The following is a 144,179-nucleotide window of genomic DNA, read 5'->3' as shown; positions in this document are numbered from 1 at the left end:
GTGACACTTAGACATCATAAGCATGTTTCTATATATACATACTAGCGGCTACGCCCCTAGAGGCCTCTAGGGGCACTTGAGGAGGGGAGAGTCGAATTTGATTACCCATTTTCTTATTTTAGATTTTAAACGAAAAAGTAAAAAAAATTTTTTTTGGGGGGGGGTTGGGAGTGTCCCACCCTCCAAGAAAATAGTTATAAACCTTCCCGGGACCTATGAGAAGCTACTCTATTAAGGAGAACCCGATCGGTTCAGCGGTTAGCGAAATCCTTCGGTACAAACAAACACACAAACACACAAACACACAGACACACATCCTGTTAGAATTGAAGGTAGATTTTTTCACTAAACAAATCTTCCTCGGGTCAGCGAAAAGTGTTATGTGTGACGTCATAAAAATCTCCATTTCTTTTTAGGGGGTTTCCTTTCCCACTTCTCCTCTCATCCTTCCCTTTTAGACGTATTTTTAAGACGTCACACATATCACTGTCCGCTGTCCCATCTCCCTCACTTTAATTTATATGAAATATAACTTCATTATGCAATATGTGTTTGAAATATTGAAAATGATATAATCCCAGATTTTGCAATAATTTAATTTTGCTTGACTAATCATATTTCAATTAACTTTAAAAGGTGTAGGAGGAAAATATTTGTCTTTTAAGAAATTTCAATATTTCTAAGATTACCACCTACATGAGATTACAGCAGAATACTTTCACCACTTTAAAGGATTAACCATGATATGGAAGATTTTATAACTAATATCTTAAAATTTACCACAATTAACCCTTCTCCTTCGATTTTTAGGTGATTATCCTGAGAATTCAGAGCATCATCCGCTTGTTATTGGATGCACTACTATAACACCCAAGTATATTAAGTAAGGTAACATAAAACAGACACTGAACCCTTTGATTGCACAACCTTTGTCTGAGAAGTCCTAACTGTGGATGGTAATAAGTTGCGTCTGAATATGGGAGAAGGCATACTCCCTATTCTAACTAACTGACATAGCAGCAGTAGGAACAATTTTTAAAGTTTTTAGTTATGATGCAGTGTGGGGCCAAGATTAAAACCTATAACCGGATAACTACATGTTGAGCCATAGTCGGGGGGTTAACTTATTAAAACTTACCCCATTGACTTCCAAAGTACTCTAATAGTAGCTTGATAGCACCAGGTGCTTAGGAGGAGCGGAATAACCAGTAGCACAAGCAGTTGGTACAGAGATACTATTCTTCCTGTCCATGGAGGATCACTACCTGACTCCTGAATATAAGATAAATATAAACATAGTATAACTAATAGTGTGGAGCTTCATATGACAACTTAGCATCTATATCGTACATCTTTCAAATTCTGTATAAATAACAAATATTCTTAACAAGTGCTTCATGTTACGGTCTGTGAAAAATGTTAGTGATACAATTGTGAGAACATTAAAACTTAAATATAGACCAGAGGTGGATTCTTTAAAAACTTTTTGGCTCACTGGCTCACTAAAAATCAGTGAGGCTCGCTAAAAATTTGGTGGGGATATTTTTGCCTCACTGCGAGCCAAAATGCTTTTTGATTTCGAAGATTTTATAAGAATATAAATAAGAACAAATGCCGCGTTTACTTTCAAACAAAAGTTCTGACTTAAAAAATCTTTAAAATCACAAAATGGTGAGAATTTTGGCTTGTAGTGAGGCAAAATTTTCCCTACCAAATTTTTAGCGAGCCTCAATGATTTTATTGAGCCAGTGAGCCAAAAACTTATTTAAGAATACACCTCAGTTTATCATAAAAAAAATACTATCCTAATCTAATGACATAATTCTGTATTTCCATTATTTTTTTTATATAAAATCAAAATGAATGAAAAACTTTGTAATATGTGTGGTGCTGTTTTGATTATATAAAAATATCAAGAGAATTTTTCATTTTTTTCCAATATAAGTTTCAGGTTAAACACATAAAGATAGGTTGATCTGTATGGGAGATATGCAAACCTTAAAAGTTTATAATGCTCCCTTTAAAATTAAATGAATAGTGATGGTCCAACAGATGTAGAATACGTGGAAATTGTGACAGAGGAATTCTTGTCGTCAATTTAGTTTGCTAATATAGTCCTCAGATATTAGTCAATACGCTACTCTAAGGTCCGAGGAGGGGATTGGGTAAAGTTGGTGGATGGAGGGTATTGTTATTTTATAAAGCGGCGAGTATCACTTTATTAGAGTACATGAATATCTTTTGCAACATCCAAGTAATAATATATTGAATAGCATAGCATATTCAACAACTCTACCTAACATAGCATATTCTACAACTCTACCTTGTCCTCAGTGCACATAAATACTTCAACTTCTGTCACATTGTTACTGTAGATCAGTGAGTAGACATCCTAAAAATATTTTATATGAATTTTTGTCAATCCTTATATAAAAGTAACAAGAAGTGTGTATTCTCTCCTTTATAATGATGCTTTTTATATCCTGTGAAAGTTTCTAACTATTGTAAGACGAGGGTACTTTAACTTTCTTAAGACAAATCACCTTTAGAAACAGATTACCCTTAGATTTTAAAACTAAAATTGAAAAATGAAAAATTGTACAGATATCCCAACTCTTTTTAAAACCATTATCATTATCCTATTATATAAAGTAGTAAGCGTTTTTTGTCTGTCCCGAAGGATCTCACTAACCGCTGAACCGATATTATTCTCCTTTACAGTGAAGCTTCTTATAGGTCCTGGGAAGGTTTTAAACTATTTTTGGGGAGGGTGTCTTCACCCCCCTCCCCCACTAAAATATTCTTTTTATTCTTTTGAAACTCTAATTTAATATGGGATGAGGTCGACTTTCCCCCCTCCTTACTTAAGTTCCCCTAGTCTAGTTCCCGTAGCCGCTAGTCTATAATACAAAAAAGAACGATGTCTGTCTGCCTGTCTGTCCGTCTGTTGGGGGGGGGGGGGAGAGTTCAACTTGCCTCTAGAGGCCTCTAGGAGCAAATTATAGATTTACTTACTGTAATAAGAAGCACAGGCAATGACAGGATACTTGAGAGGATCCATACAAAGATTACTGACAGAATACACTAAAAAAAAAGAAAAAAGTTTAGCCTATATAATAATTTAAATAAACCAATATAAAAATTTTGATAGGTTAGGATAGTTTTTTTAAAATTTTCAATGCACATTATTTGTATTGTCTAGTTTTGCTAGTTTAAAATATCCATAGTTGGAATAAATATCCTATTTTATAAAGTAGTAAGGATTTTTTGTCTGAAGCTTAATATCTAAAGAATGGGTTCTCTATTTTACATAGCTCTTGTGATGGTTTTAGGCTTTTTTATTTTCAGATTTAAATCTTGGGAATTAAGCTAGTCCCTCTCTGCGCCTTATAATACAAAGCGCCTAGATGCTAGGGGTGTAGCTGCTGGTATTTGAATATAGAAGTAATTAGTAAATAATTAACAAAACAATTATGTCAAATTGAAATAAATAAGTATTTATATGTACATATTTTAAGGTATCTATTCCAATTTCTAAAAGATTAAATTGTGCTTTTCAGAAAAGCTTCATATTTGTTCTGGAATTGCTTTAGGCTATTAATATCCCTCCTTTAACCAAATAGATAAAGTCCCTAGATGTTAGGAACGCAGCAACTTGTTCAATATTTGGTAAGGGTTTATAAATTCTGAAGAAAATCCACGTAGGAAATGAATAATGAAATGTATGATGTATTAAACAAGAATGACAACGTCCAGAAATAGCGCAGAACAAAAATCATTTATGGACATACAAACAAAATGAGCAGCTGTATATCCGTTAAAAAGAAAAAAATATTTGATTATTAAATAGTTAAAAGTCACTAAACCTTTCATTTCCGCAGCTGAAAAAAATCAAATTTGACCCACAGCATTACTGACGGACGGACAGACAAAGTGTACTATAAAGAAACTTCGCTATCAAAAAGAATTAATCTATAGATTCCTTCCTCGCCATCACGTAGCTCTAGAAATACAGGTATATGGCAGTGGACAAATATTTCGGTTCTGCACATATAACCATTTTATTATAAAACAAGGATGACAACATCCATAAGTAGCGAAGCACAAAAAATCGTAGATGGGAATACGTACAGGTAGATTTAAAAGGTTTTTACTAAAATCAAGAATAGATTTATTAGATAAGATAAATATGAAACCTTGTTTTATTTTGTATGATGACGATGGTCAAAGTAAATTATATTAAAGATGCTCATAACAATGGGAAAAATTATTTTGATACTGATATCCCATAAAAGTTTGAAAATTGGATCAAAATAAACAAAGATCTTGGGAAATATGTAAAACATATAAAAATAGCCAAAAACCTGATAAAAGGCAGTCTGGCCGCCATGGTTGTTTTCTTGAAACGACAAAAAATTTAATTTTTTAATCCTTAAAAACTTTAAAAATTTGGAAAATCGGACCATATACACTGAAGATATGGAAAAAAAGTGTTAAATATATTTATAAATAGCCTAAAACCTGCCAAAAAGGCAGTCTGGCCGTCATGGTTATTTCCTTTAAAGACGGGAAATTTAATTTTGATATCTACAACTGAAAAAATTTTGAAAATCGGACTATAAACACTGAAGATATGGAGAAAAATGTTAAAAATATAAAAAAAACAGCCTAAAACCTGCTGAAAAGGCAGTCTGGCCGTCATGGTTGTCTTCTTTAAAAGACGGGAAATTTATTTTGATATCTACAACTGAAAAAATTTTGAAAATCGGACCATACACTGAAGATATGGAGAAAAATGTGAAAAATATAAAAATAGCCTAAAACCTGCTAAAAAGGCAGTCTGGCCTTCATGATTGTTTCTTTAAACGACAGGAAATTTAATTTTGATATCTGTAACTGAAAAAAGTTTGAAAATCGGACCATAAACACTGAAGATATGGAGAAAAATGTGAAAAATATAAAAATAGCATAAAACCTGCTAAAAATCGGTCCGACCGCAAATGATGTTTTATAGTCAATTGTGCTCCTTAATAATGGGAATGTTGTCAAAAAATTTCAGCATTCTATCTTTTATAGGAGCTGAGTAAATCCCATTTCCCCCATAGCGTTACGGACTGACGGACTGACTGACGGACTGACGGACGGACAAAGTGAATTATAGAGTAGCTTCGCTACTAAAAATAAGTAACACTAATCATTATTTTTTTTTTTGTCTACTATTGCAATTGTAAGAAGTAAATTATAGAATTTAAAGAACATTAATATACATTCTATCATTCATGGTTTTAGGCTATTTTTCTGCCCTCCTCTTACCCCTTTGAATGCAGAGCTTCTAGATGATAGTGTCATAAATACTAGTATTTCTGGTTTAGCATAATAACGTAGCAGCTTGTAGTGCCCAATAAAAATGACGTCATACAATACAAATCACCAATGATAGACCAGTATACATTTAAATTGATCAATGGTATACTAGCCTATTATTGGTCATTTGTATTGTATGGCTCATTTTTTGGAACTATAAGATGCTTCAATAGTAACTCATGACAGTTTTAAATCTCATAATTGACTTTTGTGTCTATCGACTACCATGTCTATAATTTATGTTCATATATTTGCTACACTATTTTTTTTATATTGCCCTATCCCTTTATACCATTATGTAGCTCTATCTAAAATCCGATGTGAGGTTGAAAGCATTAGTGGAATTTAAATTCATTGGATGTTTCCTAGTAACCCTCATCTCAATATTTCAATATTTTGCAGTAGCAAAGCTGCTCTATAATCCACTTTGCCTGTATGCCACCCTGAAACGATATAAGGGAAATGTTCTAGTCTGTTATTTAAAATACCTTGTAGGTCCTCCCAGGACTAGTCCCTAAAGTTTTATAATAAAGTTTTCTTATTCGTTGGCTTACCGACTGTGGGGATTTTTATTAAATTTCGATTTGTTGCTTTATTAAGTCGAGTGTCCAAACGTTTCAACTACTAATTGTTGTCTACAGAAGGGATAATTTATTGTATCATAATTTGGAATGTATATCAATTTACCGGCCATTGCACATAGGGGCAACAAGGGGCAACAATTCACCACCCCCAAATCAAGGTTTAAACATTCTATGAGTATTATCATACCCAATGTACATCAGATTTCAAAGGAATCGTAAAAATACGCTTTTTAAGTAAGCATTCTAATGCATGGAAGTCAAGAAATGCAAAAATTTTCTTACAGAAAAAGGCATACTTTTTGTGTTTCACCAACAATTTTAAAAGTATTAAAATCTCTTAGAATTAACGTAATTAGACAAAATAACTTCTGATGAGTCATGCATTACATATATTTTGACAGTATAAAGAAAAAAACACAAATTGAAGAAATTAGTCCTAAATAATTCTAGTTGAAGTCAAGATTTTAGTTTTTATTTGTTTGTTTTTTAATCAACATTTGAGAAGACAGTAAGAGGAAACATGTTTTCACCGGTTGCCACCGGCTAAAAATACGATATTTGATTACCCAAAGACATATTTTAATCGCCAGTACTGGTTTCATTTACCCCCCCGCGCCCCCGTAGGGGTTTTTAGCCCGTTTTCTGAACGTGGGTGCACGAAAAGCTTGTAAGAAAAGGCGTTTAAATGCGCTTTTAAAGTCAAAACTTAAGATATAATTCAAATAAATAAAAGACACAAAAACATAGACATATTGGTAAATATTTATTCTGACTTAGAATTAAAGTTAATAATAAATATTTTCAAGTTCTATTGTACATCGCCAATGATAATGCACAAAATTACCCCTTGTGTAGATTAAAGTTAGTAGTTAAAACATTTGAACACACAACTGTAAAACTTTGGGGACTAGTGTTATAAACAGCCCAATGTCCCCTACCTCACTGCAGAAAGGTAAAGTTAATATGCAAATAACGTGAGGTTCTTATAATTATTCTAAATTGGAATTAGCAAGTAGTCTTCTGTCTGTCTATTGGTAATGCTTTGTTTTTAAATTATGTAGTTACAGGGTATTCATGTTTAAAGTCAGCAGTTTTATTTAGAAAGGGAGGGGACTGTTAATTACACTAGTCCCCAAACTTCAAAGTTTTATAATAACGTTTTTATATTCGTTAGCATAAGAACTACAGGAAATTTAATTGATTTTTTATTGGTTGGTTCATTAAGATGAGTGTCAAAACTTTTCAACCACTAATTGTCATCTACAGACAAATAATTTTGTAATATAATTTATTAAATATGTATCAATATTGGGGATGTACATATTAATCGGTTATTGTTTTGTACCTTAGATCCCTAGGTGTTAATATATAATACAAAGTAGCTTGATGTCTGTTTGTCTGTCTGCCCATCCCTTAAGATCTCGCTAACCACTAAACTGATTGAATTCTACTCTTCAGGGAATATATCTACTGGTCCTGTGGTTGTTTAAAGATCTTTTTCAAAAATAAAAATCCCCCTCAATTTTTTCATATTTCTATAATTAGAATCGGTCCGTCCGTACGTCTGGTACAGTTAGCTCTTTTACTTAACTTAAACAGGCTAGAATTGTCCTATCGATCTCAAACTTTTCATACTGATTTCTACAACAGTTAGGTACGACTTAGAAAGCACAGCAACTCTATGATCGTTACCAGAAAGTCCGTACATCCATTTATAACAAGCTGATTTTTACTTTTTTGACAACAAATAATGGTTTTGAATGTTAAAAATATCCTATTCATCTGATTTTTTTAATACTGATTCCTATTTCAATAACGTCTATTGTTATAAGCGAAGCATCTCTATAATCAAGTCCTAAAAACGTCAGTATGTCCTTAAACAGTAACATGTATTTAATCAGTTTTAATTACAATTTTGTATAGACATGCATTAATATTCAGTTCTGACACTTCACAAGTGTTAATGTTCGTTTGTCCTTCCATTTCAGAGCTTCGCTTCTTTCATGGATGTTGTCATCCTTGCTTAATTACCTCTTAGGGCAAATCCCCTAGAGGCTAGGGGCGAAACCGCTAGTGTACATATAAACAGTAATTAAGAATCATAATATCATTATAAATATAGATATTAGTTAATAAAAATTTATGTTAATCATGCCCACATTTATAATGGATTTATTAAACATAAAAATAAAGTGAAACTTGTAGCTTGCTAAAATAAGGATCCCCATCCACCCCCATTTACACCATCCCCTCCCCTCCTACTGAAATGAATTCCATGACCCCAAATTTGACACTTTGAACACTAAAATCGGACTACAATTAACCTAGTTACACTTTAAAAGGCCAAAAAAGCTAGTGATAGGGTAGCTGCGCTACTAAAAAATTCTCATATTGCTCTGATCAAAACCCCTAATTAGACATTTAAACACGAAATTCAAGATAGATGATGGATAGATAGATGGATAAATAGATGGATAGGTATATAAATAGATATATGGATAGATAGATGGATAAGTAAATGGATAGACAGATGGATAGATGGATAGATGGATGGATAGATAGAGGGATAGATTGATGGATGGATAAATTGATAGTTGATGGATAAAGAGATGAATAGTTGATGGATAGATAGATGGATCGATATATAGATGGATATAGAGATGGATAGAGAGATGGATAGAGAGATAGATAGATAGATGGATAGATAGATGGATAGATAGATGGATAGATAGATTGATAGATAGATGGATAGATAGATGGATAGATAGATGGATAGATAGATGGATAGATAGATGGATAGATAGATGGATAGATAGATGGATAGATAGATGGATAGATAGATGGATAGATAGATGGATAGATAGATGGATAGATAGATGGATAGATAGATGGATAGATAGATGGATAGATAGATGGATAGATAGATGGATAGATAGATGGATAGATAGATGGATAGATAGATGGATAGATAGATGGATAGATAGATGGATAGATAGATGGATAGATAGATGGATAGATAGATGGATAGATAGATGGATAGATAGATGGATAGATAGATGGATAGATAGATGGATAGATAGATGGATAGATAGATGGATAGACAGATGGATAGATATATGGATAGATAGATGGATAGATAGATGATAGATAGATGGATAGATATATGGATAGATAGATGGATAGATAGATGGATAGATAGATGGATAGATAGATGGATAGATAGATGGATAGATAGATGGATATACAGATGGATAGATAGATGGATAGATAGATGGATAGATAGATGGATAGGGTAAGGGGGGGATATTTTCGGGAGGGGTTAATCTGGTAATTTTCTATCTACCTTCATAAAATGACCTTTATCTCAATGTTCCTTTCAAATGACAGAAAAAAATATAAAAGCAAATTTGTTTGTTGTTAAATTACCTACAAAAAAGTATAAAATTTTTGTGAGATGAATTTTAAGGGTACTAAATAATTAAATCCCCTTTTTGGTTGATTTGCCCCAATGTGCATTGTCTTATCCCTTTAGTTCACTGATTTGTAACCTAACTTGATGTATATCGACAGAACTTTAGTTTCAAATCTCAGAATGTTTTAAATCAGGGAGATAGGTATCATTGTGGTTTAAATAAATCTACAATCATTTATTCTCCCAATAATTATCAACTAAAAAGGGAAGCATTTTAGAACCTAGTAATAGTGTCTAACTTTTTATCTTTGTGACGTAACAAAAATCCATCTCTTTTTTAGGGGTTTCCTTTCCCACCTCCCCACTCATCCTTCGATTTTTGTTCCGTCACAAAGATAAAAAGTTAGACACTATTACTAGGTTCAGCATTTTACAATTTTAAAAGGAGATATTTATAGAAATTATAGCGATGGATGTAAAATATGCGTGGATATCATGACAGGGTAAAAATCCAAGTAAATTTAGCTTGCTAACACCGAACTCATTTATTGGTCATATCGTTCATTTATTAATAGGGGTAAAGGGGGTTGAAGGGGATAATAGTTTTTTTAGCCCGCTGCTCGTTTCACTTTATTAGAAAACATGAAAATCTTGTGTGTCCAACTACGTAAGTTGTATATTGCTTAACATTGGTGTTTTTTTTAAATGTGGATTATTGATTTATTGTAAACTAGCGGCTACTTGAGGGGGGAGAGTCGAATTAGATAGCCTAATTTATTATTTTAGAAGACATGTGTTGCGTTTGACGTTTATGTTTCGTTGAACTCTTTTTGTTAAATCAAGAAATTTTGATTTTTTTGTGATTTCTCTTGGGAGGGTGGTGGTACCCTCCCCCAAAATAGTTATAAACCTTCACGGGACCTATGATAATCTACCCTGTTAAGGAGAACCCGATCGGTTCAGCGGTTAGCGAGATCCTTCGGTACAAACAAACACACAAACACACAAACAGACAGACATCCTGTTACTTTAGTATAAGGATTGTCATAATCCTGGAAAAATGGGCAACCAAACCTGAATGAACTCTTACACAATGTATTCCCAAGAAATTTGAATTGAAACCTGAGTTTTGAGAAATTTTGACAGAAATTCTTTGACAAAATTTTTCAGAGGTTTTTTTTGTTAGTACATGGTAGGCCAAGTATGCATTATTTAATGTACTATGCTTATACTAGAGGCTGCACCTCAAGAGGCCTCCAGAAAAAAAATTGAGGGAACGAGGGGGAGGGGGGACGACACGAATTTAAGTTTCAAAAGATTAATTTTTATGGTGGGATGTTTTTTTCCAGGGGCGATTTTTCTTTGGGGGGTGGAGGCATTCCACCTTAAAATAGTTATAAACTTTCCATTAACTGTAAAAGAGAACCATATAGGTCCAGGGGTTAGCGAAATCCTTCGATACAAACATACATACACACAGGCAGACAAACATCCTGTTACTTTAAAATAGACAAGCGGCTACGCCCTTAGAGGCCTCTAGGGGCACTTGAGAAGGAAGAGTTGAATTCAATAACCCAATTTTTGTTTTTAATGGAAAGCTCTGCATAATTAAGGCTCTCCACAGGATTTAGTCATAGAGTAAAAATAACAATCCCCCCTATTTTTCAATTATTTAAAGAGAAAGGGGTGTTATCAGTGCTTTGCTCATCAGACATTTTCTGTGAAAAACCCAGCTAGAAACAAAAAGTCAGGGAAAAGGGAATGTGATTCTGACAAACAAATCTAAAGGAAAATTTCCCCACAACCCCCTTCCCCTTTTCCTCCCCTTCTTACCCACCCCTCTTCAGCTACATGAAAAACAAGTTGTAATCCAACCTTACTCCACAAGGTTTCGTAATTTTTGTCCACAATTTAATAGAATTGATTGTTAGAATAGCTAGGCCTGACAAAAAGTAAAGTACCAGTTACATAATGTCATATAAGGCTTTTTTGTACTGGACATAATTGCGCAAAAATTAAATGGCATCCCTACAAGATCAATTCTAAGATTGTAAAGCTTCATGAAATGTAATTAATGCAAAAACAAATGTAATCTTCTATTCGAGACAGGGCCGTGCAAATAATAATTGCAAGTCTCCAAAGTTATGCAATCATTAATCAGATTGACCTTCATTTCTGATCTATCAATCAAAAGTTGGGTTTTCAAATTCAACTCCCTCTTCTCAAGTACCCTTAGACGCCTCTAGGGGGCGTAGCCGGTAGTTATTAATAGCGCAGTAACTCTATGATTACACTAACCAGTGACTGTGGCGTAAAACGTAACGCATCCTGACATTGTCAGGAACGTGAAAGGTTAGAATCTTGGCAAAATAATGCTTCATAACCAAAGACGTTAAAATGGTTACTACTGTTGCTATGCCAGATGCTCTACCTTTATAATTAGAGTAAGGGGAATGCCTTGGTACAAATCTAGCGCAACTCAATAAAATGGACAGTCAGGACTTTTGGAAAAAGATCGTGCAATCAAAGGATCTGTTGTCTGAAGTAATCAACCATGCCCATCTTAATTTGTTGTTTGTTTCTGCGGCGCTACTTAAAAACAAAAATAATTTTTATTCGTTTTTCTCGTTATATCCAAGATAATAAAGTAACAAGATGTCTTTCTGTATTTTTGTATCTTTAGTAAAATTAAATGCTAAAGAACTAAATAGCTCTATAATGAATTTAGCTTAAAGAACGTGTCCTAACTTTTGTGATAAAAAAATGCCTATTCGGTGTTTTTAATAAGTAGTAGATGTAAAATGATCCATAGAATTTAGATATGCAATCGTTTTTTTTGTAAACATCTTATTTTTGAAGTAATTTAAGTTTTTTTTTAATAGAAGAAAATTGCCCTCATGAACAAAAATAGTAATATCATTAATTTAACACTTCACTTTTTGAATTCTGTTGAGTAATTATTAAAAAAATCTATTTTGTTGAACCCCGATGAATCAAAACTTTAAACTTTGGGAGCTTTGAACTTAGGACACTTCTTTGTGAAAGGTAATGCTTGTATTTTAATTTTCTGTAATGAGGGGGAAATAATGGAAATGAGTTTTAGCCCTGGGTGTGCTTTTAAACATGCAAAAATATATTCTTTGTTTGTATTCACCAAAAGATCAATGTAAATGCTGAACCGATATGGCTCTCCTTTATAGTGTAGGTCCAGAGAAGGTTTATAACTATTTTGGGGGAGGGTACCATCACCCTTCCAAGTGAAATTGTCCATAGAAAAAATGATTTCTTTCTTTCTTTTCTTTTTTAAAACTACAAATTTAAAGTTGGGATACGAATTACAATTAATGAGTTTCACCGTATCAATAATAAATTTTGGAGATAATCGTTACCAGGAACATTTTACCGTCAACTAGATCATAATATTGATCACCTGTACAACAGTTTATATATTATTGTTACATTGTATTGACAACTAAATGAATTCTGTGTGTGAAGCCTCATAAATAATTTTAGGTATTACATATTCAAACTTTACTCATATGTTAAAAATTTATAATATTGCCCGATTTTTAGAAGATTTTTTTGTTTATTTTAATTAGTTTAAGATTGTCAATTTATTAATAAAATTAACAGTTACATCATTAAAATATTTTGTGTTAAGTTATCAATTGTGTGAAAAAGTCCAAAATCTTACTATGCAATAAACTACACTTTGAAAACACAACTTTAAATAAAAGTCAGATAATCAATAGAATTAATGTAGTTAAAGTAATTTTACCGGTAACTGCTAAACCGAAATAATTCTCATAAATAGTAATGCATCTCATAGGTCACGTGAAGGATTATAAATATTTTGGAAAATGATAGCACAACCCACCAGAAATCGCCTCTAGAAAAAAATGACCCCCATAAAATTTTGTATAACCCCTCCCCCCTAAACCTATACCCGCCCTTATTATAGAAATCAAAGTTGTCTTAAGTACAATGAGTTATTTTAGTACATATGAATAAATTCTAAGTGTGATTATTATTACAATTTGACTTTCTGGGCAGTTGAACAATCCACAAACAAATTTTTCATTTCCATTCCTTTTATGATTCTTTATAGTTACATTATTCTTTTTGGCCAGAGATCTAGAGGGATAAGACAATGGCCGATTAATTGATGTAGTTCCCCAATGTTGACACAGAAAGTAACCCCTTCTGTAAATTACAATCATTGGTTAAAACGTTTGAACACTTAACTTAAGAGCAAACCTATCAAAATTCAGTAAAAGTCCTCAAAGTTGTTAAGCCAACAAATAAGAAAACGTTATTATAAAACTTTGGGGCCTAGTATAATAAACACCCCATTATCCCCTCCCTCCCTGCATTATTCTTCTTGGCATAACATTATTATAATTTCCTTATTGATCAAACAGTTTTTCCGTACCATAAACTTGTATTATTTGGCCCTTAATTTTTAAAGGAACTGATTTTGCCAGGTGGTGCTTGAAGCACATTGAAATTAAAATTATTATATGATTTTCATCCCTTTTTAAAAAAATTTTATTAATCCTTCAATAGAAAAAAATTTTGGTTGAAAAGTTGGAGTTTAAAACTAACCGATCAAAATCCAATAAAAGTACCCTTTTTTAAGCCAACGAGTAAGATAACGGGGTTATAATACTTTGGGTACCAAATTTTAAGCCCAATGTTCCCTTCCTAGAATTATCTGAACAGTCAAAATTAAATAATCTTTACCTTAACATTCGTACAGAGGAACTTTGATTTGATTGGATGAACAACCACTATGTACCTAAAATTAAAAAAAGGAATTGAGTATATTGTGATTATGGTTCTTTCTCTGAAAGTGCCTATTGAACACTGAACCTCCCTCCTCCTCTCTTTGTCAGATAAATAAGAAAAGAGTTAATAGTTTTTTTTATCCATTCCCTATCCTCTGTGGGGGACCCTAACACTTGTGCCTAGACAAGCAATGCCCTAAGCGATGAGGATACCAATTATTCAATATAACCTTATCTAAAACAATAAAAAAAAACTAAAAACCTATTATTTTAAAAGAGATGGAAGGATTTGTGATCGACTAGGCATTTTGAGTGTAAATCACCGCAAATATGATTTAAATACATGATAAACATAAGACAACACAGACATAAGTTGAAAGAGAAAGAAGGATAGATAGAAAGAAAAAGCTAAAGATAAAAAAAGAAGAAAAAAGAAAAGGCGAAATAATGAAAGACAAATTTTGTAAAAAGAAAAAGAAAGAAAAGAAAAAAGGAAAGAGAATAAAGTAAAATAGAGAAAATTATTACAGATGTAAGGACATAAAGAGATACACAATTACAAAAAGAGTATGTAATTATCAAACTTATGCAAATGCTATCCCTATATTGATAACAAGGACGTCCAATGGGGGTGGGGGGGGAGGTAAAGGGTTTATTACCCCCCTCCCTACCCCAAAAAATGAAAAGCTTGGAAGTCCTTGCCTATATGATATAAAGATAACCCAACCTTAAAAAAAATTTGAATTTTGATTCCCCCCCCCCCAAAAAAAAAAGAAAAAGCTTGGACGCCCTTGATTGATTGATTTTTTTTTATAAAAATTACTTACATCTATTCAAAATAAGTAATTCAGTTTTAAAAGATTAAGATCACATTGCTTTTAAATTTAATTACATTTTTACGTACTTTTAAATATAATCTATTAAACATATCGATTACTTACAAAATATTAGAAAATAATTTTAAAAATTTTCTACATTGGAAAGAGACACAAAATTTGAAAACATTAATAAGAAAATTAAATAAACTCACCGTCACAAACAAGTTAAAACCAGGATAAAAATTCGTTTAGTTCAAAAATTTTTAATGGAAAATTTGAAAAATTTGTTTTGAAATTAAGATTGCAAGAAGCCTTTTAATTTTCTTAACAAATAGATTAATCAACCATTTTAATTTACTTTTTAATTAAAATTGTGAGCGATACAATTTATATAAAACAGTCTTTGTACTGTATTTGTTAGATTCTGTTTACTTTAAACCAGGGATCTAAAGGGATAGGACAATGGTCTATAAATTAATGTACATCCCAAAAAATTAAACACAAAATTATCCCCTCTTTGAATTGAAATTAGTTGTTGAAATGTTTGGACACTCAACCTAATAATCTAACCAAAATCACTAAAGTCCCCAAGGTTGTAAAGCCAATAAGAAAACTTTGGAGACCAGTGTAATAAACAGTCCATTGTCTCCTCTCACACTGAATTTGAACCAGAATAAAAATATTCATATTAACAAAGTCTTATTGAATAAGAATATGCTTGAATAAAATTGTGTTTGTTACACTAGTAGAATCATGGATAAAATACGTCTTTTAATATCTATCTCATTAATCCATATGTAACAGTAAAAGGATGTATATTAGTCTGTCTTTCGGTTTGTACCTAATGATCTTGATAACAGCTTAACCGATATGGTTCTCTGTACAATTTGGCTTCTCAACCCCTGGGAAGGTCTAAAACTATTTTTGGGTAGGGTACCACCATCCTCCCAAGAGAAATCACACCAAGAAAAAATATCTCCCCCCCCCAAATTTTTTTTTTCTTTTTTCTTTTTTTAAACTCAAATTTAATATTTGGGATTTATTCCCCCCCCCCCCCCATTACTGCAAAAGATTTATAAAAGTGTTTCTATGCCTATTATGATATTCTAAATCGTTGTAGGAATCAGAAGTTTTTAGGACTCAACTTATCAGGGAGGGAGGGGACATTGGACTGTTTATTGCACTCTTCCACAACTAAACAACTTTTGGGACTTTCATGAATTTGGAATGGTTTATTAAGTTAAGTGTCCAAACCACTAATTGTAACGTAAAGAAGGGGTAATTTTGAGTATCATCATTAGGAATCAATGTGGCCAGCCGTTAGTTCAGTTATATCACACATATTAAAGCAAACTTTAACAAATAGTTCAGGGATCTGAAGGGAAAAGACAATGGCCGCAGATAAATTGATGCACATCCCCAATGAGGATACACAAAATAACCCCTTCTGTAGATTGCAATTAGTTGCCACTTAATAAACCAACAAATCTAAAGAAGGTGTATCAACTTTTTCACTTTTTATTTAAGATAGCTAGCCGGCTCTTTTAGTAAGTAGTAGATGTAAAATTTTTCATAGAATTCAGATATGCAATCGTTTTTTTTGTAGACCTCTTATTTTTTAAGTAATTTAAGTTTTAAAAAAATAATTAAGTCGGTTTTAAGGTACTAAAACGCAACAAAATAAAAGAAGAAAATGGCCAGTATGAACAAAAATAGTAAGATCTTTAATTTGACACCTTACTTTTAAAATTCTGTTGAGTAATTATTGAAAAAATCAATTTTTTTAATCTCGGTTTAATAAAAACTTTAAACCTAAATATTTTATCAAACAGACATAAAAAATATGGGTTCATATATTCCTTTAGAATCAGAAAAATATTACGAATCCATTCTAAGCGAAATTGAAAAAGTTTTAACAAATTGTAATAAAAAATAAAAAAAATAAAAAAGTTTTTCTTAAGAATTGTAACTACTAAACTAGCCAATCACAAATCGCAAAAATTGACGAATCGCAAAGCTTAACCTATAAAGTTAACCAATAGAATTACCAAAAAAAAAGGAGAACGTTGTCGTTCATACAATATACACAATAGATACTACAATAAATATAGTGATATTACAGAACATGTAAAGAATGAAAAATTATGAACAAATATGCATCAGTCTGTTTATAAACTTCAAAACAATGCAGTTAAAAATACATTATTGTTTCTTGTGTTTATAAAATATCTGCTACATTGCATTGTCTTTTGTTTAGGTTCTGTTCAGGTTTTATTCAAGCTAACCCTTTAAAGCCGAAAATTAAAATTCTTAAAATAAACTTATATTTTTTATTTTAGTTTTATAAAAGTTTTTCAATTTTGCTTAGACTGGATTCGTATTATTTTTCTCATTCTAAAAGTATATATGAACACATACTTTTTATGCCTGTGAGAGGATATTTTTAATTTCAAAATTTTGATTAATCCGAGGTTAACAAAATAGATTTTTTCAATAATTACTTAACAGAATTTTAAAAGTAAGGTGTCAAATTAAAGATCTTACTATTTTTGTTCATACTGGCCATTTTCTTTTTTTATTTTGTTGCGTTTTAGTACTCTAAAACCGACTTAATTATTTTTAAAAAAAACTTAAATTACTTAAAAAATAAGAGGTCTACAAAAAAACCGATTGCATATCTGAATTCTATGAAAAATTTTACATCTACTACTTACTAAAAGAGCCGGCTAGCTATCTTAAATAAAAAGTGAAAATGTTGATACAACTTCTTTAATAAAAAGTACCCAAAGTTGTTGAACTAACGAATGAGTAAACGGTATTATAAAACTTTGGGGACTTGTGTGATAAACAACGCAATGTCCTCTCCCTCCCTGCATATAGTTACTTTTCTTTTGGACAATAAGTAAAAAGAAACTAGAAATTATTATTTTGTTCATATCTTGTCTGGTATAATCGATATATCATTACTTGGATGTTGCACCAGATTTTCATATACTCTGACAAATTGATGCTTGCAATTGGCTAAAATAAAAATACTCTCAATCGACCCCCTTTTCTCCATCCCCTCTCCTACTACCGGATGAACAAACTGACCAATAAATGAGATCCATATTACAAGAAAAATTGACGACAAATTTCCCCCTGTCAATATATCCATTATTTTTATTGACCAAGTTGTGTAATTATAAGTTAAGATGTGGCTAACTTATCTTAATAAATCTTATTATTGTCTTGCATTCTTGTAAAACAACAGACAATCTTTCCAGTATGGCTTAGAAAAACCGAGTAATATCCGCTGGATTAGAACCGGTTATTAGCTATACTGAAAAATCATGTAAAGTTTCGTTTTACAGACAATTCTCCACGAATATTAAAATATAAATAATAAAATTAATACTACTTTTGTTAAGCCGAGCCTTTTGCTTTAATCTTTTAATTTTTCATTTATATATCCGCGGAAAGCTATTTCTAATACGATGCGATATATAAATTTTCAATTGAACAAAGAACAAGATTCTAGACTAAATGTTCCAATTTAGTTATTTTAGTTAAAACTAAAAGAAATATCCAATCATAGCCAACATGAGAGCATTCAACATCCCAAAATTTGATATTCAATTAAAAATTAGTATTCATGAAAAAATGTCTGTTTGAAATTTCAATCAAATATGATTTTTACTTTTTGTGCCAGTTGAAAAAAATATAACCAATGCAGAATATATAAAATATTTCTGAAGATAAAAAGAGCTATTTACTTATTGAGGGAGTTAAGGCTGTTTATTATACTAGTCTCCAAAGTTTCAAAATAACGTTATCTTATTCGTTAGTTTAAGAACTTTGGGGACTTTAATTGAATTTTGATTAGTAGGTTCATTATGTTTAGTGCTCAAACGTGTCAATCACTTATTATAATCAACAAAAGGGGTAATTTTGATTAACATTATCGGGTATGTTTATCAATTTATCGGCCATTGACTTATCCCTTTAGATCCCTGTATTTACCTCTCAATGCTGACAGCCGCCAGGTTAAGAACGGACGCACAGGCGGTCAACATTCTGATGTACTCGGTAATCTTACAGATAGCTCCACCCTTCGCAATGTTCGGTCCCAGCATCTTCCAGATCTATAAATATTATCGTGCTAAATCATAATTAGATTGATACATTGTTCTTTTTATGGATATTAATTAATCTTTCATGTATGGTTTCGATCATATCGAATTAAAATTGATACTGAGCCTTAATGAAAAATAATGTATCTTATCAAAGCAAATTTTTCACGAATAACAAAATGAAGATCATACATCAATACTTGCTTCGTTAGTTCAAGCCTTTGGCCCATCGAAGCTAACAAAACTGGAATTATTATAAAAAAATTTTATTTTACTTTCCATTAAATGTAACTGGCAAGAAATAAAGAGAGGGGTAGGTTTCTGATAGGATCCGTAAAGGTGTGTGTTTTAAGGCTTAAAAATAGTAGTAGAACGATAATATTCACTAAATGTGTGTATTTCTTATTGAAAAGAACTATAAACAAAATTTTTGTTAAAAAGGTTAACATAAATTTTTATCGTTCTACTACTGTTTTTAACTTATAACACATAACCTTTACGGATTTTACCCGAAACCTACTTTTTAAAAAAATCTTAACAAATTATTCATGAATTGCATTAACCATTCTCAAATAAACCTTTTAGGCGCTCTGTCATGGATGTAGCCATCTTTGTTCAGCACAACAACACAACTGTATTCATGGACGGATGGGACATTGGGTTGTTGATTATACTAGTCCCCAAAGTATTATAATAAGGTTTAATAATTCGTTAGCTTAAAAACCTTGGGGACTTTTATTGAATTTTGATTGGTTGGTTCATTTAGTCGAGTGTTTAAACGTTTTAACCAATAATTGTAATTGTAATTTGTGTATGATCATTGTGGAAGTACATCAATTTATCGACCATTGTCTTGTTCCTTTATATACCTGAAGTGTACTTTTAACAACTAATTAACTTACATACATACACTATATACTATTTTCCCTATGCATGTAATAATTGTTTTATTCATATTATAATTTATACTGTTGCAAGTGTTCTAATTAGGAAAACAATAGTTCATCATAAGACAATGGGCGATAAGTTGATAAACAAAATCATCCCTTCTGTTGATCAATGTTACTATTTGAAAAGGAACACAGTAATAGTGTCTGACTGATTATGACGTAACAAAAAAAAATAGCCAATGAGAGGCCGTTATTGACCAATGGTAAAATTTATATTGGCCTCTCATTGGCTATTTTTTTTGTTACGTCATAATCAGTCAAACACTATTACTGTGTTCTTTGAAAAGTTTTGACTCTACCAGTTTGGAACCAACCAATCAAATTAACTAAAAATATCTAAAGTTTTTGAGCCAATGAATAAGATAAAAATTACCAGTGTAATTTACAGTCAAATGTTTAAGTAATGATCACGTTTATTTTATGTAATTTATGTATGGGTATATATGTTATGTACTATTAGGTACTATTTAGAAAGCGTAGCAACTCTATTGGCAATACAAGAAAGTCCGTAAGCTCTTTTTAAACATGATGATTTTTGGTTTAAAAAAAACAATATTTACTTGATTTTTGGAATATTGATTCCTAGGACTATTTTGTATAATGTTATAAGCAAATCATCTCTTATATCAAGTCTTAAAATGTCAGTATGTCCATTTTAAGCATGATATATTTAAGTAGTTTTGGGTTAGATTCATATGGAATTTTTATTCCTGAAAGGTTGTCTGTAATGCGATGCTATACATGATTTTTCAGCATGGATAAGAACCGGTTATTAATCGGTTTTGAAGCGATACGGGAAAATATATTATCTTACCTATGTTATTGTTTCGCTTATAAGGATGTACCCATTTTTTTTACATGGTATAGATAATTGATATTCCAAGAACTAAAAGTATTAGTATATGTATATTTATTAGGAAAAAAAATACTGAACTTATTTTTAGCACAGTAACATTAACTAAAAAATTACACTAATTTATTTTAATTTATATTTGTTGTAAAAAAAATTCTAATTTATAAAAGTAGACTTATGCAATTAATTAAAATATTTAGGAAATTAATTGATAAATTCCAGAATAGCTAATTCAATAGAAATATAAGAATAGAAGCATATTCTGAACCCTTTTTTCGTCAAATCTAAGAAGGAACATTTCTAGCAGACAAAAGTATTGTTTACGTTCGACTCAAGCTGATGTGGATTCTTAAAAAAATATAGACTCGCTACTCGATAGTGAGGCAAAATTATTTTTGTGAAAAATCATCAAAAAGCACATTAAAAATCTACAAGAATTAAACAAAATCAAATGTTAATAACCCTTTTAAGATTTTATTTAATTTTTGTAAATTTTTTTATTCGATTTTGGAGGATTTTTCACAAAAATAATTTTGCCTCACCAGCGAGTAGCCAGCCTAACCTTTTTTTAAAGAATCCCCCTCGTTTCGAAGCTTTCAAATTTAAACGAAATTTTTGGGCAATCAATTCTGATTCCGCAAAGCTTTCTACTAAGAAAATATACTGTTTACAGCTGACTTTTATCTATGTATGAAATGAAAAAAAAACATGCATTCGTAACAAGATGTGTACAAAATTTCAACCAATGAAATTAAATGTATGTACCGATGCGACACCTATTGGCCCAATCAGACATTCCCTCTCTTTCTTAGTACCTTTATTGCTAATTCAAACTAAAATTAGATATTCCTATTTTTAATTTTGTATGTTCAGCAATTCAATATCTTTGTAAATGAATTAATAAAAAAAAACTTACAATAGCATTTAATTTTCAAAACAAGAAACTCTAATCAAATTATCTGTAAAAGCATGGTTTTTTCCCTAAAAAAATTGGGTCTGTAAATCCTTCCTACAACAGTTTGGCAAGATAAAAGCATAGAAACTCTATTCACAGTACGTTCTTTTAAAATATGCTGATTTTTTAAAGAAAAAATTTGTATGATATAATTTTCCTAATCAACTGATTTTTGGAGAAATGATTCCTAGGACAACAAGTTACAATAACTTAAGCTGATGTTGGCTGAATTTAAATTTAGTGGATGCATCTAATGATTGCTTTGCCTTATTGGTTGGAATATATGGAGGATGCAGCCCTTTTTTAAAATTGGAAATATCGAAACTGCACAAAATATATTAATATCCATGCTTTTATCCTATTTCTATTCTTTTTTGTTGTAAAATATATGATTGACAGGACAATCTTTCCAAATCATTTTCAATACACAATATATAATATTTTCTAATACATTAAAGCGAACATTTTCTACATCTAAGTATAAATGTTTATGGGTAGGTTTTATGCCCTTCTTTATATAAAATCTCAAAAAATATACCCCCCCCCCCGAAAAAAAAGAAAAAATTGAGAAAAAAAAAGAATGCCACTATTTCGTATTATAGACAATTTTTCAAGAACATTAAAATATAAATCATAAAATTTGTACCAGTTTTCTTAGCCAGGGCCTTCAGCCACTAGGGGTTAACAAAATTAGTTTTGATTATATAATTTTTCAGTTCAATACCCATGGAAAGCTATCTATAATACGATACGATAATTAACTATTATCTACTTAGAGAATATATCTATATTAAGTGAACTTGAGCTTAAAACAAACAAAAAATATTTTTTTAATGCAGGCAAAATAGTTTTTCACTTTTGCAACTAAAGCATAGTTGGTCAGCAAAATCTATTTATAAATATTATTCTTTGGAAAAAAAGAAAAAAGACAGGTTTGAAATATTGAACATTCATACAACAAAACAGGAATAAATTCTCTGAATTTTCTTTCTCAAGATGTTATTGTTATCAATATAAACCAAAACTATAATTTTCATTTTATTAGAAGAAAAAATAAAGTATTCCTTATCCAATCTATTTATTTATTAGTAATGTAGCTACTCTTAAAATATGGTAAGTCTGTCATAGTAAGTTAATCAACTACTTTAGCTATTTTCTTATTTACTCAGTTGTTATTTGAGATAAGGGTCGGCAAATTTTTCTTGTGGGTTTAATTATATAAATTAACCCCTTCTAATCGTACGTCCTTCCTCAAGTGTATGTACATAAGATTAAATACACAAGAAGATGTAAATAGGTTCTGAGTCGATATCGAATTTTTGGTTTCACTCATATCAAACATACAAACATGTTAGAGGTAGACAGTTTTTTATATACATATCATTAGAAGCGTATCTATTTGTATTTAAGGTTTGTACTAACGACCGTCTGTCATTCCGGAATAGTATTTGAATCTACTGCAGTTCACGGTAAAATATTGCCGGTAACGAATATTGCCAAAAATTTATGAATTCAAAAGGCTGCTAGCTGTCAAACGGCTGAACGTACAGATTATGCCCGCACACTGTTTTGGGCGGCATAAGAAGGCTTACAAATAATCTGGAATAGCCATAAATCAATAATGCATAATTATCTCGCAGTGCAGAGAAATGCGCGAAAAGGCATATTTTACGATTTTTTTCTTTAGTGAAGCTTTCCCTGTGCATCATTGGATCTTTGTGCATCTGATTATTTGTAGGCCTTTTTATACCGCTTGAAATGGTGTGCGGGTATGATCTGTACGTTCAGCCGTTTGGCAGCTAGCAGCCTTTAAAATTTATAGATTCTTGGCAATATTCGTTACCAGCAATATTTTACCGTGAACTGCAGTAGATCCTAGTATTTTAATAAAGAATGCAATATAGTTTGTTTTTCATTTTCAAAAAATTGAAGGTATGGTTAAACTCGGGGATCTAAAGGGATAAGACAATGTCCGATAGATTAATGTACATCCCCAATTATACGCAAAATTACACAATCTTTAGATTAAAATTAGTGGTTGAAACGTTCGGACACCGATAGTGATACCCCAAAGATGTTAAGCTAACGAAAGAGAAAATTTTATTATAAAACTTTGGGGACTAGTGTAATAAAAAGCCCAATGTCCCCTCCCTTTCTGATTCTTATACTTTGAATAAAACAAAATTGTTTCTGGGAACTGATGATTTCTAACCCATATAAAATGTGAAGGTTGAAAGGAAGAAAACACATCAATTTTCAAGGTATTAGGCTGATCCTATAAATAATAAATTACAGTAAAATCACAGCACTATATAAAAGTAGGGGAGCTGTTAATTCTAATATGATTGTAATGTTTTAGATAACCCTAGTCATATGCTATTGTTACATGTGATGCATCAGTTTTCAAACTGTATATATTAAAGGTTTATCAGAAGGGAATTTAAGTGATAAGACTATCCAATGTTTGGAAACTTTCGTAAAATCAAATCATTATCTGTAAAATGTTTCCAAATTTCTTACAGGGCCAGTATCAACAACCTCTTAAAAGAAATCGCCACTAGAAAATTGAAAATGGGCCTGGGTCGACTAACCCCCCCCCCCCCTCCTGCTTTAGTGTTACTAGAATCCTCTATGGTAATAAAATAATACAAATATAATAAAAAGTCACGCAAAAGCTGCAATTTTTATGATATTATGCAGAAACGTGACTGATACATATAAAATATTATAAGTGTCCATAGGGCCTTTAATCATTTAAAATAACATTAAAATATTACCAAGCAAGCCTTATTAAGTGCTGTGACTACTAGGCTTAAATGTCTCTAGAACCCCTGTCATGTGTCATGTATATCTTTTTTTACAGATCTAGTAACTACTGTAACAGAATACTAATCAGATTCATAAAAAAGAAAATGGTTGAAAAAAGTTTGGGATATGTAACTGGACAAAGTGTCTCAAAAATCAGCCATGTGACGTCACAGAAATGAGTGATTATCCATCTCCTTTTTAGTGGTGTTCTTTCCCACTTCTCCTCTCATCTCCCTCAATTTTATGACGTCAAATGGCTGATTTTTGAGACACTTTGTCCAGTCACATAAATCATGACTTTTATCTCGCCCCTAGCCTCTAACAGCAAAACTGAATATTAATGGAAAAGTAAAACAGTTCTGCGATTAGTAAGATCTTATAGAAAGAATAAATTGTATGACAACAGACATCGTTTCACTTTTTTTTCTAAACATTACAGTTTCAGTGTTTAGGCTTGCTTATTTGACATATTCACAGACAGTCTAACAGAAATCCTGATAGGTTTATAAGAGGATTATACTTTTTACTGCTTTTTATAAGGTAAAACGTCCTAAAAACAGTTAATTAGAAATTATAAGATTTCAAAATCAGCCCAAATGAAATATGGTCTTGAAAAATATTCCAAAAGAACTCCAGAAAAACTAGTATAGAATAAACTACATGACCTTTCATCTAGATAAAACTCATAAACTTAATAAACGTGTGCTTTTTACTATAAGAAAGTAGAGCAAATGTTTGAAAGAAATTAGAAAAATATCTCCATTAATATTACATGAGAGGATATTTATGTTGTAATTAACATTTTAGAAGGCCCATGCAATGTAATTTCTTACACAAATAAAACATTTGCTTTAATTAAACGTTATCTTAAAAAGCGTAGCTTTTTTTTTTAACATTTGTACGTCTGTTTGTCCGATAATCAAATGGATAATATGTCCAATGTAAACATACCAAATCTGAACTATTTTAAAACCAAATTTTAAAATTCTAAATTATCCAACCTTTATGTGTATGCTTTATGATAGCAAAACATTGTAATTTATGCCTAATATACAGGAGTTTTCAATCGATAGGACGATTCTAATAATTCAAAATTAACTATGCTCTATCCACCATTGAACCCTTAATTTCTAAATTAATAGGGGGGAGGGGCAGTATTTACTCTATGCCTAACACTTTCTACCCTAGCCCTGCCAAGCTATCCAATATAAACAAACCAAACCTAACCTAAAGTTCTTAAGAAACAAACGGAAATATTTAATTAGTTTTAAAAACAATAAAGGAGCTATTGGGAGGGTTCTGTGCTTGTCAAGATACTTTGAGTAGAAATATCACGAATTATCTATAAACAAGGATGACAACATCCATAAAAGTGAAGCACTGAAACGGTAGGACAAACGGACATTAACACTTGTATAGTGTCTGAACTGAATAATCAGAATATTAAAGTATAAGAGTCGAAGCAAAATTGTAAGTAAATTTGTTGAAAAACTGCTTGATACAGTATAATGTTTATGGACATATTTACATTTTTAGGACTTGATTAAAGAGTTGCTTCACTTATAACAGTATACTTTGTTGTCCCAGGAGTCAATATACCAAAGATCACATAAAAATTTGTTGTTAAAAAAGTTAAAAATCAACATATTTAAAATGGACGTACGGACATTCTGGTAATGATAATAGAGTTGCTACGCTTTCTAAGTCGTACCTAACTACTACAGGAATCACCATGCAAATTATTGAAATCGATAGGACAATTCTAACATGCCAAAATTAACAAAAAAATGTTATCTGTCTTGGACGGACGGACGGACCGACTCAAATTATAAAAAAGCTTCGCTTTTAAAAAGATCCAGTTGATTTAACAATCATTTAATTTGGATAGAGCTAGTATTCTTTTTTTCTTTTGATAAAAACTTCAAACAACTTTTTCAAGGGAAATCTTAAAACTGGATGAGATCTTTCTCTACAATACATTAGAGGAGGGTATCTCATCAATTCCGCTTAACGCATTACAATATCAAATTTAATTCATGGATCTAAAAATTTATGTACATTACAATGATTATAACCAAAATTAACCCTTCTCTAGATTACAAATAATTGTTGAAAATATTGAACACTCAACCAATCAAAATTGAATAAAAGTCCACAAAGTTGTTAGAACAACGAAAAAGAAATCGTTATTACAAAACTTTGGGGACTAGTGTAATAAACAACCACATGTCCCCTACATCCCTAAATTTTATTACTCTTCAATTTTAAACAATTAATTTATTGGCTATTGTGTCTTTTTGCAAAAATAACACATTTCACGGACATGACAATTTGCGAAAGTGATTGCATATCAGTTGAGTACTAAAATTTAATTTGTTGCAATATCGGGTTTATGTAAGAGTATGTTTGAAAAGATACAAATTAATTCTTAGAATTTTATTTAATTGTACTATCAAACGCGTTGCTAAGTTCAAACTTACATTAATTGATAGTTGGGTAGTTCCAATCATTGAGGTAGAATTACTTGTGTGTTGCACCAGAATGGCAAGTACTCTAATAAATTGATACTTGCAGCTGGCTAAAATAACAAAATCCCCCATCCACCTTCTTAACCCCATCCCCTCTCCTCTTAATAGATGAAAGAAATGACCAAAAAAATGAAGTTTATGTAAGAAAGATTTGAAAAAATACAAATTCTTAGAATTTTATTTAATTGTACTATCAAACGCGTTGCTAAGTTCAAACTTACATTAATTGATAGTTGGGTAGTTCCAATCATTGAGGTAGAATTACTTGTGTGTTGCACCAGAATTGCATGTACTCTTATTAATTGATACTTGCAGCTGGCTAAAGTAACAATATACCCAATCCATCTTCTTAACCCCATCCCCTCTCCTCTTAATAGACGAAAGAAATGACCAAAATATGAGGTTTATGTAAGAAAGATTTTTGAAAAGATACAAATTCTTAGAATTTTATTTAACTGTACTATCAAACTTACAATAATTGATAATAGAATTGCGTAGTTCCAATCTTTGAGGCACAATTAGTGGCGTGTACATGATTTGTCAGGAGAGGGGGAAAAATCTATACCTTCAGTGGAAGATGACATAAGTCCTTCAACAGATTATGACGTCATACGATAGAATTGCCATTGAGAGGCCAGTATACACTGTAATTGGTAAAATTTATGCTGGCCTCTCATTGGTTATTTTATTGTATGACGTCATAATCTGTGGAGGGACTTTAATCATCTTCCCTTTACTGGGTTAAAAGAGAAAGTCAGTCATTCCCAAACTTTTTTACAATATAAAGTTTATATAAGTGTATGTTTGAAAAGATTCAAATTCTTAGAATTTCATTCAATTGTTCTATCAAACGCGTTGCTAAGTTCAAACTTACATTAATTGATAATGAAATTGTTAGTTCTAATCTTAGAGGTACAAATAAATGTCCCAAACCCCTTTGATAGCTCCTGTCATTAATTCATTAATTTAGGTAAGATTAAATTTACTAATCTATTGAATTTCTAAAATTTGGAATGAGGATTCCTGTAACAATTAGGAACAACTTATAAAGCGTAACAGTTCTAAAAAGTCCTCATGTCTCATTTCTGTTAGAAAAATGTTGATTTTTAACTTTTATATATGATATAATTATCGTATTTTTGGAATTATGCTTTCTGTAAAGATTAGACACTATGTTATGAGTGAAGCATCTCTATTATCAAGTCTCAAAATGTAAGTATGTTCGTATTTATGTATCCTGTATTCAAGTAATTTTAGATTAGATTAAATGGATTTTTCTTTAGAAAAAAGGGCCATGGAAAGAAAACGAAGTTGCGGGTTTCATCGCATTTTCTCAGTAGCTTTTGAAAGGTTATTTTAGGTTAGGTAATTGTTAAGCAAAAAGCTACTATCAAAATGCGACGAAACCCAAAACTTCGTTTTCTTTCCATGATCCAAAAAAATATTAAATAAGTTGTTACTTTATATATGTAAATGTTCGTATTTTAATCTGATTTGTTTAGATATACTGTTATTAGTACTAGTTGCTTTGCCCTTAGTCTCTAGGGGAGGAATATAGCCTAAGACCCCACAAAAACATTTATAAAGCTTCCCTGAAAAGTACAACACAATCGAACCAACATTTTTAAAAAGATTTTTAGACAAAAACACCTTACTACTTAACTGGTCTTCGTGTGTTATAACAAAACGCGCAAATTAGTTTTCATAGCGGCGTTAATGTCAGACAAAATCGTTCTTGTTTTACCTATGTTATAATTACACATAGTGAGTTTTTGTGTGACACTACTGTGTGCATGTAATATGTCTCATAAATCATTGTTTTTACCAACAAAAGATACACTGTCCATAGCATTTTCAAGAGCGAAGCTTTTCTATAATTAAGGTCCGTCCGTCACGAACAGTTAGCTCTTTTTGTTTAATGGTTAACTCTTTTCGTTAATTTAGACAAGTTACAAAAAAGAATTATCCTATCGATTTCAAATTTACATATAGAACAGTTAGGTACGATTTAGAAAGCATAGCAATTCTATAATCGTTACCAGAAAGTCCGTACGTCCATGTAAAACATGTTGAATTACAACTTTTTTGACAACAACTTTTTATGTGATCTAATTATCCTATTAATCGGATTTTTTAATACTGATTCATTTTACAACAAGGTACAATGTTATAAGCGATACATCTCTATAAACAAGTCCAAAAAGCAAGTAGACTTGTTTAGACTTTTACATCTATATTCTGCTTATTCAGTTCTGACACTCAACAAGTGTTAATGTTCGTGTGTCATTTCGTTTCAAAGCTTCGCTTTTATGGATGTTGTCATACTTGTTTATAATAGATTTGCTATATTGTTTAATTTGTGAGTTAGAAACTTTGGGGGTTTCACTCGATGTATTTAGTCGAGCACAGAACAACCCCCCCCTGTTTTTAGTTAATTTATAATAAGGTGGGGGTTGATTTTTGTTGTTTTTTATTATTTAGGAAAGGTTAGAATAGATTGGGTTCAAGGTAGCCCCGAAGGATTAGGGGCATTAAGAGACGAAGCCCAAAATACATAACTTTTGCACCACGTCGTCGATCCTGTGACGTCATATTCTCCATCTCTTTTTTAGGGATTTTCTTTCCCACTTCTCCTCTCATCTCCCTCATTTTATGACGTCACAGGAAGACGACGTGGTGCAAAAGTTATGTATCTTGGGCTTCGTCTCTTAATGCCCCTAATCCTGCGGGGCTACCTTGAACCCAACCTATTTTGGATTTAGGGCTTCGTCGCATTAAAAAAAAACTACCCACATTTACTTTCAAACTATCTAAAAATAATAGGGAGGGGGGGGGGGGGGGGGGAGATTTCTGTGCTCGCAAGGCACTTTGGAGGATATTACAAAAAGTTTTTACGTAAATTCTTCAATTTTATTTAATGTTTAATCAATGTAAAGTTTAGATTTGTTTTTTAATTTAATTTGGTTAAATAAGTTTTTTTTTGTAAGACTAATCTAGCTTTCAGCAGATTTAAATTAAGATTGGTTAGAAATAAAGATAGAATTAAAAAAAAAATAAGTTCAGTTTTTCTCGTATTCATTCAAAACCGATTAATATCCGGTGGATTAGAACCGGTTCTCATCAATACGAAAAATAATGTCTAGCCTTAGGCATCTCGGGGCAAAAAACTGGTTTTATTCTTATAATTGTACATCCACGGAAAGCTATTTATATACGAGGTCTCAACTAATATCATTTTGAAATTCCAAGATTACAAATAAAAATTATATAACATTAAAATATAATATACTAAGGCTTTAGAGTTCTCACATATAGGGGTGGTAGGGAAGTTAAATAACATAAAACTAACATAACATAACCAAGACTTAGACTTATAAAATAGCGAAAAACCATCATGGGATATGCGTAAATGTCAGCGAGATCCTAAAGTACAAACAAAAAACCAGCTTACTTCTTTATATAGTAGGATACTATTCTAAAATGCCTAAATTTACGATAAGACCTATGCGTTACGGATGACAAACTGACCCTAATCAAATAAAAGCTTCGATTTTAAAAAGAAAAGAAATTGTTACGGTTTGCCTAAGCTTAGTTTATAGAGATAAGAATAAATTTGTTAAAGTTGGTCTCAATGGAAAATATCATTAAATATTCAAGTTTTTAAACTCTGTGGCTACTTTATTTTTGCAGTATTTTTTTGTTGAAAATCTGAATCTTATTAGAGAATAATTTAAACAGAATTTTATTTTAACAAAAAACATGTTATATAAACTTATCTTTATCTTTTATTCAATGCTTTTAAGTGTTGCGTTTTTTTCATTTTGTTAATCACGTTAAGATTAATCATAAGGAAAGTTTTTTAAGGCCATAAATGAAACATTAAAACTAAACAAAGAAAATATTTTTGGTTTAAGAACTGTGAATTCGGAATTACAGTGTGTGTGTGTTTGTGTTTGTGTGTGTGTGTGTAACACAAACCAATTTCAGAAACTGTTTACGTATACAAAAGTGCGCACATTTTCTTTAAAATCAATTGTGTAAAAAGAGGGTTGCTAAAGCTATACAAACTGACCACTAATGCCAAATTAAAATTAATTGGACTATATTGTTCACTAACACCCCCTAGAGGCATTAGTTTTCAAAATTATTTGGGGGGGGGGCATTCTTTAGGTACCTCTCCCTTAAACAGTTACAAACCTTCCTATAATCTATACAAAGCTTCCCTGTAAAGGTAAACCATATCGTCTGAACGGAAAGCCACAAACACACCTACATCCTATTGCTTTCATATAAGTATAATAATCATGTAAAAGCAATAATGAATATAAGAAGCCGTATACATAAAAAATTTAGAAGGTCCTAAAGATTGTCTTATTCTGAAAATATGTGTTTACCCCCAATTTTAAAAACTCTATATACGCCACTTAATTTTATGTTATGGTTGATAGTGGACATTCAATTTCAGAGATTTTCTATAGACTCGCATGTTTTCGGATATTGCATTGACATACGTTTTTTTCATCAATATGGTAGCAAAATCGATATATTATTACCATGGATGTTGCACCAGATTTTCATGTATATTGATAAGGTGATACTTGCAGCTGGCTAATATAAAGATATCCCCTATCAACGATATCCCATCCCCTCCCCTCCTACTGGATGAACGAGCTAAAAAATAAATGAGGTCCATATTAGCAACATAAATTGACGACAAATTTTCTCCTGTCAATATATCCACATATATCCTAAATACAATGTAGCAATACTACTCTATAATTGACGATTACATTTACTCACAGCAAGTTTTAGGAACTCGCTAAACCCCAGAACACTAATCTAAAGATATAGGACAATGGCTAATAAATTGATGTACATTACAAATATTTAAAGGTCTGTCTGTCGATCATGCTACGAAAGATATATATAATAAATATACAATATACTGACGTGAAAGATTTTTTCATTTCATCTTTTTATTTTATCATCTTTTTAGTAGCAAATCTACTCTGTAATTCACTTTGCCTGTACGTCAGTCAGTCCGTAACGCTTTGGGGGAAATGTGATTTTCTTGGCTTCTATTCAAGATACATAGCTGACATTTTCAGTGAAGATTCCTATGACAAATGCGCATCTTATCTATAACATTGTTTTGTGCGTCTGTCTGTCGGTCATGCTTCAAAAGATGTGAAAGTTATTTTTTTAAGGTTTCGTGGTTTTCTTGTTTCCTTTAAACAGGCTGTAAAGTTACATTATTGACATTGTACCAACATACAATACAGAAAATAGGCCTAATATCATACATATGGAAATGTAATATCATAAAAGTATATTTCTCATATCTCTATATACAGTTTTCTTTGTATTATTTGTCTAATAAAGATATTTAAAGTTAACTTTTTGTTTGTAGATGTAGAATATAACAAGGATGACAACATCTATACAAACGAAGTTCTGAAATGGTAAGACAATCAAATTGTAGAGTGTCATAAATGAATAAGCAGGATGTAAATGTATACGTCTAAACTAAATTGTAATTACATTTGTTTAAAAACTGCTTAAATTGATTAAGGACATACTTACATTTTAGGACTTTATTATAGAGATGGTTCGCTTATATAACATTGTTTCTTGTTGTAATAAGAATTTAAAAAATAAGATTAATAGGATAATTATATAACATAAAAATGTTGTTACCTTTGTTTTGCTACTAAAAGGTTCTCCTTTCCCTAAAAAATCATATGCATGTCTCTTAACACACACACACACACACACACACACACACACACACATACACACACACACACATACATATAGACATCCTATAAGATTGTATGTTGTATGAAATGAATTTTATTGAATTTTTCTTAAAATCCAACGTTTGATATTGAAAATTGTAAATTGAAATTTTATCAGATGCATATTAAACAATAAAAAACATAAATTTTAAGAAAACAAGAAAGACATTTAAGTCCAAATAAACAATAGTCTATACATATTTTGTATTTATTTTCCAGATTATTGTTCCAAACATTCGCTGGATTAGAACCGGTTCTGTGCCGTACTGAAAAATCATTTATCACATCGTGTTATAGATCATTTTCCACGAAAGATAAAATAAAAATCTTAAAATTAATTTTAATTTTGTTCAGATGTCAAAAATACGATGCAATAAATAATTATTCTTAAACACAATTAGATTTTGATTTTAATGTTAAAACCAGAGGTGAATTCTTAAAAAACTTTTGCCCAACTAAAATCAGTTTGCTCCACTAAAATCAGTAAGGCAAACTAAAAATTTAGAGGGGATAATTTTGCCTCACTAAAATTTTAGTGGGGCAAACTGATTTTAGTGGGGAAAAAGTTTTTTGGAAGATTTAACCTCAGTTCTAAAAATCCATCCCTCGTACACCCTGGACACCTAGCGGGTTGTTTCCGACCCCTTGGACGCCACTGGTTAAAAATCTTCCAGATTCTTTGTCCAATTTTGTTTTTATACTATTCTTTGTAAGATTTCCTATATTGGCTTGAGGAAACAAATTTACGAGAAGGTTTACACTTATTTTACAATTTATGATTGCCTTCATCTAGGGTAAAGGTATATGACAGGGATTTAATGGGATAAGACAATGACCGTTAAAATGATGTACATTCCCAATGATGATAAACAAAGTTACCCCTTCTGGAGATCACATTTTTGGTTGAAACCTTTGGACACTAGACTTCATGAACCATCCAATCAAAATTCAATAAAAGTTGTTAAGCTAACGAATATGTAAACGTTATTATAAAACTTTGGGGAATAGTGTAATAAATAGCCCATTGTCCCCTCCCTCCATATTGGGTATGTGTTCTCACTAGTATGCAAAGAAAACTTATTATGAAGATAATTATATTTTTGTTAATAGTTGTGCATGATTGTATGTCCAAAAGCCCTTTAGACAACCAACCCTTTGATTGCACGTCCTTTGTCTGGAAGTCTCAACTGTGCATGGCAATGAGTTGTGCCTGTTTTGGGCTAAGGCATTCCTCTACTTTGAATGTCGCGGTATTACAAAAGTATTATAAACCAATCTATTTAACTTTTTATTCCTGTAAATAACTCAGATCTTGTAAAATATATATTTGATTCCTTTTATAATGTAAAGAAAATTATTTACTTATGAGAGGTAAGATGTCTGAATGTATATTAAGATCGCATAAATGGAATAAATTGTCTTGTTCATATAAAACAAACACAGGTAAAAAATGATGAAAACTTCCAAGTATTAAAACACAAGAAAATGAAAGGATACCAAAAAAGAAAAGGAATAAGAAGTAGAATACAAATGTAAAAGATAAAAGTGGCTAAAATCTGCGGGTAATAGAAAGAAAACGAAGGTTTGGGACTCGTCGTATTTTCATAGTAGCTTTTCTACTATTTCCTGCTCTAACCCTTTGGGGACTATTTCCTAACCCTGCAAATTCATTAAAATTTACCTAACCTGTTAAAAGCTTCTGTGAAAATACGACAAAACCCGCTACTTCGTTTTCTTTCCACGATCCATAACTGCTGTAAAGCAGTCCGACCCACATTAATTTCGGACGTACAGATAGACAAAGTAAATTATAGAGTAGCTTCGCCTCTAAAAATTGCACCAAACAGCAGTAAAAGTTAAATGAAACATAAATAAATCGACCAAATTTAACTTTCAAGCGTCAAAGTTTTTACCAGTTTATTGAGTTTTTTTTCAATGTTACGGAAAAACACTGCATTTTCCAGTATGGCTTCGAAACCGATTAATATCCGCTGGATCAGAACCGGTTCTAAGCCACACTGTAAAAATATGTATTGTATCGTATTAAAGTCAATTTCCTACGAATAATAAAATAAAAATCATAATACTAATACCAGTTTTGATAGACCGAGCCTTCGGCTCTTCGAAGCTTACAAAACTAATTCTAATCTTCTAATTTTTCATTTTAATATCCGCGAAAAACTGTATATAATACGATGCGATAAATAACTATTCTTAAAACTTGACATCACATAAATGGAAAAGTTTAAAGAGTACACACACTTTACAATGACAACTATGTATATAAAACTTACTTATTTACCTCGTAGGGGCGGGATTCTCCTTAAATTTTTAAGTGATCATCTAGCGAATCCAGAATCATTTGCTTGTAATGGGATGCGATAAGGCAACACCCATTAGGTTAAGTAATATCCAACAGACAACCAACCCTTTGATTGCACGACCTTTGTCTTAGAAGTCCAAACTATGCATGGCAATAAGTTGCGCCCTTTTTGGGCCGAGGCAATACCCCTACTTTGTCTAATAATGTCGGATTTAGCAGTAGGAACTATTTTAAAATTTTCTACGTCTTCAGTTATGACGCGGTGATGAACCAACATTCGAACTCATCATTGAAGAGTAGCGCCGCTACCAAAAATTCTTGTTTCTTTTGAACTGGCGTTTCAAAAATATAGTTTCACATGAATAGAGAAGATTGTGTTTCGTTTAGAAAGAAAATATTCAGGAAATTAAAATAAATAACCGAGCAATAAAATGCTTTTTCATTCTGGAAAATAAAGAAAAAGATACAAGTTTGAAGCAGAAAACGTTAAACTCCCCTCTAAGTGTGGTTTTATATATATTCTTGACACTACCCAACCTCCTGCCGCACATCTATGGTTTATTTGTAAATTAATTTAAAATGAAATCCATTATAGATAAATCTATTAGAGGAAATTTAAATGTCATACAAATGTTTACAATTGATACTGTAAAGTTTACAATTAGTTTTTTAATAGGTCACGTATCGTTTTTATAAGAATTGTTTCTCGACAGGGGAAAACTTGATTAAAATCTGGACAAATTCCAATTTTAAAAAAAAGTATCGATATGGCATATTTTGGTAACTTTGAATTTAGCAAAGCCTTTAATGATTGACGTCATACTCAAGAAGATAAAATAAGAAGAGTAATTAATTATACCATTGTGGAGTAGAGAAATTAAAACAACAGAGTTATATGTTTTTTACTATCTGTAAAAGTAACAGGATGTCTATATGTAGTTTAGTTTCTCGTTAACTATTGGACCGATATGCTACTCCTTTATAGTGAGCGCCTCGAAAGGATTATAACTATATTAGGAAAATTGACCAATATCGGAGGACTATATTAGCAACTTAAATAACGACAAAAACTTTCCCGGTCACAATATCCATGTATTGTATATAATATTCATTGTTAATAATTAAGCCTTTGGTCTAGTAATTCTTTTGTTCACGTAACAGTCTATTGTTTTAAGATAAATTGATAGAGATATATCTCAGAGTTTAAAATAAAAATCTTTGCAAATGAAATAAACGACCTTAAACTTTTGAATCTTTTCATCGACTTTATTACTATTTATTCCGACAATAGAGAGATAAATAAATTTGACTATAAATCATAATTGCTTATAAGATTTATTTTTCTTATTTTGTATGCTATATTTTGACAAACTAAAACTACGTATTATAAACGATTATTGACTTCCCCCTAGTGGAATATAATTATTGTTGAACTTTCCTCTAGTGGAATATAATTATTGTTGAATTTACCTCTAGTTGAATATAATCATTGATGAACTCACCTCTAGTGGAATATGATTATTGTTGAACTTTCCTCTAGTGGAATACAATTATTGTTGAACTTACCTCTAGTGGAATATAATTATTGTTGAATTTACCTCTAGTGGAATATAATTATTGTTGAACTTACCTCTAGTGGAATATAATTATTGTTGAATTTACCTCTAGTGGAATATAATTATTGTTGAACTTACCATTAGTGGAATATAACTATTATTGAACTTTCCTCTAGTGGAATATAATTATTGGTGAACTTACCTCTTGTGGAATATAATTATTATTGAACTTACCTCTAGTGGAATATAATTATTGGTGAACTTACCTCTGTGGAATATAATTATTGTTGAACTTACCTCTAGTGGAATATAATTATTGTTGAACTTACCTCTAGTGGAATATAATTATTAATGAACTTACCTCTAGTGGAATGTATATTGTTAGGAGAAGGAGTTCAGCCGCAGAAAGACTCGCCAAAAATATTCTAAATTAGTAAACAATGATTTATAAAAAAGTTGCTGAATAACTTTTGTAGAAAATGCTGTTAATGTTAAGAAAAGAGATTTTCCTTAAAGTTTTTTCCATCTACGTAACCCAGGCGAGTCCTCATCCTGCAGGCTACCAATTACCCAATTTTACCTAACCTTATATTCCTAAAGCATAAACAAAAGAATCTAAAACTACACTCCCCCTTTTTTTTAAATTTATTTTAAAAAAGAGGATTGAGGTTTTATTGCCCGATAGGCAATTTGAGGTAAACCATCAATTATTTTAAAGATATAAGGTCACATATACATTAAATAAGCTAATGTGTTAGAACTTTTTATAATCAATAAAATGTAATACAAATCATATAATATAAGAAATGACAGTAGCATATTTGTAATAAAATATTATTAATGTAGTACCGGCCGCAGTTGTCAGCCGTTACTGAGTTCGGGTATTACAGCGGTGTAAACAGACGTGGACAAGCGTTGTTATAGAGGAGCTGTGCTTCTCTATGTTTCACCAACAACAGCTAGAATATCAGTTAAGATGTGGATTTATTAAAGGTTCACAAAGTACTATCTATAATACAACAAAATGATAGATACATGGATTGGGATAATTAATAATCAAAGTCAGAGGTTAAATATATATGTACAACAACAATAATTGGCAAAAGTTATCCCCCTCCCCGAAAGGGGTGGGGAATGGTAAGATAAATTAGAATACACAAAATAAGGTTGTCAAACTATAAATACTTTACTACATGGGGGGGGGGGGGTTAATTGCCCCACCTCCTTCTCAGGGGAGATCACTAGGACCGCCCGTAAGTTGGAAGCAAAGCTAACCTACAATCAGGGGCATTGGGTGGCGAATACCACATTAAAAAGTATTCTTTTACCCTTAGGCACATATAGATATGAGTATTCTACTTTTTGTTTTTAATGCTACCTAATATAATATTTAGTTGTCTATATTTAGACAGAGAGAGAGAGAGAGAGAGAGAGAGAGGGGGGGGGGCAATGGTCTGTTTATAACACTATTCCCCAAAAATTTATAATTACGTTTTCTTATTCGTTGGTTTAACAAATTTGGGAGTTTAGAGAATTTTGATTGGTTAATTCATTAAGTTGATTGGGATCATCAATTTATCAGCTATTGTCTTATCCCTTTAGATCCCTGATATTTAGAACTGTTTTTGTTATATAACCCTTAATCAAAGAATGATTAATTTATCCTTTCATGTTAAAAAAGTTAAAAGAACAAGTAAATTAATTTATTTCATTGATTGTTAAAAAGTTTTCTTTACCTCTTCAGTAAAAAAAGTTAGGTAATAAAAATATATACCTTTCGACTATAGGGTTATAAAACTAATTGTGTTTAAAAGTTTTAAATGGTTTCTAGAAGCAAAGATACTCTGTATTAAGGGTTTATATTTTGTAAATCACTCCCTCAGAGTAAAAATAACTGCGTAGGGTCTGTGTTTATCAAATACATTCTAAGCTGGATCTTTAAATCATTTTAGTGGTGATCTGAGCCAGATCGGGGTGAGCCAACTTTCCACCAATGAGAGCACAGCATTTTATGAAATGCTGCGCTGTGATTGGGTGAAATTTGGCTCACCCCGATCTGGCTAACCACTAAAATGATTTAAAGATCCAGCTCTGTACTCATCCTTATACACCAGGAGGAGAGGAGACTTTAGACAGTAAATTGCACTGGTACCCAAAGTTTTCATTGCTACAATAACTTTGGGCACTTTTGATTGTTTGGTTTCCAATTTATTGTTCTAAAACATTTCAACCAATAATTTGAAAGTAGGGGTAATTTTGTTTATAATCATTGGGGATGTCTCAATTTTTCGCCCACTGTCTTATCTCTTAAGATCGATGCTATAAATTACTGTAATGGACAAAGTTACATTGGACAAAGTAACGTACGTACAAACCCATAATTATAGAGTAAATGTGAATAAAACTTTCCCCCAGGCAATATTGTGTTTTCTCATACTAGTGGAGAGAAGATAGCATAAATTGCGGTTATAGACAAAGTAACGTACGGACCGACAAACTCACATTATAGAGTAGCTGTGAATTAAACTTGATAGTCAGTAATAAAATGTCGTTTCTCGCGGTCGTACGCAATGTTGGAAGGGTGACGTAAATTTTAAATCTCAGTTTTCGCAATTTGGGAAAAATTTATCTTTATATCATGGCAAATCTTGCAAGCACCCCTTTCCCATACAGAGAAGATAAATAAATCAAATAGCGAAAACTAAGATCTGAGATTTGCGCCTCCCTGCGTATGACCGCGTACGCCCGCGATTAACGACATTTTATTACTGTCCATCCTAAAACTTACCCTGTGGCAATATTGTGTTTTCTCATACTTGTGGAAAGAAGGTAGAATAACATCAAACAATGACCAGTTACACCAACTATATCACAGCGAAGATATTTAGAACAGTTGTAATATATTGTCATATTTTCTAATAAAGTGATCCTTTTAGCAGGCCAAAATAATCTCCCTCCACCCACCCCCTGTTTGAAGCATCCCCTCCTCTCATACTGGAAGAACAAACAGGCCAATGAATGAGAGGTGAAATAGGAAGCTAAATTGACCACAATTTTACTAATGTCATAAAATCTACGTATATTCTAAATCAATTACAGTTGCAAATGTAAAAAGCATGACAACATCTTTCAGAAACAGTTCTAAATAACAAAACTCTTAAATATAGGATTGATTTTTTAAAATGATTTTTAAAGAAAAGACATTAAAGAATCCATTAAAAAATACTCAATGAGTCAAGAGAAAAAACTTTAATATACCTATCAAAAATAGTTCAAAAACAACAAATAATTAACACGAAAAATTATAAGATTAAATCCGTAGGCCCGCGCAAACAAAACTGGCTTTAATCTTAGAATTTTTAGTTTAGTGTTCATGGAAAATTATAGACGATGCTATACATGATTATTGAGTATGGCTAAGAAATTGTTCTAATCCAGGGGTAATCAATCGGATTTGGAGCCATGCTTTAAAATATATTATTCAAAATTATTTGTTCAAACCCTAAAAGCTTTAGAGACAGAAAACGGTTAGTTATAAAGTAGGTGCTTATTTATCTAAAAAATATTAACCAAAACATTTTGATACTTTAAATGCAGCCGAAATCCGTTTCCATTTTTGCACAGACAGACAGAAAAAATAAAGAATAACTAGTTTCGCTAATATATCATTTTTTTTGCTCGATTGAGAAAAGCAATAATACATCAATCATAAGATGTTTGATTAGATTTTGATGGGTTGCCAGTTAAAAATCAATAATGTATATCAGAAAATTATATTGATAAATTGGCAAAAAAGGAAAAATTACTGGTTATTGTTAGATTTTCTTTGCAAATAAATCTCTGCACGTTTTGAAGTTTATATAATTTCAATGTGAACGCGCCAAAGTGAACCTATGTGCGACCCCAGGCTAAAGATGCCGCAAAAAGATTTTATAAGTTTAGATTCTGTAGTTATTGGGACTTTTACAAGATTAAATCCTGTATAAAACCAGTTTTATCTTAATATTTGTGGAAAATTGTCTGTGATATGGTGCTATAGATGATTTTTCAGTATGGCTTAGAACCGGTTCTGATCCAGCGGATATTAATGGGTTTCGAAGCCATACTTCTATGTTAATGTTGTGTCTATCAGATTGCAAATTTACGCATAGTGGAAACGTTTATTTTTTTCACCCTTGTTTGAAAATTCCTGTAACGAAATGGTATAATAATATTCAACGAAATGTTAATAATAATAATAAAAATCTAGAAAATTATAATGTATTTGAACTGTACAGGCCTAGCTATTCTAGCAATCAATCCTACAAAAAATCACGAAACCTTTAGAAATTAGATAGGGGTATATCTTGTTTTTTTCATGAAACTGAAGAGGGGTTGGTAAGAAGGGGAGGAAAAGGGGAAGGGGGTTGTGGTGGAAATTTTCCTTTAAAATTGTTTGTCAGAATATCATTCCCTTTTCCTTGTAACTGTATTTTATGTTTGAAATATATCAAATATTAAATCCTTATGAGAATTAATAATTAATCTTTTGTTGTTATAATTATTAGTTTTACCTACGCACATAATGTTTTATAATCCTTAATTTTAATTATCTTTTATCCGTTTTGGAATTGACATTTTCTTGATTACACTTTCACAAAAATAATAGTCATTTCTCGCATCGTATTATAAACGGCTTTCCGCAGATATATATTTGTAGAAAGCTGGATATAATACGATGCTAGACATAGTTTTTTCGTATGGATGAGAACCGGTTCCTATCCACTGGATTTGAATGAATACGAGAAAATGAAATATAATTATTAATTATAAGATGTTGAATGTATGAAGAGGTAAATTTCATTTTCTTAAAAAGGAAAAAAAATACCAGGATTTTAGACTTATTTTTTATGTAATAATATAAAATTCTTATTTTTTTGTAAAGGATTTGGAAAAACACTTTTCGACCCCCCTCCACCCCTTAAACATCTTATTAATGGCAACATTCCAATGTTAAGACAGCCATGACCACAAAATAATTTTATAGTGTAGGCGTGAAGCGAAAGAACAAAATACAAGATTAAGAAATTGAATTGAAAACTAAACTATAATGGCAAAGAGCGGAAGGGTGTTTGGGCAAGGGATATGGGGGAGAGGGGTAAGCAAAATTAACTTTTTATTAAAAAAAGGAAATAGCCTGTAAATATATATTGTATTTAATAAGGTTGGATTAAGGGCATGTCAATATTATTGATTTATAGTTTACTTTACATATTCAATATTCCCACAAAAAATAACTGAATTAATCTATACAGCAAAATGCTAAATTAAACTTTTCAAATAAATATATTTCATGTATAATTATATACGAATTGATTAGTTTCATTCATTTTATGCAAGATTGAAACAAACCAGCCGGACATGTTCTAGGTATATAGCCGTGTTCCATTTAGAATATGTAAAAAATCTATAAGCCTAATAAGGATTTTAATTAACTATTATTTTTTTAATATCTTGCTTATTTGTAGATCATAGTTATCATATATATTTAATCTATGTTTTAAAAGAAAAATTAAACCTTCTCAGAAAACAAGAAAAACTACATTGTAGATGAGAACCATATCAGTTAAGCAATTAACAAGATCCTTTGGTACAAAGAGACAGACATCCCGAAAATTTACAAAACGGCCTGCTTAATTGCTTCAAGATCTATGAAAGATCCATATAGTAAATAAATGTTTATAAATGAGCTCAAGTTTTCCAAACGACAAGTGTTTTAAACTCATAGTGCTCCAATAATCCATAATAAATTCTCATTTGCCAGAACGATAAGACCCATTATTTTACTTTATGTAGAATAAATTTATATTTAAATATTCATTGAAATTTGGCTGTAATATGGTGCTATACATAATTTTTCAATATGGCTGAGAACCGGTTCTAATCTAGTGGATATTAATCGGTTTTAAAGCCATACTGGAAAATAGTCTTTCTTGTTCTTTTTTCCTCCTTTAAGTCTGCATATATCTAAAAAGTAATACAGACACAGAAATATGAATGAATGAAGTTTCATGATTTATCTTTAATCTGTTGGTAAGTATAATCCTATTCTACTTTAATATATATATATATTCTTTCTTAGACTAACAATGATGATAGTATCCATAGTTTTATTTCATAATTGTAAGTATAATCTTATTCTAGTATTATATAAATATCATTTCTTAGACTAACAAGGATGATAATATCCATAGTTTTATTTCATAACTGTAAGTATAATCTTAATATAGTATCATATACATATCCTTTCTTAGACTAACAAGTAAATCCTAATTTTTGGATTGTACCTAGAAAGAGAGGAGTGGACAATGGGTTGTTTATTGAGTGTACTAATGTTTCGACCCCCAATTGTAATCTGCAGAAGGGGTCATTTTGTGTCTCATCATTGGGGATGTACATCAATTTATCTACCATTGTCTTATTCCTTTAGAAACCTAGATACTAAGGATACAACCGCTTATTTAATCATAAAGTAGCTTCACTACATTACAAACAAATACTACTAGTAAAAGCTGGATATTTTAGCAAGGAGAAAGATAAATAAATACATAACAGGTATTTATATATTTTATCCAATGAGGTAATGCAGTAATCTTTCTTTTATAGAAACCTTGTATAACATCTCATACTATAGTATCTTTAATTCAAAAAGGAATCTCATAGACAAAGTTGAAAGCAATGTCAATAAATCACTAAATATGACAAATTCAGAATATTTTCATACCTTGCCCCCCCCCCCTATCTGAAAAGCTTGCATGTTCTTAGTTACAGACGGAGTGAGGGAGGCCATCTCTATTAGACATGATTTACAGAAAGGGATGGGATATTGATCTGTTTTATCCAAAAAGTTTTATAATAACATTTTCTTATTTGTTGGCTCATCACCCTTGGTGACTTTTACTGAATTTTAATTGATTGGTTCATCAAGTTAAGCGTCCAAAAGTTTTACCCACTAATTGTAATCACCAGAAGGGATAATTTTGTGGATAATCATTGAGGATGTACATCAATGTATCGGTCATTGTATTATCCCCTTAGATCCCTGTTTTACATGCCAAAATTAATTTTTAAATGTTCTAAAATATTTCCTACAAAAACGACACAGTACGAGGCAACGCTGATGAGCACTCCTGGTTGACTCCTGAAATTAATACAATATATTAGTTCTGAATAATGCCACAAGATGGCGACACAATCAAATTTGTATTTTTTTTTTCATTATTCGTAATGTTTCTACTTTTTTTATAACTATTTTGTACATCCTATTGTCTAGTTAAGCAAAATAAGTCATTTAAATAAATAAAAATATATATTTGTTTTCATTTCTATTAATAAAATTATCAAAAGCGAATCATTTACATGTTTGACAAGTTTTGTATGATATAATTATCCTTTTAATCTTAATATTAAAACAATGATTTCTAGGACAACAAGGTAAAACATGTAAAGCGAAGGATTCTGCAACAAATCTATTTACAATTTAGTTTAGACTTATAAATTCATATTCTGCTTAGCAAGTTCTGCCACACACAAGTGTTAATGTATGTTCGTCCTACCGTTTGATTTTGAAATGGAAATTTACTTTCATGAATGTTGTCATGGATCTTTTAATTATTTTTTATTTTCTAAAGTTTAAAAAGTTAACAAGCTACTTTCATGTTCTCTGTAAGATGAACGAGCTAAACCTAAATTAGCAACCTGAATTGACGACAAAGTTCCCCCTGTCAATAAATCCATATATTCTATATCCATTATCGCAACTACTCAACATTTAACAATGTCATTACCTCCATGGATACAACATTTCTGTTGGATCATCCACAAAGATCTGAAACTTGTCATCATTCAACTGCTTGAATTTCTAAACAAAGAAAATAATTAATAAGAGATCTAAAGAGATAAGACAATGGCCGATATATTGATGTACATCCCCAATGATGTTACGCAAAATACCCCTTCTGTAGATTTAAATTAGTGGTTGAAACGTTTGAATACTCAACTTAATAAACTTAATAAAACAACCAATCAAAATACTCTAAAGTCCCCAAAGTTGTTAAGCCAACGAATAAGAAAACGTTATTATAAATCTCTGGGGAATAGTGTAATAAACATTCGATTGTCCCCTATCTCTCTCGTGAAAATGTTTTTCTAAGTTGCATTCAGTTCAGCCCAGTTTTGCTAAGAATAAGATTAAGGCTTTAAAATTATCTAGTTATATGTTTGTTTATTATGATATTTGAAACTAAAAAAATTGTAAGTAAAGGATAAAGTTTAGAAAGAGAATGTTTACATCCATAATAATGAAGGTAATTCTAAAATGAATATATTATTAATAAAAGGCATCCGTAACCAAGAAAAAGATATAGTCAACAAGCAAAATAAATCTGAAATAATATAAGAATGAGTTTTGCCCCCAAACAACAGCTGAAAGTCACATATAGGTTACGTGATTTTTTCCTCAAATTATTTCTTTGTTGGCATAAGCTGTTCCGTTACAGACCATAATTGAAGAAATACTTTGTTTTTAAAATTACGCAGAATGTGTAGTTTCCTTGTGAAAAGAACTGTCAATTTGTATAAATTTTATAGACATATTTATTTTCTATCGATATATTAATACACTTGGATGTTGCACTAGATTTTCATGTACTCTAATAAAGTGATATTCCCTGCTGTCTAAAATAACAATACCCACCTTCCATCCCTTTTAACCCATTACCTTCCCTCCTACTGGATGAACGAACTGACCAATAAATGAGGTCCATATTAGTAACCATAGACGATAGATTTTCCCCTGTCAATATATCCTAATATATTCTAAATCCATTTTACTTTCATACAAATTTTAATTTCCGTCTGGTTTTGTAGGATAGTTTTCCATATCTATTAGGAGCGCAGCTACTCTATGATTAGGATTTATTGGTACCGCAACTGCTGTTTGACTAGGTTTGAACTTTAAATCGTCCTAACTCCCCTGTTAAAATTGATGACACATTTACGACTTTCAAAGATAAACAACTTGAAATCAAAATACATTAACAAAACACAAAATTATCTATTGCATAATGAAGATATAAATATTTTCCTTAGCAGGGAGAGAGGTGGCATTTGACTGCATATATTTTTTTATTCGTTAGCTTAAAAACTCAATTATTCTTATTCGTTGGCTCTAAACTTTAGGTACTTTTATTGCATTTTTATGGATTGGTTCTAAACTCCAGTAACCAACAGTTTCAATCTCAAGAAAGGAGTAATTATGTTTCTCATTTTTTGGGATACACAACAATTAATCATACAATGCCTTATCCCTTAAGAGATAGAAGGTTAAATAGGGCAAAACGGGCTTAGATTTTGTTTCACAACAAATTTACACTTTCAGGATTAAAACAAAAATTTTAATAGCTGCAAGTGAGAAAGATGTTTTCAATTAAGGTCAGAGAATATTCCATGTTATTTTTAAAGCAAAGTTTTTCTAAAATCAGGGTCTATCCATCCGTAACGGAAAGCTTTTATCATTAGTCTATTCAAGTTAAAATTGTGTAATCTACTTGGCATTAATGTGACAATTATTTACGATTAAGACAACGTAGGAACTTTATAATCTTTACCAGAGTGTCCATTCGTCGTTTTAACTTTTTTGATAGCATTATTTTTGATAAAATTATCCTTGTCATGTGATTTTTGTAATAATGATTCCTAGGAAAACAAAGTACACTGACACTCTGCAAGTGCAAATGTCTCTTTTTACTTTTGAAGAAGCTTTAATTCCTGTTTTAAGAATAACATAAAAAAAGATTCTAAGGTTTTAATTTATGATTTTTATTTTTATATTTCTGTAAAATTGTCTGTAATACGATGCTATACGATGTATAATTAGCACCTGTAAATAAGTTAGACCCAATATTCTTGTTTTCTTTCAGTAATATCTCTTCAGTATCTTTTTCTCTTGTCTTATTGTTTTTTTACCTTTTTTTCCATCAAATTCTATTTTTATCAAATAAATTTAATAATTTAATAATTAAGCCTTTACTAACAACTATCTACATTCTACATAACTAAGAATTAACACATTTTATAAAAACAAATTAGAGATTACGCTTTTGTACGGTCCTGGTTGACTTTGTGATTCCTTACTTTTGTGTTACAGTTGATAATTATTATTTTTTATTAGATGTATTTACCTCTGCTAAAGTTAAATAAATGTTATGTTATGCTATACATGAAATTTAGTATGGCTGAGAACCGGTGGGAATCCAGCGGATATCAAACGGTTTCGAAGCCATACAGGAAAACCTTCACTTACCTCCTCATCATTAAAATCGGATAGGTTGGGATATCCGGAGTCATCAATAAGCTTGAATGTATCTTCGGACATTGTTAAATCTTATATTCTTTATCTGTAAAAATAATACAATTAAAATAGAACAAGGATTACGACATCTTTATAAGTATCGAAGCAAACAATTGAGCTGAATCAGTCATGTAAATCACTATACTAGCATTAATTATAAACCTTCACCAAAATTTACAGTTCGATATCTTGACTAGAACATAAGATAATAAAGATTTCCCTGAAAACACTAAATGACTCTCAAAGCGCTACGGAAAAGACAGTCATCTTTTCCCTTGTTGTTCTCAAAAACTACCCTGCGCGATTATTTAATAAGAAAAAAGACATACATTTTACATAAAGTTTTGCTACCTCGTTGTTGCTGCGCTTCTTGTGACAGGACAAGGGCAAGCCGATTTAAAATTAATAATTATTTAAGGAAAAAGGAATAATATTATATGATAGATTGTTTACTTATGTATACTTATTTGTTTATTTTGTGATACTTATTACTGAGATGTGTTTTCAAAAGAAATAATGCTGAGAGTATTTTACACTTGCCAACATCAAGATGCCAACTAAAAATGAAATAAGAATATTTTCCTGTATTTTTTTACAATCTACTTTTATACTTAATTATGCTTAATATTGATGGGAATGTTGAGAAGAAGTTTCAGATTTCTATCTTTCATAGGAGACGAGAAAATCACGTTTCCTCCAAAACGTTTGAGACATACGGACTTTTTAAAATTCTAGATTAACTTCGCTAGATTTAGTAGAAAAACAAAGCTGAAGGATTAAAAAGTAGATTATGAATGTTTTAGTTGGCATCTTGATGTTTACACGCGGCATTATTACTTTTGAAAACCCATCTCTGCAATCTGCATAAACAAACAAATATTATCCGTCAACTGTTACCTTCTTGCAGGGGCGCAGCTTCCTTATAACTATAAAACAAATATAGACAAACACACTTGCAGAAGCAATGCTATAAATAGACGTTTGGTCATTTCATTTTATAGTTACTAAATAGTAAATATATATGTTGGTGTTTTAATGTGTTACTAGCTGCTAGGCACCTAGCATATAAAGCTCTATATTTGAAGGGACAAAGAGATGCTAAAAAATGCTTAAATCCATAAAAAGTAATAAAAGTCTTAATTTTGAAAATAAAATAGCCTGAAACCATTACAGGTCTTACGTAAGCTTACTGAAAATCAGTATTCATTCAGATCTTATTCTTTAGACAAAAAAAAACCTTACTACTAATAGGATATTATTATATAGTTGCATGTATCAAATGCTTTGTTGAATTCAAAGTGTCTAGAATAGTACATTTTTCAGAAGCAGCTTATAGTTCCTAATAAAAAATGACGTCATACAATACAAATGACCAAAGATAGGCCGGCCAGTATACACTTTACAATTGGTCAAATACAATGTATACTGGTCTATCATTGGTCATATGATACTGTATGACGTCATTTTTAAAAGGAACTATAAGCTACTTCCATTTTTCATTTTCATTTTCAACTTCAAAATAAATCTTTCAACATTTATATATGCAAAATAAATTGCAAAAAACTGCAACCTTTTATTTTGATATATCACGTTAGGTGTTTATAAAGCAATGTTTATACTAAAACTTCACATAAATTTTGAACTGCCCAACGAAATATCTATTTTTTAACTGAACATTAACAAAATGTATTTTGTAATTGTAGGCAGGCGCGTGCCGAAGATATTTTACGGGGATATAAAGTTTTTTACAGTCTCATTATGGGTTTAGATAGCAATCGAAATATCGGGCGGATTCCCTCAAAGTCCCTTGTCGAGCACAGAAACTCTCCTCCCTTATTTTACAATTATTGAAAATTATTAAAACAGGCTAGGTTAGGTCAGTTAAAATAATCAGGGTTAGGGCCCCTTGCAGGGGTTTAGCTTGAGAAAAAAATAACCCCCTCCCGTTCTTTCTTTATTTTTATCTTTAAAAAAAATCAGTAGGAATGTACATAGGCATAATTCAGGGGAATAAAAATTATGGAGAAAAATAGCAGTGGGGGGGGGGGGGGGGGAGGGGGATAAAATCACCCTATGCACGCCTCTGTTTGTTTGTCTCACAAATTTTAAATTTTAACTAATCACTTTCTCTTGTAAAAAATATTTTAAAATGAAAATTGGTGAAATGCAGCGGGACAAGAACAAAAATATTTTATGTCTTAATAAGTGCAGCTAATGGATTTATTTTTACTTGGATTGTTTACTTGATTTTTTTATTCTCTAAAGCTTGCTAAAATAACAGTGCCCCACACCCCCCCTCTTTACACCCCCCATCTTATGAATGAATGAACGGACGAATAAATGAGTTACATATTAGCAACCTAAAATTACGACAATTTTTTCCCCTGTCATTATATCCACGTATATTTTATATCCATTGTTTATCCACTCGAGTGATTTAATTGACTCAATTTAAGTTCCTTTGTTCATTAATGGAACTTATAATCATAATCACTAAACCGAATTGTTAGTCCGTGACTCCGTATGTCCATTTAAAACATGTTGACAACAATGTTTCTTGTATAAAAAAGTTATCTTATTTTGGAAAAGATGATTCCTAAAAAAAATTGGAGCAAAATTTTAAGATGTAAGGTGTCGTATAAAGCATATCTTGTATTCAAGATATTTTGTAAACAAAGTTTTAGAGCATCTAATTATTAGTGCGACAAATAGAAACAATTGAGAAGTTTAGAAAAATGCGCTTAATGACGCGACTCACAAACACATTATGTATATAAGGGTGGGTCGATTTTGGAATTTCATATTACTACACATTGGCAAGGGTTACTGGGCCAATACAAAGCCCTGTGAAACTTGAAAGGGGTTTATAAAATTTGCCCGCGCGGGGAGTATAATATTTGCCCGCCCCCCTATAAAACCAAAAATTATAATTCCTTCAAACACAGGCATGTTGCATATCATAATGAACGAATTGAAATGCTGATTACGAATCTAAAAACTATTTTTGTTGTTTAAGATTACAAAACCCCATTCAAGTTTCACAGGGTTTTATATTGGCCCAGTAACCCTTGCCAATGTGTAGTAATGTGTAAATCCCAAAAAGCTTGCTGTAGTGGGCAGGTTTTCTTCTATTTTATTTAACTTAGATACAGTATACCCATGCAGGACTTATTTTCTATCTGAAATATATGTTGTTTGGTGTCTATGGAAAGCTTATAAAGTCGCATGACTATTTTTCTTTGATTTGAATCTTTTTAGCCAACGAATGACGGATGCGGTGCATTTTTAGTTAATGTATCTATAAATTTGTTCTATTTATTGGAAATATGTTTAGTCACGGATTCATTGCCATGAATCCGTCTATGTGCGCTTATGTAGCCAACCTTTGGTCGGTACGCGCCCCAAGCAAGCCTTCAGCGCATTTATTCTTATGCTTTTCAGATGATTGCGCCAACCATGAGAACCAGGGACATTCAAGTACATAGCCACCCAGCATTGAAGCCCTGAACATAAACAGTTCAGTGAAAATATAGTAACTCTTAAATCCTGGGAGATGGTTCCCAGTGTTCGTGAAATTATTCTTTGTTGAACCCGCAACGTACGGGACCGTCCATTGCGGGCTTACCAAGGCCATATGTTGCCCTTCTATTTTGTATCAGTTATCTTGTGCTCTTATTGAAATACACACCTTCAAATACTTAAGTGAACACTCTGGATAGTTAGATAGACTTATTAGTTTAGTGACTACAGAACTCTGTGAGGAACTTGGATTAAACCCACCTTCACCGCTTGAGGCTACGTGCGCAGAACGTAGCAGTCATCCCTTTTTTTAAAAATAGTGAACAGAGAGTGTAGCCACTAGACTTGCAAATCGACTCACCCTAATATATATGTATATATATCTATATATTATACGTAATACATTTATAACAAGGATGACAACAAGAAAGCGGAGCTAATACAGTCGGTTAAACAGCATTTCAAATATTTTTAGATTTCCGAAAAAAGTTCGAGGTATTTCTGTAGGAAAATTTCTAGGTTGGTGTCCAAAACGCTAGAAATATCAAATTAATTTATTTTTTGATAATACCCTTTAATGACAACCATTATCTAAGGTTTGAAAACAATGTCGTATAAGCTTTAATTAACAGTCAGAGCTATTCGTCATCTGAAGTTCTGTGAATGTAGAAAATCTTTGCTATTAGCAATACTTATAGGTCCGAAGACATGAAATAAAACACCTCAATTATCTTAAAAGAGTATTTAGTTGTTGCGTAGCTTTCGCATAACTGATACTATGTTAGTTTGTTAAAAGCAAAGCTTTTTCTAAAATTAGGACAGGTCCGTCCGTCCGGAACGGATAGCTTTTTTCGTTATTTTATGCATGTTATAATTGTCCTATCGATTTTAAACTTTACATGGTGATTCCTATTGTAGTTAGGTACGATTTAGAAAGCGTAGCAACTCTATAATCATTACCTGAATGTCCGTACGTGCATTTTAAACATTTTTAACAACAAATTTATATGTGATCTATTATCCGATTGATTTTATTTTTGGTATACTGATTCCTGGGACAACAAAGTACAATATTATAAGCAAAACAACTCTATAATCAAGTCCTAAAAATGTAAGTATGTCCATTAACATTATTCTGTTCAAGCAGTTTTTCAACAAATTTACTTACAATTTTGCTTCGACTCTCATACATTTATATTCTGATTATTCAGACAGAATACAAGAGTTAATGTCCGTTTGTCCTACCGTTTCAGTGCTTTGCTTTTATGGATGTTGTCATCCTTGTTCATATGAAATAACACAACCTTATAAAAACGTTTTCCTACTTGCATCTCGCTAAAACTTATAAAACTTAAAGGCAATTTCATTAAAAAATATTACAAAAATTTTATTCGTTTACTAAGTATTAAGTTTTCTAAAGTTAAAGGGTGTTAAAAAAACCAACCGCTTCACTTTTTCAATATAAACCTTACAGTTTTGGTCCAAAACTAATAAAAAATTCAATGCTTTAGCAATGACAATAAGAAAACAATATTGAATTTTGAATCTTCTAACCTCTACAGCTTAAGACCTAGCCCTTGCAGAGAAATTTACCCTCAGCCAAAAGTGCATATTTTATTATAAATCAGAAAAGTTTTTCTGTTTTTAAAAAGAACAAAACGTCTTAAGTGCTTTAATCTTGTAGATAGACCCCAAGTTTTTTTATGGTGCATGTAAAGACCTTTCTATAGACACCTTAATCAGGTTTCTAACACAATCCTAGCCAATTTGGCATCAAAATGGAGGACCTGGCAAACATCAAGAATTAAAATTAGACAGAGCCGCCATGTCTTATTGTTTGACGGGTCTGTCTTTTTGTTGCCAAATCGGCAAAGATTGAGTTAGAAATCTGGTTAAGGTGTCTATAAAGGGTCTTAACTTGCTCTTTCAAAAACTAAAATCATTATAGGGTCCATCTTCAAGATTTTAAATACTACAATTGGTTTAAATTGTGACCGATTGTTTTTTTTAACACCCTTTATTTAAAGTAAAATTACTTTTAGTAATTATAAAACCAAAGTGTAATTTAGGAACTAAAAAAGTTTTTCTTAACTTTAATTGTAATCATTCTTGTGTAAAAAATATTTGTATAGGTTGCGTTGTTCAAATAAGATATGTTAAAAAAATAAGATTAATGTTGTGTTATACTTTACTTAATAGCCGTGCTAATAGGCAAAATTAACATAATTTGAGGGTAAAACAAGAATATAGCAATGTTGAGATTGCAAATCATAAAAATTAAATAAAAATTCTGTTACAAATCTTTATAAATTTTTAGATAAACCTAACTAAAAATTTTTTTTCAAGGGATCTTAAGTGATAAGACAATGGACTTTAAATTTATATCACTGTGGGCTACAATTGAATCAAGACAAAAGTAAGTGCCGAGCCCTGGGACCTATGTAGGGTGAAAATAGACATAAATCCTTGATGATTCCAGGTGGAGACAAAATATTTTAGCGGGGTCTTTTGGTTTTTTTTCAATTTAAAGTTCTGAAAAAAAATTGAAAAAAATATGAAAATCTTTAATAAAAAACAAACAAAAAATAATTTTTAATATTTTTTTTTATTTAAAGATACAAACAACTTATATAGATACTATAAGCTTTAAAAAAATCACAATTTTCAAATTTAGACTTTCAATATAAAGATTTGTAGAAAAAACCTAACAACAAATTCTAACATATTTCTGATCAACATAGCAAAAAAACATCTTTTGCAAAATCTTTATCATTAAAAATAAATAGCACTTACTAAAGACTTTTTTTCATTTAAACTTATACTTTTCACATTAATTAACTTTAAAGATTGATTTTTTTTAAAAGAAAGGTTGCGTGATTTTTTATTCATAATTAATTGCCTAATTTTGAGATTCAGATAAAAAACCTTACTGCTTTATATCATTGGATACTCTACTAGCAGCGGCTACGCCTCTAGAGGCATATAGGGACCCTTAGGTTTGGGGGGAAGACGAACCCCCCCTTACAATTACAGTTTTTTTTAATGAAAAAGTTAAAAACATTTATTTTGGAGAGTTGATTCTCTTGGGATAGTGATGGTACCCATCCCCAAAATAGTAATAAACCTTACTAGGACATATAAGAAGCTACCATGTAAAGGAGAACCATATTGGTTCAGTGGTTAGTGAGATCCCTTGGTGCACAAAGACTTACATAGAACGTGTTACTTTATTATAAAGATGCATATATACACAGAAACTCTACAATCAGAGTATGTCTGTTTGTTCATCTGTCTGTATAAAAACATTACAGAATATATTTATTTGGTACTAGCGGCTACGCTCCTAGAGGCCTTTAGGGGCACTTGAGGGGGGAAGAAGTGGTTGAATTCTACAACTAGATTTTTATTTTAGACTTAAAAAGAAAAAGTTTTTTTTTGTGTGTTGTGGTCCTTTTTTAAGGGGCGATTTCTCTTCTCTTTCTCAAAAAAAGTTATAAACCTTCGATCCAGGGACCAATGAGAAGCTACATAGTAAAGTAAAAAAAGAACCATATCAGTTTTTAAGCATCAGAAAGATGGACAAACAGACATCAATCTATTTTGTATCATAAATAGTGCTTTAAAGCAGGGAGAGAAATATCATCTGGAAAAAAAAAAATTTTCCTATCATTTAAAAGTTATATCCCTGTATAAAAAAGATAGGATGTCCGTGTGTTTTTTCTGTCTGTGCCTAAAGTTCTTGCTAACCGCTGGACCTATTTGGTTCTTCTTTATTGACCTATCTTTTATACTGATAATAGGATCAACATATTAAGGAGTAGTTTAGTGTCTATTAATCCTTATATAAAAGTAACAGTTTCTGTGTCTGTCTGTTTATGTGTGTGTGTGTGTGTGAGGGTGTCTGTCGGTACCGAAGATTCTTTGTAACCGCTTAACTAATATAGTTCTTCTTGGTTCAAGTTTTTCATGGTCCTAAGAAGTTTTGAGTTTAGAAAAAATTAGTTCCTACCCAACATTTAAAAAAAACTTTTTCTTTTACATACTTCAACCAAACTCACCATCCAAAACTCCGCCTATTTCCTAACCATCAAAAAAATTCCTTTAATAAAAACTATGCCCCGCCCCATAACTCAAACAAGGCCAAGAATAATTCCCTACTCCTCCTGTTTAAAAAACTAATGTTTTAATCTTTTATTTCAAACTTTTTCAGTAGTCATCTGTATTCTATGGTGATACCTAAGATTCAAAATAATTTGTTCTATATAAATGTATGTTTAATATCTTTGATCATATTTGCTGTTATCTAATGTCTCATGCCTATATTTTTTTAGATAAAATGAATTGAAAATGATTGCTAAAATCAAAATATATCTTCATGTCTTAGAATAGTGTAATTTTTTAAAAATAGGTTGAAAAACATACTAACTTTAAAAACAACTTTTACATACTAAAACTGAAAGTAGGGGAGGGGTCAACTTCCCCCCACTTATCAAGGGCCCCTAGATGCCTCTAGGGGTAAAACCGCTAGTGATAAAATAATTTTTATCTTGAATTATGATTAAATTGTTCTTTTTCCATTTAATAAAATATAATTGTAATTATTAACCTCAAAGAATATCCAGAATTAGGTAATTGGATTTAACAAGGGAAAAAGACAACATCCATAATTAGTGAAGTTTAAAAGAATGCAAATAAAGAAAATAGCAAGTGGTACATACAGATACAAAAATATATTAATCAGAGCGAGATGGGACAATGGGCTATTTATTAGACTAGTCCTCATAGTTTAATATAGGAATTTGTTATTCGTTGGCTTAACTACTTAGGGGACCTGTTGCGATTTTTGTTTGGTTGGATTATTAAATTAAGTGCCCAACATTTCAACCATTAACTGAAACATACAGAAGGGTTATCCATGTATCATATTTGGGAATGTAAATCAATTTAGCGGTCATTGTCTTATCCCTTTAGATCCCTGAATAGTAATTAACAATGATCAATGGTTCTTTTTTTTCTATGTAGCTTCTCATTGGTTCTTGGAAGGTTTATAACTTATTTTGGGAGGGTACCTCCACCATCCTAGGAGAAATCAACCCCTAAAAAAGTACCCCATTTCACACACAAAAAATAACTTTTTCTTTTTAAGTCTAAAATAAAAATCTAGTTGTAGAATTCAACCACTTCTTCCCCTCTCAAGTGCCCCTAAAGGCCTCTAGGAGCGTAGCCGCTAGTACCAAATAAATATATTCTGTAATGTTTTTATACAGACAGATGAACAAACAGACATACTCTGATTGTAGAGTTTCTGTGTATATATGTATCTTTATAATAAAGTAACACGTTCTATGTAAGTCTTTGTGCACCAAGGGATCTCACTAACCACTGAACCAATATGGTTCTCCTTTACATTGTAGCTTCTTATATGTCCTGGTAAGGTTTATTACTATTTTGGGGATGGGTACCATCACTATCCCAAGAGAATCAACTCTCCAAAATAAATGTTGTTAACTTTTTCATTAAAAAAAACTGTAATTGTAAGGGGGGGTTCGTTTTCCCCCCCAACCTAAGGGTCCCTATATGCCTCTAGAGGCGTAGCCGCTGCTAGTAGAGTATCCAATGATATAAAGCAGTAAGGTTTTTTATCTGAATCTCAAAATTAGGCAATTAATTATGAATAAAAAAATCACGCAACCTTTCTTTTTAAAAAATCAATCTTTAAAGTTAATTAATGTGAAAAGTATAAGTTTAAATGAAAAAAAGTCTTTAGTAAGTGCTATTTATTTTTGATGATAAAGATTTTGCAAAAGACGTTTTATTGCTATGTTGATCAGAAATATGTTAGAATTTGTTGTTAGGTTTTTTCTACAAATCTTTATATTGAAAGTCTAATTTGAAAATTGTGATTTTTTTAAAGCTTATAGTATTTATATAAGTTGTTTGTATCTTTAAATAAAAAAAAATATTAAAAATTATTTTTTGTTTGTTTTTTATTAAAGATTTTCATATTTTTTTCAATTTTTTTTCAAAACTTAAAATTGAAAAAAAACCAAAAGACCCCGCTAAAATATTTTGTCTCCACCTGGAATCATCAAGGATTTATGTCTATTTTCACCCTACATAGGTCCCAGGGCTCGGCACTTACTTTTGTCTTGATTCAATTGTAGCCCACAGTGATATACATCCCCAATGATAATAAAATAAAAATACCGAATATGTAGATTACAATTATTGGGTAAACAGTTTGGACCCTGTTAGCTTTGAACCAACTAATCAAAATTTAGTTCCAAAGGAAACAAATAAAAAAAAAAACACAAAAGCTTATATAATTTTAAAAATCTGGATACATAAAGCTTAATATGGACATACTTACATTTTAAGACTTGACTATAGAGATGCTTCACTCATAACATTATATTAAATGTTCTGGGGGATCTATATTCCAAAAATAAAGCGAATTGGATGATTACATCGTATATAAAATACAAATCATATTTTAATATGACATGCGGACTTAAAACGATTATAGAATTGCTATGCTTTCTAAACTGTACATAATTGCAAAAAATTAACATGCCAAAATTTTCAATAAGGTCTATTCGTTATGGACGATCGTACGGACCGATCCAAATTACAGAGTAGATTTGCTGTAACTAAAGAATTGTGTTACACAATTTTGCCACAATGAATACAGTTTGTATAAATTCTGAGAGAGAGGGGACAATGTGCTGTTTATTACACTAGTAACCAAAGTTTTATAATAATGTTTTCTTATTCGTCGACTTAACAACTTTGGGACTTTCAACGTTTCAACCACTAATTTTAATCTAAAAAATGGGTAGTTTTGTGTATCATCATTGGAAATGTTCATTAATTTATCAGCTATTGTCTTATCCCTTTAGATCCCTGGTATAAAACTCCTAGAATAAATATATAGACAAAAAGTGAGATTTGATGTTTTTACAATTCTCTGGGCGTTTTATGCAAATCCTGCCAAAAGTTTTGACATAAATCACCTAAAATATTCAGTTTATATAATGAAAACAAGAATATATTGCATTCAGAAGTAGCACAGCTATAACAGAGACAATTTAAACCTTAAATCTTATGTATTTTAACTCTGCAAAAATATGGTAAAACGTTTTTTTTTGCATAATATAAAAGGAATTTTATTACTAAATTTTTGCACTTAAAAATTAAAAGCTTTCTATCTTCTTAAGATAGCAATAAATCAAATCATAATTGAACAAGAATATACAAATACAAAGATACCTAGCTTTCAAGTTATTGAGTTCTATTTAGAATATGATTTTAACAAAACTAATTTTAAAACTTATGTTATAGGACTGATATACCCCAAAAAATGTGAAAAATTAATCATAACAAATGAGAAATTAGAGTTTTAAATAGATTAACCAATACTAACATGTACAAAAAGAAAAAAAAATATTCGTTGCCTTAATAACTTTGGTAACTTTAATTGATTTTAATTTTTAATTGATTGAATGTTCCAACGTTTCAAACACTAAATGTAATCTACAAAAGGGGTAATAATGTGTATCATCATTTGGGATGGACATCAATTTATCGGCCAGTGTCTGACAAATAAATTCTCTTATTTGTATGAAAGTTTCAAGTGGAGCCTATCAAACTACACCAAGAAGGGCATGAATGTTCTCGCAAAACGTCAAATTCTTATCTTCATTCTTAATCCGACATCAATATTCAACTTTAGGTTTAAAAAGTAATATTAAAACAAAATGATGAAGGGGGGGGGGGAGTACTTTTTCAAGGAGCGATATCTCTTTGTAGGTTGGTGTGACTTTCCCCAAAATTGTTATGTAAATCTACATTGTAAAGGAGAACCATATCGGTTCAGCAGCGAGATCCTTCGGTACACACAGATAGACATACTCACAGATATCCTGTTACTTTATATAAGGATATTATTTTTGTTTGTTTTTTATGGACAACTGTTCTAAACTACTAGGTGATGACTATCCCATAAAACTAGATAAATGAGCTGACCCACTTTTCTTTCCAGGAATGCTGGTAAATTCAAATCCTTATAATAAAGTAACAGGATGTCTGTTTGTTTATTTGTCTGTACCGAAGGATCTTGCTAACAGCTGAACCGATCTGGTTCTCCTTAAAAGGGTAGCTTCTCGTAGGTCCCACGAAGGTTTATAACTATTTTAGGGGAGGGTACCACCACCCTCAAGAGAAATCGAAATTTTAAAAAAATATTCTCGGTTATACGCAGAGACTTGAACGCAACATAGAAAAAAAAATTTCAAATTAGATATTTGAAATAAAAAAAAACATTTAAAGTGTAACTAGAGGCCTCTAGGAGCAAGCCGCAAATAACACATTATTGAATTCATACAAAATCCTTATTTTTCACCATTATAAGGAAAAAAAATTGAAAAATTCAAGTAAAAAATAAAAGAACAATAAAAATGGAAAGATTTAAGTAAAAAATGATAAAGCCTTTGATATTAAGGCTTTATGCTATTGTATATATTCTTAAAATTTTAACTTTGCATTTTAAACAACTTTGATTGCATTTGTTACTTTTTATATTTTTAAAGATAATGCAACCTTGCAAAATATTACCTTTTTTATTCTTTAAATCCTGTTATTTATCATGTAAAATATAAAACCAGTCCCAACCCGGAGACAAATTAGTTTTACAAACCTTTTTGAAAGGAACATTAGTCTATTTTATGTTATAACAGTAAGATTTTTGGATAAAAAATTCTAGAAAAAAAATAAATAAAGCAAAATGAGCACTACAATACAAAAAACACTTTAAAAAACCTACTCATTTTTTGTCTGATATAACTAATTTAATTTCTAAAAAAACTTTTAAAAAGTTTAACCTAATACTATGGTAATACACTTTATCAAAAGATATGATTTTCTTTTATATAATCCAATGTTTTTAAATCCAAAAATCCTAAATTTCTACCATCTAAAATCTAAAATTTGGAATGATACCTAGCTGCTAAAATAAGTAGCCAGCAAGTAAAACAGCTCCCTGGGGAGACAAAATTGCCAAATGTCTGGATTTCTGTATTGAGAAAAAAGGATAGGATGGGGTAAAAGTATTCTCTGAAACGTTTCAAGATAAAAAAAATGGATAATATTAACGCAATTTACAAAAACAAGGATGATAACATCCATAAAAGCGAAGCACTGAAACGGTAAAACAAACGGACATTAACACTTAAATAGTATTAGAATTAAATAATCATAATATAAATTCATAAGGGTCAAAGGAAAATTGTAAGTAAATTTGTTAAAAAACTGCTTGATTCAGGATAATGCTCATGGACATACTTACATTTTTAGGACTTAATTATAGAGTTGCTTCGCTTATTACATTATACTTTGTTGTCCCAGGAATCAATATACCAAAAATCAGATCAATCAGATGATTAGTTCACATAAAAATTTGTTGTTAAAAAAGTAAAAATTCAACATGTTTAAAATGGACGTAGGGACATTTTGGTAATGATTATAGAGTTGCTACGCTTTCTAAATCGTACCTAACTACTAAAGGAATCACCATGCAAAATTTGGAATCGATAGGACAATTTTAACATGCCTAAATTAATGAAAAAAGCTATCCGTTACGGACGGACGGACGTTCGGACGGACCGACCCTAATTATAGAAAAGCTTCGCTTTTAAAAATATACATACGTAACAGGATATCTATTTGTATGTAGCAAAAAGTATCGATAATCGCTGAACCCTTCTCATTTACAATAAAGCATAGGTCCAGGAAAGTTTTAACTAGCAAAGCTACTCTACAATTCGAAATGTCCGTCCGTCCGTCTTTCCGTCTGTCAGAGACAGAGAGGGGGAAACATGATTTTCTCTTCTCCGATAAAATATAGAAGACTGAAATTTTTAGGGATTAAATATGTTAACATACTTTATAAATCACCAAGTTTCATTAAGATTCGTCAATTAATTGGAGTGCTAGATTGTTTCCTACATTTTTAAGTTTTCATGATTTTCTCAACTCCTATTCAAGATAGACAGCTGAAATTTATAGGGATTGAATACTTTAATATTCTTCATACTTTTATTAAGTTTTATTAAGATTTGCCTATTGATTGGGGTGCTAGTTTGATTCCTATATTTTAAGTTTTCATGATATTCTTTACCCCTATTCGAGATAGACGGCTAATATTTTATTAGTTTAATGTTTCCTTTCATGAAACTGCTCTATAGATCAATTTTTTTCTTCGAACCTCCTAAGATAAATCGTTATTCTTTTTTTAGAACTATTAAATTTTTATTTTTTTACTTTTTGTTTTATCAAAGGTTTCCTTAATACTTTTAATAAAAAGTTGTGCATGGTGAGTTCTGTTAGTGAATTTAATACTAGACTGATAAATACAAATAAAAGTTTTCATACTTAGGGCGTTTTTAGAATAGCTTTACAGAATACTTATCTATAAGCCAGGACAGGAAAGTTTTAATGTTATATTTCCTTTAAAATTGGCCAGCATCAAAGTTGTAAATCTAAAAAAGTCATCGAATATAATGTTTTGCTTCAAGAATTTCTTTTAAAAATTAGGTAGCTGTATTTTTATTTTCTGATCAGAGCTGGATCTTTAAATCATTTCAATGGTGCGCCAAATCGGGGTTCGCCGAATTTCAGCCACTCACAGCGCGGCATTTCGTAAAATGCTGTGCTCTCATTGTAGAAAGTTAGCTCACTCCGATTTGGCGCACCATTGAAAGGATTTAAAGATTCAGCTCCGGTGCAGTTTACGGTAAAATGTTCCTAGTATCGAATATCTCCAAAAATCTATAAACTTTAATGGCTGTCAATAGGGATTAGATGTATCAATTTATTTGTCCCTTCACCTATTTAGATATTTTTTGTTTGTTTAATTAATGACACTTTGACTTGCGCAAAGCATTTGATACCTAATCAACCTAAGCTTTATATAAAATTGGGTTCTGTACGTCCGTAAACTTTAGATATCTTCGTTAATGTAGGCATGTTATCGACCTGCATAAGCCCTGCATAATTTTTCCTGTAACAGTTGGTTAAGATTTAGAAAGCGTAGCTTCTGTATGATATAATTATCTTATTCAACTGATTTTTGGAACAATGATTACTAGGACAACAAGTTTATGTATCGTTTTACTTATTCGTTAGTTCATTAGATGTTGTAATCCTTGTTTTATTTTTAATAGAGTAGCTTTCTATAAGTGTTTGTCTCTGTTTGTCTGTAATGTAAGGAAGCCGTTTTCTAGATCTTTAGATAATTCAATCTTTTTATCTTAATGTTTGACTGTATATTTTGCTTATACATTACAATAAGCTTTGCTACTTTTGGTCGATATCGTAATTATCAAATTTAAAAAAAATACACCAATATAATTCATCTTTTAGCACTACATATATTACCAAAACCTTCGAGTTACTTTATGCGACTAGTTTATTAAAAGGGACAGGGCGGTTTCACACACACACACACACTCACACACACGATACATAACGCAAAAAAGTCTCCTTTACGTAAAATGGATGAGAGAAAAGAGAAGATATAAAACATAGAGAGAATACAGCGAAAGAGAGATAGAGAGAGAGGTAGAGAGAGAGGTAGAGAGAGAGAGAGAGAGAGAGAGAGAGAGAGAGAGAGAGAGAGAGAGAGAGAGAGAGAGAGAGAGAGAGAGAGAGAGAGAGAGAGAGAGAGAGAGAGAGGGGGAGAGAAAGAGAGAGAGGGAGGGAGAAAAAACGCAGGTTATAGAAAGAGAAATTTGGGTTTTATCTGACTAATTTTCCCCACCTAACGCATAACGCAGAGAAAAGAGAAGATATAAAACATAGAGAGAATACAGCGAAAGAGAGATAGAGAGAGAGGTAGAGAGAGAGGTAGAGAGAGAGAGAGAGAGAGAGAGAGAGAGAGAGAGAGAGAGAGAGAGAGAGAGAGAGAGAGAGAGAGAGAGAGAGAGAGAGAGAGAGAGAGAGAGAGAGAGAGAGAGAGGGAGAGAGAAAAAACGCAGGTTATAAAAAGATAAATTTGGGTTTTATCTGTCTAATTTTCCCCACCTTTCGAAGAGACTTTTTTTTCTCCCAGATACAAGCTTGTTACCACAATAACAATAAATTAGAGAAAATAAAAGTTATTTAAAAGTTAGCTTTATATTTTATTGAGCACGACTTAATTTTGGGAGGTGTTAAAACACACCTCTTCCCCTTACTCCAAACGCTAAACGCCTAACTGATGTGGCTCTCCTTAACAGTAAAGCTTCTAGAATGGCCTTCATAGGTTTTTAAATATTTTTGGATGAAAGTACCTCCATCAACTCAAGAGAAATCGCCCCTAATAAATAATACAAATATACTATAATCTAGTGGCACAGCAGCAATTTAAAATAAAAAAATTGATGATCATACAAAAAATCTTACATTAAGAATTAAACAATCCATTTTATCTTGCATAAATTGTGATTTTTACTTTTCTGTAAATCTTGTATTTTCTTGTTAGATGAAATTAATGTGTTTTTTTTAAAGGAGGGAGAACTAAATTTTATTAGTCCTTATAATTATATTCAAATCAAAGTAAATAATGTTTAAAATCGGTTTAAAAAAGTATACTAAAAATCTAGTTTATATCTTAGGAAGGATGGCTACATCCATAAAGACAAAGATCTGAAATTAGGATTAGGACAAACAAACATTAACCAAATTATTATCCCAAAGAATCAGATGAATATGATAATTATATCACATAAAATTTTGTTATTTAAAATCTTCAGTTAATATCAGCAAACCTTAATAATAGTTATGTAATGGAATTCTTTGATGTATTTAACTTTGAATGGTGAAAAATGTAAATCGTTAAAGATAAATGAAGTTAGAAGATTACTAGAGTCTTTAAACTAGACAAATGTATGAAAATCGAGCTGAAAAAGGACACTTGAGAGGTTGTACATTATACATAATGAGTTTAATTAAAAAGAGGATAAAAGTTTACATGCTCTTTATAGTTTTAGAATCATAATGGCAACTAAAAGAGAAGAAATTTAAATTTTCGATGTTGTATTAATGTTAATTTAAATTAAATCAAACGCTTTAAAAAAGTCAAAGTGTTAATATTCAGGTATTAGGTATAAACAACAAGTGAAATAAATCTTTAATGATATTTGGGGGGAAACTAAGGAGTTCGTCAATGTTACTGTATGTTGCCTCCGAACGACAGTTGAAAACCCCGTAAAGGTTTCGTGATTTTTTCGTATAAATTTCGTTATTGGTATAAGTTGGTTATTATTTTTAGTATCTTACCAAGATAAACACCAATCCCTCCTTAAAGTAAAGTTGATAGGGGCGTAGTTGCGAGTAAATGTGACTTGATTTGTCTTGATTTGTCATTTTAAGCCCAACTACGGTAATGATAGGGGGATGTGTATAGTAAAGTTAAAAAAATAGGAAAAATTAGCAAAATCAATTCCAAATATTTCTTGTAATATTTCATTGTTTATATGATATGTCACAAAGATAACATTTATTCATTTCATTAATGAAAATTACTTGATCAACTCTAAATAATCAATATTACTTGAAGAAAGAAGAAAGAACAATAAAAGAAATATGAAAACAAAATATTTTTCTTTGTAAATATGTTTTTCACTTTTTAAAAAGTTTATTCTGTTTAAAATGTACAATCTGCGTCCTAAAGGTAAACAAATATACATAAAAAATCAACAACATGACAACATCCACAAAAGTGAAACACTGGACAAATGAACATTAAGACTTGTAGAGTGTCAAAAATAAGCAGAACATGAATGTAAAAGTTTTTAAAAATTGTGTGTAGATTAGTTGCAAAAATGCATACTTTAATTTTTAGGACTTTATTATGTCCTTCACATAAAATATTGCACCATGTTGTCCTAGGAATCAATATTTCAAAATTTAAGAAGTGGTAATTTAGAATTTATATCATTTTACCGTTAATTTTCTTTTCCGTTACAATTCTATGCTTGATTGTATTGGCAATGTAACGATATCTATTTCAATTGAAAAAGACGTTAAAGAATGACAGACGAACGGATGGACCTCATTATTAGCTGAGTTACACGAAGTTTGTACAATCAATAAATTATCTCTATTGTACAGTTTGAAATCAGTATAAAACTTTTTATAAAGAAAATCAAACTCCCCTAACTTTTAGAGATAAGTACAAATTAAGAAATAGATTATAAACTTATTTCTATGAATTTTATATCTTAATCTTTACATCATAGGGCAAGGACTTTTAAGCTTTTTTTATTTGGGGGGGGGGGGGAATAAGAAATTAAAATTTTTCTCCTACATTTATTTGAGGGGGGAGGAATCACCCCTTTACCCCCCCCTCTGACTTCTCTGCACTCAGCCCGTAACTGAATTTTGGGTACATGTTATGTTTGAGTGGTACTATTGATTTCAAACTTTGCTTGGTGATTTCTGAAACAGTAAGTAACAATTAAGAATTCGTAGAAACTTTAATAATCTTTACAACATTTGTTTTGTTGATATTCTGTCCAATTTTTTTTTTACATATTTCTGTAATTATCAGTAAAAAAGTCAAAATATGCGAAAACGTCGATCGATGAAAAATGTCCTGATTTAAAAAAAAGTTCAATATCATACATTTACACCAAGATGTAAAAATGATGTGTGTTTCTTTTATAATAGTCACTCCTTGATTGTCAATGTTTGTTTGCTCGTCTGATTTATTGAGCTTGACTTTAATGGGTTTTGTCATCCTACTTTTAAATTCAAAATATAAAAGCAAGTATAAATCTTAAATTTGCCAATTGATTTACTTTGTGTAACAAAAATTTTATAAAAAAGTTGATTTGGCTCTTTAATTATTTCTGATCTTTTATCTTATACTAAATCTAAGTATTTTGGATTTTGTACTTATGTGGATAATTTCTTTCAAAAAAATTTGACTTTCCCTCAAAGTGCCAAGGCGATCACACAAAAAGCACCACTCCCTCATGATTTTGAAATATATTTGAAAATGGTATTTTTTCTTATATTGGGTTTAACAGGGTATCCTTGCAAAGTTAACCCATATATTTTTCTTTCTAAAATCAAGGGGAAGGAGATTCTGTGCTCATCAGACACTTTAAGGGAAAGTACCCAAAATTTAATTTACCTCGTAAATGGCTTAGCCACTGGTCGCCGGAAGGGAAAAGCAGTTTTTTGAAACAGGCTCTCTGAGATTATTACAGATTCTGATATATACATATATAGACTAATGAAAAATGCAAAAAAACGAAATTAAAAGCGTTCCTTCTTGGGAGAAACTGCGGGAAAAAGATTTTAGCTATTTTTAACCTAAAATTCACATTGGCAAGCCTCTAAAAAAATATACAACCATTTTAAACATGTCATTGCTCAGCACCTAGAAGTGGTAGAAAAATGCTACACATACCATTGGAAAGCTCATAACCTCTAGTTTTCATATTGGTTTATAACGTTTTTGTACTATTATTAGTTTTTGAGCTACCCTCTGAAGTATACACAAGTTTTAAAAATGCAGTTTTTTCTTGAATTTCAAGTTTGATACTTGTTACACAAACCTTTTTCAAATTATATTACTTAGCACCTAGGAGTTATAATTATTATTAGTTATATAATTATTTTATATTAAATTGTATAATTTGGTTACTTTAATATGTGTTATAGTTTGTAGTAAGAACCAAGGAGGGAGGGGGGGGGGGGGGAGTTTAAACACTAGGAAATGAAATTCAGTGTAAAATTTTTGCCCTGGATGTTTTTGGGCTTGTTGTTATAGTTATTAACCTGATTCTTTTTGTAAAATCTCTTATATGATTAAATCTACCAGTAAAACCTTAAAAATTGAATTTTGGCACTTTTCTTCTAGGGGATAGTAAGTTAAAATAGCCCCCAAAACACTAAAATCTAAGGGCTGAGCTTATTTTTAGAGATAACAAGCCAATTCTTTTAATGTAAACTTTTTTTGCATAACTGAGCTAAGTAGCTAATAAAGATTTCATTTTGGCACTTTCCTTCTTGGGGTTAGTGGGGTATAACACCCCCCAAAACATTAATATTTATGGCTTGAGCTTATTTTTAGAGATAACAAGCTGATTATTAATGTAAACTTTTTCACATAATTGAGCTAAGTAAAAACTAAAGATTTAATTTTAACACTTTCTTTCTAGCGGATAGTGGGGTGAAACACCCCCCCTATTGTAAACTTATAAGATCCAAGAAGAGAAGGAGAGTTTTTACACTAATAGGTAATGAAATTCAGTAAAAATTTTGCTCTGGATGTTTGTTGTGTTAGTTATAAACCTGATCATTGTAATAGTTATTTCTCGCATCGTATTATAAACAGCTTTCCGCGGATATAGAATGTACAATTATAAGATTAAAACCAGTTTTTTTAGCCAATGCTTTCGGCACCTTGGGGCTAAAAAAACTAGTTTTATCTTATGATTGTATATTTTTATATTCTTAGAAAGCTGGATATGATACGATGCTAGACATAGTTTTTTCGTATGGATGAGAACTGGTGCCTATCCACCAGATTTGAATGAATATGAGAAAATATCTTGATTAAATCTACCAGTAAAACTTAAAAATCTCTGATAAAAAAAATTTTTGCGCGCTTCGCGCGCATTGTTAATACTATATATTTAATAAAATTAAAATTACCCCCCCAAAAAATTTTACCCTTAGGGTAAATTTTGGGGGGGGGGGTAAACTAAATTTACCCCTGCCAACAGATTTCAGGGGGGGTAATTACCCCCCCAAAGCAAATTTTAACCCCGGGGTAAAAATTTTTGGGGGTGAAAAAAAAATTGCGGCGCGCTTCGCCCGCCATTTTATCCCCCCCAAAAACGAATTGCCCCCCTCCCAAAAAAAATTTTTACCCCCCCCAAAATAAAAAGCTTGGACGCCCCTGGTAACAAGTATCAAACTTAAAATTAAAAAAAAAACTGCATTTTTAAAACTTGTGTATACTTCAGAGGATAGCTCAAAAACTAATAATAGTACAAAAACGTAATATACCAATATGAAAACTAGAGGTTATGAGCTTTCCAATGGTATTTGTAGCATTTTTCTACCACTTCTAGGTGCTGAGCAATGACATGTTTAAATGTGTGTATATTTTTTTTACAGGCTTGCCAATGTGAATTTTAGGTTAAAAATAGCTAAAATCTTTTTCCCGCATTTTCTCCCAAGAAGGAACGCTTTTGAATTCGTTTTTTGCATTTTTCATTAGTCTATATATGTATAAATCAGAATCTGTAATAATCTCAGAGAGCCTGTTTCAAAAAACTGCTTTTCCCTTCCGGCGACCAGTGTAGCGGTTAGAGAGATCCTTACACACAAACATAAAGGGTATTATCCTCTTAGAATTTTTTTTTTCAATATTGAAAATTTGAGTACCTCCCCAGCGAACTATGAACTCTGGCCGCAGCGCTCGGCTCCCTAGCCTAAAACCTAACCTAACATAAAATAGTTGTTCGTCGGTAGTCGGGAGGGGGGGGGGGGGTGGTTACTCAAATTTTCAATATTGAAAAAAAAAATTCTAAGAGGATAATACCCTTTATGTTTGTTATGGGTTTACATAATCTTGATATTAAAGTTAAAAAATATGTAACCTTGACAACTGCAGGGTTGTGTCTTTGTTCCGATTAGTATTAGAGTAAAAACTAGAGCGGGAAGGGGGTTAAATAATTGTATATCTCCTTCCCAAGGACCTAGTGCCGACTCTCAATTGGATCTTTAAATATCAACCGATAATGTCGCGAATATTAATATAGCAAAGTGGCAGAAAACATTTTGCTAGCAGACGAAAAAGGACCTTGGAAAAGGAAAGGGAAGGGGGGAGGGTAGTCATCTGTATATACATCTATACTATATATCTGTTTAGTAATTATAGCGTCAGAATTATGAACACAGTCGAGTCTCTACAAAAGAACTTGGGCCAAGTAGTTGTCTGGATTATACATCTACACTTATACATTTAAATATCTTGATTCCCAAGAAACAAAACCAATCTAACCTTATATAATTTTGCAAAGCATTTGATTAAAAGAATTATCCTAAGAATGGTAGGTATCTACGTTTAATCTAGGTATTCCAAATTGTTTTTATTTTTCTTTTGTATAGGAAAAGTTTCAACGAAAATAAATAGAAATTTAGCTTATTCTTATAATAAAGTAACAGGAAGTCTGTGTATTTGTTTGTTTGTCTGTACCAAAGGTTCTCACTAACCGCTGAACCGATTGGGATCTCCTTAACAGGGTAGCTTTTCATAGGTCCTGGGAAGATTTATAATTGTAATCGCCCCTGAAAAAATATTTTGATTCTAAAACTTAAATTAAAATGGAGGCATGGTTTAATTTTTCAATGATTAAATAAGTTCATATTTTGCATACTTTTATCAATTTTTTTTCGATATTTGCTTATTAGTTGGGGTGGTAGTTCGATTCCTAGTCTTTAAGAGTTTTCATGAGTTTCTTTACTCCTATTCGAGATAGACGGCTGATAATTTTAGGCATTAATTAAGTTCACAATTTACATATCTCCACAAAGCTGCATTAAGATTTGCTAATTGGTTGAGGTGCTAGATCGATTTCTAGATTTTCACGTTATAAATCTTACAAGGTTTCTTGATTTTTAAGTTTAATGTTTTTTTTTATGAAACTGCTCTATAGTTCATTTTTAGTTTTTTAGCTTCGCTACTTATGGATGTTGTCAACCTTTTTATCCTTTGCTTTAAATTAAAATGCGACCGACACCCCTCCTTTTTAGAGCCACTAGCAGTAATTGTATAATGATTTTGTTACCACGTCATTTAATATAACCATTCAAGTTTTACCGACATCTTTATTTAGTCTATGGAAGTCTATGAAACTAATAATCTTTAACAAACATGTCCTTTATTCCTGTAAAATGAAGAGCTCAAGTTTCTCCATTGAATGTGAAATTGTTTTTGGTGGAATTGCATACAAATTCCCATATAAACAAATACGGACTATAGGGAGCAGTAAATCTTTGAAAAAGTCATGTTTGTAATAGTTATTTATCGCATCGTATTATAAACAGCTTTCCGCGGATATTAGAATGAAAAAATATAAATATGAATTTTGTTTGCATGGAAGGCCCGGCCTAACAAAACTGGTATTAATTTAATGATTTTTATTTTAATATTTGTGAAAAATTGTCTGTAATACGATGCTACACACGATTTTTCACTGGCTGAGAACCGGTTCTAATCCAGCCGTTTCGAAGCCATACTTGACAAACCTTTATAAAAAAATTCACGGTTAAAGGCCAATGCATAAATGGTTTAGACTCTTGGCCTATTTCACGTCATAACTAGCATAAAATTACTTCTTGAAGAGGGGGATTGCCTTGGCTCATAAAGAGCAAAAGGGATAACCAATGAAATAATTTTTATTTAAACCGTAAAACGTCACATAATATTCGGAGGGAAGTATTAAAAAATGTAATTACCCTTTCTCGTATTCATTCGAATCCGGTGGATAGGAACCGGTTCTCATCCATACGAAAAAACTATGTCTAGCATCGTATTATATCCAGTTTTCTACGAATATAGAAATGTACTATCATAAGATTAAAACTAGTTTTTTTAGCCGGGCTAAAAAAACTAGTTTTAATCTTATAATTGTACATTCTATATCCGCGGAAAGCTGTTTATAATACGATACGAGAAATAACTATTAAAAATAAAAAAATCTTCCATACTCCCTCCCCCCCCCCCCCAATTTTTAAGGAAAATATATACCAGAGAAGTATTGAAAATATATTCTAAAGAGTCCTATATTTCTGGGTTTATCTCATTGAAATTCACAAAGCTAAATAAAACTTCCCGAATCATTAAAAACTATGTTTTATTCTAAACGTTTTTGTTTTTATATTAAAACAGTTTTTAAATGCGAAGCTTTTCTTAAATTAAGGTTGGTTCGTCCATAAAGGTCAGCTATTTTCATTAATATAGACATGTTAGAAGTCCCCTATCGATTTTAAACTTTGCATGATGATTCCTATATCAGTTAGGTATGATTTAGAAAGCAAAGCAACCCTGTAATCGTTAACAGAATTACCGTACGCTCATTTAAAACATGTTGATTTTTAACTTTTTTGACAACTATTTTTTATAAAATATATCTGATTCCTAGCACAACAAATTACAATATCATAAGCGAAGCATCTATTTTATCAAGTCGTTTGTTCTGCCTTTTCAGAGTTTCGCTTTACTGCATGTTGTCATCCTTGTTTTTACATAATGATAAGGAAATAACAAAAATTTTCTTTGACATTCATTTATTTATTTATAACAATCTCCAATTTAAAAATCTTCAATATTCGAAATAATGATTAAATGATTTAATTCAGCGAAGCAACTTTACACCACTCTGTCCGTCTATATTGCCTGCTATCTAAGATAAATAGCTGATTTTTTGTTCGAAAAATCCCTCGTATCAAAAGGCACAAGGATTCAATATTTTTTATATTTTAATCAGGGTTCGGAAGCCGCGCCTCAGCCGCGCATAAGCCTCAGTTTTAAACCTACTTGTGAGCAGAAAAAGGAATTTTTGAAAGAAGGATTGTCTACTAAAGAGACAGTTTTATACATCCAGCTAAATTTTATAGTGATAAAATGACGATTTCACTGAGGCTTACACGCGGCTTACGCGCGGCTTCCGATCCCTGATTTTAATGTTTGGTTTCTTATTGTTGTTATCATCCTTGATCAAATTAAATAACATAAAAATTAAAGAATAGTCAGGTCATGTAAAGGAAATCGAGTTGTGGGTTTCGTCGTATTTTCACAGTAGCTTTTCTTCTATTTCAAGTTCCTGCGGGGGGCTCTAACCCTGTGGGGCAATCATTAAAATTTACATAACCTAACTTAACCTAAAATAATCTTTCAAAAGCTACTGTGAAAATACGACAAAACCCGCAATTTCGTTTCCTTCACTTAATTATGAAAATAACAGTAAACTATAAAACAGAAAAATCAATAAACATATTACTTTAATTTTCTTTTTTAGGCTGTGCCTTTGGTGTTCTATCATCCAATGGTAGACCAGATATACAATACATAGTTATAGGCTAATATATAAGCCAGACAGACAGACAGACATTACTTGTATAGTAGTCCCAACACTAAATAAAAGAACTTATTACTAGCGCGGCAATACAAAAGAAGAAACATAATGCGGCGGTAAATTAGATTATTGGGAAAAATAAGAATAGCAGGTGATTAGTATTATTGCATAACCAGGGATCTTAAGGGATAAGACAATGGAACAGATATTGATACATATCCCACCCAATAATGTAAGTGTAACTGTCCAGCAGCTGCAGCCTACATTGGTTTATTATTAGAATTTTTAATAAACATATTTGTTGCTAACTCGCTGTACCGGCACCAGCAGCGAGTTAGCGCCCCTAGCTTAAAATTTTGTAATTAATAAGGTTATTATTAAGGCCATTAATGTAATGTATGTTGGTGCAAATGGTCATGTAGGCCTGCAAGCTGCCGTGCAAGAGGCGCGCAGTTGCACAGGATTAAATATCATATCATATCATTTCAAAAACTGCCTTTGCTTTAGCTTTCAACCTTGGCAGTTTTGGGTACAAGTATGATTTACAATGCAATGTCCCCTCCCTTCCACTAAATCAAATTTGTTTTGTATTCATTTCCTGATATAATAACTGATACATACCCCACCCTATGAGCTGGATCTTTAAATGTGTAGCCGTTGACGTGGCCGTGGCCAGAGTTACAGCCACTAACCTAATACCGATCTTTAAATCAAATTGGCTACGCGTGGCCACGGTTACACGCGATCTTTAAATCACAATCACTTTTTGAATTTTCAGTAAATAGATCCAGCTCAGAATTGCTCCTTTTGATAAGTTATTGGTCAAAATAGATTTTAGTTTAAACTTATTACTTGTTACAATTATTACAATCCAATGTCCAGTCTTCTCTTCAAGCATACAACAATTACTTGTTGTGCATTAATTTCCGCATATAATAAAGAACCCAAAATGCTTCAGATTCGCTGCGGGGGAGAAGCGTAATTATGGCAAGGAAGCAAAAGGGAAAGGCATGTTGTGCTGTTGTAATAAAGATAGTTTCTGAAGATTTAAAAAAAATGGTTATGTGCGCAATTGAATGCACATTCCACTATTTACTAAGAAGTATGATATTAGGAATCTTAAGAGAAGACAATGGACAATACATTAATGAACATTTTCAATCAAAAGTTTACTTTAAACCAAACATTAAAAAAGTACCTATAGTTTTTAATCAACAAATACGGCAAAACTTTGGGTACCAATTTAGGTTACAATCAAATGTCTGATCCCCCTCTTTTAAAGGAATAAATTTAGAACATTTTGTCCAAAATTAAGTATCCTGTATTTACAGTTATATTAAATAAAATTCAATGTTGGTTATTGTTATATCTAACCCTTTTAATAATATAAATAGAAAAAGCATTTTTTTAAATTAAAAAAAAAAATAATAAAGCTAGCCAAATCTTTAAAAAATATGGAAATGTAATAGAATGTAATAAAAATATGAAGTATAAATGAAACTTTGAACAAAAGTATCTAGTGTTAATTTTAATTGATCATCCTAATGCCTTTTTATAGAAAGTTATTTTCAATTATTAGATTTTTAAGGTGCTAAACATAGAAGCTGTTTATAGTGCCAATGTAAAATGATGTCATACTGACCTACCATTTGTCAATTAAAATATATACTGGCCTGCCATTGGTAATTTAGCCTTTTTATTGGCTTTTCAATGGTTATTTTATGTAAGACGTCATTATTTATGGGCACTATAAACAGATTCCTAAACATACTTTGTTTTACTGGAACATGTCATAAATCGTGTCCCCCCAATTGTATAAACATATAAAAACAAGAACAAAAATTTACATCCTTTGAAAATAAGCTTGTAGCTGTGCTAACAAATCTTTGCTGTCCGCATGTGCTGGGAAATTATCCAGAGATTGTTGGACCAACACGTAGCTGCTCTGCAGGTCTCCTGTCTTCTCACATAAACTAAAATAAATATAATGGAATAGAATATATCTGAATCATTCATACAACTGGAGAAAAATTGTCTTCTATGTAGGTTGCAATATCCCCCCGCCCTTATAATTGGTCGGGCCGTTTATCCGGGAGGAGGAAAGAGGATGGGGTAAAAGAGGGGGATGGGGAAGATCGTTATTTTAGCTCGCTACAGAGTTTACTTTATTATAGAACATGAATATCTGATGTAATGTCTTAGTAATTATACATCCATTATGAATATACTTGAGGCTACGCCCCCTAGAAGCCTCTAGGGGCACTTAAGTCGGGAGGGGGAAAAGTTTCCCCATCCACATACATTCTACATCCATAAGTGCGGCTCACAGTAAAATGTTATAAAATCTTTGACCTTTAAAGGCTATTATTGGCCAAATGGCTGAACGAGAATTTCATGATTGTACAAATTTTAACCGACAAAAAAGTCCTACAAATAATTCGAGAATTGTCATTACTAAATAATGCATATTTATCTCGCAGCGCACGTAAATGCGCGAAAAAATATTTGTGTATTCGTCTTTTCTTCATTTAAGTTTCATTTTAAAAAGCATTCTTCAAAATGAATCAATTTTCGAGATAATCGATCCCAGAAACCTTTTAATGTAAAGTGCACTATATCCAAATATAAAATAATAGTTACATACATCGTATTATAAACAGTTTTCCGCAGGTATAAAATTGTACAATTATCCTATTAAAACCAGTTTTTTCAGTCCCGAGATGCCGAAGGCTATACATTATCCTTAGTATGGCTGAAAACCGGTTCTAATCCAGTGGATATTGGTCGGTTTCGAGCGATACTGGAAATTTTTTTAGTAACAGTATGTATAGCAAATTCTAAAAGAACTTTGAATACTTTAACTAATCCCCCCATGATATAAAAATCTGCGTACTCTAAGTATTTGCATAGATTTTTTTGCAGGAAAGCTTTAGTTTTACTACATGTAATGCACTATGTTTTTGCACTATCCTATTTTCTGCATAGCTTTTTTATAACTTGCTTATATGTATGTCTTTCTAAAAATGTCATTTTATTCTGAACGCTGAAGTAGAAGATATTCTGATAATAGCTTTATATTTAGGTCTTAATATTATTTTGCACCTTTTTTTTTGTTGTCATGTTTTTTTGCCATTTTCAGGGTATATTGCCTTAATAATATTATAATATTTTTTCTCGTATTCATACGAATCCGGTGGATAGGAACCGGTTCTCATCCATACGAAAAAACTATGTCTAGCATCGTATTCTATTTAGCTTTCTACGAATATAAAAATGTACAATCATAAGATTAAAACTAGTTTTTTTAGCCCCGAGAAATAACTATTTTTCATTTGTAAATTGTTTCTAGGGGTTATTTGTTTTGAGAGAGTAGAGGTGCCAAAATGAATATAAAGCTAAGCTTAACTGAAAAGGAGAGTCATATCGGTTTTTGGCAAGACACAGACAGACTTAAACAGAAAAAAACATACATGCTGTTACTTTTAGAAAGGTGAAATAACACTGAAATTGTTATTATTATCCTTGTTACTTGTCTAGCTGTACAAAGCTTCAACAAATACTGTGTAGATTAGATCAAGGAGGGAGGAAACATTAGGCTATTTATTACACTAGTCCCCAAAGTCTTATAATATAGTTTTGTTAAGTGAATTTTGATTGGTTGGTTCACTTATTTGATTGTCCAAATGTAACCACTAATTTTAATCTACAGAAGGGGTAATTTTTCTGTATCATCATTGTTGATGTAAATAAATTTATCGACCATTGTCTTATCCCTTTAAATCCCTGAGATTAGATACCTTAAGTAAATATGTTATGTATGCTCTCCGTCTACAAATATAATTACACCAACACATGAGGATCATGTCAAAAATAATTTATTGGTCAGTTTGTTCATCCAGTAGAAGGAGAGGATATGGGGGACAGGAAGTGGATGGGGGGTATAGTTATTTTAACAGCTGTGAGTATCAATGTATTACATGAAAATTTGGTGCAACATCCAAGTAAAAATAAATCGATTTCCTATAACTTACTATGTCCGCCTGGCCTTATGGATCTGTAAAAATATGATTTTCTCGGCTGATATTAGAGATATATTACTGTTTTTTTTTATGAAGATTCCTTTTTATTGTGTATAGCCTATATTTAATTTTACAAATAAATGTAAAGGTAATGTCAGAAGGTAGCATTAGAAAACTTCACCTATTTCGATATATTGTATCCTCTGTACATGATCTTTCACATTACATAAAGCTATTAATCACTAATTATTTTATATATAGCTAGCGGCTACGACCCTAGAAGTCTCTTGGGGCACTTAAGGTGGGGAACTCAACCCCCTATTCGGATCTTCAACCGCCTGTTACTCTACAATCAGCAGCCGTTACGGTGCTATGGCAAAAATTTCACCGCAGCTGCAAATTGGTAAATTATCCATGTTTAGCAGCTTGATATAGGCTGCAAAACTTTGTAACTGCCGTCATAATTTTGTTAAATGTAATCATTAATTTCCAAAAAAAATCTTTCCATAATCATTTAAAAGGGTTCTGCTTTACTTTAGAAAATGTATCAAAACTTCTCAATAATAAGATTTACGTTCGTCAATCAAGTACTCAAAAAAATATGAGACAAAACGGCTTCTTGTAGAAGCCATTTACAGCAGTTTTTTTAGAACTTTTCCTCAATTTTAGGTCAAAATATTTTTCAAATAAAGTGTAATAAAGCCAAATATCAAAATTAACAGGAAATCATTTTGGGGTACGTGATTTTTTAATGACTTAGACACTACTAGAAAAATGGCAGCTTGTTACTTCAGAAAATCAATGCTATCTTTTAACTCTAGGGTTCAATATTCAGCACCTAGCCGCTACTAGCCGCTGTAAGGACGGATGCTAATTGAATTAAGAATACAGTTTGTTCAAGTATTGCTTGATTTAACCCACTTACCATTGACAGAATTTTATCATCAATCAAAATCTTATTTTCTTCATTATTTCAATATCTTATTTTCTAAGCCATACCTAATTATTAGAGCATTTACCGCACAATGCTTAAAATCGATAGGGCAATTCAATAAGCCAAATTCAACGATTAGAGCTATCCGTTACGTAAGGACAGATCGATCCTAATTATAGAAAAGCTTTAATTTTAAAAGCTTTTACCTAGAGTAATTATACTGCGGTTGAAACATGTTTGGGGCTAGAGTTGCAGCTGTTTGAAAGTATGCTCTAGCCTGTTCAGTACGTCCTTTTCGCATCTCCATAACACCTAAAATACAAAATATATAGAGTATCTTTTCTCTAGGAAATTTATAAAATATCTTTTACGTAAATAGTACGTTCCAAACTGCTTTTTTAATGCTCTTATTTACATATGGAATCTTTTTAAAGAGCATATAGAGCTTTAAGGAAAATCTATTACTAATTTGAATCAAATAAATTTGTTAAGGTTGTGCCAAATCGTTTTAGGAGTAATCAAATTATTGAATCAATCGAATAATTCTTGCATGTAAAAGTTTTGTGTCATTGTAGAATATACTTGGATATATTGACAGGGGAAAATTTAGCTTGCTAATATAGACCTCATTTTTGGTCAGTTAGTTCATCTAGTAGGAGAGGCGAGAACACATGAAATTCCGGTGCAACATACAAGTAATAATAAATCCATTCCTGTATTACAGCCAAGAATTAAATCGATGCGACAATTCTAACATTCCTTTAAAACTTTCAATTCTAGTTAACTGTTTTTTTTCTCATGAGAATATCAGAAATAAATATTTTGATTCACTTTTTTTACGGAATGGAAATCTTCTAAAAATCTTTCAAAAAAAATGTACAAAAATATTTTTTACATAAATTTTATACCAAAATAAAGATTATATTTCTGTTTAACCATCAAACTATTTTAATTTAAATTAAATCACTCTAAAGGCTAACCTTACTTTAACTTTAAAAAATTGTAAATAAATTTAGTTTACTTGCTTTGATGTAGATTAGACATAGCACAGTGGGGTTACTTAAACAAGGATGACAATATCCATAAAAGAAAAGCTTCGTAATTTGATGGTAGGAATATCGAATATAACAATTGTAGAGTTTCATAACTAAATAGGTCTATACAAAATTATATTTAAATTTGTTGAAAAATTGCACAAAAACAGAAAACTTACAATAATTTTATAGATGCCTTGCTTATACATATTATCGCAAACAAACATGTCTAAATTAACGATAAGAGTTATCCGTTAAAGACGGATTTACGGACCAACTCTAATTATAGAAAATTTTCCTTGTAAAAATAATTGAATTTTTTAAAATCACCCTTTTCATAAATATTTATGATCTTTCACAGGAAGGGAGTGGACATTGACTGTAAACTTTACTCAACTCAAAAGTTAAGACTTGTTCTTTTGAACTATTTATTTGGGAAAGTAAACCAATCTATTTTCCATTGACTTATCCCTTAAGATCCCTCGATCTAATATACACCTAAAAATAAACAAGGACGACAACATCCATAAATGCGAAGCTCTAAAACGGTAAGCCAAACGAACATTTACACTTGTAGAGTGTCAGAACTGAAAAGGCAGATTGATTATAAAGATGATGCTTCGCGTATAACATTGTAATTTGTTGTCCTAGGGATCAGTATTACAATAATTATATGAATAGGATAATTATTTGACAAAAAAAATGTTGTCAAACATGTTTTAAATGGACGTATGGACATTCAGGTAAATTTACAGAGTTGCTCCGATTTCTAAATCATACATAACTTCTACATGAATCACCATGTTAAGTTTGATATCGATAGGATACAGAAGGTCAAATTAACGAAACGACCCTAATTACAGAAAAGATTCGCTTTTAAAAATTGTATAATATATAAAGTTATCTTCTGTTGTATAAGAATGTATAGGCTTAATTTTTCTTTCTACAAAAGCTATCAGCATTAAGATTAATGAAGTATCTTAAATCGGTCTTTTTACAAAACAGTTTATAATATTTTATACCAAAGTAGCAAATGTTTTTGATAGATTTTTTAGTGTTAGCTTTTTTTCAATAAAAAAAAAATTAGAATGAGGGTTCCACCTTTTCAAGGGAGGAAGGGGACATTTGGGCTGTTTATTACACCAGTCCCCAAAGTTTTGTAATAACGTTTTCTTATTCGTTAGGGGACTTTATTGAATTTTGATTGGTTGGTTCATTAAGGTGGGTGTTCTCACCAATAAATTTAATCTACAGAAGGGGTAATTGTCTTATCCCTTTGAATTCCTAGACGAATTTTGAAAGAGAAGCGATAGACCAGGGGTAGCTATTCTTACCAACAATTCTACAAAAAATCACGAAACCTTATAAATTATCTGGTGGTATATTTTGTTGTTGTCATGTAACTGAAGATTGGTGGGAAAGAAGGGGAGGAAAAGGGGAAGGGGGTTGTGGGGAAATTTTCCTTTAATGTTGTTTGTCAGAATATCATTTCATTGTCCCTGGCGATATAGGGGAATAATGAATGGAAGTAAGATATACGTGGATATATAGATGGGTCACCTCCGGGTTCCAGGGACAAATGTAATCCTTTGTCACTACTTCACAGGACTACAATCTCTCACCAATGTCTCCTTTCCAGATCAGTGACGCATTAATCTCTGTTCGGCGAGTATATCTAACCTTAGAATGGTGGTATTATATTACACCGATCCTAAATCCAAATACGCTTAAGAGATAGTCTTTTGCTTATAAGCCCTGTTCCGAAAATGGTATTAAAACATTACTGATAACTCTATACTGCTATTTAGTCTAAGAATTTTTTATTCCTAGGTAACTAACTTTGTCAACACTTTTGGACTGGAAGTATCTATTGTGGTTACTAGAGCCATGCGAGCATGACTACAATATTCCGTTCTACTGCCTGTATCCCCGTGACTTGCAATTTAATGGTGCCATTCACCACGCTATAGGAGTTCTCTTCAGAACAAAAACTTGGAGATAACTATCCGTTCGGATGCCTAAGCTTTTAGGCCCTAAGAAGGCCTTATCCTTAATTTATCTCAATTGACCAACATCAAATGATATTCTACAATTTATTTAACAAAGTATTATGAATTTATCTAACAAAACTTTTTATTTTTTAGGTGTGTTTTAAATGAAAAATCCTAAGTTGAGCCGCCAGGACCCTCAAGAAAATTCCAAAGCAAGAGAAGGGAGTCTTCCCTTAATTTTTAGAATTTTTTAAAGAGTATGTGTAATATAGTAATTCCGTATCACGACTGACTGTTTCTCTCTTCCAGGTTTACTTTTATAGGCCTGAAGCCTTAGGAAAAAGAGAGACAAAAAGGATGACTTTTATTTTTGTGTTGATTTTTATGTTTTATAGAAATTGGCGACCTGATTATTAAGATTTTGCATTTAAAAGTGTGTGCACATCTCAACTAAATTACAATATTCATTTCATAAATTAGTAAGATCACATTTTATTTTATTTTACATCAAGAATACATTAAACTATTGGTTTCAAATTAGTTTTTCTAGTAATGTTTTTTCAATGTCCTCTTTAATTTTACAAATTTTCATTCTTTTAATTTAGTTTTTTATCACGAAACCTCTAATTTTATGATTCTTGTGTTGTTTTACTAATGTTAATTTGCACTGACAATATTTGCTAATAATTTTTTAGCTGTACTATGACCATTCTATTAAAAGGGTTATTGTCTCTAACATTACATTTTAGGGTCTCAGTTTTATAAAATCTTATTTCCCCATTTTAATAAATAGGTCTTTATACATGCTTTTTTTATTTAAAAATTATATTAAATTGTTTTAAATTTGTCTAATTTTGATAATATTTTTATAGTCTTTTATTTTCATTAGAATAAATACATAATTTAAAGTATGGGTTGGATTTTTCCCCAGTAAAGCTACTCTACAAATTATTCATAGAATCGGTTTAAGGGAAAAAGACGATCCATGTACCCCCCTCAAAAAGAAAAGCTCGATTATAACACGTTTCAGGAGGCTAAAAATGACCCGTGTTTCATACAGCCTTGTTTTTTGAGGTGTTTTAAATCATAAGATATCTTTCGTTTATTATTTTAATGATTTTTTTGTGTTTTTTACACGGACGTACTTTTTATATAATATTAGGTTTTTAAAACATGATTTTAAGTTATGTTTCAATTAATTTATTTATATACTATGTTAAAAAGTAGAAGGCCCTTTAAAAACTTATACCAAAACATTAAGGTCGTCTTACCTACATTGGTAAGCGCACGAATGTAATGAATGCCGCGTTTAATTTTGAACACTCTATATGCATGCTGCATTAAATGGCGTCTAATTTTGTTATGGTAGCTAGACGCTGGAAATTTTTCATTTTAAAAAGGGAAGAATTAACTAAAAAATGCCTTTTTAGGCTCTATTCAGTGAAAAATATGATAAAAAATATATTATGTTTTAAACGGCTAATTTCTTTTTGGTGATAAATATTAGTTTTCCCTCAAAATTTCGGTAAAAGTTTTATAAAAGCCTTCGTGATTAAATTTATATATGTACATGTTATAATATGCATTTTACAAGTTAAAATTCAATTGTAACATATTGTTTAGATTATCATGTTGAACCAAGCTGATAAAATTGGGTGTATTCGGCTTTGGTTGGTAAAAATGTTGAAACAAAAAGGCGTTGATTAATGAAGAAATAAGTACACCATTACTGGTAAACTAAATTTTGTTTATGTTTTTTAAAGCTATAATTTAATGTCTTTTCATGCGTCGACTATTTAGCAAGTTAAACCAAGAGGTTTTCATAAGACAATGGACATTCGGCTTCGAAACCGATTAATATCCACTGTATTTGAACCAGCTCTCACCCATTCTAAAAGTCATGAAATGCATCGTATTACAGACAACTTCCCACGAATATTAAAAAAAATTAATACCTTCAGCCCCTAGAGTTCAACAAAACTGGTTTTATACTTATATATTTTCATTTTAATGTAAGAGAAAACCTGTCTATAACACGATGCGATAAATTATTCTTACATCATTATATTATTTGTCTATATATTTTTTATCTCTTAGATATTAATCCACTCCTATCGGGAAGAGTTAAAAAATAGAAAGACATTCCATTAATTAATTATCTTTTATACAAATTTGGTCATTTTATTACTGTTTTATTCGAAAGTTCGTTTTTTAAGGTCATTAATCTTATGCTACGTTTTTATTATATAATATTTAGTCCTTCCTTTATCTCTCACTAAACAGATGTTTTTTAGACTAAATTTTATATGTATTTTTAAAGAAACAATATTTTTAAAATGTTGTTTTCCATAAAATTGCAATCATATTCCTGCATTATGACCTGAACATAATTATTTATCAATGATTGAATTTTATGTGTTTTAAAAATTGGATTTATTCTTTTTTGATTAGATCTAAAAATTGAATTTCTTATTTTTTCAGGCCCTTTTGCAGTAGTTTGGCTGTTTTTTGTTCTTGATTGTAGTCGTAGTTTGGGCTCTCAATTTTTGGTAAGTATCAAATTTGTGACTTTTTTATTTTTGACCTTTAAAACACTAGTTTTACTATATTGAACTAATGTCAAGTGGACAAATATGATAGCCTCGTCATATTCATCTCCTTTCTACTAGTTGTACATTATATAACATTATGTGTGTTAAAAAAAAAAATATAAGGTCCACATCAACTTCTTGGGAAATTGTTTTAAAGAGCAGCTGGGTTGTTTCAGTTTATTTGTTATGGGCCAAATATTTTTCCAACAATTACTTTTGTTATTTTATTTTATCTAGTTATAGAGTAGTTTTATTTAAACTGTTATAGTTCTTTTTACGCGTTAGCAAAAGCTACATATTTTATTGATTTTATCTTATTTTATAAAGTAGTAAGCCTTTTTTGTTTGTAGCGAAAGATCTCGCTAACCGCTGAACCGATATGGTTCACCTTTACAATGAAGCTTCTTATATGTCTATGGAAGGTTGTAAACTATTATGGGTGAAAAGACCTCACACATTAATTGCCCCTAGAGGCTTCTAAAGGGCGTAACCGCTAGTAGGTATATGAAGTATTTTACATTTATCTCATAGTCGGTTCTAATTTTGTAAAAATTACTTAGATCCTTTCAGATATAAATAATAAACTCTTAAAAAGTCCTTTTATAAAAAAAAAATAGCTAAAAACCCGACTATACAGTCAAAAAGACCCTAAAGTTAGTTGCTATTGCATAAATTTCAAGCAATATCATATTCCCAGTTTTGTTCTCACTTATTAGTTTCAATCTCTCGATGTCATGAGTCATCAGAAAGTTCCCAAAATAGGCATTAAATATTGAGAGATTGTCATAGAGTCTTAATTCTTTTATTATTAATACAAGTATAAGTTTCCCTGGTAGCCATACTGTTTTATATTTAGGAGGGATCCAGTCAAATCACCCCACGAAGACTGAGAGAAGGCTTCCCTAACAAGACTAAAGTTTAATGATTTAAAATATGTCAAGGTAAAGTCACGCAACCTATTTCTTCACCACAGAGCAAAAATTAAGTGTCGGAAATAATGTTAATTACTTACAAAACTTAAATTTATACTAAAATGTAATTGTTTAATGCAAAAGCCATTTTTATTTTCAAATTCATTTTTAGCAAAGAATATTTAATTTTGTAGAAAATAAAAATGTGAAAAATATTATCCAATCTATATATGTGATTAACCTATGACGCGCAAAAGGTTCAAATCTCTATATTCGTTGTATCAGTCTAACGTCGCCCGTCGGCCATCTTACTAATAGCAAGGGAAAACAGTCTACATAAAAACTTAAAGAAAATTGTTATTTTTTAGTACAGAATACGCATTTAAATCAATTCAAAGCATTTATAAAAACAATTTGAACTTTTTTATTTCCAATTTTAGTAGTTTTCAATAACTTATTTTGTTTCTTTTAAGAAAAGATTGGTTAAATTAACTATCGTGAAAAAGTTTTCAAAATGTAATATTAAACCTATCCAAATATCACTTAATTATGTAAGTAAGTTTTTCTTTCTTTGACTAATGAACCATTGGATTGTTTTAATGAAATGTACTATTCTGAAAAGCCCTAAATCGAAAAAAGACTTTAAAAAGAAATTAACAAAGCAATGCAAACTTTAGTATTTTATTTATGTATTATACTTTATTGTTTTATTTGTAGTTCATTTATAACAACCTAATTTTGTTATTTTATTTTAGGTTGTTTAGAACCGCTGTATTCCACCTGAATAAACGAGTATTGAAAGCTTCCCTGACTGCTCCACTGTCAGCTGTTCATTCTGGGACACCTGCCGCACTGCTACATCTCCAACTAGTGGGTTGTGGTACACATACAAAGTAAGTATATCATTGCAAGTAATGGGTAAATTATGAATGGGAAATATATATTATTTGAGTGTTTTTCACCTAAATTTTTCAGCTCTCTGTTGAGTTTCCTATCCCTATTTCCCTGATGGTTGAAAAAAAGAAAGTTTTTTAATATTCTTTACAGGGGAGAAAAAGGTTGATTGAAGATATCGAAACTTTTAAATGCCGTCTTCTTTTTTGAATATTTTTGTTAGGTAAAGATAAAAATGGACCATTTCAAAATATTTGAAGTCTTTAGTAGTTTAGTCTTTAACAGTCATTCGTTGGTTTTTTGTCTCAAGTATGAGACTGATATGGTTCTCCATTTTCGGATCCTAGGAAATTGATGATTACTAGCTGTTTTTTCTGGTGTTATCCTATAATAAATGAGTTAGAAACCTGAAATAAAATTATTAAATATTATTATTGTTCCAATTAAAGTAGTAGAGTGTGTATCTATCTTAGCTTTACATTTTTTAAAAACATGGATATCTTGATTTAATTTAGGAGGTGGTGTGGTAGTGTTGTGATCCAAAAAGCTGTTTTTTCTTCCAATTTTTAAAGATTATTGAGCAAAGAATAAAACGTTTTTTAGATTTATGCACTGCACACCGACGACAACGTGATTAGACACCTTGCCAAGTTTTTTACATCATAAGAGCAACATCCTCTTTCACTTTTAAATTATAGCTTTTTTAATGATACAATAGATATATGGAGTATTAGACCGATACTTAAAAGATTGATTTTTCTAAAATTGTATAGCTATTTTAATATTTTTTAATTGTTCTTATTTTTCAGTTGTTTTGAGAAAGAAGATGAGATTTTTTGGGATTTGTTTGGGCCGCTATTTATCCGCCAAGACAACCTACATGGAGCAGAATGTTCCTGTCCTGGAACAAGGTTCCAAGAAGCGTGGTGTTTGCCGCTATTTGTGGGATGATGATGTAGGAGATCCTTTCTAATTTGGTTTTGTTATTTTATTTGGTAAGTTATGATTCTTTGATGAATTTTTAAGTATCGAACTCATATTTAATATTGGATAAGAGACTGTGTTTCTTCAAAACAACTAATAATTTTATCTTGTTGTTAATTTTAAAATAATGGTGTTTTAATTACAAAGTTTTTTGGTTTTTTACTATTGTCTTATTCATTATTGTCTCATTTTACAATTATTTTTTCTTTGTTTTAGATTATCATGTAGCTGTTTAGCTATTTGTTCTGCCGTTTTCTCACTTATTGGGCTTTGTTGTTGGTGTACAAAATTTACTTAAGATAGCAGTTATGAGGTAATGATATTATCATTTAGACTCAATTTAGATGGGTATTAATTTAAAATATTTTATTTATTCGTAATTTATGAGCTGTATAAGTTTTCATAGAATGATAAAAAAATTGGTTTATATTTATAATGGATTTTATGATGAGAAAAAAAAGTATTCTGAACAAGAGTAGAACAAGAGTGTAGTGCAGATAATTAAATCCTAAGGTTTTTAGATGTAATTTTTTAAGTGTGAATGTCTTTTGGCTTATTTTCTGTGTGCTTTTCTTTTTTAAATAATCTTATTTACAGCTTATATTTTGTAGAATATTTTTTAACTTGATTTAATATTTATATTTTCTGTTTTTTCAGTCATATCTACTCGGCTCCCAGTTTTAATACAACAACTGTGGTTCCAACATTGCATTGCTGATCAAGTAACTGGTGAATGTCCGCCCTATATTTGATTGCAGACGGAGTAGCCTGTACATTGATTTTCTAGGTAAGTGTTCCTTTTGCTTCTATTTTGGTCCTTTAGGGCCTATGGTGCTCCCATCCCTTTTTTTAGGATTGTGAAGCTAAAAGAAGACCCCTTAATTATTTTTTGGGGGATAAGATACATGCATGCTTATTCTTATTTTAGGTGAAGCAAAAAGATTTGGCTTTGTTTAATGTAAGCAGAATATGTGACTGATATTTTTATAATTAGATAGTTATTTGCTTAGCAAAATAACTTCTCCCCCTTTGCAAAAAAAAATTTTGCTCAATTGGAGGGGTTTTAATATAAGTTAGAGATAAATTAGAGAGTGATTTTTATAGCTGCTTTATTTTTCAGTTCACTTTGTTGGGAGTTGGGAGGTTGGTTTATATTTTAAAAACTTAAATTTATTTTGTTAATATCATTTTGTATAAAACATATAAGGCATTATTTTCTGTCTTTCTATAGAGTAATTGACATAAGAGACATTGGCCTTTTGACTTATAGATTTAAGACAAGAGTGAAAGAAAGTGGTAAAGAGAGGGGTCGAGAGAAAGAGAGAAAGAATTAATATCGCTTTTTTGTTTTATACTGATAGCTTTGGTGTTTTGTTTTTATTAAGGAGTGTCGTGTAAGGTGAAAGATCAAGGTGTGTGTAAAAAAAAATATTGATAAGTAAAGTTTTAGTTTATTTATGTTGATTTTATTTTTATGTTGTGTGAAATGTGCATGTGCCATCCAGCTTGTTTGATATTTTCTTAATTTAGAGTTTTTTGTAAGTTTGTTTTAATAGTGTTGTTTTATTTCAGCTGTTAGCTTTTTAGCTATCAAGGCTAGTGTATGTGTGTAACCGATTTGGTTAGAAGAAAAATAGGCAGCTGATTTCTGCTTTCTCATTTAATTTTTTCTCAGCTAAGTGGGCAGGTGTGTGCTTGTCGCTGTTTAGTCTGGTAGAGTGTACTCTACAGCTAAATAGGCTGTGTGTGTGTGTGCCTAGGCGGCATTAGTTTTGTGTGTTGCTTAGGGGCTTGGTAAAGTGTACTCTACAACTAGCTAGGCTGTGTGTGTGTGTGTGCCTAGGTGGCACTGGTTGTGCGTGTAGTTTAGTGGCCTAGCAAAGTGTACTCTACAGCTAACTAGGCTGTGTGTGTGTGTGCCTATTGTTAGATGTTGAATAATGTATTTTAGAGCTATATAGCCTGCGTGTGTGTTCCGCCTAAGTGGCTTGGGAAACAGCTGAGTTGTGGTGTGTAAAATTGCTGCTTTAAAACATATATGTGTAGTTTCCCATTTGTTTTTAAATGACCTTATATTTTTTTGTTCATTTTAAAAGTTTAAAATTTTATGGCTTAGCAATTGTAACTTTTTATGTATAAATTTACAAGAAAGAAGATTTATAAGTGAAGTAAATATTTTAAATGTAGCAAAACAAGGATGACAACATCTATAAATAGCGAAACACAAAAAGGTCATTGATGGTAATATTTACAAGTAGATTTGTAGTGTATTTATTAATTGATTTATTGGGTAAAATAAACACTAAAACTTGTTTTTATTTATATAATGTTGTCGGTCAAAGTAACTTACATAAAGGATGCTCATAACTATGGGAAGAATTATTTTGATCATGATATCTTAAAGAGTTTTAAGACTGGTCCAAAAATATGTAAAAAAATATAGAAATAGCCAAAAACCTGCAAAAAGGAAGTCTGATCGTCATGTCTGTTTTCTTTAAACAACAGGAAATTTTATTTTGCAACTAAGAAAAAATCTGGAAATCGTACCATAAACACTGGGGATATGTAAAGAAATGAAAAAATTACAAAAATAGCTTAAAACCTATTCTATTACGCAAAAATTTTGATTGTTTTTATGCGCACGAAAACAAATTTTTCCAATAATTGTCTATTATTTTGCCAAAAATTGATAGAAAAATTATTCGGCGTTTTTATCTTCCTATTTTAAAGAGAATAAAAAAAATTTATTTTTAAGGCAAATCGATTTAAAAACTGCTTTCAAGAAATGTTAGAAAGTAATTTAAGATTAAGTTGTCCTAAATCTTAGAAATTGTTTTTAATTTATCTTAGGCTTGCGTGTGTGTGTTTAAATATTGCAAGTTGTAATTTCAAGATACGCATTATTTAAATTAAAAACTAAAATAATTTTGATGAGGTCTGTTTTCTATCTTGACATGTGTCAACTTTTTTCAACACTATATTTATGCATTTACACAAAAATTTTAATTATATTATTTCGGAGCAAAGCATTTCCTTAATTTACTATCTATCAGTTTAATAATATTAGAACCCTCAGAAAAGTTTTTATCATATAAAGTTTTTCAAATTTTACTATAAAAATTAAACTGCATTTTGAAATATTCTTTGTTTAGGCCAAAAATATACAAAAAAACTCGCCATTTTATCTACTCATCCTAAGAAATACATGTTTCAAAGCATAAAGGCCCTATTCTTTACACAATGATACAACTATTGGCTGCGCCCCTATAAGAATATTCTTAGGGAAAAGCTTAAACTCATATTTAGGTTCTTAGAACCTTTTACAATGCCATAGATGCTTAGTGCTGTAAAAAGTATGAACAATATTTTAATTAGCTTATAGAAGAACGAAAGGTTGTTAATAGTTAATCATTTTAGCTTGCCACAATGCTATCTCTTATTTTAGCATCGACTACAGCTATAATTTTTATCTCTAACACTACCCAACTATTGTAAAAATTTGGACAAGATTTGCTATAAGACTACTGATATCAATGTGTGAAAAATTAGGAAAAAGTATAAAATTAAGATATTTTTTACAAATCTGAATACAATGTAGACAAGGAGTTTGATACTTTTGCTTGTGATATTTTTCTACCGGGCGCGCGTGACCCCCGTTGTCAAAATCCTTAGCTCAAAAATGTAATGATTTACATTAAAATTATGTATTTTGATGGTGTTGTAGAGTTAGCAACAGTAAGGTGTTTACTGTTTAAGACCAGTGAGTTTCTTCAGGTTAATGCTGTAACAGGTTATGAGGTCCGTAGCTTCTTATTAGGTATTTCTGGTATTATGGCTGTTGGTGAATATTCCAGTCCAAGTCAGGTGGAATCTTGCTAGGATACTGTGGATACACATCTGATAAACGTCTGATGACTTGTGTTGTATGATGCAAGGCTGGTTTCTTGACGTATTTGACTGTAGATCTACTGATTTTCAAGTTCAAGAGCAATGGTTGGCTGATTGTTTTTATCAGAATCAGCTACTTTGTTAGGAGCTAGTAGATGATGAATCTGGAACTCAAACTTGGGCATATTTATCCGCTTAGGTATTGACAAGGCTACGACATTTGGTTTTGTGAAAAAAATCAGCAAGAAATCGGTTGCAAAAATATAAAAACTTGTATTCAAATTGGTCTTAAATATCTTTGCAAAAAGGAATTAATAATAGAAAAACTTTTGTAGATTTTATTTGTTTTAACTTTTATTGGGTTTTAAATCTTAAATGTCATATTTTAATTTCGTATTATTGACAAAACTACCCCTCTATCTATAAAAGATGAAAATCAGAGATAGTGTAGCATGCTAATGTCCTTTTTATCAAAGCAAGGGTGATGTTAAAAATTGGTTTACATTGTAGGAAAAAATAAATGTTAATCAGTTTACTTTTTGTTTGACAATAGAAACCCGCTTTGCATATTTAAATTTGACTCTTTTTTTGGACTGTTTTAAGAGAAATATTTCGCCTTTATAATTTAACAATTTTATCTATATATGGGAGAAAAATGGGCCAATTGAAGTTACTTGGATATTTTGTTGAAACCCTGTTTGATTTTGTTATTGTACTGGAAATTGAATATTGTTTATGAATTTCTAAGTTACTTACATTTGTAAAAAAAAGACATTTTAGTTTCAAATCCTTTACATCTAAACTGCGAACCAAAAAAATAGGCAAATCCGAATTTTCAAAATTGCAGCTTCATTATTCATTTGGGACGGATTTACTGTAAATATAATATGTAGATGCATCTTTTTGTTACAAGTTTCCACCGTTGATTTTTTATTAATCAGCACCAATGAAGCACAAGATCTCAAAAACAGCATTTTGGGTAAAAACTGGTGAACCAAAAAGATATGCAAATCCAAAACAAATCAATGGAAAAACGATTTTTTTGCACTTTTCTTCTGATTTAAAGATTGATTCTGATAAAATCACAATTTTTTTAAGGGATTTATGCATTAATTATTATGAAATGTAGTATAAGGTAGAAATTAATGCTTTTTTAAAATAAGAAATATTAGAAAAAAAGAAATTCAATCCCTATCACTTTAGAGGTCAGCTGCTGACCTCCAGTTTAATGGATGTAGCCTAATACATGTTAAAGATAAAAATTACCCTGAAAAGTATACAAATATGCTTTTTAACGTGTTAAAAAAAAAACATTTTAAAATCTTGATTTTGAGGATGATGTCCTTTCAGATGCTCCTATTGGTGATGATGGTGAGCCAAATGTTATTTAAGTACATGCCCATTACAACAACTTGTCTATTAACATATGTACCATTTTTTTGTAGTCATAGCAATCTCCAATGGAGCCAACCGACAAGAAATATAAACATCTTCTAAAAACGACAGTATTTACCTTATGCATTTGAGTAATTAAAATTGCAATTTTTTTGTTTTTTAATCCTGCTTGGCTGGAGGCTGCTATGAATTCAAAAATTAGACCATAGTTCAATATATAAGTTGTCATCATGGTCATGCACTTTGATAACATTTGGCTCACCATCACTACCCATAGGAGCATCTTAAAGGCCATCATCCTCAAAATCAAGATTTTAAAATGGATTTTTTTAACACATTAAAAATCATTTTTGTATACTTTTGGTAGTAATTATTATTTTCAATATGTATTTAGCTTCATCCATAAGACTGGAGGTCAGCAACTGTCCTCTAAAGTGATAGGGGTCGAATTTCTTTTTTTCAAATATTTCTTATTTTAAAAAATCATTAATTTCTACCTTATACTACATTTCATAATAATTAATGCATAAATCCCTTAAAAAATTTTTAATTTATCAGAATCTATCTTTAAAACAGAAGAAAGATGCAAAATAATCGTTTTTCTATTGATTTGTTTTGGATTTGCATATCTTTTTGGTTCACCAGTTTTTACCCAAAATGCTGTTTTTGAGATCTTGTGCTTCAGTGGTGCTGATTAATAAAAAATTAACGGTGGAAACTTGTAACAAAAAGATGCATCTACATTTTATATTTACAGTAAAATCATCCGAAATGAATATTAAAGCTGCTATTCTGCAAATTCAGATTTGCCTATTTTTTTGGTTCGCAGTTTAGAAAAGGTTATCATATTTTGGGGTTATTAAAATTTAAGCAGAAAATTTCGGTTTTTAGTGAAACAAGAATTCTTTTTCCCTATCTTTGAAATTATAATTGAGATGATATTAAGTTTGATAATCCGATGAGAAAAACTTTGTTTTAAGGCTATAAAAGTCCTTTATTTTGCCACACATAACAAAAAGCCCTTTATTTAATTATTTTCAATTACATGCTACAAAAAAAAATTAACATTTTATAGGTTCAGGGATAGCAGGATATGTAAAAATTGCTTTGAATCCAATTATTTCCCGATGGATTTTAACCGGTTCTTAGCCATGTTAAAGCTAGTATATAGCATCGAATTGTACATAATTTTCAACCAATACTTAATTAAAAATTAATTTAGCAATTTTTCATTTTAATGTCAGCGGGAAACTGTCTATAATACGATGCGACGAATAATATTTTTTCCTAGATTACTATATGAGGTTTGAGGATACTTGGAGATTATTTATTTTGTATTTTTTAGGAAAAAGTATAGGCAGAAAATATTTAAAAATTGCAAGATTATCAATTTAGAGATAGGATAGAGATAACTTTTTAGGGGTTAATTAGCGCTCGCCTAAACTACAAAATTCCCGCTGGGGACATCCAATAAAAGAACTGAAACCTAAAATCATAGTAAAGCCAAAAAAAAGATAAAATCTTTAAGTCTAAAGTGAAACTTAAATCAAATTTATACCAGATAGAGAGCCTAGTCAGTTCAGTCTTATAATGTTGTATAATTTGTAGTTGAAAATTCAAGATAATCAATTTAATGTATTTAAAAGTTTGTAAAAAGTTTAATTAAATGTATGTTTTGGAGCGATTTTTAACACACATGTCTAAAAATCAACACATGTGTTCAGAACTAGGTCATAAACCTCAGAATTTATAAATTCATTTTCATAAAAATTATTAGCTAAAATTAGGCTTATTTTCAGGGATCTTAAGGGATAAGACAATGGACGATATTTTGTTGGAAGTTTAAGACACATTAACTCATAATTAATGAAAATTGGATTTAATTATACAAGGATCTAAAGGGATAAGACAATGGATGATAAATTTGTTGGACTATTTTGCTACATAAACACATAATTTATGGAAATTGGATTTAGTTAGACTTTTCTTATGGAAATTTTTATTTCTTTTGGGATTAAGTTCATGCTTATTTAATAAGGTCTTGTAATTTTGGATGACACATTTCTGTTAGTAAGTTTTTGCCAATTATTATTTCAAAAGTACGGTGTCATTCTAATTTATTATTGTGTGGTGTTTTCTGATTATTACAAAAAAATTTAATAGCTTATTTATTTATTTGTTACTAATTCTTGTATTTTATTTTTAGGTATCATGCCTGTTCAATATCCTGTGGTTGGAGGATCGAGTTTTTTTTGAAGAAACAGTAGAACTGAAATTGGTTATTTGTGAAATTCCTCCCTTGGGACCTCCGCAGATTTTACCGGTTTTTGTCTGCAGATTTGTATCTTTTACCCTGCTGACTGAAAGAAATGTATCTCCGAAGTTAAGGAACCTGTTTTGACTTGGAGATGGGGAGTGGTGCTCGAGCTTAGCCAGCCACATATTTCCAAAAAGAGTGAAGGGCTTGAGGATACTAATGGAGGTATAGGCAGGTAGGAATTTATTGTTTTTTAAGCAAGAAAAATTTATCTCTAGGTTATATGTTTTCTGCAGTTTTGTGGGGAGTTATTTTATAATTTTGATTGTATGTTGCAGCTTGCTACATAACTAGATATGTCTGTACTTGATAAATACTAGAGAGCATATCTGCTCTAAAACTAGAATTGTCGTCTGTAATTATTTTTTTAATTTTCTGCTGAATTTGTTCATTTTATTAAGCACACATAATTGCCCTACTTTATAGTTATAATCATGTCTATTCTTGTTCAACTCTTTTTATTATTTTTTCTTGCCTTTTATAAATAAAACATTAAAGTAATGTATATAGAGCAATAAATAGTATATGTAACAACCACCCCTTCTCAAAGACCTTTTACACTACTTTTGGTTGGGTCTTTGAAATAAGCTGAATCATTCAAAAATGTAATTACAGCCGGGTGCTGACAAAAGAACCAAGAGCAAATTGCAAACTAATGTTAACTCAAGGACGCCCAAGCTTTTTACTTAGCATGGGGGTATAATGAGGATTTCTATATGTTCAAGGGGAGTATGGTAAGGTATTTAAAAAAAAACTTGAGGGGTGTAAGGGACAAATACACCATTACCCCTTTTCTTGGATATCTATGTTTCAGCTATAATGATTTCTGCATTTTGCCTAGTTAATTTCGTTTTTGCATTGTTTAAAATACTGTTCATTTGTTAAAAATTATTTTGAAAATTATCTATTGATCGCTTGAAACTGACAATAAGCCAATAATTGAAATAAGGACATAGTTAATTTGCTACCCCCACAAGGGAGAGCTCAATCATTTATGGGAAAATAATCGAAAACTATGTAAATATAGGCAAAATTTAATTTGGGAACATCTGCAATATATTAGTTCTACATTTGTTGCTAGATGTCTCTAAAAACTTGATAATTTTGATTTGCTACAAAGTAATCACACTATTAGGAAAAATGTCTTATTAATCACAAATAACTAGGTTTAAAAATGCAGTATTGTAAATCGGAAAAGATGATTATGAATATGATGGCAATTTTAGATACTTCACATAAGTTTAGACTGATATGACAATTTTTCACAAAAATTGTTCCTTTCTTTTTCAAAAAGCAGTAATAAGCATTAAACAGCTAAACTTAGAAAGCAAAATTTAATGAAATTATTTTTCGTCTGCAATGCTCTAGGTCTATGCAATTGGAAATCAAATAATATGCTCTTTATACATTTATACTATAAATTTACTAATGAAACTCTGTGTCTCATTGTATAGTTCTAAGAATGGGATCTGGAGATTCTTAAAACGTTTGGATAATGGCTATTTTATACCTTATCTTTTTAGCTAGATAAACCCTAATATAATTTAAGACATTAATTATTTTATTTAGGGTTTTAATTAAACGGTTGCTCGATTTAATTGGCTTAAACTCCGGCTTTGTTTCATGCTTATTCATATCAATCCTGTTGGTTCCGCGTTCAGTCATGGCAATGAGTAATAATCTCTCATTTGACATACTAATGTATGCAATGATAAAAAATAATAAGCCAAATGACGCAAGAGTACTACCAATCACCATACTTGTTAGTAGAACTAACATGATTGTCATGAATTTATTTTGAGAAGGAAAGTCTTCAAGATATTGGAGCCATGATAAAGCCTTTGTGTTTCTGGCCCCATTTTTCATGCACAATGCACTTTTAAAATCTGATTTTTCTTTAATTCTATTATTTTCAGATATGCCAGTGTTGTAAGAGGACTGAACAGTTTTGCAGTAGTCAATTTTCTGCTCATCTAAATCCTCAGGGTAATTTTCTTTGCTTTTTATTTTACTGATGTTTATCTGTTCGTCTATTTCCTCTTTTTGCCCCAAACTATTTTCTAAATCGACTTTGTCTATTTGTACCTCTGGGCATAGCAATTGTTGAGACAAATTAACAGAAATTTTATTGCTAGATAATTTTTCAATTTTTTGACTTATTTTTTGATCCGTCGCGTAATTAGGGGATTTATCCAATTTTGTGTTAGACACATTTTCTTTTATATTGGTAATTATTGGCGGATTAATTTTATCTATTGGATTATTAACAACAGAGTTTTCTATTATTTTTAAATCATTGTCTATAGACGAACAGTTTAATGTTGAAGTATTAGATGTTTGACTTTCCATTAATATATTTTCTATTAGCTTATTAGTATTATTACTATTTACACTATTTTGGGTATTATTATTGACACTATTTTGGGTAGTCGAACATTCTAGTACTTCAACATTCTTAATTTTTATATTTTCATTTTGATAATCAATATCCGAATTTTTCAGGTTTATCTGAATGGACAAAGAAATGTTGATTTTGGGACCAGATTGATTCTGAGGTGATTTTTTCCCTAGAATAGGGGTGCCGGGTATGTCCCAAGAATCCGTAACTTGTGGTATTTTTATCTGTAATTGTATGTTTTTGCTTTCTTGAGAAATACTCGGCTGCCCCACTAGTTTTTTTCCATTGTTGGCGGGAATTTGCACGCCGACAATGGATGGTATAATCTTGATACACCATAATTTAAGCAGCGTGGGCATTGGTCTTTGGAGGGATTGACATTAGGGAAAGTGAAACACTCCCCACTACCATGGGTGTCAGAATTACACAATAAACAAACTATACTGTTAGCTTTTTCTTTATTCTTTTTATACCACCATTCCATATTTGCTTTTTTAACTGCTTCATCTGGATGTTTTAAACAGTATCTAGAATAGTGAGGCTTTTGGCAATGCTCACAAGTTTTTTCCTTTTCTACTTGGTTTACATTTGCATTTTTTTGTCTGTCTAATTTTCTTTTTCTCTCAATGGCTGAGTTATAAAAGCTTCTGTTATTGCTAAACCAGCTTAAGATTGTCTCTTTAGTAATGTAAGGAACATTGGTGGATGTCAAAAATGCAGATTGCAATAATGGTGGTACCAAATAGGTACATATTTTCTCCCTAAGTTTAGCCATTTGATTTTCATGACTATTGCCTGTTTTTTGCAACATGGCTGCCAAATATACTATTATTTTATTTGGTTTGTCTTCATCTTCAGCAGTGAATCTATAAGTGTAGAATTGTTTCTCATATTGATGTGGGTTGAGTAATTCTGCACCTATGGTAGTTAGGATCGATTTTACAAAATCCTGAGCACTAAGGGCATTAGGATCTATTTCTAGAATATCTAGTTTATTCCTTGATTCTTCATTAAAATAGTGAATGAGAATATTGTTGTAGGAACTATGAGTAAAAGGGATCTCATATTCCTCCAAATATTTAAAAGTGCTAAAAAAAGTGTAATTGTTAGTTTTTTCTCCATATTGGGGTGGGATTTTACCCAATATTTTGACTTGTCTGTGAATACGTTCGTGTTGACAACTGCCCCACACTAAATTATTTGGTATGAGATTAATTATTTTTGCTGTATTTAGGTCAGTGATGGATGTGTTTTCATGAAGGAGAAGTTTAAGTTGCCACATTTGAGATTCAGATAAGATATTTCCAAGTAAGTTATTTTCTTGTCTTGTCTCTCTATTTCTGTTATCTCTATTGGTAGATGGAGTCCTTCTATCTAACTCCGTATCTGAAGAGCTAGAACTAGAGCTAGGACCACTACTGTTACCACGTCTATTCATTCTCCTTGGCATAGAGAAATTCTGTCTGTCTTTATGCCTGTCTTCTTTGTCACTATTGTCTCTTTTATTTTGTCTTTCTTTACTTGACTTAGTTTTGTCTTTATCGTGTTTATAACGATTTTCATGTCTATCATGATGTTGTTCATGGCGTCTTTGGTCCTCATTGCCATGTGGGTTAAGTGGATCATACATTCTGTCAGGCCTTTTTTTAGAATGTTTTTTACTTTTTTGTCTGTCAAAATCCTCACTATAATAGCTAGATTCTGACTCATAACCCGAAAAATCTGAAGTTGGTTTAACTATTTTTTTATTTTGGGGTTTATTTCCATTATTTTCTTGTTTTATTACTTGAATATTTGGCTCATGTTCATGTATGGGAGGAGTGTCCTGTAAATGTATTTGAGGCCTATTTAATATGCGATTTTGTCGCCTATTGCCTTAGACAAGCATTGCTGTTGCTGAGTGAATCTCAGGCCTAACATGAGCACTAGGTATTTCCTCCAGTCTTAGATAATGATTTACTGCATTATTTAATCCAGGTTCATATTCTGGATTATAAGGTGGAGGATTTAATATTTCATCTTCTAATTGATCAATAATAATATCATCCATTTTAGGTTATTGCTGTACTACACATGGAATGAGGCCTAAATCAAAGATAAATGGAGCACCATTGTGCGTGGCCTATGCATTGCTGTACTACACATGGAATGAGGCCTAAATCAAAGGTAAATGGAGCACCATTGTGCGTGGCCTATGCTCTGCTGCATTACACATGGAATGAGGCCTAAATCAAAGATAAATGGAGCACCATTGTGCGTGGCCTATGCTCTGCTGCATTACACATGGAATGATTGTTTGTCAATGAAGAGCTGTGCTTTTATGGATGCTTTACTGGTAAGACTTATTTAGTGGCCTTGCCCTCTCCCTCCTAAAAGGAAAAAGTTAAATCTTACCTGGGTTTATCCGGTAACGGAACCAATTTTATGGGTCACCTCCGGGTTCCAGGGACAAATGTAATCCTTTGTCACTACTTCACAGGACTACAATCTCTCACCAATGTCTCCTTTCCAGATCAGTGACGCATTAATCTCTGTTCGGCGAGTATATCTAACCTTAGAATGGTGGTATTATATTACACCGATCCTAAATCCAAATACGCTTAAGAGATAGTCTTTTGCTTATAAGCCCTGTTCCGAAAATGGTATTAAAACATTACTGATAACTCTATACTGCTATTTAGTCTAAGAATTTTTTATTCCTAGGTAACTAACTTTGTCAACACTTTTGGACTGGAAGTATCTATTGTGGTTACTAGAGCCATGCGAGCATGACTACAATATTCCGTTCTACTGCCTGTATCCCCGTGAGGCGTGAAGTTCTTTGTTAGGTACCTTTGTCAGGTAAGAAAATCACTAGGCTAGCTCCGAACCGATCTTCCAGAGTATTAGCAAAGTTAAACTACCTTTAAAACGTGAACTTATTCAGAGTTCTAATCCGAAAATGTTAAATTGTCCGAATAGATAACAATCTCCAACTTTTCTGGACTTCAGAAGCTTGAGGGAGGATCCGGTTTGTTAGTATCGGCCGTCAGATAATGAGCTATCATCAACCGTTAGTGGCTCTGCCACCACCGTACTTTCCCTTTGTTATTCCTATTTAGCCCCGTAGTGACTTGCAATTTAATGGTGCCATTCACCACGCTATAGGAGTTCTCTTCAGAACAAAAACTTGGAGATAACTATCCGTTCGGATGCCTAAGCTTTTAGGCCCTAAGAAGGCCTTATCCTTAATTTATCTCAATTGACCAACATCAAATGATATTCTACAATTTATTTAACAAAGTATTATGAATTTATCTAACAAAACTTTTTATTTTTTAGGTGTGTTTTAAATGAAAAATCCTAAGTTGAGCCGCCAGGACCCTCAAGAAAATTCCAAAGCAAGAGAAGGGAGTCTTCCCTTAATTTTTAGAATTTTTTAAAGAGTATGTGTAATATAGTAATTCCGTATCACGACTGACTGTTTCTCTCTTCCAGGTTTACTTTTATAGGCCTGAAGCCTTAGGAAAAAGAGAGACAAAAAGGATGACTTTTATTTTTGTGTTGATTTTTATGTTTTATAGAAATTGGCGACCTGATTATTAAGATTTTGCATTTAAAAGTGTGTGCACATCTCAACTAAATTACAATATTCATTTCATAAATTAGTAAGATCACATTTTATTTTATTTTACATCAAGAATACATTAAACTATTGGTTTCAAATTAGTTTTTCTAGTAATGTTTTTTCAATGTCCTCTTTAATTTTACAAATTTTCATTCTTTTAATTTAGTTTTTTATCACGAAACCTCTAATTTTATGATTCTTGTGTTGTTTTACTAATGTTAATTTGCACTGACAATATTTGCTAATAATTTTTTAGCTGTACTATGACCATTCTATTAAAAGGGTTATTGTCTCTAACATTACATTTTAGGGTCTCAGTTTTATAAAATCTTATTTCCCCATTTTAATAAATAGGTCTTTATACATGCTTTTTTTATTTAAAAATTATATTAAATTGTTTTAAATTTGTCTAATTTTGATAATATTTTTATAGTCTTTTATTTTCATTAGAATAAATACATAATTTAAAGTATGGGTTGGATTTTTCCCCAGTAAAGCTACTCTACAAATTATTCATAGAATCGGTTTAAGGGAAAAAGACGATCCATAGACAGAGGAAAAGTTGTCGTCAATTTAGCTTGCTAATATGGACCTCATCTATCGGTCAATTCGTTTTATCAGTAGGAAGTTAGGGGATCGGTTAAAGGGGGTGAATGGGGAGATTTTTTTATTTTAGCCAGCTGCGAGGATTACTTTATTAGAGTACATGAAAATCTAGTAATTCATTCAAGTAATAATATATCGATTTAAAAAATGAATTAAACGCATTATCAGGACACAGGTAGAGTTAATTCTTTACTATAAAAGTATATACAAATTACTTTTTAGTTTTTTTGATTGGACATTTTCCTTAACTTCATTCAACCTTTAGCATCTAAACTCGAATACCTTTTCAGTTCAGTTTAGGCGCGTCTCTCTTTTGGACTGTGGAGTCCATAGAATACGGCCACCCTGCTCCTCCATGAATTCCTTTTTTTGGCAAGTGCTTCAGCTTCTCCCCATGTTAATTCCAAATTAAAGAGGTCCTTTTCAGTGCTCCGCCTCCAGGTCAGTTTTGGTTGTCCCCGTTTACGTTTACCAGTGGTGGGGTTCCATTTTAAGCACTTTTTTGGAAACCTATTTTGTTCCATTCTAAGCACATGTCCTAGCCACCTTAGTCTTTTAAATTTCACTTCTGCTTCAATACTATTGCACTTGGTCTTAGCATACAGCTCAATGTTTGATATTTTGTTTGGCCAGAATATTTTGCAAATTCTTCTTAGGCAGCTATTGTAAAATGCATTAAGTTGATTTGTTTCAGTTTTCACAGTTCTCCAGCATTCAGCTCCATAAAGAAGAACTGATTTCACATTACTGTTGTAAATTCTGATTTTTGTTTTCAGAGCAAGTTTCTTTGAATTCCAAACGTTGTGTAGACTGTTGAAAGTAACCCTAGCCTTATCAATCCTGGTTTTAATATCAGCTTTTGAGCCATTTTCACTGCTGATAACACTCCCCAAATAGGTGAATTTGTTGCTTTGTTTCAATTGTTCACCATTTATTGTTATAGTTTGATCAGGGTTTGTAGGTATATTCATAATTTCAGTCTTCTTGACATTAACAAAGAGCCCGACTTGTCCTGCGTATTTGACTAGTCTATCTGTCTTAGCTTGTAGATGTTTAATTGTTTCTGAAATCAGTGCCAGGTCAGTGGCAAAGTCCAGATCTTCTAGGTGTCCTAGTGTGCCCAGCTGGAGACCACGTTTTTTGTCCTCTGTGGTTTTCTTCATCACCCAGTCAATGACCAATATAAATAGAATAGGTGATAAAATGCATCCCTGTCTAACTCTAGTGCTTATTTTAAAGAAATCAGATGTCTTATTGTTTCCAACGGAAACACAGGCTTGGAAGTTGTCATAAAATTTAGTTATCATAACCATCATCTTTTCGGGTATACCATAACTTCTTATTATTTTCCGGAGTGTTTGTCTGTGTATGGAGTCAAAGGCCTTAGAGAAATCAACAAAGTTTACATGGAGTGGCTTGTTAAATTCAACACATTGTTCAATAACTGTCCTAAGGGTGAAAATTTGGTCAACACAGCCTCTTCTAGCACGGAATCCAGCTTGTTCTTCTCTTAGTTTATTGTCAATTTTCTCATCAATTCTGTTTAAAATAACTTTACATAGGACCTGCTTGGGATAGAAAGCAGCATAATTCCTCTCCAATTATCACAATTGTTCAAATCTCCCTTCTTAGGTAGTTTCATGATTATACCTTTAGACCAGTCAGTTGGTATCTTTTCTTGTCTCCAAATTTTATCAAAGAGATCAGTCAGAGTCCTAGCAGAAAGATCTATGTCTGCCTTAAGCATTTCGGCAGTTATCAAGTCAGGTCCAGGTGCTTTGTCATTCTTTAGACTATGTATAGCAGCTTTAACTTCTTGAATAGTTGGTGGTCTTGTGTCTATGTCTATTTCATGTCCTGGTTCTGGTTCAGCAGTAATTTTAGGTTCAGGTCTGTTCAACACTTCTTCAAAATGCGATTTCCACCTTTCAGCAACTTCTTTTTCTGTAGTGAGTAATTTACCATCTTTAGCCTTGATAGTTTCACCACTCTTTTTGTTATATTTGCCACTTAATTGCTTGGTTATGTTGTATACTGTTTTCATGTTACCGAAGTCAGCTGCTCTCTGGGCCTTTTCAGCCATATTGTCAATGTAATCTCTCTTGTCTTTCCTTGTGCGCTTTTTGACTTCTTTGTCTTTAGCAGTATATTCAGCTCTTAAATTGCCCATGTCAGCCAAATGTTGAGCATTATGAATTTTGTTTTTAAGCTTCTTTCTCTCTTCTAATTTGTTCCATGTTTCTTCAGAGATCCAGTCCTTTTTCTCTGGTTTCTTGTGTCCTAGGATTTCCTTAGCAGTAGATTGAAAGTTTTCTTTAATTGAAGTCCATGTGATCTCAGTCTCGTCATTTAGGTCCTCTAAGACTTGAAATCTATTTCTGAGTTTTAAGACAAATTCATTCTTTATCACTAGGTCCTTTAATCTTGAAGAATCATATTGTCTACCAATCTCACTCTTTTTATCATGGCCAGTACGCTTCAGCTTTAATTTAATCTTACTGACAACTAGTTTATGGTCACTGAATATGTCGGCTCCTCTATAGCTCCTACAGTCTTGCATTGACTTGACCCATTTTCTATTGATCATAATATGGTCAATCATGTTTCTTGTTTGTCCATCAGGTGTTGTCCAGGTATATTTGTGAATGTTTTTGTGTTGGAATAATGTACCTCCTACAACCATATCATTATTTAAACAGAATTCAAGTAAAAGTTCTCCATTTTCATTTCTTGTACCTATGCCAAAGTGTCCCATTGCATTTTCCACTCCAGTCCTGTCAGTTCCTACTTTAGCATTCATATCTCCAAGAACTACACACATGTCATGTTTGGGTACTGAGTTTCTGATTGATTGCAGTTGATCATAAAACTCTTGTATTACTTCTTTACTTTTGTCATTTGTTGGGGCATAGCATTGGATAAGGGTCAACTTGCAGTGCCTTGATTGGAATCTAGCCTTAATTATTCTGTCTGATATAGGTTTCCAGTCTTGACATGTCGTTTTTGAATAATTATAGCAACCCCATACATATGTTGACTTTCATGACCAGAATAAAGTATTAGGTGGCCATCATTGGTTGTGGTTTGTCCTTGTCCTGTCCATCTACATTCTGCAATTCCAAGTATTCCGATATTGTAACTTGTCATTTCTTTAACTACTTGGGCTGTTTTAGTTGACTCAAACATTGTTCTAACATTCCAGGTTCCTATCTTACAGCTTTGCTTAGAACTTATTGGTCCTGTTATCAAGTTGATAGCTTCCTTTCGGATTTCACCATCATCTTTCATATTCTCAGTAAACTGAGCATCAGTTCCAACAGTTCTTGTTTCATGCACACCTCTGGCTGTGTTAAAGCCATAAGTGTTTGAGGTTTTGTGGGTGGTTTCTGTAACTGTGGGGATTTTTACAGGTAGGATAGTTAGTCCTACGCAAACCTTTCATGTCCCTGGAAGGAAGGGTGACTGGTAAGGGGAGGGACGTCAATATCCCCCAGTACTTTTAAATGCGAAGTTTTCCATAATTTATTGTCGGCCCGTCTGTACATCCGTAACATTTTTTCTATGATATAATTATGATATAATAGAACATTGAAAGTACTGTATCTTATATTTACGCAATTTAGGAACAAATTTACGTACAATTTCGTTTAGACTTAGAAATTAATGTTCTGCTTATTAGGTTCTGACACTCAACAAGTGTTAATGTTCGTTTGTTCTTCCATTTATATGGATGTTGTCATCCTTGTTAAAGCTGAAACCATCTCTTTGAGTCCTCCATTACCATCACCTTACCTCTCAGAGCCATTAACCCTTACCCGTAAAATATTGGCATTTCTTTAATAACTAAAGATGAATCGACTTGTATGAAAAGTTTATGGTGAAAAAAAATTTAAAATAAAATTGACAACATCCATAATTAGCGAAGCACATAAACATGGATATACGAATGGATAAAGTTAGTTATATACCTAGCAGATGTTGAGTTATCTTAAAAAAAATAAAAGAAATAAAGAAAGTATGCTAAAAAAGTCAAAGAAATCTCGAACCTTTTGAAACTCAGTATTTTTTCTTTTAAGGCATGGGGAACAGACAGATGGAAAATACTATATAAAGGACCACAATAATTAAAGAGAAAGAATAGAGGGGTTAAGGGTTAAATAACTGTATATGGGGACCCGGTGTCGACTTTCAATTGGGTCTTTGAACATCAGCCAGTAGCGTCAGAAACTTTAACACAGCCAAGTCGCTACAAAGATCAGAAAGCAATTTGCTAGCAGACGAAAAAGGTCCCCACCACTGGAACCAGTTAGTTGTATAGTTATACATCTATACTTATAAATTTATTTTTGAATATATGGTTAAATTTCATTTAAAAGAAAAATTTGCAGTAAAGCATCAAATTTTTTTTACAAAGTTGTTTATAAAAACTTCCATTCACATGTTTCTAAAATTAAATCTTTTTCAGGGTTTCATTTTCATAAAAAAATTTTAATAAATTTATTTTTCATAACTTTGCTGCGCATTTTAAAGTTTAAATGTTCAGTTTTTTACTTTAATTTTGATCTTTTTAAGTATTGATGAAAATTTTGTACTTTTGAATTTAAAACTTTGATCTTTTATTGAAAGAAAACTTCAAAATTGATATTTATATTATATTTTATTTTATTGATATCTTTAATATTTTACGTTTTTATTGTGAAGTTTTGAAATTTTTAGGCAAGATAAATGAGTGATTACCTTTAAAATATATATGGAGCCCGAAAAATCACCCTGTCTTACAATTGAAATAGATTAAGATAAGGGCATAAGGATTTTTATCATTATGCCCTAATGCCCTACGGGTTTTTACCCTGCATGTTTTTATACCTGCGATATCTTAACACAACAAGGCTAGACATTGCCCAAATTAACCAAACCACCCATTAATTTTTTTTTCAAAACTAAGGTGGAAAGGGGTGTTCCGTTCTCGACAAAGCAGTTTCAGGGAAATTTCTGATAAATATTTATACAGTTATATAATCTAAGAATCGATATATTATTACTTGGATGTTGCACTAGATTCTTATATACTCTGCTAAAATGGTGCTCGCTTTACCACATTCCCTCCCCTCCAACTGGAGGAACTAACTGGCCAATAAATGATTTCAATATTAGCAGGCTAAATTGGCGAAAAATTTTCCCCTCTAAATATATTATATATACATTTAATTTAAGAAATAAAGATGTACAAATTTTACCTAAATTATTATAACTTTCTGCATGGTCCTTGTTTGAAGTCAGGGCCAACCTAAAAAAGTAATCTTATAATTCTTTATGTTTTTAGAAGCGAAGCTACTCTAAAATAACTTTCGTCTGTCCATTCATCAGTCGGTTAGTCCGGTTAGTGGAAATGTGAATTTTTCAGCTGCCATTTCAGACGGCTGAATTTTTTGTTATTGTAAAGATTAGGGTTGGGCCGGATATCCGGCCATTTTCAATATCCGGCCGGATACCGGATATTAAAACTATCCGGCCGGATATCCGGCAATATAATCTTTTATATTTTACAAAAAAAATCTCTGTTTTTTTAAATCTTAAATGGCTGTAATTTTCTTATTATTGAAGCTAGAAGAAAATTTTTGGATCATGGAAAGAAAACAAAGTCATTCCTAATTAGGACAGAAGTCACTGGAAATTGGTCTAAGGAAGGCTACTTATGTCCTTCATCTAACAAAATCTAACTTAAGGGAGGTGACTTATGTCCTTTGTCTGACAAATTCTTACATTAGGAAGGCTGCTTATGTCCTTCAAGTTGCAAAACTTAGCTTTTCTGTCCTTCACATAGCAAAACCTCACAAAACATAGCATTTCTGTCCTTCACATAGCAAATTCTTGCAAAACATAGCAAATTCTTGCAAAACATAGCATTTCTGTCCTTCACATAGCAAATTCTTGCAAAAAATAGCAAATTCTTGCAAAACATAGCAAACTCTTGCAAAACATAGCATTTATGTCCTTCACATAGCAAATTCTTGCTAAACATAGCAAATTCTTGCAAAACATAGCAAATTCTTGCAAAACATAGCATTTATGTCCTTCACATAGCAAATTCTTGCAAAACATAGCATTTCTGTCCTTCACATAGCAAATTCTTGCAAAACATAGCAAATTCTTGGAAAACTTAGCATTTCTGTCCTTAACATAGCATTTTGGTCCTTCACATAGCAAAATCTCACAAAACATAGGTTTTTCTGACCTTTTTCTAACAGGAGATCAGAACTAAATCAGAACACACATAACAAGAGTTTTTACATAATACATTAAGATTATCAATTATGCATTTAACTCTGCATAAATTATGATAATTCATTATTATTACCTCTCCCCCCCCCCATTTAAAATTTACCCCTGCATAAATTATGATAATTTATGCTGAGTTAAATGTACTGTTTGAACTTCTATCTAACAGGATATGAGAAATTAATCAGAACACACATAACAAGAGGTTGTGACACAAAAAAGGCCAGCTATGGTGCCATGTAGGAATAGTGGCATTGCATTCTAGGGCCTAAAAGGCGTCATAGCTAGCCCCTTTTCAGTCCACCTTATGACATGGGAAGGAGGTTGAGGAGCATTTTATGCAGTCTAAATTCCCAAGAATGCAATGCCACTTTTCCTATATGGCACCACCTCCCATGTCATATGATGGACACAAAAGAGGCCAGCTATGACGCCTTTTAGGAAAAGTGGCATAGCATAGTGGAATTTAGGCTGCATAAAATGCTCCTCAACCTCCTTCCCATGTCATATGATGGACTAAAAAGGGGCCAATTAAATAATTGTTAATCTGAATGTACTATGTAAACACTCTTGTTATGTGTGTTCTGATTAAGTTCTCATATCCTATTAGATAGAAGTTCAAACAGTACATTTAACTCAGCATAAATTATCATAATTTATGCAGGGGTAAATTTTAAATGGGGGGGGGGGAGGGGTAATAATAATGAATTATCATAATTTATGCAGAGTTAAATGCATAATTGATAATCTTAAAGGACGCCTGCAAGAAATAACACGCTTTAACTGCTGAAAGACTGCCACAAGAAGACCCAATACCCCAAATTATAAGCCTTCAGCTTCAATAACAAAAAAGTTCTAGGCATTTCAAAATAGCATTTTATGTACAATGGAATTTTTGAAAGATTTCCAATGCTCATAAAAGAAAAAACAATATTAAATTACGTTGCCTAGACATAAAATTATAACCTTATCTTTGTCAGAAACTTAGATTGCCTGTAACTGATTACATTTTTACAATAAAAACACCACATTTCATAGTCAAAATCTATGAAAAAAATTTGATTTAAATTGCATTTTTAAACGAAAATCATAGCGGAAACAAAGGGGTAAACTAATACAAGCTTAGCTGTGATTGGTTGTTAAGCTGATTCAGCCTTCTGATTGGCTACAGTACATTCGGTACAATGCAAGTAAAACTTAATTTTTTAAAATGATTTTGACTATAAAAATGGGTATTTTTATTGTAAAAATATAATTAGTGTCTGGAAACCTAAATTTATGACAAAAATAAGCTTATAATTTTGTTTCTAGGCCACGTAGTTTAATTTTAAAGTTTTCAACATGAGCATTGCAATTCTTTCAAAATTTCCATTGTACATAAAATGTCATTTTAAAATGCCTAGAACTTTTTTGTTATAGAAGCTGAAGTCTTCAAATTTAGGGTATTTGGTCTACTTGTGGCAGTCTTTCAGCAGTTAAAGCATGGTATTTCTTGCATGCTTCCTTTAATGTATTATGTAAGAAATCTTGTTATGTGTGTTCTGATTTAGTTCTGATCTCCTGTTAGAAAAAGGTCAGAAAAACCTGTGTTTTGTGAGATTTTGCTATGTGAAGGACCAAAATGCTATGTTAAGGACAGAAATGCTAAGTTTTCCAAGAATTTGCTATGTTTTGCAAGAATTTGCTATGTGAAGGACAGAAATGCTATGTTTTGCAAGAATTTGCTATGTGAAGGACATAAATGCTATGTTTTGCAAGAATTTGCTATGTTTTGCAAGAATTTGCTATGTGAAGGACACAAATGCTATGTTTTGCAAGAATTTGCTATGTTTTGCAAGAATTTGCTATGTTTTGCAAGAATTTGCTATTTGAAGGACATAAATGCTATGTTTTGCAAGAATTTGCTATGTTTTGCAAGAATTTGCTATGTTTTGCAAGAATTTGCTATGTGAAGGACATAAATGCTATGTTTTGCAAGATTTTGCTATGTTTTGCAAGAATTTGCTATGTGAAGGACAGATAAACTATTTTATGCAAGATTTTGCTATGTGAAGGACCAAAAAGCTAGGTTTTGTGTGGTGAAGGGAGGCTACTTATGTCCTTCATCTTGCAAAATCTTTGTTAAGGGAGGCAAGTTATGCCCTTCATCTAACAAATTCTCACATGAGGGAAGCTACTTATGTCCTTCCTAGGAAGGTGACTTCTGTCCTAATTAAGGAATGACTTTGTTTTCTTTCCATGATCCAAATTTTTTTCTGAATATGTTTATCTTTATGTAAATTTTATATTAGAAATCTCAAAACTTAAATTTTGGCGGTGGCAGCAGTACTTGGCAGCTGCCAGTTGCAAACCGACGGTTGGCAGGTAAACGGCAACAGATTTTATGAAATTGTAATAAGTCATGAAGATATATAAAAAAGCTTAAGTTTAAAATTTGAAATCTTCAAGTAAAAAGATGCGGTCACAGAAACCGTTTTAAGATTTCTGGAGACCTGGAGGTTCAGAACTTGCAGGATTATACCTGGAACCTGAAATCGACTTGAACATCTATATTACATATGAGGATGTACGACTATAGGATATTTTAGTATTAGATAACATGAAATGCTTTGTTTAAGTAAAAAAATATTTTTACTTTTTACCTGAATGACCATACCAGATTTTCTGGCATCCTGTGCCCGACAGGAAGAAGGTATTAAAAATTTTCAACTCTTAGTTATGTTTCATACCCATATTTCGAAAGTCACTCAGTTGTAGCCCTCTACCTTTTATACACAGAAAATGGGATAGAAAAAAACAGAGGGGGGGGGGGGGGCAGGCATTTAACGCCACCTCCCGCCCATCCTCCAACCGTTAGGGGTTGATATTACATATTGAGGGTAGTAATAGTTAATTAGATTTATTTGATATGGAGATTTAATAGTTACTTAATTTTTAAGTTTTAACCTTAATTTTATCCTATTATATAAAGTAGTAAGCTTTTTTTTGTCTGTAGTGAAGGATCTCGCTAACTGATGAATCGATATGGTTCTCCTTTTTAGGTCCCAGGGTGGTTTTAGTCCGTTTAATTTTTATAAAAAAGTCGTTGTAAGGTTTTAAGTTATTTTTCTGCACTTTCATGTCCTTTCTAATATCCCTAGATACTAGGGACGCAGCCGCTAGTATAATATAAAACACCAGTTTATAAAGATTTTTTTTGCGGGTATAGTCCCTTTCGTGGCAACGCCCCTTAAGGAGCGATTATTCCTATTTTCACAGTAGCTTTCCTCCTATTTCTAGCCCCTCGTAGGGGACTCTAACCTTGCGGGGCCAATTGCCTAGCCCTGCGGGGCAATCACCTAACCAAATATAACCTAACCTAACCTAAAATAACCTATTAAAAGCAATTTTAAAAATACAACGAATCGCCCCTCAAGGTGCGTTGCTACGAAAGGAACTATATCCTTTTTTGATACTTTAATATGTAGTAATTTAGCCGGTTATCCGGCCGGATATCCGGTAATTTGGCCGGATATCCGGCCGGATACCGGATATCCGGCATTTGAAATAAGCCGGATATCCGGTATCCGGTATCCGGCCAAAAAACTATCCGGCCCAACCCTAGTAAAGATACCCTATAATAATGAGCATCCATTATGTAATCTACTTTGTCTGACAGTCTTTATTTCATGCTACAAAATACAAATATTAAAAATAAAAAAATCCGTAAAAAATTCATGACATTTTCTCCAATATGTTTCTATTCTGGATTTAAAAAAAAATACTCTTTAAATCTGCTCGTCAATATTCCCATCCATATTTTTTTGGTGTCTAGCTATTATGGATGTTGGCATCCTTGTTGGTTCTTTGGTTCTTTTGAGCAAAACTCGAACCTGTTACCGTATTTCCTTACGTAATACATCAAGACATGAATAATTAAGAGACATGTGATTACTTGGTATAGACAGCATATTAATTTTCATTTTTCACACGAACAATACTGTCCAAAAGAATTCTAATTAACCCAAGCTTCGCGCCTATCGAAATAAATTTAATAGTGGTTGCGCCCCTATCATGTAGAAGCTGTATATTCGATACACTGACAAACCTCCTAAAGGACAAACTTTCTAAGTTAGGAAATGCTGAATCCTCTAAATTGGATATAACCTGGGGCGTCCCCCAGGGATCAGTACTTGGTCCGATTTTATTTTTGATATTTTTCAACGATCTTCCAAACTGTACTTTACTTAAAAGTTTGCTGTTTTGTGATGACACCACATTACTAGCTTCAGGGTCTAATTTAAATCAACTTGCTAATTTTGTAAATGATGAATTGCAAAAAATCTCTACATGGTTTCGATCCAATCAGCTCTCTCTACATCCTGATAAAACTAAATTTACAGTGTTCCATTCTAACTTAGGATCAATACAATGGGATGATATTCATTTATATATCAATGAGAATAACTCTAGTGCAAGTAATCCTAATCCTGACCTTATTAAACCTATTGAATATGTCAACAATGCATCTGAAATTCCAGCCATAAAATTTCTAGGTGTTTACTTTGACCCTAACCTTAATTTTAAGTATCATATACAGAAATTAAATGAAAAGCTCTCAAGAGCTCTCTTTATATTGAGACAATGTAAAAAAATTCTAACTAGGAGCGCACTTAAAACCTTATACTATTCTATATTTCATTGTCATTTAATCTATGGAATTTTGATTTATTCAAGCTCGTATGAAAGTAACTTAAAATCTATTGAAATCAAGCAAAAAATGGCAATCAGAGCAATTACAGACTCTCATTATATAGCCCATACTGGTCCTCTATTTAAAACAATGAAAATTCTACCATTTGAATTGTTAGTGCAATACTTTAGAGTTAAATTCATGTATGAATTTAAACTTAACATAGCCCCTCGCTCATTTTTTAACATGTGGAAAACACGAGGACATATGTCCCAGGGTAATATTAGGCTTAGAAACCAAGAAGATTATAGCATCCCATTTGCCAGATTAAACTTGGTTAACAATCTTCCACTTTGTACTCTTCCAGCCACCTGGAATGCGTTTTTCATTAACAATAGCTTTACAGTGGAACAGGCAACTTCTAGATTTAAATTTTATAAAAAATTGAAAAGAAAGCTTTTAGACAGTATTGTAGTTGCCTGTGAAAGGCTATTGTGTCCCTCCTGTGACCTTAACATTAATCTATGATTGTTCAAGTCAACCTGTAGCTTACCTTTTGATTGCTTAAAATATATACATTTTTTATAATCGCACAGAGACCCCATTTTTTCTCCACTTTCCTATTCCCCCCCCCCCCCTACTTTTCCTAAACATCCTTCCTTGCATATTGCTGTATATAGTGTACATATATTACTTATATAAAAGACCGCTTAAAAAACATTTAAATCGAAGTCTAAAATTTAAAGGCTGTCAACACCGCCCTCAGGCGTTTTTCAGTCCTTGGATACTTGTATTATATTGTGTTAATCCTATATTATTCATTGTTTATATAAAAAATAGTTTATTAATAAATTCTTAATGCAATGTAATTACCATTTATGAATGTTGAATATTAAATGTATATGTTGTTTTGTCCCAATAAATATTTGAATTTGAATTTGAATTTAAAGGACAAATGTCCTAAAGGGACATTTCTTTAGTAAAACCTCCTTAAAATTAAAAAAAAAATTTTAATCTTCCAAAATTTGATCGAAAAATGTTCTAAAATTCGCTAGCGAAAAATTGCTAAATAGCTCTTTTCGTCCTCTCCTTAAGAAAAATCGCGCTTGGACAATCGCAAATTCGCAGCTAACAATTTGTGAAATCCAGACATTTTAAAAAAACCTTTTTCTCAGGTTATACAAAGGATAAATGAATTTTCTTGTATATGATTTTCGTAACCTCCGAGTATCTTCTCTATAACTAACTTTGTCTATTTTTACGTCCATTACTTTTGAGCTTCGCTTCTTATGGATTAAATCATCTTTTTTTTCTTCATATTAATCATGAAAGTTTTAAAGATCATCCCAATCTTTGCACAAAAAGATCAAATGCCAATAATATCGGATTTTCACCACATAAAAAAGGGCCATAGATATTACAAGGAAGGGAGGGGTCATTGGTCTGTTTATTACACCAGTCCCCAAAGTTGTATAATAACATTCACATTTTTACTTTCGTTGGCTTAACATCAATTTAGGGACTTTCATTAAATTTTGATTGGTTGCTTCATTAAGTTGAGTGTCCATACGTTTCAACCACTTACTTTAATCTACAGAATGAATAATTTTGTGTATCGTCATTGGGAATGTACATCAATTTATCGGCCATTATCTTATCCCTTTAGATCCCTGGTTATTACTTACTCATTCATCTAATATTTCTCAGCAGCAAAGCTATTTTATAATTCTTGATATCAGATAGTCCGTCGATAAGATGATTTAATTTTGTGTGATGATTCTATACTCTATACTCTATACTCAAGGAAACTTGGTCAGTTAGGTTGTATGTATGCTTTGCGGATCCTTTTCTATCTATATATCAGTTGCTATTAGATTTTTAATTCTGTCAATTTTGCTGACAACTGAACAACTACTCTTAATATAACTTAGTCTGTCGGTATTACCATAACTTTTACCATTTAACTTTGGGCTCGGGAACGAAGTAGAGGTTGGAAACAACAATATGATGTTTGGCTGGGAAACCGCTAAAGGACCAGTCAGGCGGATGATTCTGAATTCCCGCAGACCAGCAAAAATTTGCACATGGAATGTTCGGACAATGTTTCAGTCAGGCCAGACAGAAAACATTTGCCGAGAAATGCTTAAAGCCAAGGTTGATATCCTGGCTATCACCGAATCAAGGTGGACAAATAATGGAGAGTTTAAACATCATTCTGGCTTGAAAATACTTTACTCAGGCCATATGAATGAGGATCTAGGACATAACCAAGGGGTGGCTCTTATGCTGACCAAGCAAGCAGAGCAGGCCATGATCAGTTGGCAACCCCATGGTCCAAGAATCATGGAGGCTTACTTCAAATCCTCAGATAAAAACATCAATCTGAGAATAATAGTAGCATATGCTCCTACAGAACAAGCAGATACAGAGGTCAAAAACGAATTTTATGACCAGCTTGACTCTGTATTTAAGAATGGTCATAAAGAAAAGGACCTGACCATGCTCCTAGGAGATTTCAATGCTCAAGTGGGGAGTAATAATGAAAATTTAGAAGAAGTCATGGGCAGATATGGCCTAGGCTTAAGTAATGGCAAGGATAATGACAATGGTGATAGACTTGTAAGTTTTTGTACTGAAAACAAACTTGTCATTGGTGGAACCATCTTTAAACACAAGAAGATTCATACTGCCACCTGGAGATCACCAGATCAAAGAACCTTTAATCAGATAGATCACATCTGTATATCTAGACGTTTTAAAGGTTCTCTCCTTGATGTCAGGGTTGAAAGAGGACCTGATGTTAATTCAGACCATTATCTTCTATCTTCTAAAGTTCGGCTTAGATTTAAAAAGCAGGACACAAAGCCTAACCCCAGGAAAAAGTATAACTTAACAACCCTTCAAAACTCTGATAAGCTACAAGAGTTTAAGCTCACTCTAAAGAACAGATTTGAGTCGTTGACTCTTCAAGAGGATGATGGAGTTGAAGATATTTGGCAAGGTATCAAAAAAGTTTATAATGATACTAGCCAAGAAAAATTAGGTTTCAAAAAGGCTAACCAAAAGCCGTGGATCACTCAAAGATCCATTGATCTCATGGATCAAAGAAGAGAGGTAAGACAAAAGACACTCTCCAGAAACTCTCCAGAAGATAAAGACCTGTATAAGATGCTCTGCAGGGAAATCCAAAGAAGTGTCAGAATTGACAAAAAAGAACACTTGGAAAACCTTGCTATGCAAGCAGAAAATGCTGCTAATCAAAATAGAATGAAAGATGTCTATGAGATTACAAAGAGCATTGCAGGTAAAGTACACAAATCAGGATCACACATCAGGGACAAGGATGGTTCACTCCTTAAAACTGATGAAGATATTCTAAATAGATGGGCAGAGCACTTCACTGAACTGCTGAATCTTCCAGTTCCAGAGGAAGAAACTGAGATTCCACCCTCAGATGCACTTGACATTGACTGTCGAGCGCCAAATCTATTGGAAATCAAGGAGGCCATTAAAAGTTTGAAAAATAACAAGGCCGCTGGACCTGATAACATACCAGCTGAGGTCATAAAAGCAGACCTATATACATCTGCTGAGGCATTCCTACCTTTGATCACAAAGATATGGAATGATGAGTTATGCCCAGAGGACTGGAAGAATGGACATATCTCAATACTAGCCAAAAAAGGAGACTTGACCCAATGTGGAAACTACAGAGGGATAATGCTCCTTTCAGTACCTGGCCGTATCCTTAGTAAGATTCTTCTTAATAGAATAAAGAAGAAGGTTAATGAAAAGCTAAGACCTAATCAGGCTGGATTTAGACCAAACCGTTCCACTATTGATCAGATAACCTCTCTAAGAATCATCATAGAGCAATCCAAGGAATGGAACTCTGAGCTTTTTGTAAACTTCATTGACTACAAAAAAGCATTTGATTCTTTAGACAGAAGATCTCTCTGGAAAATCTGCTGTCACTATGGCATTCCAGAAAAGATAATCAATATCATTAAAGCTATCTATCATAAAGGAGGTGGAAATGTAATGTATAAAGGTAAACTATCAACCTTTTTTGAGATTGTAACAGGCGTCAGACAAGGATGCCTTCTTTCTCCCTTCCTTTTCCTCCTTGCCATTGACTGGATCATGAAGAACTGTGAAAGTAATGATGGCATTCGTTGGGAGCTATTTGGCAATCCCAAATATTTAGGAGATCTGGACTTTGCTGATGATATCGCTTTGTTAACAAGCAATAGAAGTCAAATGCAAAGAAGGACTAACAGGATAGCTGAAACCTCCAAGAAAATTGGACTAGAAATAAATGTTCCTAAAACCAAAATACTCAGATTAAATGCAAATTCCCAAGAACCAATTACTATTGGAGACCAAATTCTTGAGGATGTAGATTGTTTTGAGTATCTTGGAAGTAAAATTGATGAAGCTGGAGGCACTTTAACAGATGTTAAAGCTAGAATTAACAAATCTAGGACAGCCTTTGCCAGCCTTAACAAAATTTGGAATTCCAACAACATCTCCATAAAGACCAAGTTAAGACTGTTCAAGTCAAATGTTCTCTCTGTTTTGCTGTATGGGGCTGAAACTTGGTTCCTAAACACAGCAGTGGTCTCCAAGCTACAGACATATGTCAATAAATGTCTAAGGAGAATCCACAAGATCTTTTGGCCTAATAAGATCACAAATGCTGAGCTTCTAGAGCGCAGTGATATGTCAGACATTAAACTGACAATAAAACAGAGAAAATGGAGATGGCTGGGGCACACTCTAAGGAAAGGGCATGATGATATAACCAATCAAGCCTTGACTTGGAACCCCCATGTAGGAAAGAGGAAACCAGGTAGACCAAAAACAACCTGGAGGAGGGAACTCTTAAGTGAACTGAAAGAAAAGAAAATTCCATCTTTCAGCAATGCCTCAAAACGTGCCCAAAAAAAGGAAGATTGGAGAACCATTGTGCATGGCCTACGTTCTGCCGAGAACTAAAAGGCAATGATGATGATTACCATAATGACGTCAAATAATACTAAAGAACAACGATAAAATGAATACTGGCATAACATTGGTCATTTGTATTATATGACGTATTTTTTTTTATAGGCACTATACAATGCTTCTCTAAGGTCCATCAAATTTCTATATGGAAAATTTACTTTAACAGAAAATCCTTACAGAAACTTGTTTAAGTAATTTTAATGAACAAGGAAAATTACCTAAAACATTGATATGCCAGGTTAACATCTCCAATTCCCAATGCCAGGTGTCCCACATTGTACCATACTTCAGCTAGTACCTCATCATTTGCCAGGGCTAAATTGATTGATTGATTGATTAACCATAGTTTCTTAGGGTTTGGACCTAAGTAGTCATGGAGTAGGCTGAGACACTTTTGTATAGCCAATTAGCCAGGGCTAAATAGAGATATAGTATAAATATTATTTCATATGCCAGGTGTCCTACACTACATAGGACCATACTTCAGCTAGCACCTCATCATTTGCTAGAGCTAAATAGAGATATAGTATAAATATTATTTCATATGCCAGGTGTCCCACATTGTACCTACTTGAGCCAGTAGCTCATCATTTGCTAGAGCTAAATAGAGATATAGTATAATTATTATTTCATATGCTAGGCATAGGCGTCCAAGGGGGGGGGGGGGTAATGGGGCGATTACCCCCCCCCAAAATTTTTTTCATTTTACCCCCCCCATTTAAAATTTACCCCTACCCTGGGGGTGCCGTAGGCACCCCCAACCATTTAGGAGGGGGTATTTACAACAATTTTAGGGGGGTAAATACCCCCCCCAAAATAAAAAATCTATAATAAAAAATTTTTTTGTGCGCTTCGCACTCATTTCTAATACTATATATTTAATAAAATTTTAATTACCCCCCCCGGGGGTAAATTTGGGGGGGGGGTAAACTAAATTTACCCCTGCCAACAGAATTCAGGGGGGGTAATTACCCCCCCCAAGCAAATTTTACCCCCGGGGTAAAAATTTTGGGGGGGGTAAAAAAATTTTGCGGTGCGCTTTGCGCGCCATTTTACCCCCCCCAAAGACGAATTAACCCCCCCTTAAAAGATTTTTACTCCCCCCAAAATAAAAAGCTTGGACGCCCCTGATGCTAGGTGTCCTACATAGGACCATACTTCAGCTAGCACCTCATCATTTGCTAGAGCTAAATAGATATATAGTATTAATATTATTTCATATGCCAGGTGTCCCACATTAAACCATATTTCAGCTAGCACCTCGTCGTTGTTCGAGAGCTAAATAGATTTACAGTATAAATATTATTTCATATGCCAGGTGTTTCACATAGGACCATACTTCAGCTAGTACCGCATCATTTGCTAGAGCTAAATAGATATATAGTAAAAATATTATTTCATATGCCAGGTGTCCCACATTGTACCATATTTCAGCTAGCACCTCGTCGTATGCTAGGGCTATAAATAAAGATTTAGTATGAAAGATATCTTATTGTTTGATATTAATTTATTGGTCCGGAAGATCAAATGATCCAGTAATAAGAAGGAACAAAATAAATACAGCTATTCAAAATAATAAAGGATAATTATAAATACTATTTATAACATATTTAAAGATTTTAGAATAATTATTTATCGCATTGTATTATAGACAGCTTCCAGGGGATATAAAATGAGAACTTAAAACCAGTTTTATCAGCCCCGAGGTGCCGAAGGCCGGGGCTAACAAAACTAGTAACAATTTTATGATTTTTATTTTAATTTTCGTGTAAAATTTCTGTAATACTACAGGGTCATTCAAGAGAAATGATTTTTTAAAAAACTTAATTACATATAGAAAATAAATAATTATGTAAAATCCTTTATATATTTGGAAAACATATTATGGGACATTTATGTTTCAAATATTTAAAAATGATTATTTCAACAAATTATGCCCTAAAAACCGGTTTTTCCAAAGGCCTTTTTTTCGAAGATTTATTGATTTAAAGGTTGTAAAAAAATGCGCACCTTTTTGAAATTCAAATTGCACAGCTTGTGTTAATAGTAGAAAAATGTTATGCATATCGTTAGAATCGTCACAGGCTCTAGTTTCTTAATATATAAGAACCATTTCTGTGCTACGTATAGTATAGGAGCTACGTGGTAAAATGTTCCAATTACTTAAAACTTTTCATCCTTTTTCTCACATTTTTTAATGTAGCTCCTAAACTATAAATAGCACAAAAACGGGTCTTATATTTTCTAAAACTAGAGCTTATGACGATTCTACCGATATGCATAACATTTTTCTACTATTAACACAAGCTACGAAATTTGAATTTTAAAAATGTTTGATTTTTTTAACACCTCTTAAATCCACAAATCTTCGAAAAAAGGCCTTTGGAAAAACCGGTTTTTAGGGCATAATTTGTTGAAAAAATCATTTTTTAATATTTAAAACATAAATGTCCCATAATAGGTTTTCCAAATATATAAAGGATTTTACATAATTGTTTTATTTTCTATGCTTAATTAGGTTTTAAAAAAAATCATTTCTCTTGAATGACCCTGTATAATTTACATGATATTTCAGTCTAACTGAGAACCGATTCTAATTCAGCGGATAATATATCGGTTTCGAAGCCATACTGTAAAATATTTACCTAAAGCTCTTTGAAAGCATGTGAGAGTCATATCATACTGTTGTGCATAGAAACAGCAGAGACCAAGATTATTATACAATTCTGCAGACCCTATTCCCATCTGTAAGAGTCGACGATAAAACCTGAACAAAAAAATCACTAGAAAGAATTCCTTCTTACTGAGCAAAGCTACTTTACAATTCAGGTTGTCTATTCGTCCGTCAGTCCGTTACACTATTGCATTGGGGAAAGATAATTTCAATTCTGTAGATCCTATTCCCATCTGTAATAGTTGTCGATAAAACCTGAATAAAAAGTAAATTTAATTTAAAATAAAAATCCCGCTTTCTAAGCGAAGCTATTCTAGAATTCAAGTAATATGTTCGTCCGTAAGTCTTTTTCTCGTTTGCTATTCAAGATAGACTGCTGATTTATTTTACAAAAGGAAATCCAGCATATATAGCTCACGTTGTCCGTAAGTTATGGAATAACATTAATACTTTTTTTCTATTTGAATGAAACGAAGCTTTCTAAAAATAAGATAATAATGATAACTTAATTAGTGGCTTGCACACCGATTTACAAGGGGGCTTGTAAAACCATTAGAGGATAAAAAAGAAGAAGGCAATTATTTCCAATTTAAATTTTAATGGGGGTGTTGACAACCCCTTACCCTACAGTACACACCCCTACCGAGCGCAACTGAACATAATCTATTGAATTTATACAAATTTGAATATTTAAAATAAACAAAAAAAATGTCAATTGATTTGTTAATGTCAACCTGACTATAAATAATCTTATTTGATTATTAATTATCAAATTCTAAAACGTTTTACCTTAGCAATAGATATAGAATAAACGTGGATATTATGACAGGGAAAAAATGTCGTCAATTTAGGTTGTTAACATAAACATCACTTATTGGTCAGTTTGTTCATCAAGTATGAGGGGAAGGGATGTGGTAAAGGAAAGATGGGAGGTAAAGTTATTTTAGCCAGCTGCAAGTTTCAATTTATTTAAGAAAATTAAAAATCTGGTTTAACATTTAAGTATTAATATATCAATTTAATTACAAAAATGATTAATCTGTAAAACGTTTTGCCTTAGATAACTGATTAATAACATATTATATTATTAGCATTTATGGAAAACAATGGCTTCATACTTTACAATAAAGTTATCTAACATTATGTAATACAAAGTTATCTAACTAAATATTTGAGAAAAGAACAATAACATGAGTAGCGAATCCACAAACATATCCTATTATATAAAGTAGTAAGCGTTTTTTGTCTGTCCCGAAGGATCTCGCTAACCGCTGAACCTATATTGTTCGCCTTTACAGTGAAGCTTCTTATAGGTCCTGGGAAGGTTTTAAACTATTTTTGGGGAGGGTGTCTTCACCCCCCCCCAATTTTTTTACTCTTTTGAACACAAATTTAAAATGGGATGAGGTCGACTTTTCCCCCTCCTACCTTAAGTGCCTCTAGAGGCGTCTAGGGGGCGTAACCGCTAGTAATATAAAAAGAGAAATGTATTCAAAATGCAAAATATCTATTAATATTGTAATAAATGCCATATTGTCGAAATAAACCATAAAAATCACTTTTACACTGAATCTCGATAGTTTTTTAGACAAAGACCAAAGTGTGTTAAAAATCAGCTAGGTGACGTCATAAAAAAAGAGGGATTATCCATATCCTTTTTATGGGTTTTCTTTCCCACTTCTTCTCACATCTCCGTCATTTTTATGACGTCGCATAGCTGATTTTTAACGTACTTTGGTCTTAATCGTATTTAATGGATAATAAAAACACGAAAGTTTCCAGAATGCGCAGAGACGGAATTGATTTGCAAAGTACTGTTTATATTAGTTGCTAAGAAGCTTCATTATTTAGATAAAAACTTATAAAATCAAATTTTAATCAGGGTAAAAATGAAGAAAAAAATTTACTATTGAAAATTCCTTTATATCGAAAAACAGATTATTCATGAATTGTTTGTCGTCAATATAATAAAAAAATATTATTCAAAATAGAATCTAAGAAAAAATAATTGATAAGATTATCCAAAATATTTTTGATTCAGTACATTGAGAACTAAAAAAATAAAATGTAAGGATATTGAAACATGGCATGGTGATTTCTGTTATAGTTTAAGTACGAATTAAAACGTGTGGCAACTCTGTAATCAGTACTTGTATGTAAGTTCTTTTAAGTCATTTTGATTTTATAAATTTTGGTAACAACTTTTTATATAATATAATTAGGCATCTCTATTATATGCATGCCCGTAAACAATATCCTGTATTTAAGCAGTTTTGCATCAAATTAAATTTTTTTTAAATTTATATGTTTATATCCTGCTTGTTCAGTTCTGTCACTCTTCAAGAATTAATGTTCGTTTGTCCTACCAATAAAGAAATTTATGGATGTTGTAATCCTTATTGTATTTACCTTAGAGACAATTCAGGTTGATCTGAGTAGAAATGATTCATTCCAATACAGGCTATAGCCTCGATATGGGTCGGGTCTTCAGCCAGAACAGACTATAATAATACATGCTATAGCCTCAATATGGGTTGGGTCTTCAGCCAGCACAGACTATAATAATATAGGCTATAGCCTCAATATGGGTCCTCAGCCAGCACAGACTATAATAATATAGGCTATTTCCTCAATATAAGTTGGGTCTTCAGCCAGCACAGACTATAATAATACATGCTATAGCCTCAATATGGGTTGGGTCTTCAGCCAGCACAAACTATAATAATATAGGCTATAGCCTCAATATAAGTTGGGTCTTCAGCCAGCACAGACTATAATAATATAGGCTATAGCCTCAATATGGGTTGGGTCTTCAGCCAGCACAGACTATAATAATATAGGCTATAACCTCAATATGGGTTGGGTCTTCAGCCAGCACAGACTATAATAATATAGGCTATAGCCTCAATATGGGTTGGGTCTTCAGCCAGCACAGACTATAATAATATAGGCTATAACCTCAATATAGGTCTTCAGCCTGTACAGATTATAATAATACAGGCTATAGCCTCAATATGGGTGTTCAGTCGGCACAGACTATAATAAAACTGGCTGTAGCCTCAATATGGGTCTTTAGCCAGCACAGACTATAATAATACAGGCTATAGCCTCAATATGGGTGTTCAGTCTGCACAGACTATATTAATACTGGCTATAGCCTCAATATAGGTCTTCAGCCAGCACAGACTATAATAATACAGGCTATAGCCTCAATATGGGTCAGGTCTTCAGCCAGTACATACTATAATAATACAGGATATAGCCTCAATATGGGTCTTCAGCCAGAACAGACTATAATAATACAGGCTATAGTATCAATATGGGTCTTCAGCCAGCACGGACTGTAATAATACAGGCTATAGCCTCAATATGGGTCTTCAGCCAGCACAGACTATAATAATACAGGCTATAGCCTCAATATGGGTCTTCAGCCAGCAAAGACTATAATAATACAGGATATAGCCTTAATATGGGTCTTCAGCCAGCACAGACCAAAGAAGATAAAGTATAGAATAGAAAACCCTTATTATTTTTTTGGAAATTTGAAAAAAGGACTGACATGCTCATTAAAGAAAATTATACCAAAGTAAAAATCACAGTGACTAGTTGGACAAAACTAGCATAATTTAAATTTGATTAAAATCTAATGAACATGAGTTTTGTTTACATACCATTGCATAAATAAGCTTATGTTTAAAATCATTTATCTAATAATCCTAAAAGAAACTGCGAAGTGCGAACCAAAAAAATAGGCAAGTCTGAATTTTCAGAATATCAGCTTTATTATTCATTTAGGATGATTTTACTGTAAATATGAAATGTAGATGCATCTTTTGGTTACAAGTTTAATGATAATTTTTTTATTAATCAGCATCAATTAAGCACAAGATCTCAAAAACATTATTTATAGAACACGATTTGCGTGTTAAAATTTACCTTGTAATATTTAGCAGAAAGTTGTAAGTTTCCTAATGCTTCTTGTATCCGAGCTACTCCAGTCAATAAATGTGTATCACCTATACAATTTACTTTATTAGTATGTATGTATCTATCTGTTTGTCTGTCTATCTATCTATCTATCTTTCTGTTTGTCTGTCTGAATGTCTACCTATCTATCTATACGACGAAGCCCAATCTGTCCCACTGTAAGGAAGACGATTCCCTTTTCTCCCATCACTTCTGAAGAGATTTTCTTCCCTCCCCCTCCCCCTTCCCTTTTTCTTTTCCCTTTATATGACGTCATATAGGAATCTTCTTCCTCACAGTGGGACAGATTGGGCTTCGTCTATCTATACCTGGGAAAGAATCAAGTCCTGTTCTGTAAACCTCCAGCGCTGCCAAAGGTTGATCCATCCTCAATGAGATTTTAGCTGAAAAAAAAAGAAATTGTATTTAAGTTTAGAGAGAATGTCATTCGGGGATCTAGTAGAGGGATAAGACAATGGACAGTAAATTGATGTACATCCCAAATGATGATATTTCCCCATGTGTAGATTAAAATTAGTGACTGAAACGCGTGGATACTCAACTTTTTGAAACAACCAATCAAAATTTAATAAAACTACAAAGTTGTTAAGCCAACGAATAATAAAACACAATTTTAAAACTTTGGGGACTAGTGTAATAAAAAGCCCAATGTCCCTCCTTGAATATTATTACTTTCGAAATATTTAATATATCTTTTCTAGAAGGGGAAGGAGAGGGCAAAAAAACCTAAATAAAGATGAATCAGTTCAATGGTTAGCAGGATCTTAACGGACAAACAAATAAGTCTTGCTACTTTATATAAAAGTATTTCTTGTATTCATTCGAATCCGGTGGATAGGAACCGGTTCTCATCCATACGAAAAAACTATGTCTAGCATCGTATTATATCCAGCTTTCTACAAATATAAAAATGTAAAATCATAAGATTAAAACCGGTTTTTTTAGCCGTGCCTTCGGCACCTCGGGACTAAAAAAAACTTGTACACTCTATATCCGCGAAAAGCTGTTTATAATACGATGCGAGAATTAACTATTAAATCATTACTAGGTAATATATTTTAAAGCTCATTCAACAGAAATCATCCTTTTGCTTAATGGATAAAATATAAATATACCTAGATGAAGGAACGTAGCAATCATTGGCTGTTGTTTCAAAGCAGATTTAAACTGTGCCTCAGAATCTCTCAACATACCAAGTCTAAACATTTTTGAAGGTCTTTAAAACATAAAGTATATGTAAGCTTAATCCGGTGCCGTGCAATTGGGTTGGGGGGGGGGGGGGGTGTCGACACCCCCTTAAATGATATTAAACCTTTTTATTCGATCCCTAAAGCATGTCATTTGTTCAATCATTGAACTATTTTAGTTATCTACAATGTCACACAATTAGGAATACATTTTTGACTAAATTTTAAGCTAATAGTATATGTCTGACAGATTTGAGTAGAACAGAAAAGCCTAAGTTGTAGAGTATTTGTGATACTAAAAAGAAAATCAAATATTAAATAACACACGGTTGGACCCTCAGAGATGTCAAAACTTTATTTTAGTGTTTGGCCAAAATGACTTTGCAATTGTATCTGTAAGTACGTCTAATAACACCCTTTGCTATTTTTAAAATCCTAGAAAATTTTTTTTGCAAGAAAATTGCATAAATTCGCAACCTTTTTTAAAACCACTACATAACTCGAGTTTTAAAACTTTTTATATAAAATCCTTTTTACAAAAAATATCAATAATTACTTAGAATTAAACCTGAAAGAAAAAAAATCTCATTACACGTGTTAATTTGCATGTTTTAGGTCTTTTTTTGAGGAAAGTATAACTTCCACATTTTTGACAATAATTATATTTTTTTACCATTTCAAAGTAAAATATAATAAAACTTAAACGATTTTTCTTGAATTATCAGTTGAAAATTTCATCAAACATGCAATTTAAGTGATGAAAATTTAATAAAATCATTTTTTGAATGTTTAGAATTACCAATTTTCTACATTTAAAACAAAATGTTAACAAAATTTAAAAACATTTTAACATATAACTTCAAAAATCAATAACATTTTATAAAAAGATGTTTCAAAAAATAAATCATTAAAAGGTATTAAAATGCATTTCAAATTACTTAAAATTAAAACGAGAACATCTTTTTACACTGTATTCTGTGTAATAGAGTTTAAATGACATGATTAGTGAATGAAATATTTCCTAAACTCTTTAAGCCTTTTTGTGACTATATTAAAAATAATTTATTTTGTTTTATATTGTTTTTTTATTCAAATATTTGACAAAATTTTCCCTACTGTTTCCAGGTTTTTCTTTATAATTATAACAATTAAATATAATATAAATCTTCATTATCTTTTATTTGAATTATCATACACATTAAAATGTAAAGTATAAGCTAGAATAGCACTTTTTTTAACGAATATTTTAATGACATTATATCAAAATAATTCCTCTTAAATATCACACAACATATGATTGGGAAGTATAGCCATTTCTTGGAGGTATAATATTTACAAAAATACCATTAATTCTGTTTTTATCAGAAGTTAAAAAATTGAACAATTCTAAAACAATGGTTGGCTGTCTAGATATTGAGTACACTAAGACTACGGCTCTGTTCTATTGAAATAACGTTGCAAAAAGAGGGGTTCTGAAAGTAATCTACCTAATTATTTTTAAAGAACCAACAAGTACTGTCAGTATCTTTTTTCTTGTAATCTAGCAGACAATCAAATCATAACACAATTTTCATGATAAAATATTCAGGTTTCTACTTCACATTTTAAAAAATATACTGATCAATAAAATGTTTAAAATTTTACTTTGTACTAATTGAAAAAATATGTTGTAATTCTTATTTTAAAGTTACATTTTTATCCCTGACAAAATCATAGACGACTTTTAAAGGCATCTTATCTAAACTTTTTGAAGAAAAACTTAAAAACGTTAATTAAGTATTAAAACTATTTTCTTCGATTTTTCTGAAGTTATTATCGCATTCTATGGGTTTTTTATTATCATTTACTTATATCGAAAGTGCCAAACATTGTACCCTAACTTATTCATTTAATAAAAAACCAAGCGTGAACAAATTGAAATAGACCTGTAATAGCATTTACCCATACAAAGTTTCCAGTACCAATCTTCATATCTACAATAGAGATTAATTAGAGTATATTTGCCCATACATAGTTTTCTAGTACCAATCTTCATATCTACAATATAGATTAATTAGAGTATATTTGTCCATACAAAGTTTTTAGTACCAATCTTCATATCTACAATAGAGATTAATTAGAGTATATTTGTCCATACATAAGTTTCAATACCAGTCTTTATATCTACAATAGAGATTTATTAGAGTATATTTGCCCATACATAGTTTCCAATACCAATCTTTATATCTACAATAGAGATTTATTAGAATATATTTGCCAGTTTCCAGTAGAAATCTTCATATCTACAATAGAGATTAATTAGAGTATATTTGCCCATAGATAGTTTACAGTACCAGTCTTTATATCTACAATAGAGATTTATTAGAGTATATTTGCCCATACATAGTTTCCAATACCAGTCTTTATATCTACAATTGAGATTAATTAGAGTATATTTGCCCATACATAGTTTCAAGTACCAATCTCCATACCTACAATAGAGATTAATTAGAGTATATTTGCCCATACATAGTTTCCAATACCAGTCTGCATATCTACAATAGAGTTTAATTAGAGTATATTTGCCCATACATAGTTTCCAGTACCAATCTTCATATCTATAATAGAGATTTATTAGAGTATATTTGCCCATACAAAGTTTCCAGTACCAATCTTCATATCTACAATAGAGATTAATCAGAGTACATTTACCCATACAAAGTTTCCAATACCAATCGTCATATCTACAATAGAGATTAACTAGAGTATATTTGCCCATACAAAGTTTGCAATACCAGTCTTCATATCTACAATAGAGATTTATTAGAGTATATTTGCCCATACAAAGTTTCCAGTACCAATCTTCAAATCTACAATATAGATTAATTAGAGTATATTTGCCCATACAAAGTTTCCAATATCAGTCTTTATATCTACAATAGAGATTAATTAGAGTATATTTGCCCATACATAGTTTCCATTACCAATCTTCATATCTACAATAGAGATTAATTATAGTATATTTGCCCATAGATAGTTTCCTTTAACAGTCTTCATATCTACAATAGAGATTAATTAGAGTACATCTACCCATTCTTAGTTTCCAGTACCAATCTGCATATCTACAATAGAGATTAATTAGAGTATATTTGCCCATAAAAAGTTTCCAGTACCAATCTTCATATCTAAAATAGAGATTAATTAGAGTATATTTGCCCATAATTATAAAGTTTTCATGTAGATATTTCTTTTATTTTTTTTTATGTTTTAAGAAATAATAGTTAATAAAACATTTTAAAAATTTCTTTTTCTGATGTATGATATAAACATAAGAAAAGGTTTTACTCTAAAGGTTTTTATTGCCTCTATAAAAATAAAATTCTATTTGTACATTTAGAACAATATTTTCTTTTATAGCACATTTTTGCATTTATTGTATAACTTTTGTACACAATTTTATTTTCAATTTCAAAATGAATTCATTATATTGAAACAAGGATGACAACATCCATAAAAGCGAAGCACTGAAACGGTAGGACAAACGGACATTAACACTTATATAGTGTCAGAACTGAATAATCAGAATATAAATGTATAAAAGTCGAAGCAAAATTGAAAGTAAATTTGTTAAAAAACTGCTTGATACAGGATAATGTGTTTACATATTTACATTTTAGGACTTGATTATAGAGTTGCTTCGCTTATAACATTATACTTTGTTGTCCCAGGAATCAGTATACCAAAAATCAGATCAATCGGATGATTAGATCACATAAAAATTTGTTGTTAAAAAAGTAAAAAATCAACATGTTTAAAATGGACATACGAACATTTTTGTAATGATTATAGAGTTGCTACGCTTTCCAAATCGTACCTAACTACTAAAGGAATCACCATGCAAAGTTTAAAATCGATAGGACAATTCTAACATGCCAAAATTAACGAAAAAAGCTATACGTTTGTGATGGACGAACGTACGGGTTGACGGACCGACCCTAATTATAGAAAACTTCGCTTTTAATAATTATAGAAAAGCTTCGCTTTAAAAAAACTAAAACGTTGAATCGTGGAAAAAAAAGTAGCGGGTTTCGTCGTATTTTAGATTAGGTTAGGTAAATGTTAATAATTGCCCTAAATATGCCTTGCAGGGTTAGTAAATAGGCTCCGCAGGGTTAGAGCCCACCGAAGAGGCTAAAAATAGGAGTAAAGCTACTGTGAAAATCCGACGAAACCCGCTAGTTCGTTTTCTTTCCATGATCCAAACTTTTAAAAGAAGGCCAATCCATTGTAATTATACGTAGCGAAGCAATGACAATTTTTAATTTTTATCAACAATTTTATGAAACAATCAGCGAAGGATCATAGAGTATAGAAATTCACTTGTTCAATATGCCATCATTTGAGTTTTCTATTTTAGATTTAAATTTCGGTAATTTTTCATTGGCCAAAGTTGTACATTGGCCAAAGTCGTGGACATAGTTATAACGTAGCTTCGCTACTAAAAATTAAACAGTGCAAAGTTAAATAAACATACTTTGAGGCTTGAAGGGCTTGAGCAGCAAGATCCATTGCTTCCCTGAAAAATTAAAAATAATTATGTCCTAAAGTAGCTAGGCTATTAGAGAAAAGCAATAAAAAGGGGGGGGGGTGGATAAATTACTACATGTCTCCACCCCGAGGACCTGTTGTGCCTACATTTAATTGGATCTTTGAAAATCAACCAATAGCGTAGGGAATATTAACACAACATGAGGATCCAGATAGTTTTCTGGTTATTCATCTATATTTATTGATTTATTGCTAGGCTCATAAATACTTATTTTTTTCCCAGATAAACCGTTAAATACTTTGTCAAGTTTGTATTTTGTAATATTTGGATCTTGGACAAATAGCCTCGGACAAGGTAGCCTCCGGGCAAAGTAGCCTCTAGGACAAAGTAGACTCAGGACATATACTTAAGAAAAGTAGCCTCCACTGTTAATAAAGGTCATGGGCGCAGCGCTCGGCCAACAGACCTGCCTAGCCGCGGGCGCTTGGCCCCTAGCCTATGACCTAACCTAACCTAATATTGTAAAAACAATATTAAAAATTCTAAAAACAATATTAAGAATTGTAAAAATCTACCAATCAATTTTTGTAAAATCAACTTAAATTTAAACCACCTATGTATTTTCCTTAGGAGGCTACATTTCTTAAGTAAATGTCTTATGGTTGTTTGTCCTTGAGGCTACTATGTCCAGAGGCTACTTTTTCCGAGGCTACTTTTTCTGAGACTACTTTGTCTGAGGCCACTTAGTCCAAGTTCCTAATATTTTGCAATGGGTTTTAAAAAAAGAAAAAAATTACCCAAAAGTAGAGCAAACCTGATATTATTCTCATGATAGAAGAGATATTCAAAGAGTGGCTTCGCTAGATTCGGTTGCGCTGCATATTTTCCTGGAATATAGAATTGGATTCAAATGCTTTTAAAAGATTATCTTTAAGTTTTTTTTATCCTAACTAGTTAGAATATTGTTACGTCTGATAACAATTGCTAGTTAAATATAATCCCCTTTGACAGCTTTTAAAGTAAAATAGTATTAATTGTGATGGGAATCTGTAGCGTTTAAGTAATTTTAACTTAGATAAAGTTAATAGGTTTTCAGTTTAGTGGCGTGCCGTAATAAAAACCTATCTTCACCTTTTTTCACACCCTTATGGTTTCACAACCCCCTGGTGGATAGCTGTGAACGCCACTGGTTTTCAACTATTCTTTTTCTTTGAAAATTACCACATTGAAAATCCTCTAATACCCTCACAGCGTATTTTCTAGATATATGACTCTTTTATTGAAATAAGATAAACCATATTAAATAAAAAAAAAATTATACGTGATAGTTTTAATTAAAAACATGGAAGGCAATATCCAGGAGCAGCGAAGCACAAAAAACTAGTGTGTGAAAACAAACAAGGAGATGTAAAGAGAATGACATGATAGACACACCCATGACATTGTAAATCACATGATGGATGCTCTCTAGTATGGGGAATTTTCACAAAAATATCAGCAATTGAGAAAATCATATTTACCCCATAGCTATACAGACTGACGTCCTGACTGACAGACAAAGTAGCTTTGATAATAAGAAGAGCAACAGATTATATCCTTTTTGTAAGTTTTAATTTAAATTTATCAAACTACGCACAACCTTTACCTGTAACAGTTAGGGAGTTGAATCCATTTTTGAAGAAGCAGAAATATAATCTATGATTACGGTTTTGACCCTCTAAAAAACGTATTCCACCATTTCACTTTCCCCTCTCTTGGTGATGATATCATTAACGCCGATACGATTTTAGAAATGTACCATTCCACTTTCAATAGAAGCGAAACTGGAATGGTACATTTATGTTTACATATCAGCGTATTCATAAACATTGATTTCCTTATTTAAATCAACATAATAGTAATTGTATATTCTAGTTATTATCTTTATTTTACATAAATTTTAAAAAATCATATAGAGTATTTTATACAATCCTACAATTAACATAATTTAAAAATAGTATGTATGATTTCAATTATGTCAATGTTAAAAGTGTAAACCACTATTCCAGTTTCGCCTCTCTTGAAAGTGGAATGGTACATTTCAAAAATCATATTAGCATTGATGATATCATCACCAAGAGAGGCAAAATTAGAATGGTAGATTACAAAAATGAAAAATTATATCGGCGTTGATGATATCAAAGTGGAATGGTAGATTACGTTTTTAGAGGGTCAAAACCGTAATCATAGATTATATTTCTGCTTCTATAAAAATGGATTAAACTCCCTAACTGTGTAAAGATGTGTTTATAACAAAAAAAAATCAGAGAGGGATGGGACATAGGACTGAAAATTACAAAAGTAATCAAATTTTTAAAATCTTATTCGTTGGCTCAAATTTTTTTTTGTATTTTAATTAATTTTTCAGGTGTTCAAACTTTTTACCCAAATATTTTATTTTAAGAAAGAGGTAATTTTTTATGATGAGGATGTACATTTATTTATCATCCATTGTCTTATCCCTAAAGATCCTTGCAAAGGATTATTTCTTTTTGTGAACAATTATGAAAAAAGGGATAATTTTGCTAACAATGAGTATAAATTGAATAGATACTGCAGAGTCTCTGATGCGTAGAAGAAAAATTACCATAGAATGCGTAATTACTATAGCATTATTTATTATCGATAACATGGTGTATGTAACCCAAATCACCCAAATAACCCTTCCCCCACAAAGAATGAGAAAATAATTTTGAGGAGGCAATAAAAAATACCCCAAAAGTTGTTTTAAGTGCGTGTATTTTAGCCACTTTTCACCCCCCCCCCTTCTCCCCCTAAAATTATTTGCACGCCTTTTAAAAGAAAATCTGTTCTTAACAATCGGTGATTGGTTGTCGAACAGAATTATAGAGCAGCCTTGCATTTTAAAAAAGGTTTCTCTTAATTTGTTTATATTTATTATTTTTTTATGTTTTCATTTATAATACATGAAAAGATTTTTTTTCTAATATCTCAATAGACTATAATTAAAATCCAAGGAGGGAGATGACATTGGGCTGTTGATTACACTAGTCTCAAAAGTTGTATAATGATATGATGTTTTCTTATCCGTTGGCTTGACAACCTTTGGGACTTTTATTTAGTTTTGATTAGCTGGTTCATTTAGTTGAGTGTCTAAACGTTTCAACCAATCATTGTAATCCACATTAAGGGTAATTTTAAGTATCATCATTAGGAATGTGCATGAATTAATTGGTCATTGTCGTTTCCCTTTAGATCACTGTTTAAAAAAAGTTTTGTTTGTGTGTATCTAAAGCATAAGATCTCAGAAACTGTTGCAAATAAGTTTGGTATTGTTGTGATGTGGGGAGGGGGGGGGGGGAAGGCGATTTATCAAACTTATTGCAGAAAATATAACTTATATATAATCTTATAAAGTAGTAAGGTTTTTTGTATGTAGTTTAAGGTTTCGGTTACAAAGGAACTGAGTTCATTGTTTTAGGGAAGCATTTTTGGTTGGTTTTGCGCTATTTAAATTTTTATTGTAGACTGGTTATTAAGGGATATAAGTTTTCCGGAATTTTAATGTAGGGAGTAGATTTGAAATCTGCATCAAATTTTAAGGATTTTTTATAAAATTCATTTTTTGTATAATTCTTTATCTAAAAGCGGAAATACAAATTAAGTTAATTAATTTTGGCACCCGTGATTGGTGGATTTAAAAAATCTGCGCTCTGATTGGATGTCGTACATCATTCAACCAATTAGAGCGCAGGTAGTTTAAAATCCAACTATCCTATTGGTCAAAATTAATTAACTTAAAATGTATTTCCGCTTTTAGATAAAGAATTATACAAAAAACGAATTTTATAAAAAATCCTTAAAATTTGATGCAGATTTCAAATCTACTCCCTACATTAAAATTCCGGAAAACTTATATCTCTTACTGGTTATAAGCTATTTTTCTAGCCCCTACGAAATTAAAGTCCCTAGATACTAAGAGCGTAGCCGCTAGAACCATACAAACAAACAAGCTAAATATGTTAATTATGAATTAAATAAATAAAAATTCCCTTAGAAGCTAAGGGCGACGCAATCATTTATTATATCTTTGTAGTCTAAATATAAATTATTTATTTTACATCTGAATTTGATTACATGAGTTATTTTTCAATTTAATGTCATTTATGTTTTTATCTAAAATGAATGAATTTATATATTTATAGAAAATAAATAATTAATAATTATAATTATGTAAATAAGGCTGACAACATCCATAAAAGCAAAGCCTAATAAGTCATGCAGTCAGAAAAACGAACATAAACATATATAGAGCGACTTTTCTTTTCATATTAATTCATCAAAGCATCTTTATGCTCAAATAAATCAACTATTCACAATGAAAAAATCCAATAAGTTAGTTACATTATATTTAAAAAATGTAGTTAAAAAAAGCTTAAAAAATGAAATGGACGAACTGACTTTCGGCTTATTACAGAGTTGCTCTTAAATTTAAATTGTTTTGTTACAGGAATCACCATGCATTATGGGTGTATGTTGCGGACGAAAATCCTTAGATATAGAGAACAGTTGATTTTATTAAGGGAAAATTTAATTATAAAGTCTATGAATGATAAATCTTTGAAAAATATTTTCATTTTGAATTCAATTTCTTCCTGATTAAATTTATAAATCAAGTAATATACCTCTATCTAGCCATATTCATGGACTTCTAAGTTTACCCTCCCAAGATAAAATTTCAGAGTATTTTGGGGGGCTGTGGAAGAATACTTTTTCCATGAAGAACCCTATTTTAGTAAAATAATAGAGGGGGCATGAGATCAGCCCATAGAGCAGGAATCCTGTCCCGATTTGGATTTGGTCTTTAAAATAGCGTAGGAAATATATACAGGGTGCACCACATAAATCTGGACTTTTTCTTAATTTTAAACAAATAAACATAAAATCGTCAATTTTAAAGATTTTATTGAATTTTAAAAACTGGGAAGCAACCTAGGTATATGACTATAAGATTATTTGATAAAATCGCCGCCAGCCTCAATCACCGCCTCTGCCCGCCCCCTGAACCGCCCGTCGACCCTGGTCACCATGTTCCTGTTTAAGCAGGCGAAGTTCTCCATGATAGGAGCAAATGAGAGAGGTCTTTTGGTATGGGCGCGTCTATTGATTCATGCTTAAATGGCGCTTTGGGCCCAAAAGTCCATAGGATTAAGATAGGGGCTGCTGGGAGGCCACATCTCCTTAAAGGACGCCTGCAAGAAATAACACGCTTTAACTGCTGAAAGACTGCCACAAGAAGACCCAATACCCCAAATTATAAGCTTTCAGCTTCATTATCAAAAAAGTTCTAGGCATTTCAAAATAGCATTTTATGTACAATGGAATTTTTGAAAGATTTCCAATGCTCATAAAAGAAAAAACAATATTAAATTACGTTGCCTAGACATAAAATTATAACCTTATCTTTGTCAGAAACTTAGATTGCCTGTAACTGATCACATTTTTACAATAAAAACACCACATTTCATAGTCAAAATCTATGAAAAAAATTCGATTTAAATTGCATTTTTAAACGAAAATCATAGCGGAAACAAAGGGGTAAACTATTACAAGCTTAGCTGTGATTGGTTGTTAAGCTGATTTAGCCTTCTGATTGGCTACAGTACATTCAGTACTACGCAAGTAAAACTTAATTTTTTTAATGATTTTGACTATAAAAATGGGTATTTTTATTGTAAAAATATAATTAGTTACTGGAAACCTAAATTTATGACAAAAATAAAGTTATAATTTTGTTTCTAGGCCACGTAGTTTAATTTTAAAGTTTTCAACATGAGCATTGCAATTCTTTCAAAATTTCCATTGTACATAAAATGTCATTTTAAAATGCCTAGAACTTTTTTGTTATAGAAGCTAAAGGCTTCAAATTTGGGGTATTTGGTCTACTTGTGGCAGTCTTTCAGCAGTTAAAGTGTGGTATTTCTTGCATGCTTCCTTTAAGGGCGTGAGTAACCGCAGGATCCGAATTAACCCATTTTTAAAGCTACCCTTTGACACGACGGCTCTTATTTGGGCCACAGTTAAGCTAGAACAACGTTTTATACCTTTTTAAAAATGACATGAAAATTAAGATAGGGTTATCAGCGCAACACATAATCTAAAACGAGTTTCAAGGTTCCATATGGGCCCCTGAAGTCAAGAACCGAGAAATTTTCAAGATTTTTGACGTTTTTGACATCTTAAAATCTACCACGATCCACTTTGTCGGAGCACTACAGCCAAGTCAGCTGGGATACAGAGCTCTAGTGTTTTCTAGAGTTTTTACTAGGTATCTGACAGTATCTCCAGCAAGTTTTATTAGTCCATCTCACCTACAGATGGCCTGAGGTCCGATTTAGTAGGCCCAAGTCATAAATCCACGGTAAACTATCTGCGCAATTCGAATCTGCCTTGTTGAACATATGCGCGGCCAGCTCGGCGTACAAGTCCTCCATCGTCCAAAGATTTTCATGGGCATAAAGTTCATTACCTATGCTTTTTATAGTGGGGCCAAACGTCCTGATTAGTCAAGTAGTTTTGGCGCTTTGGCCGTTTAAAAAAAGTCCGGATTTATGTGGCGCACCCTGTACACATCCTTGTCCGTACTGAAGAACAGAAAGCAACTTGCAAGCAGACGAAAATCGTTCTCACGACCTTGTAGCTGTCCTAGAGACCTTTTTAAGCAAACAAATAAATTTTCTAGTATGGCTTCAAACCGATTAATATCTGCTGGTTTAGTACCGGCTCTAAACAATACTGAAAAATCATGTATAGCATCGTAATACTGACAATTTTCCACGAATATTAAAACAAAATTATAAAATTATGAATAGTTTCCCTCGGGGGTAACAAAACAGGTTTTACTTGTGGAAATCTGTGCGATAAATAACTATTTACTTACCCAAATTTAATCTCGCTACGTTGATGAAGGGTCCATCTGAATTGCTCAGCATTGAAGCAGTTCCCAGCCGTACAAATCTTCCTAAATATTATTTAGTATTTTACAACAATGGATATAGAATATATGTGGATATATTGACAGGGAAATTTGTCGTCAATTTAGGTTGCTAATATGGATTTATTGGTCAGTTCGTTCATCCCATAGGAGAGGGGGGGGGGTGGGGTAAAGAGGGTAGATGGGTAATATCATTATTTTAGCAAGCTGCGAGCCTCACTTTATCATGAAAATCTGGTGCGACATCCAAGTAATAATATATCGATTTTTAGAACAAGAAGAAATATTCTATTTAACTACAAATAATGCAAGAGAAAAGACACAGAAAAAAAGAAGCTATTAAAAAAGGCTAACTCAGATTATGACGTAAAAAAAAAGTAACCAATGAGAGGCCACTATAAATTTTACCATTGGTCAATTACAGTGTATACTGGCCTCCCATTGGTTAATTTTTTTGACGTCATAATCTGGGTCAGCCACTTTTACTAGCTTCAAAAAAAAACATATTTGATAAGACCCTCCAATTTCAATTGTGGTTTCAAAAAGAAAAAGTAAAAAAATTGAAGGGGGATATTTTCAAGGGATGATTTCTCATGGTAAGTAGAAATATTCTCCTCCAAAAAGAAGCTTGACTGTGAAGGAAAGCCATATCGGTCAAGCGGCCAGCTAAATCTTACACTACAAAGTCATCCTGTTACTTTTACTTGCAGCTGCGCACCTAGGATCTAGAGGTTCTTCATTCGGAGGGATATCGAAGGGCTGAAAAATAGCCTAAAAACATACCCAGACATTTAAAAAAACAAATTGCCTAAAACCATCTCGGGACAATTAAGAAGAAGAACCATATCGGTTTAGCGGTTAGCGAGAACCTTCGCTACAGACAAAAAAGCTTACTACTTTATATAATAAGATATCAGTTCATACATTTTAATATTCACATTTGGAACCTCCGAAACATTGATGATTAGAATGCTACCTGAAGTTGCTGATATTGGTCTGGCAGTTCTGGCTGTCCGTGGAGTCTGCAGGGCTTCACTCATGGTACCTACAATACAAATATATGTATAGGTCTGGCAGTTCTGGCTGTCCCTGGAGTCGGCAGGGCTTCACTCATGGTACCTACATTACAAATATATAGGTCTGGCAGTTCTGGCTGTCCCTGGAGTCTGCAGGGCTTCACTCATGGTACCTACAATACAAATATATAGGTCTAGCAGTTCTGGCTGTCCCTGGAGTCTGCAGGGCTTCACTCATGGTACCTACAATACAAATATATAGTTCTGGCAGTTCTGGCTTTCCCTGGAGTCTGCAGGGCTTCACTCATGGTACCTACAATACAAATATATAGGTCTGGCAAATCTGGCTGTCCCTGGAGTCTGCAGGGCTTCACTCATGGTACCTACAATACAAATATATAGTTCTGGCAGTTCTGGCTGTCCGTTGAGTCTGCAAGGCTTCACTAATAGTACCTACAATACGAATATATAGGTCTGGCAGTTCTGGATGTCCGTGGAGTCTGCAGGGCTTCACTCATGGTACCTACAATACAAATATATAGTTCTGGCAGTTCTGGCTATCTGTGGAGTCTGCAGGGCTTCACTCATGGTAACTACAATACAAATATATAGGTCTGGCAGTTCTGGCTGTCCCTGGAGTCTGCAGGGCTTCACTCATGGTACCTACAATACAAATATATAGTTCTGGCAGTTCTGGCTATCTGTGGAGTCTGCAGGGCTTCACTCATGGTAACTACAATACAAATATATAGGTCTGGCAGTTCTGGCTGTCCCTGGAGTCTGCAGGGCTTTACTCATAGTACCTGTAATTAAAATTAATTAATATATGTTTATTTAATGTGAAGATATTTTGAGATTCCCTAAAAAATCTCTATAGAGCGCTGAATTCAACCAGTTATTTTTGAAATAATATAAAAATATGGGATGGGTAGTTTCTTTTTCCTAAGCCGCCCTAACCACAACAATGGACTCTACCTCTGTGGGATCTATACCTGCAGTATCGTAACTCTTTGGTGCCTCTTAGTAACCAATATATCCAAACCTAACCTGACTTAGAGCGATAAACAAAAAAGCTTCAATTTATTTTAAAATAAGTGAAGGGGTTGTAAGTTCTTAAAAGGCATTTTCATTTTTATCGATTCTATCTATAATACAAAGTAGAATGATGTCTGTCTGTCCGTTTGTCTGTCCGTCTGTCTGTTCGTCTGTCTGTCCGTCTGTCCGTCCCTTAAGATCTCGGTAACCACTGAACCGATCGGATTCTACTCTTCAGGGAATATACCTACTGGTTCTGTGGTGGTTTTAGGCTATTTTCTTGGGGGGAGTGGGATACCCCCAACCCCCCCAAAAACAAAACAAAACCCCCCCCATTTTTTTTGCTAAAGATTTCCTTGGTCCTTTTATGAATTTCGCCAAATTTTTTTTTGATCACCTCTTTGGGCAAAGCCCCTAGAGACTAAAGGGCGAAGCCGCTAGTGATTTAAAAAAGAACAACATTTAAGAGTGTGTCTGGCTTTGGATATAAAAAATCTACCAAGTAGCATCTCTATAATCATCAATCACCATCTGAAAGTCAGTACGTTCTGTAAAGAAAACGACTTCTGTCATGATAAATTCATATATCTAGAAACGGATAATAGTTATTTCTTTCATCGTATTATAAACGGCTTTCCGCGGATATAGAATGTACAATTATAAGATTAAAACCGGTTTTTTTAGCCCCGAGATGCCGAAGGCACGGGCTAAAAAAACTGGTTTTAATCTTATGATTGTACATTTCTATATTCGTAGAAAACTGGATATAATACAATGCTAGACATAGTTTTTTCGTATGGATGAGAACCGGTTCCTATCCAGCACCGGATTCGAATGAATACGAGAAAATAATTTCTTTACATGTATCCCTGAGATTATTACCATTAACCGACGGACAAAGAAACTAAGGATGCTGGTATTAAGAATATCTTGGGTAGTAGCTGAGAAATTCACGTTTCCCTCATTCAGTATCTTATAGATGATGTAACGGATGAACAGACAAAAGGAAATTATAGAGAAGCTTCACTATTTTAATTTTATTTTAAATTGTAAGAATTTAAATTGTTTTAAGTTACATAATTTTAAAGATACACTTTAAGTTTTAAAGCAATTTAATAAATAATTGTTTTAAGCAAAAAAATCAATTTGATTACCAGTGCTTCATGAATATTTTATTTAATTTGTCCAACAGAAGCACAGTAAAGAAACCTAGAACCAATCATTTTGATAATAAGCATAAATATGTATTTGGCTTGTATTGTATTTTTAGCCCTTTTATAAGTCCAATTGTCTTTATAAGTGGAATATATAGACGAAAGACGAGTTTCTTTTCTTTTTTACGCGCATCCGTAAATAGACAACTGACTCTCCAGAATGGATGTAGAATATACGTGGATATTATGACAGGGGAAAATTGTCATTAATTAGATAGCTAGCATGGAGTTCATCCAGTAGAAGGGGGGAATAAGGGGATGGTAGATCTTTATTTTAGTCAGCTACAAGTTTCAACTTATCAAAGTACATGATAATCTGGTGTAAGATTCAAGTACTAATATATCCATTCTCCCTAGATCCTGTGACTGGAATGAAAATCTTACTTGGTCTGCCAGCCATACTGCCAGGTCTAGCTATCCCACTCAGCGGACGTCCTGACGCACTGGATGGTCGGAATGCCTAAATATAAAATATAAAGAAGCTTTGCTCCAAATATCAATTTAAAAAATTAAGTTTGAGATACATATATATTCTATTATATAAAGTAGTAAGCTTTTATTGTATGTAGTGAAGGATCTCGCTAACCGCTGAATCGATATGGTCTTCCTTTATATGGAATCTTCTTATATATCCCAGGATGGTTTCAGGCTATTTTATTTTAATAAAAGTCTTTGTATGGTTCAAGGCTTTTTTCTATCCTTCCATATTTCTTTGAATATAGAGCCCCTAGAAGCTAAGGGCGAAGCCGTTTTTTTTATTTATGATTTAATAAAATGTATAAATGTATCATGGAATACTAAAAACATTAAAAAAAACTCAACTTAAGTTTAAATAATAGTAATACAAATGTTATATTTTGGAGGCTTTAATACACAAACTACAAAAAACCACGTTTATGATACCTGGTTTTCTTGTTTAACAGCAGTATTTAGGGAAGTTCCGGGTCTTGGTACAGATCTTATGGTGTTATCATCCAATACTACGTCAACTATACCCTCCTGTAAATGGATATATTATTACCTGGCCTTACATCAGATTTTCATGATCTTTATTATAGTGATACTGAATACTGATACTTGCAGCGGGCTGAAATAACGATTCCCCCTTCCACCCCCTTTACCCCATACCTCCCCTCCTACTGGATGAACGAACTGACCAATAAACGAATTCCATGTTAGCAAGATAAATTGACGACAATTTTTCCACTGTCATAATATCCACGTATATATTATGCAAATTCCTTAACATACATAAAGCAAAACTAAAAAGATCAGTAAATATGACAGACAAACTAACATTGATAAAAATAAAAAGACATTTTAATATCTAACAAACTTTTGTACAAGAAAGAACTATAGAAGGTTGACAAGGATTAGATGTGATTTAATCGAAATATATTCCTACAATTGAGTTGTGTGTTTTTTCTTGGATAGTCTTTTTTGAACAACGTTATCGTGTATTATTCCATTCAATACCTAAAGATCGTTATTTTATATTTTATCCTGTTACAAGGTTTACTTTATTAGAGAACATGAAAATCTTGTGTAAGATCTAAGAATTAATAAATATATTTTTGTAGTACATACAAATGTAGTTATATTTTTGTATTCCTATTGCAGTAAAAACAATTATACTATGTCTGAGAAAAGTAAAAATACATTTAAAACAAATGTTCGTAAGAAAATAATAATTAAAACATTTATCCTGATAGAAGAAAACCATAAGGCTTTTCATTTTTGAACTAACAAATAATCATAATGTATTCTTTTAATCAAAACAATACACTCTGTTATATTAATGATGAGGACAAAGCCCAAATTGTGTTAAAATTGTGTCAAAAATGATCCATATGACGTAATAAAAATGAGGGATTATGCATCTCTTGTTTAGGGGTTTTCTTTCCCACTTCTCCTCTCATCTTCCTCTTTTTATTACGTCACATGGATCATTTTTGACACAATTTAAGATTTGTCATGATGAGTTTTAACTTTGATTTTGTTATACTTGTTTTTTTCATTATTTGATTATATTTTTTAGAGAATAAGAAAGACTCAGAATTCTATAATTATAAATATTCCCATTTTAATCTTTAGATTTTATAAAATCTAATTAAAATTGTATATATGTATATTTACAGACATAAAAATTTGTAAAGTAGCCGGACTACTAAAAATATATATTTACCTCATCTCCTTCTATTTCATCAACTTGTATCTGTTCCACAAGGGCTCTTGTCTAAATAATATTAATATTTATTATAAGCGAAGCTTTTTAACAATTAGGTGTCTTCTATATTGAATCATTCACATAATAACTGGCGTGACCAATTTTTTTCCTGTCCTCATCCAATTACTATTTAGCTTAAGGGCGAAGTAGTAAACTCGCGACAGTGGCTCAACATGTAGCGCATCCGCTTGTCGTTGGGAAGGTAATATCTCGGTCCGACACTGCGCCATAACTGAAGACGTTAAAAAGAGTTCCCACTTTTGCTATGTAAAATACGCGACTTAAATAATTAGAGTGGAGAGAAAGCCTTGGCCCAAAAACAGGCGCAATTCGATACCATGCACAGTTGGGACTTCTTAGACAAAGGTCGTGCATCTCAGAAAGTTAGTTTCTGATGGGCGAATGGACGCTTTACAGTGCAATCATAAGCGGAGTATGTTTCATGGTGCGTGGAGAGAGGTCTAGTACACGAAGCGACACCAAGCCTCCTAGAGTCTTAACCCTTAGGAGGGAAGTAATACGGGCGAGGCTGTTGTCCATGACACTCTAGCTAACGTCAGGATCAACAACCAAGGATAGCTATGGGGGGAGCCAAATTGACGAGGAGAAGATGTTTGTAATTTAATGCTCCTTAAAAAAATTCATTTTATGGAAATTATATCCTTTTTTCTTCTTTTACAATTTTGTAACATAGAAAATAAGAAAAATAAAATTTTAATATCATACTATATATTGATACTTCTCTATTCATGATTTTTCTCAGAAGTACAAGTAATAAAGATTTCAAAATACGAATTTTCTAACATTTATTAAAAACTTTAATTAAATTTTTTCAAAGAATTGATTTTTCAAAATAAGGCTATCCATGATATAGATTCATATGTATTAGATAATTATGACTATTAGAACTAGATACGAATCTTAAAGGAACCCTGCAAGAAATACACCGCTTTAACTGCTATAAGCCTGCCATGAGTAGACCCAATACTAAAAATTTGAAGCCTCCAGCATCAATAACAAAAAAGTTTCAGACATTTAAAAATTATTTTTTTTCAGTACAATGAAAATTTATGTAAGTAATACAGATGCTCAGCTGTGATTGGTTGTTCAGCGGACTTATTGTGGACTCAGACTTCTGATTGGCTGGAATTCCTAAAGGCTGGCATTCTCACACTACAATACTCTCAGTACAACGCAAATTAAACTGAATTTTTTAAAATGATTTTGACTATACAGAAGGGTGTTTTTATTGGAAAAATGTTACTGTCATCCTAAGTTTCGGCCAAAAATAAGCTTATAATTTTCTTTCTAGGTGACGTATTTTAATAATTAAAATTCTGTTCTTAGCAATGAAAAAGCAAAATTTTCATTGTACTAAAAATATCATTTTGAAATGTCTTTGGGTCATGTTTAGTTAGGTTAAATTGGGTACAATTTTGGTGCCACATGTGTGGACCCCGATGTGCTAGGGTTCTTTATAGGGGTTAGGCTTATAGGGCTCAACTGCCACTTTGTGTGAAATGCACTACTTTTACATTATTTTTTTTTTTTTTTTTTTGGGGGGGGGGGGGTCACTTTTTTTCCCCTAGAGACGATTTATCTTTTGAGGGTTGTGGTACCCTTCATCAAAATAGTTACAAGCTTCCCCAGCTATGAGAAGCTACACTGTAAGGAAAAACATATCGGTTCAGCGGTTAGCAAGATCCTTTCATACAGACAGACATTCTTTTATTTTTATATAAGGATATTCATATCAAATATCATTAGATAATACCTTTAGAGACCAAACAGCCTCATCATAAGGATTATTTTCCAGCAGTTGGGTGCAGACAGTCACACAGGCCTCGAACTTGCAACGTCTGTATAAATCTACAGCCAACCAAAGGGGATCCATTTTGAATTTATCTGAAAAAAACATATATCCTATTATTCCTATTATATAAAGTGTTAAGGTTTTTTTTTGTCTGTAGTAAAGGAACTGCTGAACCGTTTTAGTTTTTCTTCACAGTGAAGCTTCTTATAGGTCCTGAGATGGTTCTAGACTATTTTATTTTTAAGTCTCTGTATGAATTTAGGCTGTTTTTCTGCCCTTTAATATTCCTTCGAAATAGAGCCCCTAGAAGCTAGGGGCGCAGCAACTAGTATATAATAATTCAACTGTTAAATCATAAAAAACGAGGGTCACTTTAATCTAATAAAAAACAACATCTTAACAGCACCTTTTATACAATATTATGGTTATGGCAGTTTTAACACAAAAATACTGCAATAAAAACATGTTTAGGTTGCCTGTTATTCCGGGAGAAAGGGGACATTCAGATAATTTATTACACTGGTCTCCAAATTTTATAATAACGTTTTCTTATTCGTTGACTCCATAACTTTTGAGAATTTTATTGATTTTGATTGGTTGGTTCATTAAATTAAGTGTCCAAACGTTCAATGTAATTTACAGAAGGGGTAATTTTGTGTATCGAATATCAATTTATCGGTCATTGTCTTATCACTTTGGATCCCTGAACATATTATTGATTTGAGTACATTTATATTCATATTCTTTTTGCTAAAATTCAAACTACAGAAAATTTTTGTTTCTAATTAATTATCGAATAATATCATTCCTTCAATTTAACTGTTAGAATTAGATAGAAATGTTTTTTTTTGAAACTTTACGACAATGGATATAGAATACACGTTGATATTTTGCCACTGGAAAAATTGTCGTCAATTTAGGTTGCAAACATGGTCATAATTTAATGGTCAGTTCCTTCATCAGGTATGAAATGGAGAATAGAGGTTGGAGAGGGGATCGTTATTTTAGCCTGCTACAAGTTTCAATTTGTTAGAGTACATGATAATCTGGTGTAAGATCAAAGTAACAATAAATCCATTTTCCTTGAATATAATTGTTTCATAGAAATGTTTTTTACTGTTGCAGCGCAATGAATTTGTTATCTCGAAATGTATTGTAAGAACTGTAAATACATTAAAACAAGGATGACAACATCCATAAAAGCGAAGCTTTGAAATGGTAGGACAAAAAAACATTAACACTTGTGCCAGATCTGAATAATCAGAATATAAATGTATAAAAGTCGAAACAAAATTATAAGTAAATTTGTTGAAAAACTGCTTAGATGCAGGATAATATTTAAGGATATACTTACATTACATGTTTAGTGCTTGATTATAGAGATGATTTGCTTATAACATTGTACTTTGTTGTCCTAGGAATCAGTATTCCAAAAATCAGATCAATCGGATTATCATATCACATAAATTTTTTTTGCTAAAAAAGTTAGAAATTAACATGTTTAAAATGAAACATTCTTTTCGAACATTCTGGTAACGATTATACAGTTGCTACGCTTTCTAAATCGTAGCTAACTACTACAGGAATCACCATGTAAAGTTTGAAATCGATAGGACAATTCTAACATGCCTAAATTAACGAAAAAAAGCTGTCCGTTACAGAAGGACGGACGGACCTTACCCTCATTATAGAAAAGATTCGCTTTTAACAAGGATGACAACATGTATGAAAGAGAACCTTAACAATTATTTAAAAAATCAGATCAATCGGATGATTTTATCACATAAAAAATTGTTATTAAAAAAGTAAAAATAACAACATGTTTAAAATGGACGTACGGACATTCTGGTAACGATTATAGAGTTGCTACGCTTTCTAAATCGTACCTAACAACTACAGGAATCACCATGCAAAATTTGAAATCGATTGGAAAATTCTTACATGCCTAAATTAACGAATAAAAGCTAACTATCTCGGACGGACGGACGAACGGACGGACGGACGGACCGACCCTAATTTTATAAAAGCTTCGCTTTTAAAAACAAGGAAACTTTAATGGAGTTATTTGGAGTTATTTAAAAGT

General features: G+C 31.8%; 2 protein-coding genes and 1 long non-coding RNA gene across 4 annotated transcripts in view; 1 reads left to right on the top strand and 2 right to left on the bottom strand.

The window, feature by feature from the left end:
- The window catches only part of LOC145328886 (uncharacterized), a 54,794-nt gene extending 7,508 nt beyond the window's left edge, over window positions 1-47,286 (bottom strand). The window contains exons 1-10 of the mRNA XM_080172822.1: window positions 47,191-47,286; window positions 44,675-44,748; window positions 43,979-44,028; window positions 39,637-39,715; window positions 37,210-37,273; window positions 18,968-19,089; window positions 14,104-14,158; window positions 3,016-3,084; window positions 2,324-2,392; window positions 1,139-1,272 (exon numbers count right to left, since the gene is read on the bottom strand). Of these exons, the coding sequence (XP_080028948.1) occupies window positions 1,139-1,272; window positions 2,324-2,392; window positions 3,016-3,084; window positions 14,104-14,158; window positions 18,968-19,089; window positions 37,210-37,273; window positions 39,637-39,715; window positions 43,979-44,028; window positions 44,675-44,748; window positions 47,191-47,262 (788 nt within the window). The 5' untranslated portion in view covers window positions 47,263-47,286. The remainder of the gene's footprint in view (window positions 1-1,138; window positions 1,273-2,323; window positions 2,393-3,015; window positions 3,085-14,103; window positions 14,159-18,967; window positions 19,090-37,209; window positions 37,274-39,636; window positions 39,716-43,978; window positions 44,029-44,674; window positions 44,749-47,190) is intronic.
- Window positions 47,287-73,422: 26,136 nt separating this feature from the next.
- On the bottom strand, window positions 73,423-142,184 carry BBS8 (tetratricopeptide repeat protein 8). The gene is made up of 18 exons (XM_080171403.1): window positions 142,058-142,184; window positions 140,242-140,292; window positions 138,960-139,055; window positions 138,441-138,516; window positions 135,768-135,836; window positions 134,738-134,818; window positions 128,612-128,684; window positions 127,783-127,824; window positions 125,195-125,242; window positions 123,198-123,280; window positions 122,391-122,465; window positions 122,032-122,111; window positions 120,505-120,596; window positions 118,067-118,188; window positions 115,640-115,736; window positions 104,701-104,750; window positions 77,054-77,159; window positions 73,423-73,867 (listed from the first exon to the last, which is right to left on the bottom strand). The coding sequence occupies exons 1-18, from the start codon at window positions 142,175-142,177 to the stop codon at window positions 73,738-73,740; spliced, it is 1,491 nt and encodes a 496-aa protein (XP_080027529.1). The 5' UTR covers window positions 142,178-142,184; the 3' UTR covers window positions 73,423-73,737.
- On the top strand, window positions 81,222-99,326 carry LOC145328874 (uncharacterized). 2 transcript variants are annotated; one of them, XR_013882667.1, is made up of 14 exons: window positions 81,222-81,604; window positions 82,354-82,421; window positions 83,320-83,404; window positions 84,130-84,267; window positions 85,078-85,263; window positions 85,469-85,565; window positions 85,910-86,039; window positions 92,742-93,027; window positions 94,769-94,838; window positions 95,355-95,407; window positions 96,485-96,558; window positions 97,306-97,585; window positions 97,954-98,091; window positions 98,572-99,326. It is a non-coding gene; the product is annotated as an uncharacterized LOC145328874 (long non-coding RNA). The 2 variants fall into 2 exon arrangements; XR_013882668.1 differs by lacking the exon at window positions 98,572-99,326 and having other exon boundaries at window positions 97,306-97,416; window positions 97,954-98,066.
- Window positions 142,185-144,179: the final 1,995 nt, after the last annotated feature.

This window comes from Acartia tonsa, chromosome 9 (assembly GCF_053477335.1).
Source record: "Acartia tonsa isolate MP-2025a chromosome 9, ASM5347733v1, whole genome shotgun sequence".
In the NCBI taxonomy this organism is placed as follows: Eukaryota; Metazoa; Arthropoda; class Copepoda; order Calanoida; family Acartiidae; genus Acartia; species Acartia tonsa.
This window is presented reverse-complemented; position numbering and strand designations above follow the sequence as displayed.

What these genes read in the sequence shown, in the direction of transcription:
- BBS8 (XM_080171403.1), bottom strand. Translation starts at nt 142,177, where the DNA reads ATGGATCCCCTTTGGTTGGCTGTAGATTTATACAGACGTTGCAAGTTC. An exon ending in ATGGGTAAATGCTATTACAG is followed by an intron (nt 123,281 to 125,194) that starts GTCTATTTCAAT and finishes AAAAATGTTTAG; the next exon opens with ACTTGGTATGTTGAGAGATT. An exon ending in TTTCTGCTAAATATTACAAG is followed by an intron (nt 120,597 to 122,031) that starts GTAAATTTTAAC and finishes GTATTATTATAG; the next exon opens with TCTGTTCTGGCTGAAGACCC.